General features: G+C 33.3%; 2 long non-coding RNA genes across 10 annotated transcripts; one reads left to right on the forward strand and one right to left on the reverse strand.

Annotated features, from left to right (window-relative positions):
* Window positions 1-56276: 56276 nt before the first annotated feature.
* On the reverse strand, window positions 56277-108038 carry LOC127725170 (uncharacterized). Of its 6 annotated transcripts, none has more exons than XR_007992818.1 (8): window positions 108018-108038; window positions 89520-89614; window positions 88976-89097; window positions 83616-83768; window positions 71130-71195; window positions 69347-69394; window positions 61082-61221; window positions 56277-59987 (listed from the first exon to the last, which is right to left on the reverse strand). It is a non-coding gene; the product is annotated as an uncharacterized LOC127725170 (long non-coding RNA). The 6 variants fall into 6 exon arrangements; XR_007992802.1 differs by lacking the exon at window positions 108018-108038 and adding an exon at window positions 99721-99873; XR_007992803.1 differs by lacking the exons at window positions 61082-61221; window positions 108018-108038 and adding exons at window positions 66014-66153; window positions 99721-99873.
* Window positions 101198-113735, forward strand: LOC127725163 (uncharacterized). Of its 4 annotated transcripts, XR_007992800.1 has the most exons (10): window positions 101198-102828; window positions 103109-103196; window positions 103298-103525; window positions 103790-103887; window positions 103981-104138; window positions 112002-112089; window positions 112190-112417; window positions 112689-112786; window positions 112880-113037; window positions 113303-113735. It is a non-coding gene; the product is annotated as an uncharacterized LOC127725163 (long non-coding RNA). The 4 variants fall into 4 exon arrangements; XR_007992797.1 differs by having other exon boundaries at window positions 101198-103196; XR_007992801.1 differs by having other exon boundaries at window positions 101198-103196; window positions 112692-112786.
* Window positions 113736-121896: the final 8161 nt, after the last annotated feature.

Genomic DNA, 121896 nt, shown 5'->3' on the forward strand with positions numbered 1-121896 from the left:
CCAGTATGAGCTTTTTTGGAACCATTAAGTAGTTAAGGGGTCCTTACTTATTCATTTAGCCCTCATATTTGGCTGAAATAGAGATAGCAATAGGGGTTTCTTTACATTGACAAGACATTTTTTTTGACAAAGAATGTAATTATGATTGTATATCAGCAAGATTTAATAGTTTATTCATTTTCCCTGCAAATACTATTAATTGTTTTGATTTTCTGACAATGAAAAGCACAATAAAGGTAAACTGATTATGTAAGGGGACATAATTTAACTTAATGCATACATGAGAAATAGACAAACAGTCAACTTAGAGATATATTCTAGGACATGTACTGTCAAAAAGATTTTAGAATAATAGCTAACTGCCATCTAAAGAGTCTTGTTGTGTTGCCTTCATAATCTGGAAATGCTTAAAGTAATGTAAGGCATGCTGTAAAATGTGGAATGGACTTTAATATCATTTTTCATGATTTGGTGCTTAAACTGTTTCTTTCAGTCAGATTAACTATAAATAGAGTTGGCAATTCAATAATTCCTCCTGAATCACCATGTTTGACTTCTGTGTTGATTTGAAACATCATATATTTGGGTTTTGTTCACTCCTATAGTGAAAATGGTAAGATGAAAAAAAAGTGAAAATCTGCCAGTTGGGGTAGGGGTGTAATCTTTCACTTTTTTTTGGTAAGAAATAAGTTTAGACTAGTATTCTTTATTGTAATATGTTTCATAGTAAGAAGTCTATGCATCATAGGTATCATGACTGATTTCAAGTTTGTAATGTCTTGGTTAAGGGGGATATATATGTTTACACTAAATCAATAAAGGATTTTTTTTTACCTATGCAATTTGTATGTTTATCAATAAAAAGTTGTTTATGGGCAACTGTAATAAAAATAGCCCTTAAATTCCACCCCTGAGAGTGAAAATTGCTGATTCAGCAAATTTTGCCTGATCTGTGGGTAATAATGTAAAAATTCATCTAGAAAGTAGAACTTCATTATTTTTAAGTAACTTGCAGTCCTTTTTTAATTATAAATGCTCGCTTTAACTTTTCGCACTGTCTGACACATGTGCAACCACTGGAATTTGAGACACGACATATTTTAGTTGCCTGTACGTCCTATCATTTTCACCAAAATAGATGAATTGCATAATTTTTTATTTTTTTCCTAACAAGTACAGCTATACTAGTTTTCTTCAGGTTTAATTTGTAGTTCTGTGGTAACATGACACCAGTATGAGCTTTTTTGGAACCATTAAGTAGTTAAGGGGTACTTACTTATTCATTTAGCCCTCATATTTGGCTGAAATAGAGATAGCAATAGGGGTTTCTTTACATTGACAAGACATTTTTTTTGACAAAGAATGTAATTATGATTGTATATCAGCAAGATTTAATAGTTTATTCATTTTCCCTGCAAATGCTATTAATTGTTTTGATTTTCTGACAATGAAAAGCACAATAAAGGTAAACTGATTATGTAAGGGGACATAATTTAACTTAATGCATACATGAGAAATAGACAAACAGTCAACTTAGAGATATATTCTAGGACATGTACTGTCAAAAAGATTTTAGAATAATAGCTAACTGCCATCTAAAGAGTCTTGTTGTGTTGCCTTCATAATCTGGAAATGCTTAAAGTAATGTAAGGCATGCTGTAAAATGTGGAATGGACTTTAATATCATTTTTCATGATTTGGTGCTTAAACTGTTTCTTTCAGTCAGATTAACTATACATAGAGTTGGCAATTCAATAATTCCTCCTGAATCACCATGTTTGACTTCTGTGTTGATTTGAAACATCATATATTTGGGTTTTGTTCACTCCTATAGTAAAAATGGTAAGATGAAAAAAAAGTGAAAATCTGCCAGTTGGGGTAGGGGTGTAATCTTTCACTTTTTTTTGGTAAGAAATAAGTTTAGACTAGTATTCTTTATTGTAATATCTTTCATAGTAAGAAGTCTATGCATCATAGGTATCATGACTGATTTCAAGTTTGTAATGTCTTGGTTAAGGGGGATATATATGTTTACACTAAATCAATAAAGGATTTTTTTTTACCTATGCAATTTGTATGTTTATCAATAAAAAGTTGTTTATGGGTAACTATAATAAAAATAGCCCTTAAATTCCACCCCTGAGAGTGAAAATTGCTGATTCAGCAAATTTTGCCTGATCTGTGGGTAATAATGTAAAAATTCACCTAGAAAGTAGAACTTCATTATTTTTAAGTAACTTGCAGTCCTTTTTTAATTATAAATGCTCGCTTTAACTTTTCGCACTGTCTAACACATGTGCAACCACTGGAATTTGAGACACGACATATTTTAGTTGCCTGTACGTCCTATCATTTTCACCAAAATAGATGAATTGCATAATTTTTTATTTTTTTCCTAACAAGTACAGCTATACTAGTTTTCTTCAGGTTTAATTTGTAGTTCTGTGGTAACATGACACCAGTATGAGCTTTTTTGGAACCATTAAGTAGTTAAGGGGTCCTTACTTATTCATTTAGCCCTCATATTTGGCTGAAATAGAGATAGCAATAGGGGTTTCTTTACATTGACAAGACATTTTTTTTGACAAAGAATGTAATTATGATTGTATATCAGCAAGATTTAATAGTTTATTCATTTTCCCTGCAAATGCTATTAATTGTTTTGATTTTCTGACAATGAAAAGCACAATAAAGGTAAACTGATTATGTAAGGGGACATAATTTAACTTAATGCATACATGAGAAATAGACAAACAGTCAACTTAGAGATATATTCTAGGACATGTACTGTCAAAAAGATTTTAGAATAATAGCTAACTGCCATCTAAAGAGTCTTGTTGTGTTGCCTTCATAATCTGGAAATGCTTAAAGTAATGTAAGGCATGCTGTAAAATGTGGAATGGACTTTAATATCATTTTTCATGATTTGGTGCTTAAACTGTTTCTTTCAATCAGATTAACTATAAATAGAGTTGGCAATTCAATGATTCCTCCTGAATCACCATGTTTGACTTCTGTGTTGATTTGAAACGTCATATATTTGGGTTTTGTTCACTCCTATAGTAAAAATGGTAAGATGAAAAAAAAGTGAAAATCTGCCAGTTGGGGTAGGGGTGTAATCTTTCACTTTTTTTTGGTAAGAAATAAGTTTAGACTAGTATTCTTTATTGTAATATGTTTCATAGTAAAAAGTCTATGCATCATAGGTATCATGACTGATTTCAAGTTTGTAATGTCTTGGTTAAGGGGGATATATATGTTTACACTAAATCAATAAAGGATTTTTTTTTACCTATGCAATTTGTATGTTTATCAATAAAAAGTTGTTTATGGGCAACTGTAATAAAAATAGCCCTTAAATTCCACCCCTGAGAGTGAAAATTGCTGATTCAGCAAATTTTGCCTGATCTGTGGGTAATAATGTAAAAATTCACCTAGAAAGTAGAACTTCATTATTTTTAAGTAACTTGCAGTCCTTTTTTAATTATAAATGCTCGCTTTAACTTTTCGCACTGTCTGACACATGTGCAACCACTGGAATTTGAGACACGACATATTTTAGTTGCCTGTACGTCCTATCATTTTCACCAAAATAGATGAATTGCATAATTTTTTATTTTTTTCCTAACAAGTACAGCTATACTAGTTTTCTTCAGGTTTAATTTGTAGTTCTGTGGTAACATGACACCAGTATGAGCTTTTTTGGAACCATTAAGTAGTTAAGGGGTCCTTACTTATTCATTTAGCCCTCATATTTGGCTGAAATAGAGATAGCAATAGGGGTTTCTTTACATTGACAAGACATTTTTTTTGACAAAGAATGTAATTATGATTGTATATCAGCAAGATTTAATAGTTTATTCATTTTCCCTGCAAATGCTATTAATTGTTTTGATTTTCTGACAATGAAAAGCACAATAAAGGTAAACTGATTATGTAAGGGGACATAATTTAACTTAATGCATACATGAGAAATAGACAAACAGTCAACTTAGAGATATATTCTAGGACATGTACTGTCAAAAAGATTTTAGAATAATAGCTAACTGCCATCTAAAGAGTCTTGTTGTGTTGCCTTCATAATCTGGAAATGCTTAAAGTAATGTAAGGCATGCTGTAAAATGTGGAATGGACTTTAATATCATTTTTCATGATTTGGTGCTTAAACTGTTTCTTTCAGTCAGATTAACTATACATAGAGTTGGCAATTCAATAATTCCTCCTGAATCACCATGTTTGACTTCTGTGTTGATTTGAAACATCATATATTTGGGTTTTGTTCACTCCTATAGTAAAAATGGTAAGATGAAAAAAAAGTGAAAATCTGCCAGTTGGGGTAGGGGTGTAATCTTTCACTTTTTTTTGGTAAGAAATAAGTTTAGACTAGTATTCTTTATTGTAATATCTTTCATAGTAAGAAGTCTATGCATCATAGGTATCATGACTGATTTCAAGTTTGTAATGTCTTGGTTAAGGGGGATATATATGTTTACACTAAATCAATAAAGGATTTTTTTTTACCTATGCAATTTGTATGTTTATCAATAAAAAGTTGTTTATGGGTAACTATAATAAAAATAGCCCTTAAATTCCACCCCTGAGAGTGAAAATTGCTGATTCAGCAAATTTTGCCTGATCTGTGGGTAATAATGTAAAAATTCACCTAGAAAGTAGAACTTCATTATTTTTAAGTAACTTGCAGTCCTTTTTTAATTATAAATGCTCGCTTTAACTTTTCGCACTGTCTAACACATGTGCAACCACTGGAATTTGAGACACGACATATTTTAGTTGCCTGTACGTCCTATCATTTTCACCAAAATAGATGAATTGCATAATTTTTTATTTTTTTCCTAACAAGTACAGCTATACTAGTTTTCTTCAGGTTTAATTTGTAGTTCTGTGGTAACATGACACCAGTATGAGCTTTTTTGGAACCATTAAGTAGTTAAGGGGTCCTTACTTATTCATTTAGCCCTCATATTTGGCTGAAATAGAGATAGCAATAGGGGTTTCTTTACATTGACAAGACATTTTTTTTGACAAAGAATGTAATTATGATTGTATATCAGCAAGATTTAATAGTTTATTCATTTTCCCTGCAAATGCTATTAATTGTTTTGATTTTCTGACAATGAAAAGCACAATAAAGGTAAACTGATTATGTAAGGGGACATAATTTAACTTAATGCATACATGAGAAATAGACAAACAGTCAACTTAGAGATATATTCTAGGACATGTACTGTCAAAAAGATTTTAGAATAATAGCTAACTGCCATCTAAAGAGTCTTGTTGTGTTGCCTTCATAATCTGGAAATGCTTAAAGTAATGTAAGGCATGCTGTAAAATGTGGAATGGACTTTAATATCATTTTTCATGATTTGGTGCTTAAACTGTTTCTTTCAATCAGATTAACTATAAATAGAGTTGGCAATTCAATGATTCCTCCTGAATCACCATGTTTGACTTCTGTGTTGATTTGAAACGTCATATATTTGGGTTTTGTTCACTCCTATAGTAAAAATGGTAAGATGAAAAAAAAGTGAAAATCTGCCAGTTGGGGTAGGGGTGTAATCTTTCACTTTTTTTTGGTAAGAAATAAGTTTAGACTAGTATTCTTTATTGTAATATGTTTCATAGTAAAAAGTCTACGCATCATAGGTATCATGACTGATTTCAAGTTTGTAATGTCTTGGTTAAGGGGGATATATATGTTTACACTAAATCAATAAAGGATTTTTTTTTACCTATGCAATTTGTATGTTTATCAATAAAAAGTTGATTAAGGGCAACTATAATAAAAATAGCCCTTAAATTCCACCCCTGAGAGTGAAAATTGCTGATTCAGCAAATTTTGCCTGATCTGTGTGTAATAATGTAAAAATTCACCTAGAAAGTAGAACTTCATTATTTTTAAGTAACTTGCAGTCCTTTTTTAATTATAAATGCTCGCTTTAACTTTTCGCACTGTCTAACACATGTGCAACCACTGGAATTTGAGACACGACATATTTTAGTTGCCTGTACGTCCTATCATTTTCACCAAAATAGATGAATTGCATAATTTTTTATTTTTTTCCTAACAAGTACAGCTATACTAGTTTTCTTCAGGTTTAATTTGTAGTTCTGTGGTAACATGACACCAGTATGAGCTTTTTTGGAACCATTAAGTAGTTAAGGGGTCCTTACTTATTCATTTAGCCCTCATATTTGGCTGAAATAGAGATAGCAATAGGGGTTTCTTTACATTGACAAGACATTTTTTTTGACAAAGAATGTAATTATGATTGTATATCAGCAAGATTTAATAGTTTATTCATTTTCCCTGCAAATGCTATTAATTGTTTTGATTTTCTGACAATGAAAAGCACAATAAAGGTAAACTGATTATGTAAGGGGACATAATTTAACTTAATGCATACATGAGAAATAGACAAACAGTCAACTTAGAGATATATTCTAGGACATGTACTGTCAAAAAGATTTTAGAATAATAGCTAACTGCCATCTAAAGAGTCTTGTTGTGTTGCCTTCATAATCTGGAAATGCTTAAAGTAATGTAAGGCATGCTGTAAAATGTGGAATGGACTTTAATATCATTTTTCATGATTTGGTGCTTAAACTGTTTCTTTCAATCAGATTAACTATAAATAGAGTTGGCAATTCAATAATTCCTCCTGAATCACCATGTTTGACTTCTGTGTTGATTTGAAACGTCATATATTTGGGTTTTGTTCACTCCTATAGTAAAAATGGTAAGATGAAAAAAAAGTGAAAATCTGCCAGTTGGGGTAGGGATGTAATCTTTCACTTTTTTTTGGTAAGAAATAAGTTTAGACTAGCATTCTTTATTGTAATATGTTTCATAGTAAAAAGTCTATGCATCATAGGTATCATGACTGATTTCAAGTTTGTAATGTCTTGGTTAAGGGGGATATATATGTTTACACTAAATCAATAAAGGATTTTTTTTTACCTATGCAATTTGTATGTTTATCAATAAAAAGTTGTTTATGGGTAACTATAATAAAAATAGCCCTTAAATTCCACCCCTGAGAGTGAAAATTGCTGATTCAGCAAATTTTGCCTGATCTGTGGGTAATAATGTAAAAATTCACCTAGAAAGTAGAACTTCATTATTTTTAAGTAACTTGCAGTCCTTTTTTAATTATAAATGCTCGCTTTAACTTTTCGCACTGTCTAACACATGTGCAACCACTGGAATTTGAGACACGACATATTTTAGTTGCCTGTACGTCCTATCATTTTCACCAAAATAGATGAATTGCATAATTTTTTATTTTTTTCCTAACAAGTACAGCTATACTAGTTTTCTTCAGGTTTAATTTGTAGTTCTGTGGTAACATGACACCAGTATGAGCTTTTTTGGAACCATTAAGTAGTTAAGGGGTCCTTACTTATTCATTTAGCCCTCATATTTGGCTGAAATAGAGATAGCAATAGGGGTTTCTTTACATTGACAAGACATTTTTTTTGACAAAGAATGTAATTATGATTGTATATCAGCAAGATTTAATAGTTTATTCATTTTCCCTGCAAATGCTATTAATTGTTTTGATTTTCTGACAATGAAAAGCACAATAAAGGTAAACTGATTATGTAAGGGGACATAATTTAACTTAATGCATACATGAGAAATAGACAAACAGTCAACTTAGAGATATATTCTAGGACATGTACTGTCAAAAAGATTTTAGAATAATAGCTAACTGCCATCTAAAGAGTCTTGTTGTGTTGCCTTCATAATCTGGAAATGCTTAAAGTAATGTAAGGCATGCTGTAAAATGTGGAATGGACTTTAATATCATTTTTCATGATTTGGTGCTTAAACTGTTTCTTTCAGTCAGATTAACTATACATAGAGTTGGCAATTCAATAATTCCTCCTGAATCACCATGTTTGACTTCTGTGTTGATTTGAAACGTCATATATTTGGGTTTTGTTCACTCCTATAGTAAAAATGGTAAGATGAAAAAAAAGTGAAAATCTGCCAGTTGGGGTAGGGGTGTAATCTTTCACTTTTTTTTGGTAAGAAATAAGTTTAGACTAGTATTCTTTATTGTAATATGTTTCATAGTAAGAAGTCTATGCATCATAGGTATCATGACTGATTTCAAGTTTGTAATGTCTTGGTTAAGGGGGATATATATGTTTACACTAAATCAATAAAGGATTTTTTTTTTTCCCTATGCAATTTGTATGTTTATCAATAAAAAGTTGATTAAGGGCAACTATAATAAAAATAGCCCTTAAATTCTACCCCTGAGAGTGAAAATTGCTGATTCAGCAAATTTTGCCTGATCTGTGGGTAATAATGTAAAAATTCACCTAGAAAGTAGAACTTCATTATTTTTAAGTAACTTGCAGTCCTTTTTTAATTATAAATGCTCGCTTTAACTTTTCGCACTGTCTGACACATGTGCAACCACTGGAATTTGAGACGCGACATATTTTAGTTGCCTGTACGTCCTATCATTTTCACCAAAATAGATGAATTGCATAATTTTTTATTTTTTTCCTAACAAGTACAGCTATACTAGTTTTCTTCAGGTTTAATTTGTAGTTCTGTGGTAACATGACACCAGTATGAGCTTTTTTGGAACCATTAAGTAGTTAAGGGGTCCTTACTTATTCATTTAGCCCTCATATTTGGCTGAAATAGAGATAGCAATAGGGGTTTCTTTACATTGACAAGACATTTTTTTTGACAAAGAATGTAATTATGATTGTATATCAGCAAGATTTAATAGTTTATTCATTTTCCCTGCAAATGCTATTAATTGTTTTGATTTTCTGACAATGAAAAGCACAATAAAGGTAAACTGATTATGTAAGGGGACATAATTTAACTTAATGCATACATGAGAAATAGACAAACAGTCAACTTAGAGATATATTCTAGGACATGTACTGTCAAAAAGATTTTAGAATAATAGCTAACTGCCATCTAAAGAGTCTTGTTGTGTTGCCTTCATAATCTGGAAATGCTTAAAGTAATGTAAGGCATGCTGTAAAATGTGGAATGGACTTTAATATCATTTTTCATGATTTGGTGCTTAAACTGTTTCTTTCAGTCAGATTAACTATACATAGAGTTGGCAATTCAATAATTCCTCCTGAATCACCATGTTTGACTTCTGTGTTGATTTGAAACATCATATATTTGGGTTTTGTTCACTCCTATAGTAAAAATGGTAAGATGAAAAAAAAGTGAAAATCTGCCAGTTGGGGTAGGGGTGTAATCTTTCACTTTTTTTTGGTAAGAAATAAGTTTAGACTAGTATTCTTTATTGTAATATGTTTCATAGTAAGAAGTCTATGCATCATAGGTATCATGACTGATTTCAAGTTTGTAATGTCTTGGTTAAGGGGGATATATATGTTTACACTAAATCAATAAAGGATTTTTTTTTACCTATGCAATTTGTATGATTATCAATAAAAAGTTGATTAAGGGCAACTATAATAAAAATAGCCCTTAAATTCCACCCCTGAGAGTGAAAATTGCTGATTCAGCAAATTTTGCCTGATCTGTGGGTAATAATGTAAAAATTCACCTAGAAAGTAGAACTTCATTATTTTTAAGTAACTTGCAGTCCTTTTTTAATTATAAATGCTCGCTTTAACTTTTCGCACTGTCTGACACATGTGCAACCACTGGAATTTGAGACGCGACATATTTTAGTTGCCTGTACGTCCTATCATTTTCACCAAAATAGATGAATTGCATAATTTTTTATTTTTTTCCTAACATGTACAGCTATACTAGTTTTCTTCAGGTTTAATTTGTAGTTCTGTGGTAAACATGACACCAGTATGAGCTTTTTTGGAACCATTAAGTAGTTAAGGGGTCCTTACTTATTCATTTAGCCCTCATATTTGGCTGAAATAGAGATAGCAATAGGGGTTTCTTTACATTGACAAGAGATTTTATTTGACAAAGAATGTAATTATGATTGTATATCAGCAAGATTTAATAGTTTATTCATTTTCCCTGCAAATGCTATTAATTGTTTTGATTTTCTGACAATGAAAAGCACAATAAAGGTAAACTGATTATGTAAGGGGACATAATTTAACTTAATGCATACATGAGAAATAGACAAACAGTCAACTTAGAGATATATTCTAGGACATGTACTGTCAAAAAGATTTTAGAATAATAGCTAACTGCCATCTAAAGAGTCTTGTTGTGTTGCCTTCATAATCTGGAAATGCTTAAAGTAATGTAAGGCATGCTGTAAAATGTGGAATGGACTTTAATATCATTTTTCATGATTTGGTGCTTAAACTGTTTCTTTCAGTCAGATTAACTATAAATAGAGTTGGCAATTCAATAATTCCTCCTGAATCACCATGTTTGACTTCTGTGTTGATTTGAAACATCATATATTTGGGTTTTGTTCACTCCTATAGTGAAAATGGTAAGATGAAAAAAAAGTGAAAATCTGCCAGTTGGGGTAGGGGTGTAATCTTTCACTTTTTTTTGGTAAGAAATAAGTTTAGACTAGTATTCTTTATTGTAATATGTTTCATAGTAAGAAGTCTATGCATCATAGGTATCATGACTGATTTCAAGTTTGTTATGTCTTGGTTAAGGGGGATATATATGTTTACACTAAATCAATAAAGGATTTTTTTTTACCTATGCAATTTGTATGTTTATCAATAAAAAGTTGTTTATGGGCAACTGTAATAAAAATAGCCCTTAAATTCCACCCCTGAGAGTGAAAATTGCTGATTCAGCAAATTTTGCCTGATCTGTGGGTAATAATGTAAAAATTCACCTAGAAAGTAGAACTTCATTATTTTTAAGTAACTTGCAGTCCTTTTTTAATTATAAATGCTCGCTTTAACTTTTCGCACTGTCTGACACATGTGCAACCACTGGAATTTGAGACACGACATATTTTAGTTGCCTGTACGTCCTATCATTTTCACCAAAATAGATGAATTGCATAATTTTTTATTTTTTTCCTAACAAGTACAGCTATACTAGTTTTCTTCAGGTTTAATTTGTAGTTCTGTGGTAACATGACACCAGTATGAGCTTTTTTGGAACCATTAAGTAGTTAAGGGGTCCTTACTTATTCATTTAGCCCTCATATTTGGCTGAAATAGAGATAGCAATAGGGGTTTCTTTACATTGACAAGACATTTTTTTTGACAAAGAATGTAATTATGATTGTATATCAGCAAGATTTAATAGTTTATTCATTTTCCCTGCAAATGCTATTAATTGTTTTGATTTTCTGACAATGAAAAGCACAATAAAGGTAAACTGATTATGTAAGGGGACATAATTTAACTTAATGCATACATGAGAAATAGACAAACAGTCAACTTAGAGATATATTCTAGGACATGTACTGTCAAAAAGATTTTAGAATAATAGCTAACTGCCATCTAAAGAGTCTTGTTGTGTTGCCTTCATAATCTGGAAATGCTTAAAGTAATGTAAGGCATGCTGTAAAATGTGGAATGGACTTTAATATCATTTTTCATGATTTGGTGCTTAAACTGTTTCTTTCAGTCAGATTAACTATACATAGAGTTGGCAATTCAATAATTCCTCCTGAATCACCATGTTTGACTTCTGTGTTGATTTGAAACATCATATATTTGGGTTTTGTTCACTCCTATAGTAAAAATGGTAAGATGAAAAAAAAGTGAAAATCTGCCAGTTGGGGTAGGGGTGTAATCTTTCACTTTTTTTTGGTAAGAAATAAGTTTAGACTAGTATTCTTTATTATAATATCTTTCATAGTAAGAAGTCTATGCATCATAGGTATCATGAATGATTTCAAGTTTGTAATGTCTTGGTTAAGGGGGATATATATGTTTACACTAAATCAATAAAGGATTTTTTTTTACCTATGCAATTTGTATGTTTATCAATAAAAAGTTGTTTATGGGTAACTATAATAAAAATAGCCCTTTAATTCCACCCCTGAGAGTGAAAATTGCTGATTCAGCAAATTTTGCCTGATCTGTGGGTAATAATGTAAAAATTCACCTAGAAAGTAGAACTTCATTATTTTTAAGTAACTTGCAGTCCTTTTTTAATTATAAATGCTCGCTTTAACTTTTCGCACTGTCTAACACATGTGCAACCACTGGAATTTGAGACACGACATATTTTAGTTGCCTGTACGTCCTATCATTTTCACCAAAATAGATGAATTGCATAATTTTTTATTTTTTTCCTAACAAGTACAGCTATACTAGTTTTCTTCAGGTTTAATTTGTAGTTCTGTGGTAACATGACACCAGTATGAGCTTTTTTGGAACCATTAAGTAGTTAAGGGGTCCTTACTTATTCATTTAGCCCTCATATTTGGCTGAAATAGAGATAGCAATAGGGGTTTCTTTACATTGACAAGACATTTTTTTTGACAAAGAATGTAATTATGATTGTATATCAGCAAGATTTAATAGTTTATTCATTTTCCCTGCAAATGCTATTAATTGTTTTGATTTTCTGACAATGAAAAGCACAATAAAGGTAAACTGATTATGTAAGGGGACATAATTTAACTTAATGCATACATGAGAAATAGACAAACAGTCAACTTAGAGATATATTCTAGGACATGTACTGTCAAAAAGATTTTAGAATAATAGCTAACTGCCATCTAAAGAGTCTTGTTGTGTTGCCTTCATAATCTGGAAATGCTTAAAGTAATGTAAGGCATGCTGTAAAATGTGGAATGGACTTTAATATCATTTTTCATGATTTGGTGCTTAAACTGTTTCTTTCAATCAGATTAACTATAAATAGAGTTGGCAATTCAATGATTCCTGCTGAATCACCATGTTTGACTTCTGTGTTGATTTGAAACGTCATATATTTGGGTTTTGTTCACTCCTATAGTAAAAATGGTAAGATGAAAAAAAAGTGAAAATCTGCCAGTTGGGGTAGGGGTGTAATCTTTCACTTTTTTTTGGTAAGAAATAAGTTTAGACTAGTATTCTTTATTGTAATATGTTTCATAGTAAAAAGTCTATGCATCATAGGTATCATGACTGATTTCAAGTTTGTAATGTCTTGGTTAAGGGGGATATATATGTTTACACTAAATCAATAAAGGATTTTTTTTTACCTATGCAATTTGTATGTTTATCAATAAAAAGTTGATTAAGGGCAACTATAATAAAAATAGCCCTTAAATTCCACCCCTGAGAGTGAAAATTGCTGATTCAGCAAATTTTGCCTGATCTGTGTGTAATAATGTAAAAATTCACCTAGAAAGTAGAACTTCATTATTTTTAAGTAACTTGCAGTCCTTTTTTAATTATAAATGCTCGCTTTAACTTTTCGCACTGTCTGACACATGTGCAACCACTGGAATTTGAGACACGACATATTTTAGTTGCCTGTACGTCCTATCATTTTCACCAAAATAGATGAATTGCATAATTTTTTATTTTTTTCCTAACAAGTACAGCTATACTAGTTTTCTTCAGGTTTAATTTGTAGTTCTGTGGTAACATGACACCAGTATGAGCTTTTTTGGAACCATTAAGTAGTTAAGGGGTCCTTACTTATTCATTTAGCCCTCATATTTGGCTGAAATAGAGATAGCAATAGGGGTTTCTTTACATTGACAAGACATTTTTTTTGACAAAGAATGTAATTATGATTGTATATCAGCAAGATTTAATAGTTTATTCATTTTCCCTGCAAATGCTATTAATTGTTTTGATTTTCTGACAATGAAAAGCACAATAAAGGTAAACTGATTATGTAAGGGGACATAATTTAACTTAATGCATACATGAGAAATAGACAAACAGTCAACTTAGAGATATATTCTAGGACATGTACTGTCAAAAAGATTTTAGAATAATAGCTAACTGCCATCTAAAGAGTCTTGTTGTGTTGCCTTCATAATCTGGAAATGCTTAAAGTAATGTAAGGCATGCTGTAAAATGTGGAATGGACTTTAATATCATTTTTCATGATTTGGTGCTTAAACTGTTTCTTTCAGTCAGATTAACTATACATAGAGTTGGCAATTCAATAATTCCTCCTGAATAACCATGTTTGACTTTTGTGTTGATTTGAAACATCATATATTTGGGTTTTGTTCACTCCTATAGTAAAAATGGTAAGATGAAAAAAAGTGAAAATCTGCCAGTTGGGGTAGGGGTGTAATCTTTCACTTTTTTTTGGTAAGAAATAAGTTTAGACTTGTATTCTTTATTGTAATATGTTTCATAGTAAGAAGTCTATGCATCATAGGTATCATGACTGATTTCAAGTTTGTAATGTCTTGGTTAAGGGGGATATATATGTTTACACTAAATCAATAAAGGATTTTTTTTTACCTATGCAATTTGTATGATTATCAATAAAAAGTTGATTAAGGGCAACTATAATAAAAATAGCCCTTAAATTCCACCCCTGAGAGTGAAAATTGCTGATTCAGCAAATTTTGCCTGATCTGTGGGTAATAATGTAAAAATTCACCTAGAAAGTAGAACTTCATTATTTTTTAGTAATTTGCAGTCCTTTTTTAATTATAAATGCTCGCTTTAACTTTTCGCACTGTCTGACACATGTGCAACCACTGGAATTTGAGACGCGACATATTTTAGTTGCCTGTACGTCCTATCATTTTCACCAAAATAGATGAATTGCATAATTTTTTATTTTTTTCCTAACAAGTACAGCTATACTAGTTTTCTTCAGGTTTAATTTGTAGTTCTGTGGTAACATGACACCAGTATGAGCTTTTTTGGAACCATTAAGTAGTTAAGGGGTCCTTACTTATTCATTTAGCCCTCATATTTGGCTGAAATAGAGATAGCAATAGGGGTTTCTTTACATTGACAAGACATTTTTTTTGACAAAGAATGTAATTATGATTGTATATCAGCAAGATTTAATAGTTTATTCATTTTCCCTGCAAATGCTATTAGTTGTTTTGATTTTCTGACAATGAAAAGCACAATAAAGGTAAACTGATTATGTAAGGGGACATAATTTAACTTAATGCATACATGAGAAATAGACAAACAGTCAACTTAGAGATATATTCTAGGACATGTACTGTCAAAAAGATTTTAGAATAATAGCTAACTGCCATCTAAAGAGTCTTGTTGTGTTGCCTTCATAATCTGGAAATGCTTAAAGTAATGTAAGGCATGCTGTAAAATGTGGAATGGACTTTAATATCATTTTTCATGATTTGGTGCTTAAACTGTTTCTTTCAGTCAGATTAACTATAAATAGAGTTGGCAATTCAATAATTCCGCCTGAATCACCATGTTTGACTTCTGTGTTGATTTGAAACAACATATATTTGGGTTTTGTTCACTCCTATAGTAAAAATTGTAAGATGAAAAAAAAGTGAAAATCTGCCAGTTGGGGTAGGGGTGTAATCTTTCACTTTTTTTTGGTAAGAAATAAGTTTAGACTAGTATTCTTTATTGTAATATGTTTCATAGTAAGAAGTCTATGCAACATAGGTATCATGACTGATTTCAAGTTTGTAATGTCTTGGTTAAGGGGGATATATATGTTTACATTAAATCAATAAAGGATTTTTTTTTACCTATGCAATTTGTATGTTTATCAATAAAAAGTTGATTAAGGGCAACTATAATAAAAATAGCCCTTAAATTCCACCCCTGAGAGTGAAAATTGCTGATTCAGCAAATTTTGCCTGATCTGTGGGTAATAATGTAAAAATTCACCTAGAAAGTAGAACTTAATTATTTTTAAGTAACTTGCAGTCCTTTTTTAATTATAAATGCTCGCTTTAACTTTTCGCACTGTCTGACACATGTGCAACCACTGGAATTTGAGACGCGACATATTTTAGTTGCCTGTACGTCCTATCATTTTCACCAAAATAGATGAATTGCATAATTTTTTATTTTTTTCCTAACAAGTACAGCTATACTAGTTTTCTTCAGGTTTAATTTGTAGTTCTGTGGTAACATGACACCAGTATGAGCTTTTTTGGAACCATTAAGTAGTTAAGGGGTCCTTACTTATTCATTTAGCCCTCATATTTGGCTGAAATAGAGATAGCAATAGGGGTTTCTTTACATTGACAAGACATTTTTTTTGACAAAGAATGTAATTATGATTGTATATCAGCAAGATTTAATAGTTTATTCATTTTCCCTGCAAATGCTATTAATTGTTTTGATTTTCTGACAATGAAAAGCACAATAAAGGTAAACTGATTATGTAAGGGGACATAATTTAACTTAATGCATACATGAGAAATAGACAAACAGTCAACTTAGAGATATATTCTAGGACATGTACTGTCAAAAAGATTTTAGAATAATAGCTAGCTGTAAAATGTGGAATGGACTTTAATATCATTTTTCATGATTTGGTGCTTAAACTGTTTCTTTCAGTCAGATTAACTATAAATAGAGTTGGCAATTCAATAATTCCTCCTGAATCACCATGTTTGACTTCTGTGTTGATTTGAAACATCATATATTTGGGTTTTGTTCACTCCTATAGTAAAAATGGTAAGATGAAAAAAAAGTGAAAATCTGCCAGTTGGGGTAGGGTTGCAATCTTTCACTTTTTTTTGGTAAGAAATAAGTTTAGACTAGTATTCTTTATTGTAATATGTTTCATAGTAAGAAGTCTATGCATCATAGGTATCATGACTGATTTCAAGTTTGTAATGTCTTGGTTAAGGTGGCACGGTAGTATTTGCATTCCAGAATTTAGGTTGCTCTTTTGTGTACCCTACCTAAGTCAATGTATCTGAACAGTGTGATAGGACAAAAAATACAGTATCAACTGAACACACTTTCCCAAACTGAGGGATGAATCAGGTGTAGAAAAGTATGAAATAATTTTACAAACAGATGAAAATGAATTTTTGAGAATTTTTTTAAATTGTGTATTCACTGCATGATAAAAGACCTAAAAGCACTAGTGGCCTTAGGTTTTTTAAAATAGCAACACAAGTAAACGGTCATGATACACATTCAAATTCATTTCTGAATAGTAAAATGAAAGTACTTCAGTTAACTGTGAATGTAGAATTTTTTGCAGTGTTAGAAAGTGGTGAAAATTCTAAAAAGGCTATCATTATCCCTTATGGGCCAGGAAATACTACCGTGCCACCTTAAGGGGGATATATATGTTTACACTAAATCAATAAAGGATTTTTTTTTACCTATGCAATTTGTATGTTTATCAATAAAAAGTTGATTAAGGGCAACTATAATAAAAATAGCCCTTAAATTCCACCCCTGAGAGTGAAAATTGCTGATTCAGCAAATTTTGCCTGATCTGTGGGTAATAATGTAAAAATTCACCTAGAAAGTAGAACTTAATTATTTTTAAGTAACTTGCAGTCCTTTTTTAATTATAAATGCTCGCTTTAACTTTTCGCACTGTCTGACACATGTGCAACCACTGGAATTTGAGACACGACATATTTTAGTTGCCTGTACGTCCTATCATTTTCACCAAAATAGATGAATTGCATAATTTTTTATTTTTTTCCTAACAAGTACAGCTATACTAGTTTTCTTCAGGTTTAATTTGTAGTTCTGTGGTAACATGACACCAGTATGAGCTTTTTTGGAACCATTAAGTAGTTAAGGGGTCCTTACTTATTCATTTAGCCCTCATATTTGGCTGAAATAGAGATAGCAATAGGGGTTTCTTTACATTGACAAGACATTTTTTTTGACAAAGAATGTAATTATGATTGTATATCAGCAAGATTTAATAGTTTATTCATTTTCCCTGCAAATGCTATTAGTTGTTTTGATTTTCTGACAATGAAAAGCACAATAAAGGTAAACTGATTATGTAAGGGGACATAATTTAACTTAATGCATACATGAGAAATAGACAAACAGTCAACTTAGAGATATATTATATATTACCTAGTCATGAATAATGTAAATAGAAAAGAGAAAAGTAATGGTTATGACTTGGTTTTATTAATAGCATTATCATTTGTCCATAATTTGGAATGAATCTTGTCATTTTCATGTCACAATTTGATCTAAATGCATCATCCTTTATAAAATAATATTATTTTCAGTCTACTGAAACAGGTATTTTTTTTTATTAAAAAGAACAATGAAACAATCGTTGAACAAATGTACCTAGCCTGTTAAGCTGATAGCTTGTTGATTTATAAAATTGATTAACTCATGGGTTAACAGGTTGTAAAATTTTATACTACAATCCTGGTACATTTGTACCTGATACAGCCTTCAAAATCTGAAGGTTAGTTTCAACCCAGTGCTGATAAACTTATCAATGAAAACTAATCAACAGATCAAATAAAAATTCACTTGGTAAAATGATAATATTTTAAATAATAATACAATATTCATTCATACCATTTGTTGCATAAAATAGTTGTGTTACTTATCATACATATATGATTTACTCCTAATACTCTAACTGTATTGTATGGTAACCACCATTGGTAAGTATGGACAAATACTGTATATAGACTGTATATAGGAGTACTATATTGAATGGTAACCAACGACAGTAGGTATGGACAAATACTGTATATATAGACTGTGTATAGGAGTCTTGTATATTATGTTAACCACCGACGATAGGAATGGACAAATACTGTATATAGACTGTGTATAGGAGTACTGTATTGTATGTTAACCACCGCCGGTAGGTATTTACAAATACTGTATGTAGACTGTGTATAGGAGTCTTGTATTTTATGGTAACCAGCGACGGTAGGTATGGACAAATACTGTATATAGACTGTGTATAGGAGTCTTGTATTTTATGTTAACCACCGACGGTAGGTATGGACAAATACTGTATACAGACTGTGTAAAGGAGTACTGTATTGTATGGTAACCACATACGGTAGATGTAGACAAATACTGTATATAGAATGTGTATAGGAGTCTTGTATTTTATGGTATTTACCGACGGTAGGTATAGACAAATACTGTATATAGACTGTGTATCAGAGAACTGTATTGTATGGTAACCACCGACGGTAGGTATTGACAAATACTGTATATAGACTGTGCATAGGAGTACTGTATTGTATGGTAACCACCGACGGTAGGTATAGACAAATACTGTATACAGACTGTGTATCGGAGAACTGTATTGTATGGTAACCACCAACGGTAGGTATTTACAAATACTGTATATAGACTGTGTTTAGGAGTCTTGTATTTTATGGTAACTAGCGACGGTAGGTATGGACAAATACTGTATAAAGACTGTGTATAGGAGTCTTGTATTTTATGTTAACCACCGACGGTAGGTAAGGTCAAATACTGTATATAGACTGTGTATAGGAGTACTGTATTGTATGGTAACCAACGACGGTAGGTTTGGACAAATACTGTATACAGACTGTGTATAGGAGTCGTGTATTTTATGTTAACCACCGACGGTAGGTATTGTCAAATACTGTATATAGAATGTGTATAGGAGTACTGTATTGTATGGTAACTACCGACGGTAGGTATAGACAAATACTGTATATAGGCTGTGTATCAGAGACCTGTATTGTATGGTAATCACCGACGGTAGGTATAGACAAATACTGTATATAGACTGTGTATAGGAGTACTGTATTGTATGGTAACAACCGACGGTAGGTATAGACAAATACTGTATATAGACTGTGTATAGGAGTACTGTATTGTATGGTAACCATTGACGGTAGGTATAGACAAATACTGTATATAGACTGTGTATCGGAGAACTGTATTGTATGGTAACCACCGACGGTGGGTATTTAGAAATACTGTATATAGACTGTGTATCGGAGTACTGTATTGTATGGTAACCACCGACGGTAGGTATAGACAAATACTGTATATAGACTGCAGGGATGGGGTAATCGTAATCTGTAATCGTAATCGATTTTAATTGATTACATTTTTTCCAGTAATCGACAGTAATCTGTAATCGAAGACATCTTCGATTACATGTAATCGTAATTTAATCGATTACAGCAAAGATTATGATGTAATCATCGATTACTTTTCGATTACATTTCGATTACTTTAGTAAAACAGTTTGATGAAATATAACCTATATTAAATGAAAATATGTATGTTTTCATCACTTTATAGTACAGATAAAAGTAGAATGTATTAAAATGACTGAAGAGTTTATCAACTGCCTTATTTCTATCTTTTGTCTCAAGCTGCAATATGATCAACCAGATCCCCTACCAAATTTTACTTTATATCTAGCTTTTGAAACAAATGAATTTATGTGCTTGTCAATAATTCAAGACCTTTTATATTAAAATAAGAAAATAGATTTAAAATAAGAAATGAGTCTTAAGTTAAGTTCTGTACTACATTAAAGTAGTTTATTTGTATTTAAATTCCTTAAAGCATAATTTTCAATAAGACTTGAAATTTTAGCTTAAAATAGATACACAGTTGATTCCTTATAATGTTATGATACAAAAATTAAGAAAGTACACAAAATCCTTACAACAATGAACCAATGGCTATGCATTGAAATTCTTTTTCCGAAATAGATACATGTATCCCATTTTGACACTATAAATATATATTGTTTATATATTGAATAGAGAATAAAAAAATCTAAACAAACTTCCTGTCTTTACTAATCAGATGATCAAAGACTTCTAATCAATAAGATGCAGACTTTGTTTTCTTTTCAATTATTTCTAATTAAGAAGGAGATTTACATTTTGCCCCAGGTTATAAAGTGTACTCCATTGGCAGTTTTATAACCTGTAATTAGGGTGGTTATCCAAACAAAAGGATTAATTCATGCATGTCATTATAATTATAAATTTTGATCTTTAAAATTAATTATTCTACCTTTTTTACATTTTTTTTCAGAGGAAAATTCCAACATTGTAATTAACTATATTAAAATATACCTGTTTTTAATTAGTAAAAAACAAAAAGCTAACTTAAGACAGTATGAAAGCAAAATTTATGAAAAAATCTACAATATAGATAAGTGTTTGATGCAATGCGATGTCATCTCTCATTCATGTTGAAAGCCAAAATTTCAAGAATTTTTGAATATTTCTGATCCTCAGTAAGAGAATCCATCTAGAAAACAACTGTCAACTTAAAATTTGGAAACAATGCTTTAAATGCTGTTTTTGGTAAAGTTCTAAATTTCCACTATACAAACGTTGAGCAACAATATTGTGTTTAACTTACTTTGTTATTTTTATGTAATTTTGTAGCATGTAATTGACAGTAATCGAAAAGTAATGTAATTACTTTTGATAAAGTAATCGATTGCAATCGATTACATACAAAAATCAGAGTAATCGATTATTATTCGATTACACAACAATCCTTCATGTAATCGATTATTAATCGATTACATTTGTCAGTAATCGTGCCCATCCCTGATAGACTGTGTATCGGAGAACTGTATTGTATGGTAACCACCGACGGTAGGTATAGACAAATACTGTATATAGACTGTGTATCGGAGAACTGTATTGTATGGTAACCACCGACGGTAGGTATTTACAAATACTGTATATAGCCTGTGTTTATGAGTCTTGTATTTTATGGTAACTAGCAACGGTAGGTATAGACAAATACTGTATATAGACTGTGTATAGGAGTCTTGTATTTTATGTTAACCACCGACGGTAGGTATGGTCAAATACTGTATATAGACTGTGTATAGGAGTACTGTCTTGTATGTTAACCACCAAAGGTAGGTATGGACAAATACTGTATATAGACTGTGTATAGGAGTCTTGTATTTTATGGTAACTAGCGACGGTAGGTATAGACAAATACTGTATGTAGACTGTGTATAGGAGTCTTGTATTTTATGTTAACCACCGACGGTAGGTATGGTCAAATACTGTATATAGAATGTGTATAGGAGTACTGTATTGTATGGTAACTACCGACGGTAGGTATAGACAAATACTGTATATAGACTGTGTATCAGAGAACTGTATTGTATGGTAACCACCGACGGTAGGTTTGGACAAATACTGTATATATACTGTGTATAGGAGTACTGTATTGTATGGTAACCACCGACGGTAGGTATGGACAAATACTGTATATAGACTGTGTATAGGAGTACTGTATTGTATGGTAACCACCGACGGTAGGTATAGACAAATACTGTATATAGACTGTGTATCGGAGAACTGTATTGTATGGTAACCACCGACGGTAGGTATTTACAAATACTGTATACAGACTGTGTTTAGGAGTCTTGTATTTTATGGTAACCAGCGACGGTAGGTATGGACAAATACTGTATATAGACTTTGTAAAGGAGTCTTGTATTTTATGGTAACCACCGACGGTAGGTATAGACAAATACTGTATATAGACTTTGTATAGGAGTACTGTATTGTATGGTAACCACCGACGGTAGGTATAGACAAATACTGTGTGTAGAATTTATTTTTTTAAATGAAAAGTGTTGCACATAAATTGTATTTCTGCATTGAAATTTTATGTAATCTGTACATTTCTTTTTTTTTTCCTTCAAATGGTGGAATGGTCCTATTTGTCCTTAAATGGCAAATAAAACTTACTGTTCTTGGCTTTTATGTTTGATATATTTTTTAATATTCTTCAAGTGGAGATCTGATCTTCTATAAATTTTGTCATTTTTCTTATTACATGTATGTTAATTGCAGCAACTGAATTGGACTTATGTATTAAAAGTGATAATATTTCTGTTGTAGGTAATCAAGATTTAGTGTTTCCATACAAGTGTCAAAGATTGAACGACAAAAACATCTAAAACTTTACAGGACAGAGTAGACTTTTTTCACTGTGCTTAGTTTTGTCTTTATGTCTAAATAATGATACTTTTAAAAAACCAATAAAATATGGAATAAAAAAGATTGTTATCTTATAAAATGGAGTGAAGAAATAAGGGGTCATTGAAAACATAAGAATATATTGCTATCATATATGCAGATCAGCAGTACATGCATGTGCTATAGATGCACATAAATAAGGGGCTAATAAATTCAAGTTGCCTGTTAAAAAAGACTTTATTAATGTTATGCAAGATACCATCAAAGATCACTAGGTGTTAATCAAATAATATTGTAAATACGAGGGTTGTCCAAAAATATTTCCAACAGTTGTTTGATAAACACTACCTTAATCAAATTACACTGTTAAAAAGCAGTTTTGGTCAGTCTTAAGAAGCAAATATAATTTAGAAAAGTGCAAGCTGTTGATAAAAACTACAAATATCAGCCTTCTTGCAAAGGGAACTGCCAGTCATAAAAGAGGGGCGAAAGAGACAAATACTGTATATAGACTGTGTATAGGAGTACTGTATTGTATGGTAACCACCGACGGTAGGTATAGACAAATACTGTATATAGACTGTGTATCGGAGAACTGTATTGTATGGTAACCACCGACGGTAGGTATTTACAAATACTGTATACAGACTGTGTTTAGGAGTCTTGTATTTTATGGTAACCAGCGACGGTAGGTATGGACAAATACTGTATATAGACTTTGTAAAGGAGTCTTGTATTTTATGGTAACCACCGACGGTAGGTATAGACAAATACTGTATATAGACTTTGTATAGGAGTACTGTATTGTATGGTAACCACCGACGGTAGGTATAGACAAATACTGTGTGTAGAATTTATTTTTTTAAATGAAAAGTGTTGCACATAAATTGTATTTCTGCATTGAAATTTTATGTAATCTGTACATTTCTTTTTTTTTTCCTTCAAATGGTGGAATGGTCCTATTTGTCCTTAAATGGCAAATAAAACTTACTGTTCTTGGCTTTTATGTTTGATATATTTTTTAATATTCTTCAAGTGGAGATCTGATCTTCTATAAATTTTGTCATTTTTCTTATTACATGTATGTTAATTGCAGCAACTGAATTGGACTTATGTATTAAAAGTGATAATATTTCTGTTGTAGGTAATCAAGATTTAGTGTTTCCATACAAGTGTCAAAGATTGAACGACAAAAACATCTAAAACTTTACAGGACAGAGTAGACTTTTTTCACTGTGCTTAGTTTTGTCTTTATGTCTAAATAATGATACTTTTAAAAAACCAATAAAATATGGAATAAAAAAGATTGTTATCTTATAAAATGGAGTGAAGAAATAAGGGGTCATTGAAAACATAAGAATATATTGCTATCATATATGCAGATCAGCAGTACATGCATGTGCTATAGATGCACATAAATAAGGGGCTAATAAATTCAAGTTGCCTGTTAAAAAAGACTGTATTAATGTTATGCAAGATACCATCAAAGATCACTAGGTGTTAATCAAATAATATTGTAAATAAGAGGGTTGTCCAAAAATATTTCCAACAGTTGTTTGATAAACACTACCTTAATCAAATTACACTGTTAAAAAGCAGTTTTGGTCAGTCTTAAGAAGCAAATATAATTTAGAAAAGTGCAAGCTGTTGATAAAAACTACAAATATCAGCCTTCTTGCAAAGGGAACTGCCAGTCATAAAAGAGGGGCGAAAGATACCAGAGGGACAGTCAAACTCATAGATCGAAAAAAAACTGACAACGCCATGGCTATCAGAGAAAAAGACAAACAGACAAATAATAGTACACAAGACACAACATAGAAAACTAAAGACTAAGCAACACGAAAATGTGGGTTGAGATTACCATTTAGCACAAATGAGTTTCGGTATTTTCGGCACAAACCGATTATACCCTTTCAAAAACTATGTGTAGTCCCTTTTATAAAAGTGGCAGATGTTTTTTTTTTTTGCCTATTTATACATCAGTATCTATGACAACTAACTGCTGCTCCTATTAAAGTTAGTCTTTGGTTTTTATTGAAAGATTGGAGCTATTGTTACAATTCTTTTCTAAGGCACCGGCCTCATAAACAGGAAGTAGCCAGATTAGTAGCAGTACTAATACAATACTGTAAAAATAAGGAGATGTGATATGATTGCCAATGAGACACCTATCCACTCAAGTTCAAATGAAGTGGATGTAAGCAGTTATATGCAACCATAAGCCTTCAACAATGAGCAAAAACATACCATATAGAACCTTGTAAAGACTAGTATGATTTACATCTGCAATAATCACTGAACAATGAGAGACAAGTTTGGGCCTAAATCAGTATATCCTAACTCCCAATCAAATTGATCGAAGAGAGAGGCGAAAGATAACAAAGGCTCATTCAAACTCATAAGTCAATAATAAACTGACAAAACCACGGCAAAAAAGAGAAAGATTAAGTCAATCAACAGTATGCAAAACACAACAAAGAACACTAGAGACTGAGCAAAACGAACTTCACCAAAAACTGGTGTGACCAATTGACTAATTAATCTCAGCCTTACATTATTTAGCAGACCCTTTATTATACCAAACCAAACAAAGTTCCTAAGGGTACAATGTTTTTGACCCATCAGTCTGTCTGTCCTGTTCTCGTTATCTCAACTCCTCTGAAACCACATAACAGAATTTTATAAATCTTTGTAGATAATATCGACAGGAAATTATGAAATTATCGATTCATTGATTTTCTATTAGTTATGAGAATTTTGGCCGAAATATACTCCTACAACAGTTTGTCATCACAACTTTCTGAAAGTACACAACAGAGTTTCATGAATTTTTTTTAGATAGTTAGGACATACTATGTCGATGTGCATATCGACAGAAAATTATGATTAAAGTTTTATGCCCCACCCACGGTAGTAGATGGGCATTACGTTTTCCGGTCTATGCGTCTTCCGCTCGTTCGTCCGTCTGTCCCGCTTCAGGTTAAATTATTTGGTCAAGGTAGTTTTTGATGAAGTTGAAGTCCAATCAACTTGAAACTTAGTACATATGTTTCCTATGATATGTTCTTTCTAATTTTAATGCAAAATTAGAGTTTTATCCCAATGTCACGGTCAACTGAACATAAAAAATGATAGTGCGAGTGGGAAAACGTGTACTGTGGACACATTCTTGTTTTTGTCGACCCTGCGACTTTCGTCGCAGAAAGCTCGACATAATGATAGTGATCCGGCTACGGCGGCGGCGGCGTTAGTTCACTTCTTAAAAGCTTTACTTCTTAGAAGGTGGAAGGCCTGAATGCTTCAAACTTTGTATATAGATGCCTTAGGTTAGGAAGTTTCCGTCTGTCACATGTCCATTATTCTTGACCTCATTTTCATGGTTCAGTGACTACTTGAAAAAAAGTTAAGATTTTTTGTAATGTTAATTTCTCTCTTTTTATACGCCCGTTAACGGGACGTATTATGGTATACCTTTGTCCGTCTGTCCGTCCGTCCGTCCGTCGTCAACATGTCGGACATTAACTCAAAAACGCTTTAATCAATTTGCATAAAACTTTGGTGAATTGTTTATATCTATTGACGTGAGCTCCCTTTCGTTTTTTATAAATTTTAGATTTTACGTTTTCAAGTTATGGGGTTTTATTCATTAAAAAAAGGGGGATTTTTCCAGTTTTCGGACAATAACTCAAGAATGCTTTCACCAACTTGCAAAAAATGTTGGTTAATTGTTTATATCTATTGACATGAGCTTCCTTTTGATTTTTATAAATTTTAGATTTTACGTTTCCAAGTTACGGGGTTTTATTCATAAAAAAGGGGGATTTTCCCGTTTTCGGACAATAACTCAAAAATTCTTTCATCAGTTCTCATGAAACTTGATGAATTGTTGATATCTATTGATGTAAGCTCCCTTTAGAATTTTATAAATTTTAGATTTTACATTTCCGAGTTATGGGGTTTTATTCATTAGGGGGGGGGGGGGTGATTTTCCAGTTTTCAGACAATAACTCAAAAATGCTTTCAGCAATTCTTATGAAACTTTGGTGAATCGATTATATCTATTGATGTAAGCTCCCTTTAGAATTTTATAAATTTTATGTGTTTATAGTCTGACAACAGATTAACTAAGTATTGCGCAACAGCATAGTGTATTGCACAACAGCAAGAAATCTTTAATTGAATGTAAATTCAATTCATATAACCAATTTCAAGTTCTTTGACTACATTTATTCAGAAACCTATAATATGTCAAATATTTAATCACAATCCAAATTAATACCTGTATCAAGCTTGAATATTGTGTCCATTTTTGCCCCAACTGTTCAGGGTTGGACCTCTGCGGGCGTATCCAGCTGCGCTCAGCGAAGCAGTTTATTATGATTAATTGGGTAACTTTATTTAGTATGTGCGTACCTTGCACGGTCCTCATGCCCATCAAACAGTTTTCACTTGACCTCGATATCATTTCATGGATCAGTGAAAAAGGTTAAGTTTTGGTTGTCAAGTCTATATTTCAGATACTATAAGCAGTAGGTCTAGTATTTTTGGTGTATGGAAGGATTGTCAGGTGTACATGTCCAACTGGCAGGTTTCATCTGAGCTTGACCTCGTTTTCATGATTCAGTGGTTATAGTTAAGTTTTTGTGTTTTGGTCTGTTTTTGTTATACTGTATGCAATATGTCTACATATTTGGTGTATGGAATGATTGTTAGATGTACATTTCCAACTGACAGGTATCATCTGACCTTGACCCCATTTCCTTGGTTCAGTGATCAAAGTTAAGTTTTAGAGTTTTGTTCTTTTTTTCTAATATTATATGCAATAGGTCAACTATATTTGGTGTATGGAAATATCTTATGATGTACATGTCAGTCTCGCAAGTTTTATTTGACCTTGACCTCATTTTCATGGTTCATTGCTCAGTGTTAAGTTTTTGTGTTTTGGTCTGTTTTGGTTACTTAAACTATAAGCAATAGGTCAACTATATTTGTTGTATGGAAGAATTGCAAGCTGTACATGTCTGCCTGGCATGGTTCATCTGACCATGACCTCATTTTGATGGTTCATTTGTCAATGTTTAGTTTTCTTAGTTTATTCTGTTTCTTAGAAAAAACATGCAATAGGTCAACTATATTTAGTGTATTGAATGATTGTAAGGTGTATATGTATTTCTCGTTTTGGTCATATGACCTTGACCTCATTTTCTTGGACATGATCCAATAAAATGAGGTCAAGGTCATATGATCCGCCACTGTCATGTTAAGTTTATAGTTGTAGTAAAGCTTTATATTTAGAACTATCAACATAATATCAATAGTTAGTAAAGAAGGCGAGACTTTTCAGCGTGCATGTGCACTCTTGTTAGGAGTTAGGAATTATGCCTTTGAACTTTGTGCATATCTACAAGAAATTTGTATCAGTTGGCTTTTGAAGGAGTTATGCGTCTTTGAACTTAAGAATCTGTTGAGATTTTGCTTGCTAAGTGACAATGTCGGGCTGTGGGGTATGTGAGCCTGCTCACAAAGGTTCTTTAATTATACACAATCAATGCATTGTCTGTGCTTCCAAGATACAGTCTGTATGCATTATCTTTTGTTGTAAGTTAAATTAAGTTTATGTATTGTTCGTGATTCTTAGTCTATATACATTGTTTATATGCTTTGACTATGATTCTAAGATACAGTTTCTGTTGTCGGTATATCTTAGATTTAGTCGGTATTCACTGTCTATGGATCAGATATAAAGTATGTATGCATTGTAAGTTGTTCTAAGTTGAAGATACAGTCTGTATGTTTTGCCTGTTACTGCAAGATAAAGTGTGTGCATTGCCTGTGGTTCTTAAATACAGTCTGTATGCATTTTTTGTATGTTTTGTCTATGGGTCTAATTTTTACATACAGTCTGTATACAAACTGTATCTCTGACACATATACAGTGTCAAAATAACCTCTGGTTCTAAGATGCATTTTGTATGATTGCCTGAATGCTTAGTATATATTGGTTTCGATATATGGTCTGTATGTATTGTATGGTTCTTATATATATATTATCTATACGTATAAATTTTCTGTATACGTATTTTCCATGTTTAGATGATGCAATGAAAATAAGAAGATATGTGGTATGATTGCCAGTGAGAAAACTATCCACCGAAGACAAACGAACGTGAATCAACAATGAGTAACACATACGTATACATGTACTAATATAGACTGTAGTACTCCTATGCAATGTTGTAGAATGTTATTAAAACCCATTCCTGACTAGATGTGACGAAAAACGAAAACTAACAGCCCGAGTAATGCTGAAACAATAAACGTAAAACCAATATCAAAGACAGCAACCAACAAAAACCACTGAATTAAAGACTACTTACTGACTTGGGAAAGGTACACACATAATGTGGCGGGTACAAAGTTTCCATGATAACGAAAAGCATATCAACAGTCGATAATGTGTGTGTGGCTAAAAAAGGAAACAAAAGATGAAAGTATATTAATGTAACCCACCCTCAGAGGTTAATGTGCAATGCAGAACTTGTATAAACAGTCGATATAGAGTATACTTGTATGTCCATACCTACCGTCAGTGGTTACCATATATTACAGAACTTATATCTACAGTATATATACAGTATATAGAGTATAACGTTATGCCCATACCAACCCTCAGTAGTTACCAAATATATTACAGTACTTGTATCTACAGTCTATATAGAGTATACCGTTATGTCCATACCAACCCTCAGTGGTTACCATATATATATTACAGTACTTGTATCTACAGTCTATATAGAGTATACCGTTATGTCCATACCTACCCTCGGTGGTTACAATATATCAAAGTACTTGTATCTACAGTTTATATAGAGTATACCGTTATGTCCATACCAACCCTCAGTAGTTACCAAATATATTACAGTACTTGTATCTACAGTCTATATAGAGTATACCGTTATGTCCATACCTGCAGTCGGTGGTTACTGTATATAACAGTTCTTGTATCTACAGTCTATTTAAAGTAAACCGTTCCAACCATACCTACTCTCAGTGGTTACCATATATAACAGTACTTGTATCTTCAGTCTCTATAGAGTATACCGTCATATCCAAACACCCTCTGTGGTAACCATAAAATATAGTACTCCTATATACCGTCTATCAACAGTATATGTCTATACCTATAGCTACCGTCGGTGGTTAACATACACTATAGTACTCCTATATACCGTATATCAACAGTATTTGTCTATACCTACCGTCGGTGGTTAACATACAATACCGTGCTCCATTACACAGTCTATCAACAGTATTTTTCTATACCTACCGTTGGTGGTTAACATACCATATAGTACTCCTATATACCGTCTATCAACAGTATATGTCTATACCTACCGTAGGTGGTTAACATACAATATAGTACTCCTATATACCGTATATCAACAGTATTTGTCTATACCTACCGTCGGTGGTTAACATACAATACCGTGCTCCATTACACAGTCTATCAACAGTATTTTTCTATACCTACCGTCGGTGGTTAACATACCATATAGTACTCCTATATACCGTCTATCAATAGTATATGCATATACCTACCGTCGGTGGTTAAAATACAATTTAGTATTATATACCGTATATCAACAGTATTTGTCTATACCTACCGTCGGTGGTTAACATACAATACCGTGCTCCATTACACAGTCTATCAACAGTATTTTTCTATACCTACCGTCGGTGGTTAACATACCATATAGTACTCCTATATACCGTCTATCAACAGTATATGTATATACCTACCGTCGGTGGTTAACATACAATTTAGTACTCCTATATACCGTATATCAACAGTATTTGTCTATACCTACCGTCGGTGGTTAACATACAATACCGTGCTCCATTACACAGTCTATCAACAGTATTTTTCTATACCTACCGTCGGTGGTTAACATACCATATAGTACTCCTATATACCGTCTATCAACAGTATTTGTCTATACCTACCGTCGGTGGTTAACATACAATACCGTGCTCCATTACACAGTCTATCAACAGTATTTTTCTATACCTACCGTCGGTGGTTAACATACCATATAGTACTCATATATACCGTCTATCAACAGTATATGTATATACCTACCGTCGGTGGTTAACATACAATTTAGTACTCCTATATACCGTATATCAACAGTATTTGTCTATACCTACCGTCGGTGGTTAACATACAATACCGTGCTCCATTACACAGTTTATCAACAGTATTTTTCTATACCTACCGTCGGTGGTTAACATACCATATAGTACTCCTATATACCGTCTATCAACAGTATATGTATATACCTACCGTCGGTGGTTAACATACAATTTAGTACTCCTATATACCGTATATCAACAGTATTTGTCTATACCTACCGTCGGTGGTTAACATACAATACCGTGCTCCATTACACAGTCTATCAACAGTATTTTTCTATACCTACCGTCGGTGGTTAACATACCATATAGTACTCCTATATACCGTCTATCAACAGTATATGTCTATACCTACCGTCGGTGGTTAACATACAATATAGTACTCCTATATACCGTATATCAACAGTATTTGTCTATACCTACCGTCGGTGGTTAACATACAACATACAATACCGTGCTCCATTACACAGTCTATCAACTGTCTTTAGGAAGCTAAGTCCCTATGTTTTCTGGAATCTAAGGAGCGCATTAATCCCTAATTTTAGATACAAACTCATAGACAAGTAACTTTAGCTCAAAATAGTCTATATATATATTTATTTATCTGTCGCCAAAAGTTCATTTCTGGAATTTATTTGGTTAGTTAAAGTAAACAATGACACCAAAAGCACTATTTTTTGTCAGAGTAGGGCTACTTTTACATACGTTCTAAATTTTAGGGAGTGAAATGGTTGTATCAGTTTATGCTTACCGTCGGATATGATACAATATAATACAGTACTCCAATATGCAGTCTATAAACAGTATCTAGCAATATATACCCCTTGCTTATATATATTCGAAATTTAGTTCATGTAGAAGCACCTACTTAAATAATACCGATAATTTAATTTTAAACTCAACAATTCTAATTCCTTTTGCATCAAAAAGTATTAACATTACAAATATAATTTTACGATATTCATAAATAGTTTCATTTGTTTTAGTTTCTTGATTCTATTCACATCCATGAGATGTCTTATTTTAGGTTACTGTTACCTAACGCTGAAATGCAGGTTTCCATCTGTAAACGGTTAAGTCCAAATTAAAGTTAGAATACTCGGGGTTTTTAAATTTGCTGGTAAAAATATTTCAAAAGGGGATATCCTTTTGGCTGTACGGGATGTATACATACGTGTCCAAATTAAAGTAAAATAATCGGCATTTTCAAATTTGCTGGTAAAATTATTTCCAAAAGGGGGGGGGGGGCGTCCTTTTTGCTGTACAGGATGTATACATACGTATCCACGTTAAATAAAGGATACGTCTAATCGTTACCTTCAAGTAGAGAGAGTGCAAAGAACTCCGCAATTAGAGAACCCTATCAATAAATCGTTGAGGTATCCGGAGGTCGCCTCTGGCAAGACTAAAGATCTTGTCAATCCAAAAAAGGGGTACGATTCCAAAGAGATATCCAAACAAACTATTAGCAAGTGGCAGTCCAAATTTCCGTATTTATCTCACTTCACTCCGATTGACCGATTACAGGAACATTATATTCCTATTGTATTTATTGTTTAGTTCTCTCCCCGAACTTGGCTGAAATATTTGCCGCTGGACTGATGGCAAACAACAATCAATCAATTTCCTGAGGTGCTTTTAAATCTAAATATCATATTATTTTTAATCTAACCAATTAAGGATGATCGGTAAATTATGTGCGTATATCATTTGCGCCAATTTAGAAAATATCGAAATATCATATTTATTTTTCATTTGCGCCTATTATCAATTTTTTATTTGCGCCAAATTAATTCGAACAGGTTAGATCTGATACATTTTAGATAATGACATTTACTTAGGTTAACTAAACGCAGCAGTTCAATGAGTACATGTCTATTTTATAGATACATGTATATAGATACATGTTGAGCTCATTGATTTAATTATAAAACACTTCTGTTACCCGAACATTTACTTTAATTTATGGATGTCATAAAGAAAATCCAGGCATTAAATTTAATACATGTATATATAAACATGATAATCAGATCTCTCAACGTGGCAGCAACCGTACCATAATATGAAAAGGGAAAAGAATGACTTTTTTTAAATAAAAAGTATATGATATATAGTAGAGAAGATATCACAAGGTCGCAGTTCAACATAAGTGGTGCATGACAATACTCAGTTAGGAAAGACTTGTAAATATGCAAATTTGCTTTTGATGTCAAACTGTTACTATCTTATCTTATAAATTGCTATTTTAAGTGTGATGTATACAGTTTTAGAACTTTTGCAATAAATTTATCCTGCTCAAAAATCCACTTCCTCCTCCCCGTCACGGGTTAGCAAGGGGCAGATGGCAGAAGCTAGGGCAGTAGGGATATTTTTGTTATTTTATCAATGAATTCTATACATCTTCTATGTCTCATGACTTGTGTTAATTGGTGCAAATGAAGAAAACAAAATGGCGCAAAGAAAAAAAATAGGCGCAAATGAAGTGCAGATTTGACGCGGTTATCAAATATCAAACAAATTTAGATCATTTTTGAAAAATGTAATTAAAATATTTTTTCTTAAAACATAAATATATTTATTGTTTTAAAATTCCGCTGATATGTCAACAATTGCATAAGCATTTATTATTTTTTTCGATTTTCGTTGCAAACGACTCATGCAATTGAAAGTTGATTACTGATAAACAGTATTGTAGTATTCATGGTATTAGCTTTCGTACATTATAAAATCGTTAACTGTATGATCCTGTATGAATCCACTTCATTTCTTTATATTAATCGTGTATAAATGTTTCACATATAGGTCTTATTTGAACATAAAACAGTATGGAAACAATGAGTACATAGTATTTTAACTAACATGCATGCAAAAAGCATTTATCATGCAAAATATGCTAAGTGTCTACTGTTACTGTATTGTACATTATAGCTCAATTCAATTCAATTCAATTTCAATTTCATTTTTGTTTTTTTCAATTTTCCTCAAAAACATGATTTCTAACAATTAAAATGAACTAAATTAAATGTGCTCTGACGATGACACACATAAATTGCAACTACTTCCGGCAATTACACTCATGTTTTTATTTACATCGATGTCAATTTTGAGATCTCAACCCTCCCCCTATACCTCTAGCCAATGTAGAAAAAACAAACGTACAACAGTACACACAGTAAAACTCAGTTAAAGAGAAGTCCGAGTCCGATGTCAGAAAAGGAAACAAAAGAAAATAAACAAAATGACAATTTTATACATAAATAACAACAGACTACTAGCAGTTACTGACATGTAGCTCCAGACCTCAATTAAACTGATTGAAAGATTATGTCTTCATCATATGAATATCAGGCACAATCCCTCCTGTTAGGGGTTTAGTATTATACCATCATAAAATATATGAGAAGAACATAACCCGTGTCATGCCAACAACTGGTTTTAGAATAAATATGTTTAATTCCGATGCAAAGACCCTATAAGTGAATCAATATTAAAACCAAAATATGCAATCTTTAATGACCTGACAACAGTATCGTAACTATATCCCTTCCTAATAAGTCTGTTTAAAGGTTTTGTTAGCTTTTGAGGTGAATACTGACATTTTTGTGCCTTGTAAAGAATATTACCATAAAAGATTGGATGTGAAATACCCGAACGTATAAGATGTCTGCATGTTGAGTTATATTTACGAATGATGTCCTTATACCGATGATAAAATTTAGTAAATATTTTGACTAGTTTATGATATCGAAAACCCTGGTGTAATAATTTTTCAGTAATACATAAATTTCTCTCGCCAAAATCTAATACGTTGTTACATACACGAGCGAATCGTACAAGTTGAGATATATAAACGCCATAAGATGGTGACAAGGGAACGTCACCATCTAAAAATGGATAATTAACGACAGGAAATGAAAAATCATCTCTTTTATCATAAATTTTTGTATTAAGCTTCCCGTTAATGATATAGATATCAAGATCGAGGAAAGGACAGTGGTCATTGTTAGTATTAGCTTTATTCAAAGTAAGTTCAACAGGATAAATTTCTTTAGTATACATACTGAAGTCGTCATTATTGAGAGCCAATATATCTTCCAAATATCTAAAAGTATTGTTAAATTTTTGTATCAGATGTTGTTTCGATGGGTCTTTGCTGATTTTAGTCATAAATTGTAACTCATAACAATACAAAAACAGGTCCGCAATAAGTGGTGCACAGTTAGTCCCCATTGGAATTCCGATAACTTGACGATATACGGAATCTCCAGAGCGAACAAAAATGTTATCAAGTAAAAATTCAAGGGCAGATATAGTATCATAGCACGTCCAATTGACATAGCTCTTTTGTTTGTTGCTACTAAAAAATGACCTAAAAGAGTTTGAACATATGTATTCGCATTCCGACTTTTTAAATGCCCATTTAATTAGGTGTGTGAATTTTTTCTTAATAAGAATATGAGTCAAAGTGGTATATAGGGTAGAAAAATCAAAACTTTGAACAGATTCAAAATCACCAATATATGCATGCAATTTATCAAGTACTTCCAACGAGTTTTTGACACTCCAAAAGTAGTTAATTCCACTATTTTCATAGGCCTTATTTGAACAATTTATTATCAGGTTTTTGATTGTACCAAGTGTACTAGTAAGTAGAATAGACAATTTAGTATTGGAACAATGACTTGAAGACGAAATAAATCTATATTTGTAAGGTGATTTGTGTAGCTTCGGAAGCCAGTACATAGTTGGGACTTTCATTGTATTTGGTTCTGCTTGTAAAGAAGTAGCTTTAAAGTTTATGTTTGTTACAGATATCGTTTTCTGAAAATGAAGTCAGTTGGAATGTTGGTGAATTCATGATTTCCTTTTGCAGAACCTCAATGTAAAATTTACGTCAAACTATAATGATATTATTAGCAGCTTTATCAGCCGGGACAAAAATAAATTCCTTGGCTAGTTCTTTTAGTTTATGTTTGATACGAGAAATAGGATTTTTATGGTTGTTGTTAAGAGTAAAATGTTCTTTAAAATGTTGTATACGTATATCAACTATCTTCATTACTGAATTAAAAAAAGAGTCCAAAGATTTTTTGTCAGCTTTTTCCCGTTTTATCCATTTCAAACAGTAAGCACGAAGTGAGTCGTGGATGATATTACGACACTCATTCCATTTAATAATTGACGGCGGACGATACTTAGGGCCTTTACTGAGGAATGATTTTAACTCTCGGTCGAGAACGATGTTAAGGTCTCCTGTTATAACATGGGAAATAGGCCATAAGTGTATTCGGAATTACTACAATTACATTTTTTTGTACATGACGGAGGTGTATTTTCACTGATATTTACATCTTTACAGACTTGGCTATAATTAAACACAAATTTTCGGGTAGATTTCTTGTACATATAACAAATAAGAGGGAGTTCAGTATTATCAAAATATCCAGGAATTTGTTCTTTAACAGAATGGTCGTTAAAAATACCGGCAATATTTACAAAATCAAAACCTTTATTGACATACTTTATTTTAATAAAATGTTTTTTATGATCTTCAGGGCGATCAATTTTGGGAAGCAGTTTAGAATAACAATATGCCATTATAATTTGAACGATTTCATACTTAGGACTGCAATATGAAATTGTGTTGCAATCCTCTAAAATTTTATTTAATTTATTTATAGGTAAAGAACAGAGCTTGGTTAATAGATAATGTCTGCCGTTGTTTTTTGAAATAGAAATTAGGTCCGAAATATTTGTATGGTTGGTCCGAAATTTTCTTTGATTGCGATTTGTCTACGCCTATGAGAATGGTTTTTACGAACAGTTTTAGAAATTATATCCTAAATGTTAACAGAATCAGTTCTTGATATATTACCAATTCCCATGATATTATCATTAAGACCGAGAGGGGTAGACTGTCTGTAATTTTTTAATCCAATTTAATTCAATTATTTTCCGTGATCGTACAAACTTTGAATGAGATTCACCAGGCTGCTTATTTACCACTTCTAAAGGTTGAACTGTTAAATATTTGATAGGATGATTGTGCTTTTTAAGATGTTGATAAATGATACTTTTGAATTTATTGGGTCTTTTAAAACGATACAGGTGTTCTTGCGTGCGTTTAGATAAAAAAAAAATTAATGTGCGACCATTAAACGTAGACCTTACCGTATTGTTGGTGGAAAGACGGGGACATGTAAGTCATTTTTTGGCATGACACTTATCGATAGAAGGGTAACCACGATTTTTATTGTTAAAAATGTTAGCGATGGTAGTATTTTTAAAATAAGTATATTTGTGGCTAATTTCCATTTATTATCTTTGAACTTCTCCTTATCTCCAGATTTTTAGATAAATACTTTCCCAAACATTTATGTACATCTAAATTTTCTTGTGTAAATAGCCATGAAAACTTCGAAAGATTGTCTAAAAATTGAAAATTATTGCAGGTTAAAGAAAGTTCAGTAAAAATCTCATTTCTATAATCAACATATAGTGGGCATTCAGTCACAAAGTGTATCTCATCCTCAACTTTATTTAACATGTTTATTGTTCAGTATAAACATTTTCTAAGTGTTCTATTCGCATAATTTTTTGCATATCTATCACTATCGGTCTCAATCCTTAATGAATGAGCGCAGCAATACGATTGGCTGACTCCATGAGGTTATTTCCTCATGGCGGACAAGCGGAAGGACTCGTATGAGGTGAAAAGGCACTGTGTCAAAATGGCGGATTATGAAATACGTCTTAGACGTCTTGGGCATCTTGACATCATTCTTAAATCTAAACAGATTGAAGTGCTCGAATAAATCTTGAAAGGAACTCTTGAAACATAAGCGATTTTGCCCACTGGCTATGGGAAGAGCCTTTTATACCAAGTGGCTCCGCTAATCTTGGATGGCACTGTGATTGTTTTTTCACCACTCAGTGTCATCCAGGAAGAGCAAGTGAAAGAATTGAAGGTTTCGGCACTGAAATGTTGTATCTTAAATACCGGGTACTTGGGTAAAAATCTAGTTTTAATCTTAGATTCATTGGGTGCTCTATTCTAAGGAACAAAAATGTGGAAGCTTCCGCTATTTGGAAAAGGCCCGTGAATTAGGCCGGGGGTGGGGGTTAAGAATTTTGTCTTGACTGATTTAATACCTTAAAGTCCAGCAGAACTATATGAATTGTAAGGCAGTTAATTTTTTGAAAAATAAACGGACTTGCACAGGGCAATTTAAACAGAGACTACACAGATCGAAAAAAAACTTAGGCCATGGAACAATGAATGTCAGTTTCCATAACATGTCATGCATGTAAAAATTATTAAGGCCTGGCAGGCAGGAAAAACTTTTTATTTTATTTTTTTCGTGAAAAATAAGTTTTTCTGTACAGAGAAAGTTGTTGTTAAACCGACACTAAATTCTTGTTTTTGTGGTATAAGCTATAAATGTATGTAAAGTAAAAATGTTCCAGAGTAATGGAATGATGATTGAGCAATGTTGACAAACTTTTAAGAGATTATCAGACAATTTTTAAAAGGATCATTACTGCCTAGGCATGGTTACGGGAACCAACAATCATGTTTGCAAGGCTTTATATTTAGTAGTCTCAGTTTAAACTAACGAGCACCATGATGGGTCCATCGAATATATTTTTAAACATATTTCAATATGCATGTATAAGACCAAAATTTGCTGGATCAAGTACTAGTAACAAAATTGATAAGATTGCATTGATTGGTGGTTTTAACATCACTCACAGCATACCTAGTATAAATATTGCAACAACATTTTATTGGTAAGGAATTAGGATTGCAAAGAGATGACCATTGACTAATCCCTTTATTGATTCTGATTAGAGGGATTTCCTGATTTGGTCGTGTGAAATTGCTGTGGACTATAGAGTCTCAAAAGGGATTAATTTACACAATTGACCTTTGACAGACTGGCATTCTTTATGGAACGCCATGACTGCCTTATGTTGATGATCATCATTATATGCAGTTGTCAGTGGTCACAACATTATATGCAGTCGTGAAAGCATTATATGCAGTGGTCAAACCATTATATGCAGTGGTCACAACATTATATGCAGTCGTGAAAGCATTATATGCAGTGGTCAAACCATTATATGCAGAGGTCACAACATTATATGCAGTCGTGACAACATTATATACAGTTGTCGGAACATTATATGTAGTGTTTACAACATTATACGTTGCACTATAAAGTGGCACCTAGCAATAGTTCTTCAGTAGGAAATGAACTCGAGGTATATAGTATACAAACTGTCCTTTGATATTTCATTTTTATTAATCATTAATTTACTTACATTATGCCATGCGTATTTCTTAAGACGAACAGAACTAGTTTATTCATTCAACTCTTAGTTTCATCATTTCCTCGGAATGAACTACCCCTAAATTTATAAAATTATGTCTGTCCAATTTGCAGACAATCGCAGGCGTTATTTTTTCTCTGATAAAGTTTTCAATCGAATTGCATAAATTACATGACTTCAATAACTGCTTCATTTTGTTTGCGGGGCATTATCAATTATGACTGGATTCGGCAATTTCCCCTTTAAAATTACCAAATTAACCGAATCTGAACCACCACCATCACCATCATCAATCATCATCATCACTATCACTGATCATCACCTTCATCAACAAAACACGTATAAAGTTGTGACCACTGCATATAATGTTCCGACAACTGCATATAATGTTGTCACGACTGCATATAATGTTGTGACCACTGCAAATAATGGTTTGACCACTTCATATAATGCTTTCACGACTGCATATAATGCTGTGACCACTGCATATAATGATGATCATCAACATAAGGCAGTCATGGCGTTCCTAACATGCCTAAGAAAAGATAACTGCTATTTAAAGATATACGTATCTGTCTGGCAGGGTTCAACTAAAATTACACCTCATGTTCATGGTTCACCAGTTAATTTGAAGTTTTTTTATGCTATGTCTGTTACTCAGATTCTGTAATTTATATGTCAAGTTGTCAACTATATATATTTTTTTGTTATACATGCAATGTTTGCAAGGTGTATTGTCTGTCTGTTCGTATTCATTTAACCTTGACCTCGCTTTTAGAAGTCTTCCAAGCAAGTTCAAAAGTAATTGGTATCATCAATAATGTCCATAGAAGCTTTCCGTTTCATTGAATGATACATAAATTTGATAAAACATATTAATATGATTTGAACCAATTATGACTGGAATGAGACTTGATTGTTTGCTATATTCTTCTGTTTCAGTATCTTATAATTCTTGGCTGGTAGTTTGCATAGTTATACTGTGATCTTTTAATCCACAGGGAAGACTGTTGACTGCAGGGAATGAGGAAGATATCAAAGATCTTAAGTGTGATATAGATACTTCAGATATCCCTAATTGTAGTTTGGTATTTGTCCTTCCAGAAGCCTTTTTCTGTACATCAGAAGGAAATGATCTTTTGGATTCCTCTAGGTATAAGACTTTTTTTAGAAAAATAAATCCAATCATGTCTGCTATTATTGATATATCACTTTTTTTCAGTTTAATGGGTCTTTAAAGCAATTTGGCCATTGTAGAAAATGAAATTTTTGATTTCCTCTAATACAGGCTGGAAAAAAACAAACAGTCCGCATACAGTTTAGTTCTTTAGATAATTTTTTTCTTAAAACCACAGAGAAAAAACTTGTTTCACACTATATCTTACTCTATATTGTGATATAAGCTATTTAAAATTTTAAGACTGATAAATGAAACATTTTTATAGAAATTATCGGACGATTAAAGCATCATTGACAATCATTTTAAAAGATAGTCTTCCTATTTTTTTTTCATCGGTTAAAAAATGAATTGCCCAACGAGGTAAAAACAAGACCGGGTAAGATTAGGGTAAACCAACAAACCTTTTTGCATGGCCATTGATTTCAGTGTTCAACTTGTTTACTTTAAGTAATAGCCTGTTTAATTTTGCAGGCATGATAAATGTGCTAATGACCTAATCATCTATAAACATAGATTATTTCAAAAATTTGGGGGTGGTTGTTTTGGTTCAATAAATGAAAAACAAACATTTGATATATTTCCATGTGACAAAACACGAGAACATGGGCTTGTCTTGATGAAACACAATAAAGTCATGACAGTAGTAATTTTAGCTTTGTCCTTCAGTTGTCATTTCAAAATTTTAAAATACAAGTATTGAATCTGGTGCAATTATTGATATATCATCTCAAGGTATCCTGCTTATACTCAGAGTGATTATTATTTGAAACTAAAGTCTGGCTTTTCACCTTTCTTACCAAATTTGTAATTTCATCTCAAGATTATGCATTTGGATTTTTCCTATTTCAAACACCTTTTTGTCTAATGTAATCTTTGTATCTCATTGATATTTTGTTGTTGTTTGATCTTGGCATGATGTATATTGGAGTTAATATGATTTTCATCAGATTTTACTGATACTGTTTGAAATGTGTTGAAAAAGATAATGTAAGTATGAAACAGAAATAAAGGGAAGTACCAAGAATGAAGTGTTATTTAAATTTTCTAGCACTGAGTTGATACCACTACTGGTGGACTAATTGTATCCATAGCTAAGTACTTCTTGTTTTAACTGACAATGTTTGACTTTTGGTTATTATGATGATTCCTTCATTAATGCTTAAAAAGACAATATCCCTCGTATCACATTTCCATTATATATTTATATTTTTGATTACTAGTATTCACACAAGACTTAACCTATATCAATTTGTCTATTCATTATCTACAGCAATACTCCTTACAGGTGGAAATTATGTTTACCAATACATGTCTAGCAAGACATTTCTTGAACAAAACTTAATCATGCTAAATGTGTAATAAATTCCAGGTTACCATGTTATGTCTTAGATTTATCCCAAATATCCATATTCTTTTAATTAAAGCTAATTTCAGTGCATGTCTGCATTTTTGCTTATGGTTTTACTTTCTGTTTTCATCCACTATTAACTTCTATACTGCAGCTAGCATAGGCATAATGTTTACATTTTTAAATTAATGCTTTTGTGTTGCTTTAATCTGAAAGTTTTATTGCCATTTTATTTTCCCCTTACTAACAAAGTACATTATATAGAAGTCTGTATCTATAGGGCAATACAATTTGCTGTAGGTTGGTTCAATTCCAAATGCAGACAACCAATGTATATTAGTCCAGCTATTAACTTTAAACTGTGAAAGTATTTTTTCCTGATTTTGTTTTACAAGTACTGTTTTTAAAATATAATTACTATTATGCATTTTTTGGAAAATCAAATTCAATGATTGTCTTTTAAATTGATATCATTTTGATAACTATAAATATTACAAATAGAGGAAACTAATTACAAGTTTATATTTTATGAAATCAGAGTTTTAATGGGAAATAAATGATTTCACATTGCTTATCTCCCCTTTATTTGGTGGTGGTGTATTTAACTTTATTTTGGGAATGGTTATTATCAAATTGTATTACCATGATTACTTATTTTTATTTACTGAACAGGTGCTGGGAACAGTATAAATATGTATGTTCCTGACAGGTGGAAATCATTTCGCAAAGCATTTTGCCTTTAACAGCCACACATTTCCGGTCATAAAAGTGACATGATCATTAAGTACTATCAAAACAACCCCTACTTTAATACCTTCTCATTTTAATCAAGGCTAATTAGGCTAATTAGTTGTCGATTAGTTGTCATAGGAGTTCCGAATGGACGTTGTATAGCAGCACGAAGTTTTTGCACAGATCACAGATACAAATACGGAGAGTTTCTTAGTCTTTATTTGCACTTGCATCCTCACAATTTAATATTATAGGTCACTATACCTTGTTTTAACTAATAATTTCAGGCAGTTTTGTAAATTGCACGGTGTTTTCAGCTAACTTACGTCATAATAGCCATAAACAACAAATATTTAAGCTCTGAGGTACCAGAACTGGACACAGATTGTGAGATAATTTGGGCACGGATACAGCAGAAAGGCACAAAAGATCTATACATATGCGCCTACTATAACCCAAAAACATCGGATGTTGAAAGTCTTCAAGCATTTGAAACATCAGTCAGAAGAACCAACGCAATAAATGCATGCCAATTGATCGGAGGGGACTTCAATTTGCCAGGATGGAACTGGGCAAACACATGTCTATACCAGGGAACACAGCACACAGAACAACATTACCATTTTGCAGAAATCCTTGACGACAACGGACTAACACAGCTAGTGCAAGAGCCTACAAGAAACAAGAACACTCTGGACCTCTTGATCACTAACCGTCCTAGCAAAATAATGAGAATAGATATCATACCAGGAATATCAGACCATGACATTGTATATGCTGAAATGAACATCAACCCAGTAACAAACAAACAGAAACAACGAAAAATCCCTCTCTACAAGAGGGCGAAATGGGACAGCATGAAGGAAGATATGAAACATCTACACAACGCTATTCAACAAGAAAGCAATACGGATAGACCAGACATAAATATGCTATGGAAAATGTTTAAAGACGGTCTTGAAACAAGTACAAACAAACATATACCAGCAAAAACCTGTAAGACCAAAGATAAGAACCCATGGATTACACGGGAAATAAAATCACTCATAAGGCGAAAAGACCGAGCATATAAAAAGAAAAAGAAATCAAACCATCCTGACGATTGTGCAAGATTTGAAGAACTGAAAAAGACAGCACAGAAAAGCCTAAGACAAGCATATTGGAAGTATATTGAAAGTATCATCACCCCAGAGAATCCTGAAGAAACACATGCCCCTTCTAAAAGATTTTGGACATACATCAAGCACAGAAAAAGTGATAAAAGTGGAGTGGCACCTCTAAGAAAAAATGGTAGCTTAGAAACAGATCCAATCAACAAAGCAAACATATTAAATGAACAATTTCAATCTGTATTTTCCACAGCAAACAACATCAGCAACAGTGAATTCTACAATCAAAATCATATGTCCGACTCACCAGAAAATTACCCTGACTGTAGAGACATCCTTATCACAATCAACGGAGTAGAAAAACAATTGAGAAACCTTAACCCACACAAAGCCGCTGGACCAGATAACATCAGACCAATGATACTCAAAGAACTTGCCAGCGAAATCGCTCCCATACTTACCATCATATTTTATGTTTCAATGGAGACAGGCAAAGTTCAAGATGACTGGCGGACAGCTACAGTCACACCAGCATACAAAAAGGGTCAAAAGTACATCCCAGCAAATTACAGACCAATATCTCTTACATGTATTTGCTGCAAGATCATCGAACATATTGTTACCAGCCACATTATGAAACACGCAGAGGCAAACAACATCCTTTATCCACTACAACATGGATTTCGAAGTAAACGATCCTGCGAGACGCAACTCTTAGAATGCATTGATGACTTAACGAAGTACCTTGAATTGGGAAAACAGTCTGACCTACTGATACTAGACTTCTCAAAAGCATTCGATAAGGTATCCCATAGCCTTCTCCTACATAAACTCAATCACTATGGAATCAGGGGAGAGACCAACAGCTTGATAGAAGCGTTCCTGACAAATAGAACCCAAGTAGTAGTAGTTGAGGGTGAACAGTCAGACAGAGCAAAGGTAGAATCTGGAGTTCCACAAGGGTCAGTCCTAGGCCCTAGTCTATTTTTGTTTTACATAAATGACCTAAAATCAACAGTTCGTTTCTTTGCTGATGACACAGTAGTCTACTTAACCATCGCCTCAGATACTGATTGCCGACACCTACAGTCAGACCTTGATAAACTGGCACTATGGGAGGAAAAGTGGAAGATGGAGTTTCACCCAGAAAAGTGTAGCGTACTGACTGTCTCCAGAAAGAAAAAGCCAATCAAATGGGACTATGTATTACATGATCATGTACTAAAACATGAAACATCAATTAAGTACCTGGGCTGCACCATCACAAGCGAACTAGACTGGGGAGAACACATCAACAACATTACCAGCAAAGCCAGCAGAAGCCTTGGTTTCCTCCACAGAAATCTACACATCGGCTCTAAAAGCATCAAAGAGCAAGCTTACAAGACCCCAACTAGAATATGCCACAACAGTATGGGACCCATATCATCAGAAACATATTGACCAAATTGAAAAAGTTCAAAGGAGGGCTGCGCGATACGTCACCAAGCGCCACAGAAACAGATCAAGTGTCACGGACATGATTAATGAATTGGGTTGGAAAAGTCTCCAAGAACGACGCAGAGAGGCCAGGCTCGCAATGATGTACAAGATCGTCAACGACAAAGTAGCCATCAACAAAGACATGTACCTCCAGAGACCAACCAGAGTATCCAGACATACACAACAGCATGGATACATGGTACAAACAGCAACCAAAGACTGCAGGAAATGGTCCTTCTTTGTGAACACCACCAAAGACTGGAACAAGCTTCCCCCGGAGATCGCCACAGAACAGTCATTTGAGACATTCAAATCTCAAATGACCAACCTTACAAAATAAGATGAACATTTGTTTTTATCCTGTTTTTAACCATGCAGAACCAATTTGCCAGTATATTCAGAAAGTTGAATGTGGGCAGTATATGGAAAAAGAAGAAGAAGAACTTTTCTTGCAGGCTTTGCCGGACGGCCATTAAATTTCCAGCGCCATATTTGAATTTTGACAATTAAATTTTATTTTTTCAGACAGTAAGTCTAAGTCTTTTTGTGACTTATAAATAATTAAAATAAATAATTCAGACATCTCTATAATCATTTCGAACAGTTAAATACATTTTTTCTATTTTAGTTAAGTTTAAATTTTTGACCACATAGTCATAGTCTGTAGTCTAGACCCCCCTTCTCTTATTTCATTTTCTCATTAAATTTCTTATCGCATATACATATAATTAAACCTTTAAACACACTGTACTTGTGTTTCAACCAATATCCTGTGTTTGAAAGATAAAAGATAACTTAGTACTCTGTTCCCACAAAGATTGATATATGTCTGAGACTAAAGTTGTAAAGTCAAGCAGATACTTCAGAGTAAATAAGAGAGATATTCAGGATAAAACAGCCCAAAGCCAACCCACAATTATATCTGATAGCAAAGGCAACTACATGTACATAAAGAGAGCTATTACAACTGAAGACTTCCTAAATATAAAATTTATCACAAAAAAAGGACAAAAAGTACAGCAAACTATTGATTGGGCCGAAAAAGAATTACCATCTATCTGTCATCAACACAAAAACATCACATTTGGCTAGGAACCTGTAATTTAACCGAACTTAACAAAACTACCAGATACATCTCTCTTGTGAACGAAAACGATTCAAACGTCCGATATCTAAGAAGAACATTTATTGAACTTAAGGCTGTCATCACCAAAATAAAACCAAAATCAGAAATCATCTTCTTAGAAGTACCGCCTCACTCCATTCAGTGCTAGAACAGATCACAAGGCCACAAAAACCCGGACATTTTCAGTGAAGACGATCAAACACTTCAAAACCAGTTATATCAATTAAACACCTTCATCCAAGAAATAAACCAATCTGCAGAAAAATCACCAAAATTTGATCTAGACATTCGAAAAACATCTTAAAGAAAAGGCGGTACTGACGAATACTACAACTTTAATCTATATAAAACTGACGGTGTACATCCAAACTCATTATTAACAAAGCTCTGGATGAGAAGAATAGCGACCAAAATTCTCCACCAATGTTATAGATAGATATAATCAATACAGTAGAATAGAATACTATATACATATATATATAAACTTTATAACAACCATATTTATTTACATCCATATATAGAAATATAACAGCTTTTATATAACCCTAGTATATATATTGTAAAACTAACAAATATAGAGATATATATCTACATACTCATTAAACCCTGACATCGGAAGATATAATAGTTAACTGGAAAATTCTTATTTGAGCAAGCTTTTAGTGGGGACGTCCCGCTGAATGCACATTAATATACATAGAACTTCCTCGTTAAAAAAATAAATAAATATCTAAAGTGAAAAATTAGTATCCAGACTAGAACATCAGCAAGAACCAAGAGCAAACCTCAGCCCTATACACCAGCTAAATATGAAAACTTTAGTATCAATAAAACCAGGGCCTTGGACAAAAAGCTAGAAGCATGCAATAGAACAATGGACATAAAAATTGAGCAGAAACTACATCCTAGAGCTATTAGCAGCTGCTTATGAAATTATTAAGGGGGAAATAGACATATACTTTGAACAACACTCTACATACAAGCTCTTGCTAAAACACCAGCATGATAATCAAGGGCTATGCATCAGAACATCACATTCGGTCAGAAATAGAAGTAGTAACAGATAACTCTATCGTATCAATCTATTCCATACTACATCAAAGGTAGAGGTTAATGGCCAAGGTATGGAACTCTTCCTGACACACATTGAAGATATAAAAGAAAGAATGAAATCAAGAGGGAACTATAAGATATTAACAAACAGATAGAGGAACAGATAAACATAATCAAGAGAAATGAAGCCGATATAGAAATAAGAGCAAAACAGAATGAGTCACTTGTAAAAACAACAGCTCATCAGCCTAAAACCAACCACAGTAATAGAATACTAGTATCCAAAGGGGCAGAATGTATACAAAATACAGACGAAGAACTTTTAAGTAACTGGAATAGAGCCATTGAATGGTCAGAAGATGAACCAACACCCAGTCAGGATACAAGTGCAGTCAACATGTCTACTATACACAACTACTGTGCCATATGCAATCAGACAGCACAACCAGAAATATCCATAGACTGTATTGCATGCGGCCAACTGTTTCATTATACATGTGAAAACATTGATCCTGTAAGGATAAGCCAAACTGAAGAAGAACAGTATTCATGTAGGAGCTGCTCTATTATGGACATGGACGTGGTTAATATATCACTGAGAAGCAATAACTCAATTATAGATACAGAAGAAACAATACCAAAAGTAAGTAGAAAAACAAGGCTCGACAGAGGAATATAGTGAAATGGCTCATATAGTTAAAAATGTGCCAGACAATACATCTAAAGACATTCAAACTAGAAATGACATTACGAAGGAAGAAGTAGGAAATGCAAACACAGAAGAATTAGAAATGAACAAAATGGCTACATACAAACAGCCTAACCAAATGTTACAGAATGGCAGAAATGAACAAATAGAAACACTACAAACCAGTAAAAGTCTGAAATGGCCTATATTTGTACTCGACTGTACTGATTTTTACTCGACCAGTCTGAATTGGTCTGAAATTTACTTGATAATACTCGACTGTAGTCTGAACCATACTTAACAGTCTGAACTTGTACTCGACCAATACTTAACCATTTTATTTTCGTCTGAACCATGATCGACCTAGTCTGAACCGTGATTGACCTAGTCTGAACCATACTCGACCTAGTCTGAACCATACTCGACCTAGTCTGAACCATACTCGACTAAGTCTTAACCAACCTAGACCTATTTTTTGTATCTATCTATTGTATTTCATCAATTTAGGAACTGTTTTTAACAGCTATTTCCCCTGGCTAGAAATTTGAACAACAATTTGAAATTTAAAATGTATTCAATATGGCATTGAAACCAAAATTTCACAATAAACATAATATAAATTCAACACCATATTTATCAACACTTACATATATATATATCACCTTTAAAATAAAAATAAAACAAGCTGATCAAATAATCTCAAAAATGAATTGTGACTAATATTTTCAATGTTATTCAAATTTTTTTGAATGTTTCAGATATATTTTATGGTTACTTGACAATTTTCACCATTTACTTAAGCCTAGTATAGTTTTATGGTGTCAGTTGAGTTTAGTTAATAATGCAGTGAACATTTTTTTTATTAAATTATATTTAAAATAGTATATAAAGCAACTTAATAAATTCTAAAAATCACACCTTTGTATTGTAAAAACCAAGAATTTAATATAATCATGATAATAGAACTTCCATAGCAATCCTTGATAACCATTTAAAAAAGGAAATGTGTTCCAAAGTTGCAGAAAAAATTTATTTCAATTAAATTTAAATAACTTTTGTCAAGATTAAAGACATGGCATACAAGGAGCACTTTAATAAGGTTATTTACCTCAGTACATGTGTGTTTTACAGGTAAAAAGAAAGCCCTTTTTTTCTTAAAAAAAGGGCTTTACTTATCTAGTGAATTCAAAAGGCCTTGCGATTTAAGTTTTACAGGATGTTGCAATTTTTAATGAATGTTAATTAGAAATTAATACTCTCTGACCAGGTGTGATCTTTTTAATGAGTTTGCCCTAAACAGGAGGTATTACTTTATACTTTACCACTAATCAGAAGCAAAATGTTATCTATTTCTTTAATTTTTTTTATCCATTTTTGATATATATTATATATAATATATCCCAAATTATAATAAGAATAGATATATTTCTAATATAAGGTTAAACAATTTCAGTGATTTTTTGGCTGTAATGTTACCTCATTAAAAAGATAATTATATAACTATTGTATGTAACCATGAAACCTATATAGTTTTTCTTTAGGAATTTAGGAAAATTAAGTTTAAAAAAAAAAAAAACACATGCCAAACAAGAAGCATCTTGATAAGGTTTTATTACCCTCAGTAAAGGTGTGGTTTTTAGTTAAAAGAAAATCTTTTTTTTTAACAAAACTCTAAAACTTATTAATTAATATAATTAAATTATTATATAAGATAATTTAATTTAACTATCTCTATTTGATAAATCTGAGAATCATGTAAGGATGTAAAAATATGTTTTTATATATATCTTTCTTTATTGTGGCTGTTGTCATGTCAAAAAAAAAGAAATTAATTTTAACAGCTAAAATTAAAAAAAAGTATAGGTTTTTTGGTCAAGTATGGTTCAGACTGGTCGAGTATTGTTCAGACCTTTGGTCGAGTATGGTTTAGACTGAAAAAATTGGTCGAGTATGGTTTAGACTGAAAAAATTGGTCGAGTACAGGTCGAGAATGGGTTAAGACTGTTTCAGACTGGTCGAGTAATAGTTCAGACTATTTTCAATGGCAAAGATAAGGGTCAAGTACAAATCAGTACGGTCGAGTATGGTTAAGACTGGGGTCGAGTAATGTCGAGTAAAATTCAGACCAATTCAGACTGGTCGAGTAAAAATCAGTACAGTCGAGTACAGATATAGGCCATTTCAGACTTTTACTGGATTGTAATGAAATGTAGATGAGCCAAAAAGCATGAAAGCAAAACCGAAAAGGCAATATAAGTGCAAAAATATAAATGAAACTACTCAACAGCTGGAAGATCAATTAGCACAATGCAGATCAAGACTAGTCATAATGGAAGATACCAAGAAAGACTATAGAAATACAATCAATCTACTTAGAATGCAAACAGAAGAAATCACCATTGACAAAGGTAATTTAAAATCCTATCAGCCGAATTGTAACTGTAGCAACAACTCGCAGGAGCAGACTATAAACAAAGTAGATATGATGCTGAACAACTTCAGGCTAGAAATGGAAAATAGAGACCTAAGAATTAAACATCAAATGGAAATGAATGAATTAAGAAATAAACTGCAAATAATGGAACTACAGAAAGGTCTAAGAATGTGCCAAAGACCAGGAAGTCATGAATATTATCCTTATAACCAGAATATGGATAATACTAGGAACACAAACCAACACCAAATGAGTGATCAGCATACTGGCGTACAGCTAACAAATCAGCAATCCAGGATTCCTAATCAAGCCAATACACTATTCATGAATCATATGGCACCTTCACACTATAGCCAGATACCAACAGAGCAAAGCAGAATAAATCATGGCCATATACAAGCGCCAATGTACCACAATAGCAGAATACAGGCTATACCTGCAAATAGCCAAAGCAGCCACCATTACACTGGCTATAGAAGTATTCCAAATGGCAGTATCAACACTAACATGATACAAAATGCACATTTATACAGACAGCAATATAGGATAGCTCAACAACCTTGAAAAACAAAATCAACTACAACAACAAACAAATCAGGCTGATAATATCAACCAAATAGGCAAAGAACCAACAGAAGAAGCTAGAATGAACATCAATCTAACAAATTCAGCTGCTTTGACTACCGAGAAAAATGCTGAAGATAAAACGCATACAGAAGTAAACCATCAAGTAGAAATTATGTCCAGAACTGGTCTTATAACAACGGCTTCGAGTGGGGACGCCCCGCTGGAAGCGGACTGCCATCAGAAGTTTCCCTCTCAAAGGGGGGGGGGGGGGGGGGGGGCTAATGTTGGTGGTCCTAAGCATCTAAAGGGACTAGTTCAGGCTGACAATTTAGAAACAAAAGAAGATGGGAATAGAAAGAAACCAAATCATTTTTTAGGCAGCGGCCGATCAAACAAGATAAAAGGGAGGATATCATTATAGGTACACTCAATGTACAAAATGTGAAGTCAAACGCTCTCTATATCAAAAACTTGTAAAGGGATGTACAGGTGTTATGCATTCAAGAACACTGGCTCTTCAATGCGGAAAAGAAAATCATAGCTGAAATTACTGAAAATAGCGGATACATAGCTAAAAGCGTTGATGATAATGACGACCCAGATTTCAAGGTATCAATGAAAAGGGGATATGGTGGAGTAGCCATAATCTGGAAAAAAGAAATTAATGAAAATATAAAGGAACTGATAGACGGTGGAAATAGAACACAAGCGATACATATTCAACAAGGAGACAAACCAATATGTCTTATACATGTATATATGCCATCAGATAACAAAAATGCAGATATCGAATACAAAGACACTTTGGCTCAAATTGATGAAATGATAGAGAAATATAAAGATACACACGAAATTATAGTATGTGGAGACATGAACGGGTCACTCCATAGAAGCTCTACACCTCATGATAAAATTCTACAGACTTTCTGCAAGGAAAAATGTATAGGAAATACTGAGAAATGGCCATTAAAAGAAACATTTTATCACCAGAATGGTAAATCGAAAGGACAAATTGATTACTTCCTCTTCAAAAGTAACTCGGAAAAAATAAATAAAATCAGACAAATCGATGTCCTTGATACTGACCCAGAGAATATCTCGGACCATGTACCTGTTATTCTGACACTGAATAGCCAACTGAAAAAAGTAAGGGAAAAAGCAACAACTATCATAGCAAAACCTAAATGGACTGACTGTGACCATCAAATTTATAAGGAAATCATCAATAAAGATCTACCAAACCTCATGCAAAAATCAAAAGGAATCATTGAGCAAGATATAAGAAATCTAGAAAAATTGCTACATAAAGCTGGAGAAGCAGCAATCCCAAAGTATAGAAGAAAAATCAAAATCAAATCAAAGGAAAGGCGATATGGAATGAACAAATAGAAAAGGCATCAAAGCAATCAAAAAATGCATATAAAGTATGGAGGCAACAGGGAGCACCTCAAGAAAGAAGTAACGAGCTCAAAATCAAAATGACAGCTGCAAAAAGAATACTTCGAAAAGCACAAAGACAAGCTTATGCCTCTCTGAGAGAATCAACAGCGGGAAAAATTATGAAAGCTTCAAATGCAGACACAAGTCTTTTCTACAAGCTTATCAACATGCAAAGAAAAACACCACTTACTAACACCAAGATACTGAAACTGAATGAAAAGACTGCAGAAGATGGACCAAGCATAATGAACATTTGGCAAGAACATTTCCAACAACTAGCTACGCCAACATTAGAGGAAAATTTTGACACTGAAAAGCTAGAGCTTGTAGAAATACAAAACAATATAATAGAATCCATAGAAAGGGAAAAAGGTCAAGGCATTGATCATGTCAATGTAAAGGAGGTTAATAAAGCTATAGAAAAACTTAAAGCTGGAAAAGCACCGGATGAGGATGGAATTTCGGCAGAACACTACAAATATGGGATGAATGAGTTAACTCCCTTTATAGTACATTGGCTAAATTTAATTTTAACATATCTGGATGTACCAATCTTCCTAAAGACAGGGATTCTTACACCAATCCTAAAGAAAGAAAAAGACAAAACATTACCATCTAGCTATAGAGGAATAACTGTGACTAAAACCTTTGCAAAAATATTACAAAGTATACTGAAGGATAGAGTTGACTCTGTATTTAATAACATAAAAAACTCCTTGCAAAGAGGTTTTACAGAAGGAGTGTCATCACTATGCGCAGCTTTCCTCACACCAGAAGCAATCGAAGAAAGTAAGAAATTAAAGATACTGATGATTTTAATAACTCTTGATGCAGAAAAAGCATTTGACAAACTAAACCATGAAATACTATTCAACAAGCTGTACCATTATGGAATAAAAGGAAAACTCTGGATACTACTGAGAAACTTGTATAAAGGCATGAGCATTAAGGTTAAATGGGAAGGTCAATGTACAGAAGATGTAATGGTGTTACAAGGAATTCAACAAGGTGAAAAACTATCTACAACGCCATATAAATGATACAACAACGTCATACTGGATAGCATTTTAAAAAGTGGACTTGGAGCATGTATTGGTGATATACAAGTCCCTGCACCCACATGTGCCGATGACATTGCTGTCCTGGCAAATAGTACTGCAGACGCACAAGGAATATTAGACATAGTACAGCACCATACAGGTGGAGATCTAGTTAAAATCAATCCAACTAAATCTGAAGCTGTTTTATATAATGAAAAAGGCTCAAACATATCAACACTGCAATTCGAAGACGATGACATCAATATTACCAATGAAACCAAACATCTAGGTATCAAAAGAAACGAGCAAAACCGGGCAAAAGAAAGAATAAGAACCGGCAGGGCAACAATATACAGCCTTCTCGGAGCTGGTTTACATGTCAGAAGGGAATTCTCACTCATGGTCGCATACAAGCTATGGAGAACATATGCAGTACCAAGAAGCATCTACGGACTTGAGGTGATGAACTTACTTGCAAAAGAAAAGGATATGCTAGAACTGGCAGAGAGAAAAATCCTCCAACAAATTCAAGGGCTTCCAAATAATTCAGCAAATATGGCTGTCTATACCCTGGTAGGAGCAGAACCTATTGCCATTACATTAGACAAAAATCTACTTACCTTCTTCATGAATATTGTTCGAAATTCAGGAACCATAGAATGTGAAATTCTGCGCCGACAAATAGCATTTTCTGACCAAAGAGGAAAAGACTTTATCAACAGAGTGGAAAAAACTCTATCAAAATACAATTTGAAATCTAGTAGTTAATAGATACATAAATCACTTAAGGAAATCGAATGGAAAAGACTAGTAGGAATAAAGATCAAGGAATACTGGAAAAATGAATGTCATTATGAAAAAATGGAAAAAACATCACTTAAATACATAGAGACACAGAACAATCCATTAAATGAAGCTCACAATATATGGAAAAGCATAAAAAACAATAGTAAAGATGTAAAGGCAGGAGAAATAAAAGCAAGAATAAGTACTCAAACGTACATATTCCAAGCCTAAAGAGCTAAGGTCGATCCGAAAGTTAACCCGATATATACAATCTGTGAACAGGAAAATGAAGATCTAAAACATTTTATTCTACGCTGCAAAGAATTGGAGCAAATAAGATCTAAATATTGCTCAAAAATCGAACAGACAATGGATGAAATTGATACTTCAACATACAAGAAGATCATACAACAAGGGAATTTACTGCAGCTCATAATGGACTGTACTAGCAAGGACATAAACTGTTACTCAACTGTGTATGAAAACATTGAAACTCTGGCTATAAATATGTGCTATGAGATGCACATGCTGCGCACAAAAAAGGATAAAAAACTTGAACACAAGTACAGTATAAGTAAACTTTTTTCTAAAATAAAATAGTTTCCTACTTTACAATCTTATTATTTTATGACTTATTAGGACTTAAATTAATTTTTTGCAAAGTTTTAAGATATCAAGTACCTTTAAAGAATAATGACAAGATCCCAAATAAGGTAATTTTAAACTGTGAAGGAAAACTTGTGTATATATGTTGAATTGTTCAAAACCCAAACCCCTTTACATAAGTCTTATAAAATAACCTTTTCATTATAAATTCTGATGTACGTATAGCACCTTTAACTAACAATTATGGGAAAGTTTAATTTAAGACCACTTAAATTCTAAATTCTTATTTGTAAATATATCCAGTTCTTACTTAAATTGTTCCTACACCTCAGCACATTATGAATATTATTTTTTAAATTTTATGATGACAATCCTATGAATTAATTATAATATTAATTATTTAGTAATTATTATTGCCTAAATTCAGTCATCTGTACATAATTAAATGTTTCCTTATGTTTTAAGGTGTGTATAGTTGCTACAATTATACCCTATGGGTAGTGCTCCACAATTAATGGAGGAATATACAAGAAACTGAACTGAACTGAACTGTCGAACAGCTGAAATTTACCTGCTCAGGTGACAGCTAAACTAGTTATTTTCTTACATTTCAGCGGTTTGCATCTAACTAATTTAGTCAAAAAGATTTAAATTATCAGAAATACGTTAACAAATATGATTTGATGAGAAAATTCAAAAGGTGAAAATGAAAAATCGTCATAACCACGTTGTTTGAACCAGAGACATATCTCTGTTTGAACTAGTACATGTGTGCGCATGTGCGCAGGTGTGAAATTTAATTATGCATCATAATTTCTTCAAAAAATGCTTAAATTGTCATTGATACCTTTATCTCACGTTTATTTCGAATATTTTCTTGAAAAAATAACGTAGAAAGAGCTACCTACACTCATTCATGCTTTGCAAACGTACACGGAATTGACGTATTCGTCTCTGATCCATGTTTTACCATTGTCAAGATAACTTCCGGTATTAGACTTAAAAATGAAAGTAAAGTTTTTGACAACGTTATTTTGCACAAATAAAGAGTCTAAGGCAGATATAAGTACGCTGATGTTGCAAACTTCGAATGATGCACTGCCAATTTAACAGTTTACATCAGAACTTCGAATTTGAATCAAAGAAAGTTTAATATCATTTTTTTTTAATGTCAATCATTGGGATGGCCAACTCTGCAACTGATTACCATAATAGCCTTTTGTTTATTTAAGGGAATAAAATCGGGATAATATATAAAATGTTCGGCTGGCTAAAAATAATTTTGGAAGCCCTGATTTCACCTAATGTATTACAAGACATGGTAGTGCCTACAAACAAAGAGACAACCAGACTTGATAATAACTATAACTATTCTAGTATGGTGTTTTTTTTTTTAGTTATTCAATATACAATACAAGTCAATATCACAGTTATTATCACAGTTATTTCAATATCATATTTACATACAATTATTATAACATGAACACTTATAATAAAAAAAAAAATTCACAGTCAATGCACATTTCTCTTTCACTGAAAGAATTATTAAATGACCTATCAAAAATGGCTAGTTGCAGACTATAACAAATTCTAATCTAAACACAGTTAGAATAATAATTATAAAATTTTTGGTTCAAGTTGTCCACATTTATCAAAAATATATTTCATTCCAATTTTTGTTTTTATGCGCTCGTCATTAGAAACATGCGATGAAAACTGCGCACTGTTAAAGGGCCGATTAATTACACATATCTGAAATGCATTGTTGAAAACTAATGAGAAAATGTGATACAATCATTTTCTGGTGAGGTAAATAAAGACTAAAATATTTTATTTTTTACATGTAAAGTCAAATGCTTGTTGTTATTACAATCAAAGAATCATGTACAACAATTACAAACTGACATTATGTTTCACATGATAATTGCAGTGACAAAATAAACTGAAGGTAGATGTACAAGGAAATAAGAATATGATATATTTTTAATATTTTATGGAAATATATTACAATGTATATACATTCAAAGTTTGATTGTATATCATTTGTTAGCATACCATTTGTTGAGGAATATAAGGTGCCAAGATCTATTATTTTATATAGATTATTGAGATGGGAATCATTTTCTTTTGGAATCTTGAACCCTACTCATGTTTCTTTAATCAAATATTTACAAATAATGTACAGTTTACATTTTGTGAAATATCTCTTTGAAAAAAAGGTGCGTCTTTTATCAAAAAAAAAACTCAATGAAGGGACATGGAGAGACTCGTACAAAACAATTAGGTAATGTCTTTTAGAAAAAATTGCTCAATGATGGCACAGGGATAGACTCATACAAAATAATAAAATAAGGTTTTTTAGAAAAAAAATTACTTGAGGAAGGGACATGGAGAGACTCTACAAACAATAAGCGAAGGTCGTATAGATAAAAATTACTCAACGAAAGGACATGGAGACTCATTAACAACAATTCAGTTAGGTCTATTAGACAAAGAATAATTAAGGAAAGGACACAGAGATTAGTCATACAAGGGAAATAGATTTAATGCAAGCAATAAATTGATAAAGACTTGAATTTTGGGTGTAATAAATTATTAACATTGCTCACTATAATTTCATCAAATAACAAAGAAGGTAAAAGTCCTTGTTTCCTGATATTTAAAGGAAGAAGTGCCAAACTTAACTTTTACTACAATTGGCCCGAGAACACAGTTATTTTCCCCTTTTTGTCTATTAAAACATAATGGCTATTAAAAAAAATTCTACCTGCTCTATTCTAATAAGATTTGTGCATAAAGTTTGACTTTTTTCCCAAAACATATCAAAAATTCAGAAAAGTCTACCAGCTCATTCTCTCCTGGTAACCCCAACATAAGGACACCGGTAAGGATGAAGCCAGAGAGCTTCCGAGAAGAGGAAATTACACCTTTATTTACCTGACCAAATCACTCAGTTCTACAGAAAATTTCAAAAAGATTTTTTTCAGACAGTATATTTGAAGTCTTATCTTTCACCTTAATACAAACAAATAATGAAAAATTCCAAAAAAAGACAAAGAAAAAAAATAAGAAAAAAAATACTGAAATTAAAGGGAACTACTTGTACATTTGTGGACAACGAAAATTGAAGGTAGATAACCGAGGACCTAATAGGACCCTTCCAGTAGTCCAAATGAAATAAAATTTTACATATATTAACTTTAATATATATCAAGACTACATAACAAATTTCAGACCAATCAGACAATGCATAGATCAGCAAATGCATTTCTTGCACCCCTACCTTCACACCCAAATTTTATCATTTTTCTGGTATGGAACTTTCGATTTCCTCAAAATACCTTCTTTATTCAAATGCTCGTAACTTTTTTATTAGTGCAAGTTTTATGAAGTGCATTAAAAAATTCTATAGTCATACTCTAATACACAAAACCTAACTTTATGGGGGTCTTGAATAAATTTTTGGATTATTTACCTGTATATTCAACACCCCCTTTACATCATCTGCCCAAGGCAAAATCAAGATGTCATACAAACTTTAAAATGCTGTAAAATCCTTTTTTTTTGCAATTTTGAGATGAAATAGAGTGTTTTGGAAAGGTTAAGATGCCAAAAAATTCATTTCAATTAAAAAAAGTAACAAATTCAACAGGATTTTAGAATTAAATTTTTTTTTTCAAAACAAAACAAAAATAGAACCAAATAAATGGAGAATGTGTCCCCATGGATACAGATGATGCCCCCGCTTGCATACAACATTATAAAGGGACATAACTCAAGAACAATAAAAAAACGCTACCCAAATTTGTACTTGATCTTAGTTTTGTGGTAATAAGTATTGTGTATAGGTTTCATATTTGGTTGGGGCAAACTTAAGTTACAGAACGGAAACTAAAAATTTTGCAATTTTCGATTTATAAAGGGGCATAACTCAATAATGGTTTAAAGTGACACAACCCAAATTCAACTTGATCTGTGTTTTATCAGTGGAAGGCAAAATTAAACAATGCATTGTATAAAGCATTGATTGTAGTTGATTCAACTATAATCATGGACAAAGGAAAATAACTCCAATTTTAAAAATTACTTGAACAATGACATCATTGATATTTTTAGAAAAAAAATGAAAAATTTGTTTAGCAATTTTTCCATTTGTAAAGGGTATAACTCTAGAACAGTAAAAGTGACGCCACCAAAATTCAAACTTGATCTGTGTATTGTGGTAATAAGCATTGTGTATAAGTTTAATAACATTTGGTTAGGCAAACTTAAGTTAGAGAACGGAAATGAAAAATTTAGCAATTTTTCCATTTATAACGGGGCATAACTCTAGAACGTTTAAAGTGATGCCACCAAAATTCAAACTTGATGTGTGTTTTGTGGTAATAAGCATTGTGTATAAGTTTGATAATATTTGGTTGAGGCAAACTTAAGTTACAGAACAGAAACCAATCACTTTTCAATGGCAAAACAACTTTCTAAAATTTAGAAAATTAACGTTTGTAAAATCTGAATAGGAAAAGAATTTTCATTTCACAAATAAAAGGCCAAAATAAGGAATTTTGTTTGAACTGGACCAAACCCTTTGAAGCCAGAGTTGGTCATTTCTTTAATCTGCAGCTAAAAATAGATCAAAAGAATCTACAGAATTGATTGACAGCATCACTTAGACAATTAAAAATCTGAATCAAAAGTTACATAATGACAAAAAATATAAAAATTAACACTTCTAAGGTCTGTCATCCAAGTTTCTATTGATGCTTTACACTGCACCACCAAAATATTTGTCTCAACATGTATCCAAAAGGTTACTGGCCATTCAACAAAGGCTTAGCTGGACGGCTGCAGAGAAGGAGAGTTGCACCTGTTGGTAGATTCCAGAATGGCAGAATTCCATGGAATGTTCCTATTCCTGTCCCTGTACTAGAGTTGTCCACTACACCAGACCAAGATATCAATAATGCTCCTGTTGTTGAAATGAATGTTGAACAGAAGGACATTAAAGATGAACCTACAATCACTTCTACTTCAGCTGTACACAATGATGGCATAAAGACTCGTTCCCAGCTACTGGTATCATCCTATGAGCTAAAAACAGAAGAAGATTGGAGTTCACTTTCTGGTATGAGGTTCGTCGACCATGAAGAGATGATGAAGATGCTGAACATTGTTATAAAGGCTTACACAAAAGAATTCAAATGCTGCAAAAATCCAGAAATACTGGCACACAGACAAGTTAAATGGGGAGTTTGCTGGAAATATACCCTTAGATGTTAGAACTGCACCTACATGAGCCCAGTTATAAAGTTATACAAAGAAGTTGTCACCAATAAACCTGGTACCAACCCTGGAGCACCCAATGTTGCAGTAGCTGCAGTCCTACATGACTGTCCCATGGGTAGTACAAAGTTCCAGGAGCTGTTTGCTAGAATGAACTGTTCTCCTCCATCCAGATCAAGCATGCAGAGAATGTTGGAAAGGAGCTAGTAAAACTTAACAGGACAGACATGTCAGAAAAACTGGAGATTGTTAAGTCAGTAAATCGTGAGAGGGGGCTACCAGAAAATGTGATTAATGTTACAGTCGACCGAAGGTACAACAGCCAGACCATTCAAGCAACAAGAAACTGGGACTGAATGCCACCCAAGCTTTCACACTTATCACTGAACAATGACAGAGAGGAAATATATTGTTGCATCATTTGCCCAAAATCAGATGTGCTGGAAAGGAGCCTGGATGTGGGGGAAAGGTTTTGATGTAAATTGTCCCAATGGCCACGAAGACTGCACTGCAAACTTATACAGAGCAGCTCCAGTGTCAGAGTACCAGATGGGTAAAGAAATTGTTTCACAGCTGGCACTTCAAGACATCCTTGTAAAGAATGCCATAACAGATGGAGACGGAGAGGCTGCCAAAGGGATAGATGACGCAACCAGAGCCTTACATCCCATGTGGAAGGTCGAAAGGCTAGCTGACTATGTCCACCTTGGCCAGTCACAGTTCCAAGCATTACTGAGAGCTCATTTCAGCGAAGGCATGTTCTATGGGCGTACAAAAGAGATGAAGAAAGAAATGAAGAAAGCTTTTTATAGTCAGGATGTCAAATGTAGGAGCTTCGATGATAGTTGGACAGCTAATGGAACAGTACAAAAGAAATACAGATGACGTATGTAAAGACTTACCCAAGGCTCTGCAGGTGAAAATCAGGTGTTATGATGGTGACTGCTCCATGTGTAAACAGCACTCAGTGGTATGTGCAGGTGATGAGAGCTATAACTGGTGGACCCGCTCCAAGTATCTTGGTTGCTATAACATTACTATCCTGCAAATGGACGAAAAAGACAAGTTGTTACTGCAAGAGATCTTGAAAATGAAGCTTAGTGAAGATGCGATTAGTAGTATAAAGCTTTACAACACAACAAACAAGAACGAAGCTGTGCACAGATCCTTGAGTGTGAATTTACCCAAGAATGTAATCTTCTCAAGAGGCACGGAGGCCAGATTAGCATCCGGAATTCACAGAAACAACAACATGCAAGGAACCTCAGCAAAGCAAAAGTGTGAACATCTGGGGGTTAATTTATCTGATTCCAGTTTAAAGTTCCTTGACAGTATGGACAAACAATTTACCTACAAGCAAGAGTATGAAAAAAAACCTGAAGTTAAAGGTAGACGTCTCACACAGAGTGGTGAAAAAATAGTAGAACATAGAGAGGCCAAGGTAAAAAGTAAAGAGCGAGATGTCTACAGAAAAGGGCAGTTGGACCCAGTGCCTGCCTTACTTAGCCATAGTACTTACTGCAAGAGAAAACTACCACCAGCATCATAGATGAGACAGCAACCCAGTAACTCAACCAAAGGGTATTTTAAGGACCACCCAAATCTTTCAAAAAGATATCTGAAATTGTTGTTTACATCAATAAAATAAAATAAATATTTAATTTATAAATCCTAAAACATGAATGATACCAAGATTATTGTTTGCCATCTTTAAGTCCAACTTGCAAGGTGGCAATGGAGCTGGGTGACCCAAGCAATGGCCACATGAATTCAAGTTTTTCTACTGTTGTTGAAGCCGTGTGGCTCCAACACCAGATGATCAACATTAATGCATTTTGTGTTGTGGCACAGATGCGAGACATTAAAATTGGGTAAATGAAAATTTAGATGCCTTATCATGTAATCAAGTCTGTGCACATGCATTTGTCTACACCCGCGGGCATTTGGATGCTTGAAATTTATCACCCCATATTTGCCATTAGGCGTACAAGCCCCTGTCCAAATCAGACTGTGCCCATTTTGGCCAGGGGCAGATTTTTCTTGTAATTTTGCTAAATATTTTTGAATAAATCCCTCCATTTAAACTTTAAAGAACTATTTCTTATCAGAATGAGTAGGAATTTGCTCAAAATAGAAAAAATATGAGCCCCTGTTTTGAGATTTGCCCGAAAAGTTTCAACATATAAATAACAATCCAAAAATATGGTAAAATAGGTTTTTTTTTGGTATTTAAAAATATTTTCCAATTATTTACTATAAATTAACATTGAAATATCTTTACATTTCAATTTTGAGGCAAATTGTGCAAATCAGGGGACCAAAATGTCCATTTTGGGGTACAGTGGGTTCAGCCTCTTAGGCCCGAGAACACAGTTATTTTCCCCTTTTTGTCTATTAAACCATAATGGCAATTAAAAAAAAATCCACCTGCTCTATTCTAATAAGATTTGTGCATAAAGTTTGACTTTTATCCCAAAACATATCATTTGAGTCTACCAGCTCATTCTCTCCTGGTAACCCCAACATAAGGACACCGGTAAGGATGAAGCCAGAGAGCTCCCGAGAAGAGGAAATTACACCTTTATTTACCTGACCAAATCACTCAGTTCTACAGAAAATTTCAAAAAGATTTATTTCAGACAGTATATTTGAAGTCTTATCTTTCACCTTAATACAAACAAATAATGAAAAATTCCAAAAAAAGACAAAGAAAAAAAATAAGAAAAAAAATACTGAAATTAAAGGGAACTACTTGTACATTTGTGGACAACGAAAATTGAAGGTAGATAACCGAGGACCTAATAGGACCCTTCCAGTAGTCCAAATGAAATAAAATTTTACATACATTAACTTTAATATATATCAAGACTACATAACAAATTTCAGACCAATCAGACAATGCATAGATCAGCAAATGCATTTCTTGCACCCCTACCTTCACACCCAAATTTTATCATTTTTCTGGTATGGAACTTTCGATTTCCTCAAAATACCTTCTTTATTCAAATGCTCATAACTTTTTTATTAGTGCAAGTTTTATGAAGTGCATTAAAAAATTCTATAGTCATACTCTAATACACAAAACCTAACTTTATGGGGGTCTTGAATAAATTTTTGGATTATTTACCTGTATATTCAACACCCCCTTTACATCATCTGCCCAAGGCAAAATCAAGATGTCATACAAACTTTAAAATGCTGTAAAATCCTTTTTTTTTGCAATTTTGAGATGAAATAGAGTGTTTTGGAAAGGTTAAGATGCCAAACAATTCATTTCAATTAAAAAAAGTAACAAATTCAACAGGATTTTAGAATTAAATTTTTTTTTTCAAAACAAAACAAAAATAGAACCAAATAAATGGAGAATGTGTCCCCATGGATACAGATGATGCCCCCGCTTGCATACAACATTATAAAGGGACATAACTCAAGAACAATAAAAAAACGCTACCCAAATTTGTACTTGATCTTAGTTTTGTGGTAATAAGTATTGTGTATAGGTTTCATATTTGGTTGGGGCAAACTTAAGTTACAGAACGGAAACTAAAAATTTTGCAATTTTCGATTTATAAAGGGGCATAACTCAATAATGGTTTAAAGTGACACAACCCAAATTCAACTTGATCTGTGTTTTATCAGTGGAAGGCAAAATTAAACAATGCATTGTATAAAGCATTGATTGTAGTTGATTCAACTATAATCATGGACAAAGGAAAATAACTCCAATTTTAAAAATTACTTGAACAATGACATCATTGATATTTTTAGAAAAAAAATGAAAAATTTGTTTAGCAATTTTTCCATTTGTAAAGGGTATAACTCTAGAACAGTAAAAGTGACGCCACCAAAATTCAAACTTGATCTGTGTATTGTGGTAATAAGCATTGTGTATAAGTTTAATAACATTTGGTTAGGCAAACTTAAGTTAGAGAACGGAAATGAAAAATTTAGCAATTTTTCCATTTATAACGGGGCATAACTCTAGAACGTTTAAAGTGATGCCACCAAAATTCAAACTTGATGTGTGTTTTGTGGTAATAAGCATTGTGTATAAGTTTGATAATATTTGGTTGAGGCAAACTTAAGTTACAGAACAGAAACCAATCACTTTTCAATGGCAAAACAACTTTCTAAAATTTAGAAAATTAACGTTTGTAAAATCTGAATAGGAAAAGAATTTTCATTTCACAAATAAAAGGCCAAAATAAGGAATTTTGTTTGAACTGGACCAAACCCTTTGAAGCCAGAGTTGGTCATTTCTTTAATCTGCAGCTAAAAATAGATCAAAAGAATCTACAGAATTGATTGACAGCATTACTTAGACAATTAAAAATCTGAATCAAAAGTTACATAATGACAAAAAATATAAAAATTAACACTTCTAAGGTCTGTCATCCAAGTTTCTATTGATGCTTTACACTGCACCACCAAAATATTTGTCTCAACATGTATCCAAAAGGTTACTGGCCATTCAACAAAGGCTTAGCTGGACGGCTGCAGAGAAGGAGAGTTGCACCTGTTGGTAGATTCCAGAATGGCAGAATTCCATGGAATGTTCCTATTCCTGTCCCTGTACTAGAGTTGTCCACTACACCAGACCAAGATATCAATAATGCTCCTGTTGTTGAAATGAATGTTGAACAGAAGGACATTAAAGATGAACCTACAATCACTTCTACTTCAGCTGTACACAATGATGGCATAAAGACTCGTTCCCAGCTACTGGTATCATCCTATGAGCTAAAAACAGAAGAAGATTGGAGTTCACTTTCTGGTATGAGGTTCGTCGACCATGAAGAGATGATGAAGATGCTGAACATTGTTATAAAGGCTTACACAAAAGAATTCAAATGCTGCAAAAATCCAGAAATACTGGCACACAGACAAGTTAAATGGGGAGTTTGCTGGAAATATACCCTTAGATGTTAGAACTGCACCTACATGAGCCCAGTTATAAAGTTATACAAAGAAGTTGTCACCAATAAACCTGGTACCAACCCTGGAGCACCCAATGTTGCAGTAGCTGCAGTCCTACATGACTGTCCCATGGGTAGTACAAAGTTCCAGGAGCTGTTTGCTAGAATGAACTGTTCTCCTCCATCCAGAACAAGCATGCAGAGAATGTTGGAAAGGAGCTAGTAAAACTTAACAGGACAGACATGTCAGAAAAACTGGAGATTGTTAAGTCAGTAAATCGTGAGAGGGGGCTACCAGAAAATGTGATTAATGTTACAGTCGACCGAAGGTACAACAGCCAGACCATTCAAGCAACAAGAAACTGGGACTGAATGCCACCCAAGCTTTCACACTTATCACTGAACAATGACAGAGAGGAAATATATTGTTGCATCATTTGCCCAAAATCAGATGTGCTGGAAAGGAGCCTGGATGTGGGGGAAAGGTTTTGATGTAAATTGTCCCAATGGCCACGAAGACTGCACTGCAAACTTATACAGAGCAGCTCCAGTGTCAGAGTACCAGATGGGTAAAGAAATTGTTTCACAGCTGGCACTTCAAGACATCCTTGTAAAGAATGCCATAACAGATGGAGACGGAGAGGCTGCCAAAGGGATAGATGACGCAACCAGAGCCCTACATCCCATGTGGAAGGTTGAAAGGCTAGCTGACTATGTCCACCTTGGCCAGTCACAGTTCCAAGCATTACTGAGAGCTCATTTCAGCGAAGGCATGTTCTATGGGCGTACAAAAGAGATGAAGAAAGAAATGAAGAAAGCTTTTTATAGTCAGGATGTCAAATGTAGGAGCTTCGATGATAGTTGGACAGCTAATGGAACAGTACAAAAGAAATACAGATGACGTATGTAAAGACTTACCCAAGGCTCTGCAGGTGAAAATCAGGTGTTATGATGGTGACTGCTCCATGTGTAAACAGCACTCAGTGGTATGTGCAGGTGATGAGAGCTATAACTGGTGGACCCGCTCCAAGTATCTTGGTTGCTATAACATTACTATCCTGCAAATGGACGAAAAAGACAAGTTGTTACTGCAAGAGATCTTGAAAATGAAGCTTAGTGAAGATGCGATTAGTAGTATAAAGCTTTACAACACAACAAACAAGAACGAAGCTGTGCACAGATCCTTGAGTGTGAATTTACCCAAGAATGTAATCTTCTCAAGAGGCATGGAGGCCAGATTAGCATCCGGAATTCACAGAAACAACAACATGCAAGGAACCTCAGCAAAGCAAAAGTGTGAACATCTGGGGGTTAATTTATCTGATTCCAGTTTAAAGTTCCTCGACAGTATGGACAAACAATTTACCTACAAGCAAGAGTATGAAAAAAAACCTGAAGTTAAAGGTAGACGTCTCACACAGAGTGGTGAAAAAATAGTAGAACATAGAGAGGCCAAGGTAAAAAGTAAAGAGCGAGATGTCTACAGAAAAGGGCAGTTGGACCCAGTGCCTGCCTTACTTAGCCATAGTACTTACTGCAAGAGAAAACTACCACCAGCATCATAGATGAGACAGCAACCCAGTAACTCAACCAAAGGGTATTTTAAGGACCACCCAAATCTTTCAAAAAGATATCTGAAATTGTTGTTTACATCAATAAAATAAAATAAATATTTAATTTATAAATCCTAAAACATGAATGATACCAAGATTATTGTTTGCCATCTTTAAGTCCAACTTGCAAGGTGGCAATGGAGCTGGGTGACCCAAGCAATGGCCACATGAATTCAAGTTTTTCTACTGTTGTTGAAGCCGTGTGGCTCCAACACCAGATGATCAACATTAATGCATTTTGTGTTGTGGCACAGATGCGAGACATTAAAATTGGGTAAATGAAAATTTAGATGCCTTATCATGTAATCAAGTCTGTGCACATGCATTTGTCTCCACCCGCGGGCATTTGGATGCTTGAAATTTATCACCCCACATTTGCCATTAGGCGTACAAGCCCCTGTCCAAATCAGACTGTGCCCATTTTGGCCAGGGGCAGATTTTTCTTGTAATTTTGCTAAATATTTTTGAATAAATCCCTCCATTTAAACTTTAAAGAACTATTTCTTATCAGAATGAGTAGGAATTTGCTCAAAATAGAAAAAATATGAGCCCCTGTTTTGAGATTTGCCCGAAAAGTTTCAACATATAAATAACAATCCAAAAATATGGTAAAATAGGTTTTTTTTTGGTATTTAAAAATATTTTCCAATTATTTACTATAAATTAACATTGAAATATCTTTACATTTCAATTTTGAGGCAAATTGTGCAAATCAGGGGACCAAAATGTCCATTTTGGGGTACAGTGGGTTCAGCCTCTTAGGCCCGAGAACACAGTTATTTTCCCCTTTTTGTCTATTAAACCATAATGGCAATTAAAAAAAAATCCACCTGCTCTATTCTAATAAGATTTGTGCATAAAGTTTGACTTTTATCCCAAAACATATCATTTGAGTCTACCAGCTCATTCTCTCCTGGTAACCCCAACATAAGGACACCGGTAAGGATGAAGCCAGAGAGCTCCCGAGAAGAGGAAATTACACCTTTATTTACCTGACCAAATCACTCAGTTCTACAGAAAATTTCAAAAAGATTTTTTTCAGACAGCATATTTGAAGTCTTATCTTTCACCTAAATACAAACAAATAATGAAAAATTCCCAAAAAAGACAAAGAAAAAAAATAAGAAAAATAAATGTGGATAGTGTCCACATGTGGACACAGATGATGCCCCCGCTTGCATATCATATAGTTATAAAGGGACATAACTGAAGAACGGTAAAAGTGATGCTACCCAAATTTGAACTTGATCTGAGTTTTGTGGTAATAAGCATTGTGTGTAAGTCTCATAACATTTGGTTGAGGCTAACTTAAGTAGAGAACAGAAACTAAAAATTCAGCAATTTTTCTATTTGTAAACAGGCATAACTCTAGAATGGTTGTGTATAAGTTTTATAACGATTAGTTGAGACAAACTTAAGTTAGAGAACAGAAACGAAAAATTCAGCAATTTTTATGTTTATAAACAAATGGTAAAAATGTTGCCACAAAATTTCGTACTAAATCTGTATTATGTAGTAATAAGCATTGTGTATAAGTTTCATAACATTTGGCTGAGGCATACTAAAGTTAGAAAACAGAAACAAAAAATGTGTACTTGATCTTTGTTTTGTGGTAATGAATATTGTGTATAGGTATCATAATGTTTGTTTGGGGCAAAATTAAGTTACAGAATGGAAACTAAAAATTTTGCAATCTTTCGATTTATAAAGGGGCATTACTCAATAATGATTAAAGTGACACTACCCATATTCAAATTGATCTGTGTTTTATCAGTGGAAGTCAAAATTAAACATTGCATTGTATAAAGCATTGATTGTAGTTGATTCAACTATAATCATGGACAAAGGAAGATAACTCCAATTTTGAAAATTACTTGATATTTAGAAGAAAATAAAAATTTTGCAATTTTTCCATTTATAAAGGGGCATAACTCTAGAATGGTTAAAGTGACGCCACCAAAATTCAAACTTGATCTGTGTTTTGTGTTAATAAGCATTTTGTATAAGTTTCATAACATTTGGTTGAGGCAAACTTAAGTTAGAGAACGGAAACTAAAAATTTTGCAATGTTTCCATTATAAAGTGGCATTACTCTAGAACGGTTTGAGTGACGCCACCAAAATTCAAACTTGATCTGTGTTATGTGGTAATAAGCATTGTGTATAAGTTTGATAACATTTGGTTGAGGCAAACTTAAGTTAGAGAATGGAAACCAATTTTGGGACGTACGTACGGACGGACAAGGGTAAAACTTAATGCCCCCACCGCTACGGCGGGGGCATAAAAACACTGAAATTAAAGGGAACTACATTTGTGGATAACGAAAATTGAAGGTAGATAACTGTGTCCTCGGACCAATTAATTCCCATTGATATAAAACATTTGGAAATAACTTATCTCCCCTTCTGAAATGCCAGATTTCTTAATTCATTTGTAAAAACATTATTCTTGCACTATTTTAAAATATAGAAATAAATGTAGCTTAAATACTTTAATTATTAAATATAGCTTAAATACTTTAACTATAAACTGCTGTTACCTTCATAACATTTGCAGTATTAATGGAGACAAGAAGCAATTGCCATAAACATTTACAGGTATTAAAAAAAGTAAAGGTTAAAATTTATATTTTACTGACATTCAGTAAGTAAGGTATTCATCCTCTGGAATAACTGTGTCATTAATACTGAAATAAAGTTATATAAAACTGTTAATATGACACTTAACCACATATGTATATACTCATATTTTCATATATTGTCTACAAATAGTACACTGTATAAAGGTGATACTATTTATTACATATTTTTTTTATTCCAATCAATGACCAATATTCCATTTTTTGCTACAATTATGCTTCTGGCCAGAGACTTTTCTGCTAGCAGGTTGCTTTGTGGAATAAATTATGGACAATCAACTAAAACATTACATTGGTGTTTGAAGGCCTTTGTTATGTCACTGGATATATATGGCTTCTTAATGTTTATTTTTTTTCTTATTGGGTAGCTGTCTCATTGATATGTAGCCCACATTTCCTGCCATACATGTACATAATATAACTAGAGGCTCAAAAGAGCCTGTGTCGCTCACCTTGGTCTATGTGCATATTAAACAAAGGACACAGATGGATTCATGACAAAATTGTATTTTGGTGATGGTGATGTGTTTGTAGATCTTACTTTACTGAACATTCTTGCTGCTTACAATTATCTCTATCTATAATGAACTTGGCCCAGTAGTTACAGTGGAAAATATTTTGTAAAAATTTACAAAAATTTACAAAATTTATGAAAATTGTAAAAAATTGACTATAAAGGGCAATTACTCCTTAAGGGGTCAATTGACAATTTTGGTCATGTTGACTTATTTGTAGATCTTACTTTGCTGTACAGTATTGCTGTTTACAGTTTATCTCTATCTATAATAATATTCAAGATAATAACCAAAAGCTGCAAAATTTTCTTAAAATTACCAATTCAGGGGCAGCAACCCAACAACAGGTTGTCAGATTCATCTGAAAATTTCAGGGCAGATAGATTTTGACCTAATGAACAATTTTACCTCAAAGTCAGATTTGCTCTAAATGCTTTGGTTTCAGAGATATGAGCCAAAAACTGCATTTTACCCTATGTACTATTTTTTAGCCATGTCCGCCATCTTGGTTCGCGGGCGGGGTCATCGGACACATTTTTTAAACTAGATACCCTAATGATGATTGTGGACAAGTTTTGTTAAATTTGTCCTAGTAGTTTCAGAGGAGAATATTTGTGTAAAAGATTACAAAAATTTACGAAAAATGGTTAAAAATTGACTATAAAGGGCAATAACTCCTTAAGGGGTCAACTGACCATTTTGGTCATGTTGACTTATTTGTAGATCTTACTTTGCTGAACACTATTGCTGTTTACAGTTTATCTCTATCTATAATAATATTGAAGATAATAACCAAAAACGACAAAATTCCCTTAAAATTACCAATTCAGGGGCAGCAACCCAACAACAGGTTGTCAGATTCATCTGAAAATTTCAGGGCAGATAGATCTTGACCTGATAAACAAATTTACCTCAAAGTCAGATTTGCTCTAAATGCTTTGGTTTCAGAGATATAAGCCAAAATCTACATTTTACCCCTATGTTCTATTTTTAGCCATGGCGGCCATCTTGGTTGGTTGGCCGGGTCACTGGACACATTTTTAAAACTAGATACCCCAATGATGATTGTGGCCAAGTTTGGTCAAATTTGGCCCAGTAGTTTCAGAGGAGAAGATTTTTGTAAAAGTTTACGGACGCTGACGCAGGACGCAGGACGACGGACGACGGACGACAGACGCCAAGTGATGAGAAAAGCTCACTTGGCCCTTTGGGCCAGGTGAGCTAAAAATGTGTTATCACTTATTCAAAACTTCCTACAAATTACTTACTCTGTTTTGTCTATACTACCAGCATCCCTTGCTGAACCAACTGTATGTGATAGACCAGGTTCTAGACTTCAAATATAAACTATATTGTATTAATGTTTGAATAAGTATAATTTTCTATGTACAGCCACCTAAACCATAACATATGTAAAATAATATATAAATAATATTAGAGAACGGAAACTAAAAATTTTGCCTTTTTTCCCCATTTATAAAGGGGCATAACGCTAGAATAGTTAAAGTGACCCCACCAAAATTCAAACTTGATCTGTGTTTTGTGGTAATAAGCATGGGGTATAAGTTTCATAACATTTGGAAGAGGCAAACTTAAGTTAGGGAACGGAAACTAAAAATTTTGTAATTTTTTTATTTATAAAGGGGAATAACCGTAGAACTGTTAGAGTGACCCTACTAAAATTCAAACTTGATTTGTATTATGTGGTAATAAGCATTGTGTATAAGTTTCATAACATTTGGTTGAGGCAAAATTTACCCCCCCCTTTTTTTTTTTGCTTTTGTGCAATACACTTTGCTGTTGCGAATTGACCCCCCCCCCCAAAAAAAACAACAACAAAAATATTTACCCCCCCCCCCCTCCTTTTTTGGCAAAAAAAAAATATTTGAAGAAACTTTCTTTTTAATTTCTGAAATCTGAAATGAGAAAAAATTGTCCCCCCTCACAATTTCTTTTTTAACCCCCCCCCCACAATCTTTTTTTACCCCCCCCCCCCCCCCCTTTTCCAAAAAAAAAATTCTTTCCCTCAAGATATGGTCATAATCTCAATTCAAATTTCCAATGGAGTTTGCAACCATAATTACCCATTTAAATACATCATAATAGTCTTAAATAGAAAATGACATACATAATCATGGCTAAAATTAATATTCCTTAATCAGCATTTTTAAATAGTAACTTTTAAAAATAAATTGACAGCTAACCACCTCAAAGACAATACAACATTTCTTTATACATAATTTAAAAGCAGTATAAGGGAGGTAATCCAAACATAACATTGTACTTTTTTTTAATTGACCATTAACCAGGAAACCCTTGTTTTTCCCTCTTTTTTGCCCCTAATTCCTAAACGGTTTGAGCCATAACCCCCCAAAGCCAATCCTAACCATCCCTTTGTGGTATGGAAACTTGTGGTTTACTTTCAGAGAGATCCATACACCGTTCCACAAGTTATTGTCTGGAAACTAGAATAAACTGCTTCGCTGAGCGCAGCTGGATACGCCCGCAGAGGTCCAACCCTGAACAGTTGGGGCAAAAATAGACACATTATTCAAGCTTGATACACGTCTGAATTTGGATTGTAATTAAATATTTGACATATTTTAGGTTTCTGAATAAGTGTAGTCAAAGAACTTGAAATTGGTTATATGAATTGAATTTATATTCAATTAAAGATTTCTTGCTGTTGTGCAATACTTAGTAAATCTGTTGTCAGACTATAAACAAATAAAGTTCAATTTCTTCTCAATGTCATATTTGAAATTTATGAAAATCAATAGGGAGATTACATCAATAGCTATAAATAATTCACCAAAGTTTCATGAGAACTGCTAAAAGCATTTTTGAGTTATTGTCCAAAATGAAAAATCCCCCCTTTTTTAATGAATAAAACCCCATAACTCAGAAATGTAAAATCTAAAATTTATAAATTTCTAAAGGGAGCTTACATTAACAGATATAAACAATTCACCAAAGTTTCATGAGAACTACTGAAAGCATTTTTTAGTTATTGTCTGAAAAGTGGAAAATCCCCCTTTTTATATGAATAAAACCCTGTGACTCAGAAACGTAAAATCTAAAATTTAAAAAAATCGAAAGGGAGTTCATGTCAATAGATATAAACAATTCACCAAAATTCCTTGCAAATTGGTGAAAGCATTCTTGAGTTATTGTCGGAAAACTGGAAAATCCCCCTTTTTTTAATGAATAAAACCCCAAAACTCGGAAACGATAAGTCTGAAATTTTTAAAAAACGAAAGGAAGCTCACGTCAATAGATATAAACAATTCACCAAAGTTTCATACATATTGGTTAAAGCATTTTTGAGTTAATGTCCGACATGTTGACGACGGACGGACGGACGGACAGACGGATGGACAGACAACGGTATACCATAATACGTCCCGTAAATGGGCGTATAAAAATGCTTATTTGGGCCCCTTTTTGGCCCCTAATTTCTGAACTGTTAGGAATATAACCCCCAAAATCAATCCCAACCTTGTGGTTATAAACCTTGTGTTTAAATTTCATATTTAAATTTACTAAAGTTATTGTCCGGAAACCAAATGTCTTCGGACAATGCTGACGAAGACGACGTGATACCAATATACAACCGCAAAATTTTTTGCGGTTGTATAAAAATATGTAAGCGTTTGGTAAACAGGAAGTTGTTGAGTGATGAATCTGAAAACGCATCACACGGTATAGCTGACTAATATAAACCCTGAAACAAAATTTCAGAAATCCTTGTAATGTAGTTCCTGAGAAAAATGTGACGAACATTTTAAACTTGGATGTCATGTGTAAAATGATGTAAGTGTTCGGTAAACAGGAAGTTGTTGAGTGATGAATCTGAAAACGCATCACATGGTATAGCTGACTTGTATAAACCCTGAAACCAAATTTCAGAAATCCTTATGATGTAGTTCCTGAGAAAGATGCAACGAAAAATATTCATGGGACTGACTGACAGATGGACTGACGGATGGACAGACGGACGGATGGAAGGACAGAAGGACAGACAGACAGAGGTAAAACAGTATACCCCCACTTTTTTAAAGCAGGGGTATAATAATCCCTCTACACACAGCTGTGTTTACATTATTTGGCAGGACATAAAGTCTATAACAGAAGTGCGACACTCAGTTTGGGTTTGATAAACATAACAGAGTTTAAGTAAATATCACTGCAAATGTTGTTATCCAGGCCAAATTTTATTCTTTAATTATACAAGCATTAGATACTGATAAAATACTTCCATAATTCTTATCAACTGCTTAAATTTGATATATTACTTTTTCACATTTATTCATTAATAGTAATTTATTATAAATTTTGATTTACAAAGGAACTATATGTAAGTGTATATCTAAAATAAAATGGCTGTTTGAACAATACTTTCTTAATTTAAGGGCAAAAAGCATGTCAAAAGTTGGCAGTGAATGATAAAAATGGTGTATAAAGATTCTGCAAGTCATAATAAAATGCTCAGCTGGGCGCAGCTTGATACGACCGCAGAGGTCGAACCCTGAACAGTTGGGGGAAGTATGGACACAACATACAAGCTTGATACAGCATTGAATTTGGATTGTGATTAAATATTTGACACAGCATAGGTTTCTGACACAGAATGAATGTGGTCTAAGAACTTAAAATTTTTTAATTTACCTATTATGGTCCAATATCCAAAATCTAAATACATGGTTAGATTCAGCATATTAAAGAATCCAAAGAATTCATTTTTTGATGAAATCAAACAAAGTTTAATTTTGGACCCTTTTGACCTCAATATGGACCTATTTGATATTTGCTTTTATACATAAATCAGAAATAACCAACTTAAAATGGAAAATTTTAAAGAAAAAAAAAACGAAAAAAAGGAAAAAATATCCTCCCTCCAATTTTTTTGAACCCCCTTATGATTCATCACCCCAAACTCAATCCCAGCCTTCCCTTTGTGGTATGGTACCAGTTGCAGTACAATTTCAGAGAGATCTATACACTTGAACACAAGTTATTGTCTGGAAACTAGAAAAATGCTTATTTTTGGCCCTTTTTTGGCCCCTTATTCCTACAATTATGAGGCAATTACCCCCAAAATCAATCCCAGCATTTCCTTTGTGATATGGAACCTTGTGGTACAATGTCAGAGAGATCCATACACTAACACACAAGTTATTGTCTGGAAGTTACAAAAATGCTTATTTTTGGCTCCTTTTTGGCCCATAATTCCTTAACTGTTGGTACCATAACCCCCAACCCAATCAATCCCAACCTTCCTTTTGTGGTATTGAACCTTATGGTAAAATTTCGTAGAGATCAATTCACTCAAACTAATGTTTTTGTGCAAAAACCAATGTGTCTTCGGACGACGACGACGACGACGCCAACGCCAACGTCATACCAATATACGGCCGCAAAAATTTTTGCAGTCGTATAAAAACACATAATTAGTTTCATGATATGTCTTCAACTTAGAATTCTGCACCATCTCAAAATCCGGAGTGATCACATAGATCCAGCATGGCTGAATCAAAAATGTTAATCTTTGCTGCATTCAAAAAGGTCAAGGGAAAAACTTGTGTCACAACTTTGAAGAAAATTATTTAAAATGGATACTATAGTATATGTGATACCAATGTATCCTATTGAAAGTGCAGGTAGGATTTTTTTAATTTTCATTTATTGTCTAAAAGAAATGCACTACGAAATAACTGTGTACTTGGACCTAAGATAAAGAATTCTGGTAAACTAAATTAAACACTAGGAAGTTGTACATACATTATGACACACCCTCTGGTGTTGGTTAATATACATGTCAAGTATAAACTTTGAAATCATAAAAGTTCTCAAGATATAGAGCGAACATGATCTTTACCATAGGACATGGGGTTGTCAACTAAAACCAAAGTTTTTGACCTTGACCTTTGACCTAGGAAGTTGTACATACATTATGACACACCCTCTGGTGTTGGTTAATATACATGTCAAGTATAAACTTTGAAATCATAACGGTTCTCAAGATATAGAGCGGACACGATCTTTACCATAGGACATGGGGTTCTCAACTAAAACCAAAGTTTTTTACCTTGACCTTTGACCTAGGAAGTTGTACATACATTATGACACACCCTCTGGTGTTGGTTAATATACATGTCAAGTATAAACTTTGAAATCATAACGGTTCTCTAGATATAGAGCGGACACAATTTGTTAAGGACATATGGACGGACAGACGGACAGACTGATCACTATAGGGTGTCCGCCATTCGGGGGGGCCGTAATAAATTTGGAAGGTGTATAAAAAAAATTGGCAAGTAACACACTGTCCCCACTAGGGACTATATTTGTGGACAACGAAAATCAAAGGACGATAACTGTGTACTCGGACCTAATAGGATAGAAAAAGTTGACCAATCTTAATAAAACTTGGTATGACCAAAGCTTAATAAATTATGAGACTGCTTACAAAGTTTCAATGCAATAAGATATATATTATAGACAATATGATAAATTCTATATTCAACTTTGCGTGTTAAATTTTGACGTTAAAATTGAAAAATTTCAACTATCAACATTTGGGGCTTTTAAAATTAAAATATTGCAAAAAAATACTTTTAAAATACCTTAATATATAATATATCATGTATTAAAAGCAATAGAGTACTCATTTGATATATCAGACTTAGCATAATTATTCAAAAGTCAAATTTATATGAGCCTGTGCCTAAAAATGGAGGTTTTCCAATGAAGGGGGCCTTACATGAAGATGTAATATTTTCCAGCAATTTTAAATTTGTGAAGCTTTTTGGTTATAAATAATCCTTACATATGTATTTAATGTACTTTAAATGGAAAGAAAACTTACAAATAACATATCAAATTAGTTTAAAAGGGTCTTAGGCCAAGTAAGACTGAAAATGATTTAGTGTCAATTTAGGCCGTAACACATATTTTACATTTAAAAAGCATATTGAAGCTATAGGAAATAAAAATGTGTATCTTTTCTATCATTTCTATACTCAGGTGACATGATACAATAAATCTGAGCACAAAAAGACTCTTGCATTCAACTCTTTTTGCAGACAGTATGATCTGATACAAAGATTTTTCACTTTTTAGTGAAAAACTTTCAGGCAATTTCAGTCTCAACAGGCTTATATTTGAACCACTTGCTATCCTACAGAAGAAAAAAAAAGATATTATGTGAAATGAAACAGGTACAAAAGACATTGTTAAGTGCTTTTTATTCAAATTCAGTGAGGTCTTTATTATGGACTTCAACTTTTATGTACCAAGCTCCTCACATTTAACTTGATCCAAACAGGGCGTTAGACTAGGGTCATTTATACAACACATTTTGCACATATTGTCTGAGATAATCTTCTTTTCTGTAGATTCAGAGTTCACAAATGAGTAATACAACTGGATTGAGGCATAGAAACACAAATATTGACACATGAAAACCTGTCAGATAGAAAGTCAGAATGCCGCTTATGCATCAAAATTGAAAAAGCTATGAAATGCTTATTTTGACCATATAATGCCAAAATTGGTCATTTTTGCAGAAATTCTATCAAATAAAAGTTTAAATCCTTTATAGTTTCATGCTATTTGACAAATTGACACCATCAAATCATTCAGGAAAGTTGCCAAAGTACAGATTCTATATTTCTTGATTTCACCTCTTAGGTTCGAGTACACAGTTATTTCGTAGTGCATTTTTTACAATATATGAAAATTAAAAAAATCCCACGTGCGCTTTCTTAATATTATTTTACAGTGTGTTGTACTAATTTTGGGACAAATTATATCAAAATTATAGAAAACTTCATCGGCTCTAACTCAAAATATGGACAATTTTATGTTAAGGGAGTCTTGAAATCTTTTGACAGCTTCTGAATTGCTTATTTTTAACCTTTTTCAGCTGGACCAAATCACTACTTTACTTTAAAATTCATGACCCAAATTTTTTTACAGTGTGATTTCATCCCCCTACTTGCTATTTGAGGCATAAAACATGGAGAAATAAATTTGGAAGGGGTATAAAAAAAAATGGCAAGTAACACACTGTCCACACTAAGGACTATATTTGTGGACAAAGAAAATCAAAGGACAATAACTGTGTACTCCGACCACTTGTATTTCGATGTATACGTAATAAAATTAAAATAGCAATCACCTGGAGATTATTTCTCGGGGGAATTATTTCTTTTTAAAATAAAATGCCGATTATCATTTCTTTCATAAAAGGATCTGCATTCAGTAGAAATTTAGGCTAATTAATAAGCTGTTGAACAAGTTAACTCGAGATCAATTAAAGGAGACTAATTTTTCTCATCAAATAAACTTTTATTCACACAATTTTATGAATAGAGCATGTTTGTTTTTATATAGGTGTTGTACGTGGTCCCTCAATATATCTAAATGTCTGCATGGTATACTTAGCAATGCTTTTTTGTGGTTTGGTGGGTGTAAATTCAACATGGTTAATCAAACAATGATATACTTTTGTATGCAGATCAAAGACTTTTAGGGAATCTGTAGTATTAATGTCTCGTGGTTGTATCTCTGTCAACGATAGTTAATACCTGCATGCTGTACTAAGCCAGACGTTACTATTCCTCTTAGGTGTGTAAGTTGTAAAACGAAATATGAATAATGATATTTATATGCAAACTGAAGGATCTGAAATTTATATGATTTATGTGAAAAAAATACCGAGTACGGGGCGGGTGGTATGACATGGCCAAGTCAGGCAAAACCTACCCGAATTATAAATCATAGCCTCTTTACTTTAATTTAATCCGAAATTAAGCTTGTCAGATAAAAAAAAAACAGCGGTCTTGCTCAGGACTAGAGTTGAAAAATAGCATTTACTAATAATCCAATATAGTAAAAAGTATATTCCCGAGCATATAATCTGAGACTACTATACTGTGTTATAGTAGTCTCAGGTATAATGCACAAAAATAGGGTAGTTGTGTACTCTTAAACTTAGTTACAAATGTAGGTGGTATTTTTCTTTCAACTACATGTTAAAACAGATATGATCCGTGCACTACAGTAGAATTACGGCTTTAGTTGTTATAGTACGCACAAAAATTAATTGGGCTAATTTGGTCTCTGTCATTGGCAATAATGTCTCACATCTTTTTATTCAATATAAATTGTAAATCTTGAATATTTTGTAATCAATTTATGAAGCTTGATCGAAACGTAGATCCACTTGGATACCAATTGTTCTCTTTACTTCTATTTCACAAATGAACTGATGAAGTAGAGACATATATTGGTAGTCACACGTAGTTGGAATTTCACATGCTATTTCATTATTATACACTATAACTAACAATTGTGATGACGAATTTTTTAATCTGTTCTAGAACAATCGAATTGAAATATAAATCTGTGATTTTACTATGCTTATGTTCATAACTTCGAGGAAGTAAAGCAAGTTAAAGATTGATCTGAATTTAGATCAGATTTGTTCTGGAGGTTTCTTTTTTTTGTACATTTTAAAGTACGACTATCTATAGTTCCGTAACTTTCTATCTGTATTAACTAATGATCGACATTTGTGTGCATTTTTGTGAAATACAAGAAATAACTATATGTTTCCAAATGTCTATAATTGTTGACAACGAGTACATACTTACATTTTCCATATTTTACTTACCATTCCAAAATATCTAAATAGAGTTTTACTTCATCTAATCTGTAGTTGGAATTATTTAGATTTTCATCAATATCATTCATTACACCAGAATTTGTTATTCATAAACAAGTGGAAGTAAAATTGCCTACACGTATGAGTTTAGAAATGTCTCCTGTATCACTGTCGGACTCAGGACAAACAAAATGTACACATGATGTATATTACACCTGAAAGTTCCAAACTACCGGCCGTGTACACTGATCTTTACACAGTGGTATATAAGGTCAGCAGTGAAACGATGCATGATCCTGCATTATGTTATTGTGTAATAAGTGTGCAGAGTTTCCCTTTAATACCCAAGAAAGGAATACCCAAGAAAGGAAAAACTGTGCAAAGCCATTAACAAGCCAAGCAATGTCATATTAGAAATTTATGAAAATAATAAATGTGGATAGTGTCTACATGTGTACACAGATGATGCCCCCACTTGGATATCATATAGTTATAAAGGGACATAACTGAAGAACAGTATAAGTGACGCTACCCAAATTTACACTTGATCTGAATTTTGTGGTAATAAGCATTGTGTGTAAGTCTCATAACATTTGGTTAAGGCTAACTTAAGTGGAGAACAGAAACTAAAAATTCAGCAATTTTTCTATTTGTAAACACGCATAACTCTAGTACGGTTGTGTATAGAGAACAGAAAAGAAAAATTCAGCAATTTTTATGTTTATAAAGGGACATAACTCAAGAATAGTAAAAGTGTCGCCACCAAATTTCGTACTTAATCTGTATTATGTAGTAATAAGCATTGTGTATAAGTTTCATAACATTTGGTTGAGGCAAACTAAAGTTAGAAAACGGAAACAAAAAATTTGTACTTGATCTTAGTTTTGTGGTAATGAATATTGTGTATAGGTTTCATAATGTTTGGTTGGGGCAAACTTAAGTTACAGAATTGAAACTAAAAATTTTGCAATCTTTCAATTTATTAAGGGGCATAGTGTCCACATGTGGACACAGATGATGCCCCCGTTTGCATAGTATATAGTCATAAAGGGACATAACTGAAGAACGGTAAAAGTGACGCTACCCAAATTTCTACTTGATCTGAGTTTTGTGGTAATAAGCATTGTGTGTAAGTCTCATAACATTTGGTTGAGGCTAACTTAAGAAGAGAACAGAAACTAAAAATTCAGCAATTTTTCTATTTGTAAACACGGTTGTGTATAAGTTTTATAACATTTGGTTGAGACAACCTAAAGTTAGAGAACGGAAACGAAAAATTCAGCAATTTTTATGTTTATAAAGGGACATAACTCAAGATGGTAAAAGTGTTCTCACCAAATTTTGTACTTAATCTGTATTATGTAGTAATAAGCATTGTGTATAAGTTTCATAACATTTGGTTGAGGCAAACTAAAGTTAGAAAACGGAAACAAAAAATTTGTGCTTGATCTTAGTTTTGTGGTAATGAATATTGTGTATAGGTTTCATAATGTTTGGTTGGGCAAACTTAAGTTACAGAATTGAAACTAAAAATTTTGCAATCTTTCAATTTATTAAGGGGCATAACTCAATAATGGTTAAAGTGACATTACCCAAATTCAACTTGATCTGTGTTTTATCAGTGGAAGTCAAAATTAAACATTGCATTGTATAAAGCATTGATTGTAGTTGATTCAACTATAATCATGGACAAAGGGAGATAACTCCAATTTTAAAAATTACTTGATAATTAGAAAAAAATAAAAATTTTGCAATTTTTCCATTTATAAAGGGACATAACTCTAGAACGGTTAAAGTGACGCCACCAAATTTCAAACTTGATCAGTGTTTTGTGGTTATAAGCATTGTGTATAAGTTTCATAACATTTGGTTGAGGCAAACTTAAGTTAGAGAAAGGAAACTAAAAATTTTGTAATTTTTCCATTTATAAAGGGGCATAACTCTAGAACGGTTTTAGTGACGCCACCAAAATTCAAACTTGATCTGTGTTTTATGGTAATAAGCATTGTGTATAAGTTTGATAACATTTGGTTGAGGCAAACTCAAGTTAGAGAACGGAAACCAATTTTGGGACTTATGTACGTTCTTACGTACGGACAGACAAGGGTAAAACTTAATGCCTCCACCGCTACAGCGGGGGCATAAAAATGTGTACTTGATCTTAGTTTTGTGGTAATGAATATTGTGTATAGGTTTCATAATGTTTGGTTGGGGCAAACTTAAGTTACAGAATTGAAACTAAAAATTTTGCAATCTTTCAATTTATTAAGGGGCATAACTCAATAATGGTTAAAGTGACACTACCCAAATTCAACTTGATCTGTGTTTTATCAGTGGAAGTCAAAATTAAACATTGCATTGTATAAAGCATTGACTGTAGTTGATTCAACTATAATCATGGACAAAGGAAGATAACTCCAATTTTAAAAATTACTTGATAATTAGAAAAAAATAAAAATTTTGCAATTTTTCCATTTATAAAGGGGCATAACTCTAGAACGGTTAAAGTGACGCCACCAAATTTCAAACTTGATCAGTGTTTTGTGGTCATAAGCATTGTGTATAAGTTTCATAACATTTGGTTGAGGCAAACTTAAGTTAGAGAAAGGAAACTAAAAATTTTGTAATTTTTCCATTTATAAAGGGGCATAACTCTAGAACGGTTTGAGTGACGCCACCAAAATTCAAACTTGATCTGTGTTTTATGGTATTAAGCATTGTGTATGAGTTTGATAACATTTGGTTGAGGCAAACTCAAGTTAGAGAACAGAAACCAATTTTGGGACTTATGTACGTACTTACGTACGGACGGACAAGGGTAAAACTTAATGCCTCCACCGCTACAGCGGAGGCATAAAAATTTGTACTTGATCTTAGTTTTGTGGTAATGAATATTGTGTATAGGTTTCATAATGTTTGGTTGGGGCAAACTTAAGTTACAGAATGGAAACTAAAAAATTTGCAATCTTACGATTTATAAAGGGACATAACTCAATAATGGTTAAAGTGACACTACCCAAATTCAACTTGATCTGTGTTTTATCAGTGGAAGTCAAAATTAAACATTGTATAAAGCATTGATTGTAGTTGATTCAACTAGGAGTGAAAACTCATCAAAGATACTAATCCTATAGTTCAATACACTTAGACGTAAAATACTTCAGGATAAATTGACCCGCCCTCTATCTTTTACACATTAAAGAACCTTTGTGCGCATGCTCACATACCCAAAGCCCCCACATTGTCACTGGGTAAACAAAATCTCACCAGATTCCTAAGTTCAAATAATCATAACTCCTTAAAAGGTCATCTGATTAAAATTTCTTGTGGATATACACATCTACATATTATGTCCTCACTAACTACAAAGTTTCATGAAATTCTTTTGTGCAGTTTCAGAGGAGTTGCGATGACAAACTGTTACAGCAGTATAGGCCAAAATTCTAAGTTCAAGGGGGAATAACTCCTAGAAAAAAAATTGAATCATAATTTCCTATCGATATGCACATCTACATAGTGTGTCCTCATTAACTACAAAGTTTCATGAAAATCTGTTGTGCAGTTTCAGAGGAGTTGCGATGACAAACTGCTGCAGCAGTATAGGCCAAAGTTCTAAGTTCAAGGGGGCATAACTCCTAGAAAAAAAAATTTAATCATAATTTCCAATCGATATACACATCGACATAGTGTGTCCTCATTATCTACAAAGTTTTATGAAATTCTGTTGTGCAGTTTCAGAAGAGTTGCGATGACAAACTTTTGCAGCAGTATAGGCCAAAATTCTAAGTTCAAAGGGTCATAACTCCTAAAAAAAAAATTGAATCATAATTTCCTGTCAATATGCACATCAACATAGTATGTCCTTACTACATGTATCTACAAAGTTTCATGAAATTCTGTTATGTTGTTTCAGAGGAGTTGCGATGACAAGAACAGGACTGATGGAATGATGGAAGGATAGGCTGACGACAGATAGGTCAAAAACATTATACCCTACGCAACAAAGTGGGGTATAAATATACAAACATCCATATTTTCTAATAATTTGTTGTTTCTCATTATTTTAACTACTAAATTCATTCACCTGGACATGTGATGGGTAAGATAAAACTGTTTCTATGGCATTGGCTATGTCCTGAGGATCCAGACTTTGTCTTGTATTGTAACATTCGTCAGCTGCAGCTTCTCCAACTGCAGTATAGGCAAAATTAGTCTTCACTTAGCCTGGACTGATACTCTGTAACAACAAATGAAATATGTTATAAGGGACTTCTGGGTTGCCAACAAAACGTGTTGATACATAAACAAAGGAGCAGAAAATAACAGCATGGGGGAGTGTATATGTTACTAAAAAATATAAACAAGTCTAAATTGAAAAAACGTTCAAACCTATGATTGCGTTGGATAAAAACCGCAATTTTTATACATGTGCATGCAAAACAAATTTCTTGGTAGAGGGGTCTAAAATTAGGAATAGGACTGTTTTTAGTGAGATTCACTTGTTGTTGAGTATAGAGTTGTGCATTACGAAAGTCGAGTTGTGAGTTACAAAGGTCGAGTTGCGAGTTACGAAGGTTGAGTTGCGAGTTACAAACATCGAGTTGCCAGTTACGAAGGTCGAGTTGCGAGTAACGATGGTCAAGTTGCGAGTTACGAAGGTCGAGTTGCGAGTTACAAACATCGAGTTGCGAGTTACAAAGGTCGAGTTGCTAGTTACGAAAGTCGAGTTGCGTGAAAATGGGAAAAACTATTTTAATTTTTTGGTGTACCTCTTTAACATTTTTGAATGATAATTGCTGATAGAATTGTATACAATATTGTTGATTCTTTTTTTTTTGTTTAGACTTCATCTGAGTCTCGTGTAAAAAAAAATTAATGGATTGCTTATATAATCACTACGCAAAGTATTTTCTAAAGAAACAGATAGCCTTTTTAAAAACCAACAATACTGTATACAATTCTATAAGCAATTATCATTCAAATAATTAAACTACATACCATAAAGCGGATGGCATGTAGTTTAATTATTATTAAATTTCATTACTAGCACCGTCATATTTAACGTAAAAGGAGATAGCAACTAAACTATAGTACATATATATAAAAGACCCCTTCTGCAGATTTCGTTAAGAGTGGGCTCTATAGAGCAGTTGCAGAGGCAATATTTGTCAAGGACCCCAAAATCTATTCTTTGGTAGTGAAACTCAAAATTGTGGACGTTTAAGTTATTTATGTCTACATTGGCTAGAGGTCAATGGGGAAGGCTGAGCGCTCATAAAACTTGTTTAACCCAGCCGCATTTTTGCGTCTGTCCTAAGTCTTGTGTATTTTTTTAATTTTGGTTCATCTATATGTTTCAGATCATAGAATGGGGTCCATTTTCTTGATCTAGTGTACATTGTGTTTCGGGGCCTGCTCAGGGCTGCCTCTAGTTGTGGGATTTCTCGCAGTGTTGAAGACCCATTGGTGGCCTTAGGTTGACTTGTATATTTTGGTTGGGTTGTTGTCTCTTTGACACATTCCCCGTTTCCATTCTTTATTCTATGCATGTAGCTGTCAAAGATACTTTTGTAAAAGGGGCAAAAGATGCAGTTTTGGAATATGTAACTTCTTTCTAAAAAATGGGTTAATCATACCCAAATCAATAAAATTACTTTAGGAATAACATGCTGATAAAATTTACTTTTTTTTGACACGAAACTCATTGTGCAGTAGATGGGAAATTGATTACATAAAGTTTGAATTGTTTGTATAAAACGTCAAAACATTTTTACATCAATATGAAAAATGTGCAGTTTTAAAGAGTTGTTAGTTATTTGAAAAGTATTCAAAAAATAACAATCCAGAGAAATTCAACATTGACCAATGAACCATAAAAATATGGTCAAGGTCAGATTAAACATGCCAAACATATATTTCCACCTTACAATCATTCCATAAACCAAATATAGTTCACCTATTTCTTATAGTATCTGAAAAACAGACCAAACAAGAAAAAAGTAGCATTGACCAATGAACCATGAAAATGAGGTCAAGGCTAGATGATTACTGTCAGACAGACATGTACACCTTACAACCATTCCATACATCAAAATACAATTGACTGAATACTTATAGTATCTGTGAAATAGACCAAAACACAAAAAGTTAACTTTGACCACTGAACCATGAAAATGAGGTCAAGGTCAGATGACACCTGCCAGTTGGATGTGTACACCTTACAATCATTCCATATACCAAATATAGAAGACCTATTGCTTATGGTATCTGTGATATGGACTTGACCACGGAAACTTAAATTTGTTTACTGTTCCATGAAATGAGGTCAAGGTCAATTGAAATCTGTCTGACAGGCATGAGGACCTTGCAAGGTACGCACATACCAAATAAAGTTATCCTATTACTTATAATAAGAGTGAAATTAACATAACAAAATTTTTTTTCTAGTAGTCACTGAACCATGAAAATGAGGTCAAGGCCATTGGTCATATGAGAGACGGAAAGTTCCTAAGATAAGGCATCTATATACAAAGTATGAAGCATCCAGGTCTTCTACCTTCTGAAATACTAAGCTTTTAAGTCAAGAGCTAACGTTGTCACCGCCGGATCACTAACCCTAAGTCTCGCTTTCTGCGACAGAAGTAGCAGGCGAGACAACTAGATTTATTAACATTTTACAAACCAAAATCCGAGGAAGAATCAAGGTGCCCCCCGAAAGGCAAAACATAAACTACTGCACACGGGACACCTGCCGTATGGCTTATGAAAGAATGTATTCCGTGATGAGTTATCCGATGGTTTCACATTCGGCGGAAACGAAGACGCTGTGGTTTATAGCAATTTGGTATTTGGAGAGTTTTTCAAACGTGTTATCTTAAATTATGCCACTAGAAACCCTTAGTTTAGTAGCTTTCATGTAGACAGCAACCCTAAATCATGAGTTATGCATTCTACTATAAAAGAAAGGCGGAACATACCGAAAGGAGGATTTAAAACTCTTTGGTCAAAGACAAAGTGACAAATCCATGTCCAAATTAAACCACTAAATAAAAATTCAGTAATTTTTCTATTTGTAAACACGCATAACTCTAGAACGGTTGTGTTTAAGTTTTATAACATTTGGTTGAGACAAACTAAAGTTAGAGAACGGAAACGAAAAATTCAGCATTTTTTATCTTAATAAAGGGACATAACTCAAGAATGGTAAAAGTGTTGCCACCAAATTTCCTACTTAATCTGTATTTTGTAGTAAAAAGCATTGTGTATAAGTTTCATAACATTTGGTTGAGGCAAACTAAAGTTAGAAAACGGAAACAAAAAATTTGTACTTGATCTTAGTTTTGTGGTAATGAATATTGTGTATAGGTTTCATAATGTTTGGTTGGGGCAAACTTAAGTTACAGAATGGAAACTAAAAATTTTGCAATCTTTCAATTTATAAAGGGGCATAACTCAATAATGGTTAAAGTGACACTACCCAAATTCAACTTGATCTGTGTTTTATCAGTGGAAGTCAAAATTAAACATTGCATTGTATAAAGCATTGATTGTAGTTGATTCAACTATAATCATGGACAAAGGAAGATAACTCCAATTTTAAAAATTACTTGATATTTAGAAGAAAATAAAAATTTTGCAATTTTTCCATTTTGTAAAGGGGCATAACTCTAGAACGGTTAAAGTGATGCCACCAAAATTCAAACTTGATCTGTGTTTTGTGGTAATAAGCATTGTGTATATAAGTTTCATAACATTTGGTTGAGGCAAACTAAAATTAGAGAACGGAAAAGAAAAATTCAGCAATTTTTCCATTTGTAAAGGGGCATAACTCTAGAACGGTAAAAGTGACGCCACCAAAATTCAAACTTAATCTGTGTTTTGTGGTAATAAGCATTGTGTATAAGTTTCATAACATTTGGTTGAGGCAAACTAAAGTTAGAGAATGGAAACCAATTTTGGGACGTACGTACGTACAGACGGACAAGGGTAAAACTTAAAATCATATTATGATCTCTTATGCCAGGAAGTTACCATAATGCCATAGAAAGACATCTATAGAATGCTTAGTTTTGTGTTGTAGTATTCAGATATATATACATTGAACAACTTGATTATTAACTATTTTGCTGTATATATATGCACTCTCTGCTTGGGGTTGAATCACAAAGTTAACAAAGTTCAAAATTATTTAAGTTATCACATAAAGCACATAGTGTATCACATTTCTGACTAATTCATGAGATATTTTCCTAAGTTAAATGTGCAATTGTGCCTATATCACCCTAAACCTTTGCAAAAGACGAATAGTTAGCACTTGGTATGATAATAAATATCCTTTATTCAAGCGTCACTGATGAGTCTTGTATAGACGAAACGCGCGTCTGGCGTAGAAAATATTATAAGCCTGGTACCTTTGATAAGTATTTTCTTTAGGCCTAATACAGTGCCATATTTTGTGGTATGTCGATAACTTGCAAATATATTTCATTTGTCTATACATGATTTATTTTCTTATGCTTGATTTGTTCAGTACGGTATACATTTTGTCTTTTATCCACATTATATCCTGTTTTATTTTAGAAAATGAACAATGTCGCTCTCATGAAAGAAATTTAAGCGTGTGTGACTTTGCAACATATAGACTCTTATAAATAAGTATCACATAACTCTTTCAAATCCTGCAATCAAAATACCAGGAGTGTATAACTAAGTTCGGGTACATGTATGCTTTGTTTATTAAATGCAAAGCAAACCTGAAAATTCTGTTTTAAATATCAAACGACACAACCGTTTATATATACGACCGTTTATATATATAATTCTTAAGAAATTAGAAAAACATAATATTTTGTAACTCGCAACTCGACCTTCGTAACTCGCAACTTGACCGTCGTAACTCGCAACTCGACCGTCGTAACTCGACCTTCGTAACTCGCAACTCGACCGTCGTAACTCGCAACTCGACCGTCGTAACTGGCAACTCGAACATCGTAACTCGCAATTCGACCGTTGTAACTCGCAACTCGACCGTCGTAACTGGCAACTCGACCTTCGTAACTCGCAACTCGACCTTCGTAACTCGCAACTCGACCTTCGTAACTCGCAACTCGACCTTTGTAACTCGCAACTCGACCGTCATAACTCGCAACTTGACCTTTGTAACTTGCAACTCAACTTTTTTAACTCGCAACTTGCAACTCGATGATAAGAAACCCTTGTTTTTAGTACTGTGAATTTCTCATCTAACATACTTGATATGAACTCATGTATGAGTATATTGTGTTTATTTTTAAATGATGAATAAGTGTGAAATAATCACTATAATAATTAAATTATAATGAATTCCCGAGGATATGTGGGGTGTATGTTAATGAGAGAGCTATATAAAAATATAGTAATACCATATTTATAAGACCAAAGTTGTGTAAATATTGCTTTGCTTACTGTTATTTTGATATGACTGTTTATTTCTCTTAGTTCCCATCTAATGCCTTCAGTTAATGCAGTCACTGCAATGTTTAGTAGCTGAATAAAAGTGTGCTTTACCACAACAATGTCCTGATAAGCTTTAAATACATGAATGATAAAGTTCACACAATTTTGTGAATGACATTCAACAGCATCTACTTAAAGCACCAACACATCGTGAAAGTTCCACTTAAACAATTTAGGTTTCATATTTTCATTGGCTTATTTTTCAAAGAATTCTTTTTAAGCATCTTCAGCTTGTATAACTTGTATTCTCCTGCTTTTATGTACCGATGTGAGATAAACACATGATATTTGCCACTGAACATTAAAAACTCAATAAAAATCTTCTGGTTTTCAATAATAAATGCCCAGAGAATAAATGTTCATCATATCATCTAGTTATCCCGTATTATTACTGTTTATATGATAAAGATCCGATAAATTATCTTTTCGTTTATAAAATTATACCTATATTAATCTATTTGATTTAAAGCTACACCTGCCATAAAGCTTTCACCTGTTGATATTAAGGATATGACCATCATCAACTCTGTTGGCCCTCATCATTTTCACAGACTCTCTTGTACACAGACATACAGCCATCACATTAACCTAGAAAGACATAACTATAAATAACAATCTTTACTATACTACCAGCAATAAATTAAAAGGAAAACAAACAAAAGCTTAACAAACAATAACAAGAAAACAAAGACAAGTATAATTCAAAAATATCTGTTGTTTAGATCTAATTACATGAAAAGGAAAGTAGTGCCTTGAACCGTTAGACTGCTAAAATAATTCTTTTTTTTTGCCGTGGTGATAAGGGAGCTACCATTTGATTTTTATGGAGGGGCTAGGATGAAAAACTTTGTCCTGCCTATTTATTTTCCCCTCTATTTGGTCCTGCCTTTTTATTTTTCACTCTATTCGGTCCTGCCTTTTTTTTTAGTTTATCCTGACTTTTTTTTACATAAATTGTCATCCTGCCTTTTTTTTGTGTAAATAATCTCATCCTGTCTTTTTTTTTACTCAAAAATCCTGTCCTGCCTATTTTTTTCAAATTTCGTCCTAGCCCCCCATAAAAATCAAATGGTAGCTCCCTAAGCATTGGATGAAGATTAATTGCTTGCCTACACCATACGATTTCAATAAATAAAAGGTCATAGAGTGATGATAAATGTAAAATTGTTAAAAACAAGAGTAGAATCACGAAAGCCACGATTTGGTCCATGACTTTCCAATAAGTTACTGGGATGACAAGGGTTACAAGTAGCATTAACGAATCAATTTATAGTATTAACTGGGTTCATAAGTTAGCAGGTGTTACGAAATTCATGTGAGTCGAATTTAGTCGTCACTGTTAAAGAGGGATCTATGAGATTGATTGGACATAACAATGTTGAGATGGAGCCATTACGTTACACAAGAAATTCTAAAACAAATAGTGTACTTCACATTTGAAAGAGTTTAGAATTCCAAGCATCATGACTCATGTACATATAGAGTTACTCTGGTTTTCTAAGATCATTTTGAAGATATTCAGAGTTATCTAGCAATGTAGCATTAAGCGCCATCATAAATCATTTTGTGACGGTTTAGGGAGCTGCCATTTGATTTTTATGGGGGGGGGGGGGGGTGGGATGAAAAATGTTGTCCTGCATTTTTTTTTAGTTGTAATCTCTGTCCTGCCTTTTTATTTTTCACTCTATTCGGTCCTGCCTTTTTTTTTTTTTATCCTGACTTTTTTTTACATAAATTGTCATCCTGCCTTTTTTTTTGCAAAGTGTCTCATCCTACCTTTTTTTTTTACTCAAAACTCCTGTCCTGCCTATTTTTTTCAAATTCCATCCTAGCCCCCTCCCCCATAAAAATCAAATGGTAGCTCCCTTATAGAAGCTATCAAAAACCGATGTTTATCGTGAAGGTAGAGAAGTTGTTATTTCTAGTAAAGATAATGTCATATGTCCTGTTATCCTGACATGATATTTGTCAAAAGCAGATATCGAATCAAATAGTACAGATTTTATCTTTCCTCATTTATGTTTGTTGTAAATCAGCAGGTTAAGATAAATATTTTGGTATTTGCAGCCTCAGATCAGACGGTGCTACTGCTGCAGCAGGTGCACATGCAAAGGATCGGTTATTCACAGTCGATGGAAACAGACCTTGCTAAAGACAGTAACATAAAAGAAAATACTTAGGTTTATAAAAACAAGAGTGCACACGCTGAAATGTCTCGCCATCTTTACTAACCATTGATATTATGTTGATAGTCTTAAATATAAAGCTTTACTACAACTACCACATAAACTTAACATGATCCAAGAAAATGAGGTCAAGGTCATACAAACCAAATGAGAAATACATGTACACCTTACAATCATTCAATACATTAAATATAGTTGACCTATTGCTTATAGTTTCTAAGAAACAGACTTAACCAAGAAAACTAAACATTAACCAAGAAAACTAAACATTAACAAAGAAAACTAAACATTGACCAATGAACCATGAAAATGAGGTCAAGGTCAGATGAACCATGCCAGGCAGACATGTACATCTTACAATCCTTCCATAAAACAAATATAGTTGACCTATTGCTTATAGTTTAAGAAAAACAGACCAAAACACAAAACTTAATACTGAGCAATGAACTGTGAAAATGAGGTCAGGGTCAAATAAAACCTGCGAGACCAACATGTACATCATAAAATATTTCCATACACGAAATATAGTTGACCTATTGCATATAGTATTAGAAAAAAAGACCAAAACTCAAAAACTTAACTTTGACCACTGAACCATGAAAATGAGGTCAAGGTCAGATGACACCGGCCAGTTGGACATGTACACCTAACAATCATTCCATACACCAAATATAAATGTCAAGTATAAACTTTGAAATCATAACGGTTCTAAAGATATAGAACGAACACGATCTTTACCATAGGACATGGGGTTGTCAAATGAAACCAAAATTTTTGACCTTGACCTTTGACCTAGGAAGTTTTACATAGATTATGACACACCCTTTGGTGTTGGTTTATATACATGTCAAGTATAAACTTTGAAATCATAACGGTTCTCAAGATATAGAGCGGACACGATCTTTACCATAGGACATGGGGTTGTCAAGTGAAACCAAAGTTTTTGACCTTGAACTTTGACCTAGGAAGTTGTACATAAATTATGACACACCCTCTGGTGTTGGTTTATATACATGTCAAGTATAAACTTTGAAATCATAACGGTTCTCAAGATATAGAGCGGACAGGATCATTACCATAGGACATGGGGTTGTCGACTGAAACCAAAGTTTTTGACCTTGACCTTTGACCTAGGAAGTTGTACATACATTATGACACACCCTCTGGTGTTGGTTAATATACATGTCAAGTATAAACTTTGAAATCATAACGGTTCTCAAGATATAGAGCGGGACACGATCTTTACCATAGGACATGGGGTTCTCAACTGAAACCAAAGTTTTTGACCTTGACCCAGTGATCTGGAAGGATTTTTTCTCTATGGGCCCAGGGCCCCCCAAAAATAAATTCAATGGGCCATTTTTAGAATTAATGGGCCATGTTGTCAAATGAGTGGGCCATTCGTTAACAATAAAAACAAAAAATAAAAAAAGTGTATATTTCACTGTACTTACAAGTATGATTCTAACTTATATCATGGATATTGTTCCTGTGATTTTGTAATTTCAATTTCAATGAATATACAATAACTTCTTCCAAACCGGGCAATATTTAAGATAACCTTTATTTACAATGTTAAAACTGGTACTGTTCCCTTGTTCATGTTGTTCATGTTCATGTTTTTTTTTACATTAAATTTGGGTCTTCGTCGATACCTTACTTATTCAAGACGTTCCGTATTAGAGGAAGTTTCTGGCATTTCATTTGCACTTGTATTATTATTACTTCATCGCGATGACAAGAATAACAGTAGAGAGAAACGTTAATTGATAAGACACAACAACAATTCGCTGAAGGCATGTTTACAAAATCAAAACGAGCCAAAGACCAAAAAAAATGACAAGGACAGTTAAGCCCCTTTTATGGAGACAAATACTATGCTATTCATAAAAAGGCTTTTGGGTTTTTCAATCGAAATAATAGCAAGCTTACTGAAAAGATTATAATTAGAGAAGAATTCTCGCCTGTATTAGCCAATTTTCACAAATTTAAAGTCGTTTATCAAAAAATATATCATGAATGATGGTTAATTACGTTTTTTGGGTAATCAGTCATACCGCATGTTGCTATTATTACCATAGGAAAACACCCGAGACGTCCCAAAAATATATAGGTGCTCCTCAACACTACACAGTTGTGTACTCACAAATGGCGGCACGAAATACGATCGGAAATCCATTTGACGATATCTCAACGTTTCAAAACGAAGTGAAAAATATCATGCGCCACGCGGGCGCTTACATTTGTCAATCTATGCGCCATTTCTGGTCGATAAGCGCAATTGGCGCAAGGCGCACGTCCTTCCCGATCACTGCTTGACCTTTGACCAAGGAATTTGTACATACATTATGACACACCCTCTGGTGTTGGTTAATATACATGTCAAGTATAAACTTTGAAATCATAACGGTTCTCTAGATATAGAGTGGACACAACTTGTTAGGGACGAACGGACAGACTGATCACTATAGGGCGTCCGCCATTCGGCGGGGCCCTAATAAAAATAACAATTTAATCATTAATTTATATGCATTAATAAAAATGTGTTTTAATTAAAGAATGTTATAAAAATATTCGTAAAATGTTGATTTTTAATAAAAATAATATTTCTATAACAAGAGATGACTGTTAATGAAAAGTGATATATTATAATATAACAAGAAACGGTAATCCAACAAAATTCATAATTTTTTCACAACCAGTATCTTGAAAAAAACTCGGTGACTATCATTTTTATCTTATTTTTGAACATATCACAATATATACTACATTTTGGCAAAGTATGAAAAAAAATCTACCATTTTTCGTTAAAATCCCATACCACCTTATGCTTAAGAACATTTTAATAAAATGCTTCGCTGAGCGCAGCCAGATACGACCGCAGAGGTCGAACCCTGGACAATTGAGGCAAGTTTGGACACAATATTCAAGCTTGATACTGTCTGAATTTGGATTGTAATCAAATTTTTTACATATAGGTTTAGGACACAAAATAAATGTGGTCAAAGATTTTAAAAATTTTAAATAGGACATTTAATTTACCTAGAATGGTCTGATATCCAAAATCTAACAACATGCTTAGATTCAGCATATAAAAAAACACCAAAAATTTAATTTTAGTTGAAATCAAACAAAGTTTAATTTTAGACCCTTCAAACCTTAATATGGACTTATTTGAAAACAGGGCCCAAAATAAAAAATCTAAATGCACAATAAGATTCAGCATATCATACAGCCGCAATATTTCAGTTTTTGATGAAATTAAACATTTAAAGTTTAATTTTTGACCCTTTTGACCTTAATGTAGACCAATTTAAAAATGGGGCCCAAATATCCAAAAAAGTAATACAAGGTTAGAACCCCCAAAAATTAAAGACTTTAAATTAATCCCATTGAAATTGGTTAAAAGATTTGTTATTTATTTTCAATTGAAGATTTCTTGCTATTGCACAATACTGTGCAATTTAAGATTTCTTGCTATTGTGCAATACTGTGCAGTTGAAGATTTTTTGCTAGCCCAATACTGTGCATTTGAAGATTTCTTGCTATTGCACAATACTGTGCAATCATTTGAAATTTCAAATATTTTGAAGAAAAAAATATGAACCCCCAAAAAAATTGAAAAAAAAAATCCCCCAAACTTTTTGAACACCCTTCCCCCTTAGAGTAATTACCCCCAAATTAATTCCAGCCTTCCCTTTGTGGTATGGAACCTTGTAGTACAATTTTAGAGAGATCCATACACTTAAACACAAGTTACTGTCTGGAAACTAGAAAAATGCTTGTTTTTGGTCCCTTTTTTCCCCTTATTCCTGAACCGTTGGGGCAATTACCCCCAAACTCAATCCCAGCCTTCCCTTTGTGATATGGAACCTTGTGGTTACAATTTCTGAGAGATCTTTACACTAACACACAAGTTATTGGCCGGAAACTTTTTTTTTGGCCCCTAATTCCTAAACAGTTGGTACCATATCACCCCCAAAATCAATCCCAACCTTCCTTTTGTGGTATTGAACCTTCTGGTAAAATTTCTTAGAGATCAATTCACTTAAACTAAAGTTATTGTCAGGAAACCAAATGTGTCTTCGGACGACGCCGACACAGACGATCACGACACCATGGCATTAGGGAATTATTATTTTTTATCTGGAAGGGGGGGCTGGTCAAAATACAGGGGGGATCAAGTTTTTTTCTGTATGTGGAAAAGGGGGGTTCAATTTTTTTTATAAATTCAATGTGGGAGGATCAATATTTTTTGCAATAGAAATGAGTAGTTCACATACTTCAAGAGACAAAATGTCAAGAAGAACATTACAACAGTCAAATCGAAATATATTTTTAACACCATTCATATACAATTAAGTAAGACATCACAAGACTTTAGTGATGTAGGATCTGAAGCTGCCATTTTGTGTCATTTTGTCCCATATAAAATGCAAAAGTGCTTCATAATCCGAATAATTTAGTCGTTATATTTCACTCACTTCTATTACTAAATTAACAAGCATTACTGCCAAGTTTTGTTATAATCAGCTTAATAGTTTGAGAGAAATTAAGTATAAATTAAAACGAAATCTACAGCGATTTGTGCAAAATTTTGTCCAAAAATACAAATCACGCTGCATCATGGAAGAATATAGTGTAGAGCAATAAATTCTCCAATAAATGATTAAATATTCATCTAATCTGCATACAAACAGTTGAATATTGATACAACAGATGATTCTGAGATGATGAACAGCACTAATGTATCTTTTAGTTTCATTACAAGATCGCTAAGGGTCCATTTATACCTCTCACTTCCTCAAAATTTGTACTTTTTAGGCTAATAAATCTAAATTTTGAGGTTACTATCACACATTTATGAATGAAATGTGACAACAAATGAGTATTTGAATTGTTCAAGCTGTAAGCATGAACTATCCATATAAAAGTTTAGCGACTCAATGGAGGTTTCAATAAGGCCTTACGTAAAACTTAAGTTTAAGCAGCGTTCAAGAGAGTGACATATAATAGATCCCTCATAGTAAATAATGTGTTGTTACTGTTTCATAAAGTTTACTTTTTAATGTATATTTTTTACAGAGTTACTTAGGATAAAGTTTTCTTTAATAGCCCAATATAGGAAATTAGAAAAAAAAGTCAGAAAAAGCTATTCAAAGCACTGGCTTGCTCTACCTACTAATATTCATGGAAGAGGCCTCAGGGAAGAGCCCTATTGCAAGGCAATTTTCCCTCAAATGTGTTTTTGGACTCAATCCACTGAGAATATTTCATTTTCAATATTCACGTGAAATAACATGATACGTGTTTTGCATGTTAAAATGTTTTTACGGGGGGATCAAATAAAAATAGTGAAATATTATTATTAAGAAATTTTGTATGTTTCATTTCAAAATGACCAGCCCCCTCTCCCAAGTAAAAAATGATAAGTCCCTTATACGACTCAAAATTTTTTTTTGCGTTGACTAAAAAGTATGGACGAACTGGTAGTGTGACCGAAACGTCTCGAAAGCATTTCAGTTAGATTCTATTGGCCTGTAGACCTGATTTTTACAGGCCTGACATCAATTTTACAAGCCTGGGCTGGTGGGCCTGTGGTTCAGTCGAAGAAAGCTTGACATAGGGATAGTGATCCGGCGGGGGCGGCGGCGTTAGCTAACTTCTCAAAAGCTTTATACTTTAAAAGGTGGAAGACCTGGCTGCTTCATACTTTGTATATAGATGCCTTCTGTTATGAAGTTTCCGTCTGTCATATGTCCACTGTCCTTGACCTCATTTTCATGGTTCAGTGACTACTTGGAAAAAAAGTTAAGATTTTTTGTAATGTCAATCTCTCTCTTATTATGAGTAATAGGATAACTATATTTAGTAAGTGCATACTTTGCAAGGTCCTTGTGCCTGTCAGCATAGTCAGACAGTTTTCATCTGACCTCAACCTCTTTTCATGGATCATCATCAGTGAACAAGGTTAAGTTTGCATGGTCGTCCGTATCTCAGATACTATAAGCAATAGGTATACTATATTTGGTGTATGGAATGATTGTTAGGTGTACATGTCCAACTGGCAGGTGTCATCTGACCTTGACCTCATTTTCAAGGTTCAGTGGTTAAAGTTAAGTTTTTGTGTTTTGGTATTTTTTTCTAATACTATATGCAATAGATCAACTATATTTGGTGTATGGAAATATTTTACGATGTACATGTCAGTCTGGCAGGTTTGATTTGACCTTGACCTCATTTTCACGGTTCATCATGTTCATTGCTCAGTGTTAATTTTTTATGTTTTGGTCTGTTTTTCTTAACTTATAAGCAATAGGTCAACTATATTTGGTGTATGGAATGATTGTAAGGTGTACATGTATTTCCGGTTTCGTTTATCTGACCGTGACCTCAATTTCTTGGATCATGTTAAGTTAATGTAATACTTGTAGTAAAGCTTTATATTTAGGACTATCAACATAAAATCAATGGTCAGTAAAGCAGGCGAGACATTTCCGTGTGTGCACTCTTATGTTAATAGCAGGTCAGTGTTGATTTCAAAAATTCAAGCAAGAAAATTATAGTTTTTGTTTAAAAGGTAATTCGAAGTGCAGCAAGGATCGGTTTGTATAATTTATGACTAACAAACTCACCCTTTATGTACAGAATATTTTACATATTTGAGTACTGTACAGTTTCTTGAGAAAACAAATTTGATTTATTTACATGTTCTTACTTACATGATTAAAAGCACAATGACCGCTGCGGATCCAACTTTCGAACATAGACAATAATTTTGCTTTTGGAAGAATTTGGAAGAACATTTAATGGTTTTTGTTTGTATGGTGTATATGCCGAAGCACTTTCAATGATAATCAAGACCACAATTAATGACAACACATGTCATTTCTAATCTGCAGTAACAGTTGCAATTCTTTTCGGTAATCGTCGAACTCTTGCACAAAAGTTGTATTTTGTGAGAAAGTTAATAATAATAAGCAAGAAATCATTTCTACTATATCTGAATGCCGCATTCACTCCATTAGTTGTCTATTATAAAATGATTGAATGGATCTAAAGCTATGTACTATATAATATATTTGATGTCGGATTTGTCAGTAAAAAATGGACATGGAAAATTCTCGTTTGTTGTATGGTTAGTTAGCATAACCTCACAGATTACTTGTTGTAAACATGATATACGCCTATTCAATGAAGTTTATAATACGACCGACATGCACAAAGACAAACAAGCAAATTTTATCTAAATGTTTGGTTGAAATGTTTCACTCAACAAGGGAAGTGAGGGGTTCCAAATCATTTACCAACGGCTACGAATGAGTCTGAAAATCAAATGACAACGAAGTTGTGAATGACGGTCGACAAATGGAGACATAAAGGCCACACCCAGCAGGCAGGTTGCAGTTGGGCCTTGAAAAAAGTATTCAGTATACCAGTTCGGCGAAACAGACATTCCGGTCCGATATGGAATTTACATGCAACCCCCCCAAAAAAAAATTACGGCCGTTTTTTATTCACCATGTTCATTTAATGCTGAATAATTCTGTTGGATTTTTTTTTCTTATAGCAAAAAAGGGGACACGATAATTGTTTCCATTACAGATACGGCCAGAATTTTTGTTTAAGGCAAAAGTCAGGGTCAGAATTTTTTCTCTAAAATATCTCAGACTGCCCTATAGCTATCAAATCACTTTAGTCAATAGACTTTAAATATATCTAGAGCTTACTGACTGGGGATCATTATTCAGCAATGTTATTAATGGCTGGGATGTGTGGGGTTAATCATATTTTCGTAGGTAAATAATATTGCCATGGAACTTTTTTTTTCATGAGAGTGTAATAGAGTATTACTTTCTGTTGAGTGGAAATATGAAATAGAAGTCAATACGTTCTTGCTCAATCCTTTGTTGCTTTGAAGGCGTCATGCTTGTCATCCTCCGCCTAAGCAATGTGTGACTGTAATTTGAATTTCAAAATGACTGAGTGACGTTTCAAAGGTACTGATCAACTCCACCGTAGCGAAACACATGACTGACATAATCAATAATATATTACAGTAAATACGAGCGAAAAATATCTTTGTAAGTAAAGAATTGTCGCATAAAAATTAACTATACACGACCAGGATATGGCAAAGTTCACGAAGTCTAGTCTGATTCATCATTTTACAATAAAAAGAAAAAAAAAAGTTCAAGCAAAAGTGGGGTGTGGTGTGGGGGGGGGGGGGGGGGGCGTACGCCCTCTACGCCCCCCTCTGGATCCTCCACTGTTGTTTGCTTTATCAAGTATTCCTTCAACGGGCATGTTCTGTGGCCCAATTTGTATTATAGTATCGTTTGTATTTGATTATCATTTTCGTTTATGTCCGTAGTTGTTTTGTTCATTTTAAAATTAATAATGTACAAAATGAAATCATAAGTGTTTTTGTGGGGAAATTTCTTGAAATTTCGTTTCTGATGTCCAGCTATGAACTGGAGAACGAGTATAACAATATAAAATATATACATGTAATATGTAAAAGAAGTGATTCTCATATATGCCAAAGCTCTTTGAATGATAATGAAGACACAATTTAATGACAAATGTCATTTCTAATCTGCAGTAATGGTCGTAGTTCTTTTCGGTAATCGTCGTGCACTTGCACAAATGTTGTATTTTGAGAGAAAGTAATGGCAAGGAATCATTTCTCTTACATCTGAATACTTCAAAAGATTTTTAAATAAAAAAAAACCGAATTGTTACATTACGCCTCATCATGTAATTTGTCGGTAGCTATCTTTTTTTGTTTTGCTTTATTAAATAATTCCTTCAACGGGATTGATCTGTAGCCAAATTTGTATTAAGATTTTGTATTTAATTATCATTTTCGTTTATGGCCGTAGTTGCTTTATTCATTTTTAAATTCAAATAAGTATAAAATGAAATCATAGATGTTTCTGTGAGGAAATGTCTTGGAAAGTACGTTTCTGATGTCCAGTTATGAACTGGAGAACCGAGTATAACAGTATGATAGACGATTTGTAAAAGGAATGATTCTTATATTCAAACAATGTACGTTGTATATGCCAAAGCACTTTCAAAGATAATCGAGACCTCAATTTAATGACAAAAAATGTCGTAATAGTCACACTTCTTTTCGGTAATTGTCGAGCTCTTGCAGAAAAAATGTTTTTGTGAGAAAGTAATGGTTTGGAATCATTTCTTTTACATCTGAATACTCAAAGGTTTTTGAATTAAAAAATCACCGAAACTTTACATTAAAAGGACAACCTCTTTATGCCTCATCATGTTATTTGACGGTAACAGTCTTGTTTTGTTTAACTTTATTTAATAATTCTTTCAACGGGATTGATCTATGGACCAATTAGTAATAAGCGTTTGAATTTTATTATCATTTTCGTTTATGGCCGTAGTTGTTTTGTTCATTTTTAAATTTAAAAAGGTACAAAATGAAATCATAAATGTTACTGTGAGGAAATCTCATGAAAAGTGGGTTGCACTTATGACAGGACGATTGACCGGATGGTGACAGGATCATGACCGGATGAAATATAAATGATCATAACTTTTTTGTTATTTGATAGATTTTTTTCATATTTGGAGACCTTTGAGATACTAAACTATATTTAATGAAAAACTGAAAAAAAATATTTTTGAGCAAAAAAAGTTGACCGGACGGATTTCACAGTCGATTCATTAATCTCTCAGATTTTTTAATTTCATGAAAAAATATTGTAAAACAAAAGACATATTAACACTTTTTATCGATCAGTTCAATTCATTCAAAGCGTACATCGGCGAATGTGTAACCCGTCCGGTCAACTTTTTTTGTAGAAAAACATATTTTTTTAATATAAAGTTTATATTTTCATATAAAATATTTATTAATCTCGCTGATTTCTTAATTTCATGAAAAAATATTGTAAAACAGAAGAGAAAAGTACGTTTCTGATGTCCAGCTATGAATTATATCGAACCGAGTATAACAGTATGATAGACGATTTGTAAAAGGAGTGATTTTTATATGACTTTTTAATGTACATCAGAATAAATCCACGCTCAGGACGTTGGTTGTGCCAATCTTCTATGACCATCATTATATGATTTTTACTGGACATCAGAATAACTCCACGCTGAGGACATTTGATGTCCCAATCTTGGGGGGGGGGGGGGGGGATAATACTATTTTTTAATGTACCTCAGAATAAATCCACGCTCAGGACGTTGGATGTTCCAATCTTCTATGACCTTTACACAGGCACTTGTCTCAGAAAAAAATTCTATATACCTTAATTAATATAACACAAGGTACTTAACTCGCATTTTTTAAAGGCACTGGCTACGGTTACATGGAAATGTAAAAATAATAATAATATTATTGTTACATTGGAGACTAAATGCTGGAATGCATGGTTGGGTAAGGACCTGATTAATTACGAATGTAACAATAATTATTGAGGCTACGGTTACATTGCGTTATTGTTACATGAAAAACAGCAATGTACGCTAGATTTATTAAACTTACATCTTCTATAGTTTTGCATCTTCGCTAGCCAAGGGTTACGATCCACTTCCCTCCTCTCCACCCTTGGCAGATTAAGCCAACATTTGTGATAACAATGTTGCGCCATCTATCGGTAGATTAAAGTCACGCCCATTCCGAATACATTATTCTTGACCAATGGTAGCACTTGAACTCTTCAATTTGGAGGTAAAAACACGGTAGCATCTAGATTCTACACACTTGATAAAGCAGGAAACGAAAATATACGTTGACATTCATGCATTTGTACAAGAAACATACACAAGAACTTCTATTAATTGATTAAAAACATTCAAATTGTCACTAAATATAGTCGTATGTTTAGGGATGTAAAGACTTGTTGCACAATAAGCACGTGCCAATTGTTTACATATACACTTTCTACATTTACACGTGATCATGTTATAGGCGCTTTTTGATTGGATGCAGCGAGTTTCGAATGCAACCAATGAAAATCATTACCTTGTGTCTCCGAAATTCTATCTCAATCCGCCAAGGGTGGAGAGAAGGGAAGTGGATCGTAACCCTTGGCTAGCGAAGATGATAGTTTTGTTGCTTAATTCTTTCATATGTACTAAATAATACTTGTAATAATGATAAATAATAAATATTATTATTCAACAAATGGTGTTTAAATAGTTTTACGTATTAATGGTTTTGATGTTCTTAAAGATACTACTTCAGATTAGTAGTGCCAAAGGCGAAAAATATAGTTCAATGGTTTGTTGTTGAGAACTCGGGCTGAGAAAAGTGTTCACTTCTAAGTATTTAACTGCACACCTACTACTTATTACTGTCATTATACTTTGAACAATCACGGATGAAGAGATTCCTATTGCCAATTTTGTTTTGGGTGAAAAATTTAAAACATGGGATGCGTTTGAAACAAAACTGAAACAATATCAAGACACAAATTTCATACAGCTATACAAACGCAGTTCTAAAAAAAATTGATACATCAATAGCAAAGTTTGCTAACTGTGAACAAAATACTGTGAACTTCTGTATACATGTATCCATGGAGGACGTAATTTCGTTTCAAAATCAGATGGAGCTCGCCCAAACCAAAGGTAAGTTTTTTTTAACATATCTACGAATATCAATGGGTCATAATATCCATGCGAGATTTAAATTACATTCGAGTTATAAAATTAAAGTTTAAATTGACACAGACCAAGTGTCCAACGTTTTTTTTTCTTCCAACGACATATTTGCTGTTTTGCATTGCTAGTTTAATGAATGTAGTATGTCTGCCTCTGCCTCTTCGAACTCTCTTGCCTCGTTTTTGTTATGAAATTGTGAATTAATTCTTAAAACCTGATCTAAAGCATTGTGTTTTTGTATTTTTAGCACTTTCCAGATGAAACTGAAATGTAAAGACGGTGTATTCTTTGAAGTCACGAATTTCAACAATGAACATAACCATGAAATTACTAAGGTAAACGTATTATTTTGACTAATATGATTGATATAGAAAACATAAAAAAAAGGTGCCTTAAAAAAAAACTGTACTCTTCTCAAATTTACGATCTGTTGCAGGCGTCTTACAGACACCTATATCACCAGCGTAAGTTGGATTCAGACGTAAAAAAGGATGTTGAGAAATTACTGAAGATGAAGTCAAACAAGCGTTTGGTGCAGGATCATATTTCTGTGATGACTGGACAGATTGTTACATTGAAAGACTTACGCAACATATAGGAAACACTACTACATCTACTAACACAGATTTTGACGCACTTCTCTCTAGAAGGAAAGACGTTAAAGGTAAATATTCTTTTTTAGTCTGTTTCTGTAAATTGTCGTGTTATGAATTTGGTTGTTAGTTTTCTCATTTGATTTTTTACATTTTTTATTCGTCTCTCCGTCCGTCTGTTTTTGGTGACTTCTTAAAATCTATTGAAATAAGTTCCTTTTGTCTTTGTTTTTTTTATAAGTTTTTTTATATGAAGATATGGGACTTAATCTTTATTCTCATTGCTGAATGCCGTACGGATGCCTTTAATTGCTTTAATGTTTTTTTTACTTCAGCAGAGCTATCACCTCGTCAACAGCTACGAATGGAAACACATCCCAAGATGATGAATCACACCATGACTCCAATGACGACAATGGCATCACTTCGTCTGGTATGTAGTATATCGATAAATTATCCTTTGTTACGACATAAGCTATATTTAATTCTTAAATTTTATATTAAATTTGCACTATATTTGTTTCAGATGATTTCCCGTTACTGATAGACCCTTCCTATAAGCTCCCCCTAAAATGATACGCCGAGGACGACCGAAAGGTGCAGAAACGACCGTCGTTGGATTGCCCAAAAGAACGAAGAGAGTCATGCCGTTTCTTAAAAGACGACCAAAGGAAAAAGAAGAAGGTAAATAACTTTTAAGAAAAATTGGGAAAGTGAATATCCCCCCCTCAGTTTTGATGGGGTTCGTGTTGCTTAGTCTTTAGTTTTCTATGTTGTGTCTTGTGTACTGTTATTTGTCTGTTTGTCTGTTTACTTTTTAGCCATGGCGTTGCTAGTCAGTTTGAAAAATGGAAAAAAATGGAAAATAATTCAACGGCACTATTTATTAGTACTTGATGAACTTTCGACAATTGATTTGCATTTTTATGATTTATTGTTTTTTTTTTCAGCTATGCTAAGTTGGATACTGAAATGTGAGGTAAACCTAAAATCCGTAATGGACGGCAGTGCGATCATATTGAAAGACGACATGAAACTACACCACATGCTTCCAACCAAAATATTGGATGAGAATATCAACATTGCTAGAGTGAAAAAGTATTTCTCACCAGAAGCATGGTAAACATTAAAGGTTGCCTTATCTTCTAAAAGGGATATCGCAGAATGGAACTGCACGATATGCGATACGGAAGTTCACAATGCGGCATCACTGGTGTGTGATGGCTGCTTGGAGTGGTTTCATCAGAAATATGTCGGACTTAAACATGCTCCAAAAACCACTTACTGGATATGTAGAAAATGTCATTGTAAATAAAAAATTAAAGAAATTGTATGTAATAATTGTATGTATTGTAAATATAAAATAAATGTCTTCAACTTTTATTATTTAGTACATATTACTAGTCCCATCGTACATTGCTGTCTTTCATGTAACAATAACGCAATGTAACCGTATCCTCAATAATTATTGTTACATTCGTAATTAATCAGGTCCTTACCGAACCATGCATTCCGGCATTAAGTCGCCAATGTAACAATAATATTTTTATTATTGTTACATTTCCATGTAACCGTAGCCAGTGCCTTTTTGAAAAATGTCACCCGATCGCGAAATTCCGTTGTATTACGATTTCTCGGTTGTCAACCCCACTAAAACTTGTTATGCCGTAAATCTAAATTGATTTATCTACATAATGGTGTATAACACGCCTACCTTTGTTGTCGGAATCATTCGTAGCAGGCTTACCTAGGTATGTCAACCGTAATTATTTCGTCTACCAACACCCGATTGGAAATATAAGACTCAAGTTTTAGTGGGGTTGACAACCGAGAAATCGAAATTAAACAGAATTTCGCGACTGGGTGACATTTTTCAAGAATGCAAGTTAAGTACCTTGTGTTATATTAGGCATATAGGAAATCTTTTTCTGAGACAAGTGCCTGTGGACCATTATATGACTTTTAACTGGACATCAGAATAAATCCACGCTCAGGACGTTGCATGCGCCAATCTTCTATGACCATAATACTACTTTTCAATGTACATCAGAATAAATCCACGCTCAGGACGTTGCATTTGCCAATCTTCTATGACCATTATATGACGTTTAAGTGGTCATCAGAATAAATCCACGCTCAGGACGTTGGATGTGCCAATCTTCTTTGACCATTATATGACTTTTCAGTGGACATCAGAATAAATCCACACTCAGGACGTTGGATGTGCCAATCTTCTATGACCATTATATGACTTTTTAGTGGACATCAGAATAAATCCACGCCCAGGACGTTGGATGTGCCAATCTTCTATGACCATAATATTACTTTTAAATGTTCATCAGAATAAATCCACGCTCAGGGCGTTGGATAATCCTACTCTCTATGACTATTATATTTTAATGGACATCAGAATAAATCCACGCCTTGTACGTTGGACGTGTCTATCTTCTATGTCCATAAACTCACTTTTTAGTGGATAACAAAATAAATCCATGCTCAGTGCATTGGATGTGTATACCTTCTATGACCATAATAAAACAAATCAAGCTCAGGAATGTTTCAAATACTTGTAGAAAAAAGTCTTAACTTTGACTACCCTGTATCATTAATGATTCACTTTTTTGGCATAAAAAAATCGATCATCGTGCAGGTCGTTTTTTGTACATTGTATATGGTATATGATGCAAATACTATAAGATTGTTCAGATATATTTGCCCAAGGACTATGATTATGTCCTCGTGAATGAAAAAAAAATAAAGAGAAAATTGGACTAACAAAAGCTGATATATTTATGTTGAAATCGCTGTCAAGTGTAAATGCAGTATATATTTGGTTTCTTTCTTTGTAATTTTTCATATAACATAACATCTTTTTCGATTACATTTTGGTTGCTGTCTCATGGAAGCTTTCTTTAGAGATTTATTTAAAAGACGTTATAAAGTCTCACGTTACTTTAAACATGTTAAAAATTGAGGAGTGAGGCGAAAATTTTTTTGGACCTTTTTTGGGCTACAAAAAATAAAATAAGTGTAAAATGCACATTTCTAGTGACGGTTTCTAACGTGGGGTATGTATATTTTATAGTTAATGTGTAAGCTTGGGTTGGACATTTTTGATGGCGCATTCTCCCCATAAGTTGTCTATTATAAAATGATTGAATGGATCTAAAGCTATGTACTAATATATTTGATGTCGGATTTGTCAGTAAAAAATGGACATGGAAAATTCTCGTTTGTTGTATGGTTAGTTAGCATAACCTCACAGATTACTTGTTGTAAACATGATATACGCCTATTCAATGAAGTTTATAATACGACCGACACGCACAAAGACAAACAAGCAAATTTTATCTAAATGTTTGGTTGAAATGTTTCACTCAACAAGGAAAGTGAGGGGTTCCAAATCAAACAACGGCTACGAATGAGTCTGAAAATCAAATGACAACGAAGTTGTGAATGACGGTCGACAAATGGAGACATAAAGGCCACACCCAGCAGGCAGGTTGCAGTTGGGCCTTGAAAAAAGTATTCAGTATACCAGTTCGGCGAAACAGACATTCCGGTCAGATATGGAATTTACATGCAACCCCCCCCAAAAAAAATTACGGCCGTTTTTTATTCACCATGTTCATTTAATGCTGAATAATTCTGTTGGATTTTTTTTTCTTATAGCAAAAAAGGGGACACGATAATTGTTTCCATTACAGATACGGCCAGAATTTTTGTTTAAGGCAAAAATCAGGGTCAGAATTTTTTCTCTAAAATATCTCAGACTGCCCTATCAAATCAAATGGTCCGTACCTTAGACTTTAAATATATCTAGAGCTTACTGACCGGGGATCATTATTCAGCAATGTTATTAATGGCTGGGATGTGTGGGGTTAATCATATTTTCGTAGGTAAATAATATTGCCATGGAACTTTTTTTTTCATGAGAGTGTAATAGAGTATTACTTTCTGTTGAGTGGAAATATGAAATAGAAGTCAATACGTTCTTGCTCAATCCTTTGTTGCTTTGAAGGCGTCATGCTTGTCATCCTCCGCCTAAGCAATGTGTTACTATAATTTGAATTTCAAAATGACTGAGTGACGTTTCAAACGTACTGATCAACTCCACCGTAGCGAAACACATGACTGACATAATCAATAATATATTACAGTAAATACGAGCGAAAAATATCTTTGTAAGTAAAGAATTGTCGCATAAAAATTAACTATACACGACCGGGAAATGGCAAAGTTCACGAAGTCTAGTCTGATTCATCATTTTACAAAAAAAGAAAAAAAAAGTTCAAGCAAAAAGGGGGGGGGGCGTACGCCCTCTACGCCCCCCTCTGGATCCTCCACTGTTGTTTGCTTTATCAAGTATTCCTTCAACGGGCATGTTCTGTGGCCCAATTTGTATTATAGTATCGTTTGTATTTGATTATCATTTTCGTTTATGTCCGTAGTTGTTTTGTTCATTTGAAATCATAAGTGTTTTTGTGGGGAAATTTCTTGAAATTTCGTTTCTGATGTCCAGCTATGAACTGGAGAACGAGTAAAACAATACAAAATATATACATGTAATATGTAAAAGAAGTGATTCTCATATATGCCAAAGGTCTTTGAATGATAATGAAGACACAATTTAATGACAAATGTCATTTCTAATCTGCAGTAATGGTCGTAGTTCTTTTCGGTAATCGTCGTGCACTTGCACAAATGTTGTATTTTGAGAGAAAGTAATGGCAAGGAATCATTTCTATTACATCTGAATACTTCAAAAGATTTTTGAATAAAAAAAAACCGAAACGTTACATTACGCCTCATCATGTAATTTGTCGGTAGCTATCTTTTTTTGTTTTGCTTTATTAAATAATTCCTTCAACGGGATTGATCTGTAGCCAAATTTGTATTAAGATTTTGTATTTAATTATCATTTTCGTTTATGGCCGTAGTTGCTTTATTCATTTTTAAATTTAAATAGGTATAAAATGAAATCATAGATGTTTCTGTGAGGAAATGTCTTGAAAAGTACGTTTCTGATGTCCAGTTATGAACTGGAGAACCGAGTATAACAGTATGATAGACGATTTGTAAAAGGAATGATTCTTATATTCAAACAATGTACGTTGTATATGCCAAAGCACTTTCAAAGATAATCGAGACCTCAATTTAAGGTAGATAGGGTGTCTTCCTCCATCTTGGATTTTGAAATACCAGAAAACAATCGGTCTAGATCTTTAATAAAATGTGCAAATTTTGAGAGTAGTCGGTAATTCATGTGTAAGAATGTTCATTTTAATATAGAAAAAGACATGTTTTATCATATTTATGGTTGTATTTTACAAAAAAACAGAATACTTTTGTTTGATTCAATTTTTTCCAACTTTGTCACATAAGGGGAGGAAACTCAAATGTAAGGGCAGCTAATTCAGATAAAGTTACTTTTACAATAGAATGTGTTAGGAATTTACCTATTTTATTATGTAGCAAGAAAACGGGTCCCGTGACCCCATTTTTTCTTTTTCTTATCTGAAAGCATAATATTAGAGCTATCTTCTCGTATTTTATCTCAAAATTCTATGGTGTAGTTTTTGTTTTATGGCAGAAAATTGGGTTTTGCATGCATAATCTATACAAAAATCTGTCAATTTTGCACAACCTGTAGCGTGAAAATAAGCCCCCTGACCCATTCTTTTTATTATTTTTTTTTATAAGCATGAAATAAACAGCATTTTGGCAAATTATTAAAAAATTCTATGGATTATAATTTAGACACCCCATCTACCTTAATGACAAAAAATGTCGTAATAGTCACACTTCTTTTCGGTAATTGTCGAGCTCTTGCAGAAAAGTTGTTTTTTGTGAGAAAGTAATGGTTTGGAATCATTTCTTTTTCATCTGAATACTCAAAGGTTTTTGAATTAAAAAATCACCGAAACTTTACATTAAAAGGACAACCTCTTTATGCCTCATCATGTTATTTGACGGTAACAGTCTTGTTTTGTTTAACTTTATTTAATAATTCTTTCAACGGGATTGATCTATGGACCAATTTGTAATAAGCGTTTGAATTTTATTATCATTTTCGTTTATGGCCGTAGTTGTTTTGTTCATTTTTAAATTTAAAAAGGTACAAAATGAAATCATAAATGTTACTGTGAGGAAATCTCATGAAAAGTGGGTTGCACTAATGACAGGACGATTGACCGGATGGTGACAGGATCATGACCGGATAATATAAATGATCATAACTTTTTTGTTATTTGATAGATTTTTTTCATATTTGGAGACCTTTGAGATACTAAACTATATTTAATGAAAAACTGAAAAAAAATATTTTTGAGCAAAAAAAGTTGACCGGACGGATTTCACAGTCGATTCATTAATCTCTCAGATTTTTTAATTTCATGAAAAATTATTGTAAAACAAAAGACATATTAACACTTTTTATCGATCAGTTCAATTCATTCAAAGCGTACATCGGCGAATGTGTAACCCGTCCGGTCAACTTTTTTTTGTAGAAAAACATATTTTTTTAATATAAAGTTTATATTTTCATATGAAATATTTATTAATCTCGCTGATTTCTTAATTTCATGAAAAAATATTGTAAAACAGAAGAGAAAAGTACGTTTCTGATGTCCAGCTATGAACCGAGTATAACAGTATGATAGACGATTTGTAAAAGGAGTGATTTTTATATGACTTTTTAATGTACATCAGAATAAATCCACGCTCAGGACGTTGGTTGTGCCAATCTTCTATGAACATCATTATATGATTTTTACTGGACATCAGAATAACTCCACGCTGAGGACGTTTGAAGTCCCAATCTTTGGGGGGGGGGGGGGATAATACTATTTTTTAATGTACCTCAGAATAAATCCACGCTCAGGACGTTGGATGTTCCAATCTTCTATGACCATTACACAGGCACTTGTCTCAGAAAAAAATTCTATATACCTTAATTAATATAACACAAGGTACTTAACTCGCATTTTTTAAAGGCACTGGCTACGGTTACATGGAAATGTAAAAATAATAATAATATTATTGTTACATTGGAGACTAAATACCGGAATGCATGGTTGGGTAAGGACCTGATTAATTACGAATGTAACAATAATTATTGAGGCTACGGTTACATTGCGTTATTGTTACATGAAAAACAGCAATGTACGCTAGATTTATTAAACTTACATCTTCTATAGTTTTGCATCTTCGCTAGCCAAGGGTTACGATCCACTTCCCTCCTCTCCACCCTTGGCAGATTAAGCCAACATATGTGATAACAATGTTGCGCCATCTATCGGTAGATTAAAGTCACGCCCATTCCGAATACATTATTCTTGACCAATGGTAGCACTTGAACTCTTCAATTTGGAGGTAAAAACACGGTAGCATCTAGACACTTGATAAAGCAGGAAACGAAAATATACGTTGACATTCATGCATTTGTACAAGAAACATACACAGGAACTTCTATTAATTGATTAAAAACATTCAAATTGTCACTAAATATAGTCGTATGTTTAGGGATGTAAAGACTTGTTGCACAATAAGCACGTGCCAATTGTTTACATACACTTTCTACATTTACACGTGATCATGTTATAGGCGCTTTTTGATTGGATGCAGCGAGTTTCGAATGCAACCAATGAAAATCATTACCTTGTGTCTCCGAAATTCTATCTCAATCCGCCAAGGGTGGAGAGAAGGGAAGTGGATCTTAACCCTTGGCTAGCGAAGATGATAGTTTTGTTGCTTAATTCTTTCATATGTACTAAATAATACTTGTAATAATGATAAATAATAAATATTATTATTCAACAAATGGTGTTTAAATAGTTTTACGTATTAATGGTTTTGATGTTCTTAAAGATACTACTTCAGATTAGTAGTGCCAAAGGCGAAAAATATAGTTCAATGGTTTGTTGTTGAGAACTCGGGCTGAGAAAAGTGTTCACTTCTAAGTATTTAACTGCACACCTACTACTTATTACTGTCATTATACTTTGAACAATCACGGATGAAGAGATTCCTATTGCCAATTTTGTTTTGGGTGAAAAATTTAAAACATGGGATGCGTTTGAAACAAAACTGAAACAATATCAAGACACAAATTTCATACAGCTATACAAACGCAGTTCTAAAAAAAATTGATACATCAATAGCAAAGTTTGCTAACTGTGAACAAAATACTGTGAACTTCTGTATACATGTATCCATGGAGGACGTAATTTCGTTTCAAAATCAGATGGAGCTCGCCCAAACCAAAGGTAAGTTTTTTTTAACATATATACGAATATCAATGGGTCATAATATCCATGCGAGATTTAAATTACATTCGTGTTATAAAATTAAAGTTTAAATTGACACAGACCAAGTGTCCAACGTTTTTTTTTCTTCCAACGACATATTTGCTGTTTTGCATTGCTAGTTTAATGAATGTAGTATGTCTGCCTCTGCCTCTTCGAACTCTCTTGCCTCGTTTTTGTTATGAAATTGTGAATTAATTCTTAAAACCTGATCTAAAGCATTGTGTTTTTGTTTTTTTAGCACTTTCCAGATGAAACTGAAATGTAAAGACGGTGTATTCCTTGAAGTCACGAATTTCAACAATGAACATAACCATGAAATTACTAAGGTAAACGTATTATTTTGACTAATATGATTGATATAGAAAACATAAAAAAAAGGTGCCTTAAAAAAAACTGTACTCTTCTCAAATTTACGATCTGTTGCAGGCGTCTTACAGACACCTATATCACCAGCGTAAGTTGGATTCAGACGTAAAAAAGGATGTTGAGAAATTACTGAAGATGAAGTCAAACAAGCGTTTGGTGCAGGATCATATTTCTGTGATGACTGGACAGATTGTTACATTGAAAGACTTACGCAACATATAGGAAACACTACTACATCTACTAACACAGATTTTGACACACTTCTCTCTAGAAGGAAAGACGTTAAAGGTAAATATTCTTTTTTAGTCTGTTTCTGTAAATTGTCGTGTTATGAATTTGGTTGTTAGTTTTCTCATTTGATTTTTTACATTTTTTATTCGTCTCTCCGTCCGTCTGTTTTTGGTGACTTCTTAAAATCTATTGAAATAAGTTCCTTTTGTCTTTGTTTTTTTTTATAAGTTTTTTTATATGAAGATATGGGACTTAATCTTTATTCTCATTGCTGAATGCCGTACGGATGCCTTTAATTGCTTTAATGTTTTTTTTACTCAATTTTCAGCAGAGCTAGCACCTCGTCAACAGCTACGAATGGAAACACATCCCAAGATGATGAATCACACCATGACTCCAATGACGACAATGGCATCACTTCGTCTGGTATGTAGTATATCGATAAATTATCCTTTGTTACGACATAAGCTATATTTAATTCTTAAATTTTATATAAAATTTGCACTATATTTGTTTCAGATGATTTCCCGTTACTGATAGACCCTTCCTATAAGCTCCCCCTAAAATGATACGCCGAGGATGACCGAAAGGTGCAGAAACGACCGTCGTTGGATTGCCCAAAAGAACGAAGAGAGTCATGCCGTTTCTTAAAAGACGACCAAAGGAAAAAGAAGAAGGTAAATAACTTTTAAGAAAAATTGGGAAAGTGAATATCCCCCCCTCAGTTTTGATGGGGTTCGTGTTGCTTAGTCTTTAGTTTTCTATGTTGTGTCTTGTGTACTGTTATTTGTCTGTTTGTCTTTTTACTTTTTAGCCATGGCGTTGCCAGTCAGTTTGAAAAATGGAAAAAAATGGAAAATAATTCAACGGCACTATTTGTTAGTACTTGATGAACTTTCGACAATTGATTTGCATTTTTATGATTTATTGTTTTTTTTTCAGCTATGCTAAGTTGGATACTGAAATGTGAGGTAAACCTAAAATCCGTAATGGACGGCAGTGCGATCATATTGAAAGACGACATGAAACTACACCACATGCTTCCAACCAAAATATTGGATGAGAATATCAACATTGCTAGAGTGAAAAAGTATTTCTCACCAGAAACATGGTAAACATTAAAGGTTGCCTTATCTTCTAAAAGGGATATCGCAGAATGGAACTGCACGATATGCGATACGGAAGTTCACAATGCAGCATCACTGGTGTGTGATGGCTGCTTGAAGTGGTTTCGTCAGAAATATGTCGGACTTAAACATGCTCCAAAAACCACTTACTGGATATGTAGAAAATGTCATTGTAAATAAAAAATTAAAGAAATTGTATGTAATAATTGTATGTATTGTAAATATAAAATAAATGTCTTCAACTTTTATTATTTAGTACATGTTACTAGTCCCATCGTACATTGCTGTCTTTCATGTAACAATAACGCAATGTAACCGTATCCTCAATAATTATTGTTACATTCGTAATTAATCAGGTCCTTACCGAACCATGCATTCCGGCATTAAGTCGCCAATGTAACAATAATATTTTTATTATTGTTACATTTCCATGTAACCGTAGCCAGTGCCTTTTTGAAAAATGTCACCCGATCGCGAAATTCCGTTGTATTTCGATTTCTCGGTTGTCAACCCCACTAAAACTTGTTATGCCGTAAATCTAAATTGATTTATCTACATAATGGTGTATAACACGCCTACCTTTGTTGTCGGAATCATTCGTAGCAGGCTTACCTAGGTATGTCAACCGTAATTATTTCGTCTACCAACACCCGATTGGAAATATAAGACTCAAGTTTTAGTGGGGTTGACAACCGAGAAATCGAAATTAAACAGAATTTCGCGACTGGGTGACATTTTTCAAGAATGCAAGTTAAGTACCTTGTGTTATATTAGGCATATATGTGCCTGTGGACCATTATATGACTTTTAACTGGACATCAGAATAAATCCACGCTCAGAACGTTGCATGCGCCAATCTTCTATGACCATAATACTACTTTTCAATGTACATCAGAATAAATCCACGCTCAGGACGTTGCATTTGCCAATCTTCTATGACCATTATATGACGTTTAAGTGGTCATCAGAATAAATCCACACTCAGGACGTTGGATGTGCCAATCTTCTATGACCATTATATGACTTTTCAGTGGACATCAGAATAAATCCACACTCAGGACGTTGGATGTGCCAATCTTCTATGACCATTATATGACTTTTTAGTGGACATCAGAATAAATCCACGCCCAGGACGTTGGATGTGCCAATCTTCTATGACCATAATATTACGTTTAAATGTTCATCAGAATAAATCCACGCTCAGGGCGTTGGATAATCCTACTCTCTATGACCATTATATTTTAATGGACATCAGAATAAATCCACGCCTTGTACGTTGGACGTGTCTATCTTCTATGTCCATAAACTCACTTTTTAGTGGATAACAAAATAAATCCATGCTCAGTGCATTGGATGTGTATACCTTCTATGACCATAATAAAACAAATCAAGCTCAGGAATGTTTCAAATACTTGTAGAAAAAAGTCTTAACTTTGACTACCCTGTATCATTAATGATTCACTTTTTTGGCATAAAAAAATCGATCATCGTGCAGGTCGTTTTTTGTACATTGTATATGGTATATGATGCAAATACTATAAGATTGTTCAGATATATTTGCCCAAGGACTATGATTATGTCCTCGTGAATGAAAAAAAAATAAAGAGAAAATTGGACTAACAAAAGCTGATATATTTATGTTGAAATCGCTGTCAAGTGTAAATGCAGTATATATTTGGTTTCTTTCTTTGTAATTTTTCATATAACATAACATCTTTTTCGATTACATTTTGGTTGCTGTCTCATGGAAGCTTTCTTTAGAGATTTATTTAAAAGACGTTATAAAGTCTCACGTTACTTTAAACATGTTAAAAGCCCTTGTTATAAGCAGTCAATCTAAAACTTATCTAAAGCGAGATAACTATGACACATCTCAAATACATAATACAGACACAGTTATCTCTCCTTAGCGTCCTCTCCGTGGACTAACGTGCTCAGCGATGACGTCCCTTATCATTATAAGAGAAAAAAGATCCAATAGAATAGTTCATACTAAGTTAACTATGCCGAATAACATACTACTTATATTATAATTATATTTGTATATCTTAGTAGATTATCAAAATAAATATACTAGGATATAGACATACTTAGTGTAACTGTGATGCCAGAATTAAATTTGCTTGATAATGTATGTAAGTTCTCGAAATAAAGTTTAACGACATATTTGAGGTATTATTATAATAGTCGACTTGTTCTTGTATAATAATCAGGGGCGGATCCTAGATTTTGGAAAGGGGGGGCGAAGTATGTAAACATCGGCGAGCGGAGCGAGGCGAAAATTTTTTTGGACCTTTTTTTTGGCTAAAAAACATAAAATAAGTGTAAAAAAATGCACTTTTTTAACGGTTCCTGACGTAAGGCATGTATTTTTTATAGTTAAAGTGTAAGTGTTGGACATTTTTGATGACGTATTCTCCCCATTAATTGTCTATTATGAAATGATTGGATGGATCCAAAGCTACTAATATATTTGATATGGGCCTTGTCAGTAAAAAATTGACATGGAAAATTCTCGTTTGTTGTATGTTTAGTTAGCATAACGTCACGGATTTCTTGTTGTAAACAAGATATACGCCGGGCTATTCAATGAAATTTACAATACGACCGACACGAGTTAAGAAAGACAATCAAGCAATTTTTATCCAAATGTTTGGTTGAAATGTTTCACCCAACAAGGGAAGTGAGGGGGTTCAAAATCGTCTGAAATGACAACGAATATATGAATGACGGTCGACAAATGGAGACATAAAGGCCACACCCAGCAGGTAGGTTGCAGTCGGGCCTTGAAAAAAATATTCATTTTATCAGTTCGACGAAACAGACATTCCGGTCAGATATGCGATTTACATGCAACCCCCCCGGCCCTAAAAATATTACGCCTGTTTTTTTTATTCATCATGTTCATTTAATGCTAAATAATTCTGTTGGAAAGTTTTGTTTCTAACAGCGAAAAAAGTGGACAAGATTATTGTTTTCAATCCAGATACGGCCAGAATTTTTGTTTAAGGCAAAAATCAGGTTCAGAATTTTTTCTCTCAAACATCTCAGACTGCCCCCTCAAATCAAATGGTCCGTACCTTAGACTTTAAATCTATCTAGAGCTTATTGACTGGGGATCATTATTCAGCTATGTTATTAATAGGCTGGGGCGTGATGGGTTAAACATGTTTTCGTAGGTAAATAATATTGCTGTGGAACTTTTTTTTCATGAAAGTGTAATAGAGTATTACTTTCTGTTCGATGGAATTGTGAAATAGAAGTCAATAAATACGTTCTTGCTCAATCCTTTGTCGCTTTGAAGGTGTCATGCTTGTGATCCTCCGCCTAAGCAATGTGTTACTGTAATTTGAATTTCAAAATGACTGAGTGACGTTTTTTTCGACGCACTGGTCAACTCCACCGTAGCGAATCACATGATTTTGACATAATCAATAATATATTAAAGTAAATACGAGCGAAACATATCTTTATAAGTTAAGAATTGTCGCATAAAAATTAAATACGCGGAAATGGCAAAGTTCACGAAGTCTAATCTGATTAATCATTTTACAAAAAAAAAAAAAAAAAAAGTGCAAGCAAAAAGGGGGGGGGCGTACGTCCTCTACGCCCCCTCTGGATCCGCCACTGATAATGATTGTTCATGCTCTGCACGTATTGTTATAAATCACAGGTTATTACCAAACTAAGTCATGATTCATTAATGTTTTTTTTATAGAAAAGTATGATAAATGCAAAAGTTTTAACAACCCAAAAGTGAAAACCAATTGCCTGATTCACATTACAACATCGAACGAAAACAAACATTGCAGACAATGACCGGACTATTTAAACATATGCACAGATTACATACTGTATGGGATCAAACTAAATATTTCATTACATTTTACACACAACATTTATTTTAAATTTCGTTATCTAATGCTTTAACTGCTTTTCTGAAACGGAAATTCACAATTAGTTTTCAAATTTCTTTTCCTGACTGAAAAAAATCTCGATTTAATGCTTTTCTCGATCAGTCTCCGTGCAGAGCATTAATTGTTTGAAATCAAGCTGTCTGGTAGCTACATCATGTACATTTACAACTGTCATCGTTATGACGAGTAGATATATGACCCGCTGATACAGTATAATAACTTAACATCCAGTTAGATAGTCAAACCACGTTTTTGTTATTGGAATCACTTCAGATCATTTACAGCATATGTTCCGTCTTTTCTAACTGAGCAAAGAACTGTCCCTCAGTGTAATACAGTTCATTATTTGCCGTCTAATCACTGAATATTCAACCGTAATTATTACCCGCTTATTCTGCGCCAGAAGCTGTCAAGTTGAAATTCAATGTGGATCATGAGGGCAGAAAAAAGTAAAGGTCTAATGGAGAGGGATTACACGCCAGATTGGACCAAGAAGGGTTCAAGGTCAAAGTACATCAGATAACATACCCCGTGACTGTCAAATGGAAGGAATATTTTGATGCGCTCTAATGTTATCGTAAAATGCTCCTTCAAGAATGATACCCTAAAAGAAAAAAACCACCTTCTCCTACACTTAATTGACGAATGCTTATTCTAAAATACGACAATACACTTAAACAAGAGCATAATGAAATTAAAAGATTTTCTCTACAACTTCCTCGAGGACGATAGAAATATTTCTTGATTCATAGTATTTGTAAACATAATGATTTGGAATACAAACTGTTTTTATTCGCGTGTCATTTTGGGTCTAATTGTAGAAACGTGCATCTGGCGTACTAAACTATGGTTTCTTTTGAAGAGTATTGTCAAGAATTGTCACGACTCTTTGCTAATCTTGGTAGTCATCATCGACGTATCAAAATTTTGCTTTTGTCTGGAAGAAATCGCCAAAAACCTGTCGGATCTTCCTTCCACGCTACTACTAACGAGACGCCATCGTCGTGAAATTTCTATGCATGTATTTACTTTCTACGTCGTTGTTTCCAATTTTGTTTTCATATTTTTGTCATACTTATCGTAAGTCAAAAAGTATCCGTGTTTACATCCATCAATAAACATGATTTTAATTAAAACTAAACATATTCATTGAAGTCAATGGATGACCTTCTACACATTGTCCTTTGTTTATATCTCACCTTCAAATATTTAACCAGTGGCATTCATAGTAAATGTTGACAAACTTCTTCCACTTTATATAAAAATCACGTGACCACATTTTAAATAAAATGAAACGTTAAATTTCAGATATGGAGGACTACTTATTTTTCAAGTTCTTAATACATATTCATATAAAAGAAGATGTGGGGACTATATGTCTATGGAACAACACAATGAAGCGAGTCATGAATGTGCCTTATATGAATCAAACTGACATGGCCTTACTTTATGTTTATAGTTTAGATTAAACAAATTTGTATTTACGAAACAAATAATTTTCCAAGTTATTCATGATAATTAAGAACATTATATATTGTTTCTTCTACAGGAAGTTAGTGTTAGGAGATTAGAGAAGACAGCTGCGAACAACAACAGTAAACTTTCATTCATGAAAGGTTTTCTTCCGTCTGTTTTAAAACGTACTGTGTAGGATTCCTTATATATTTGTAAAAAATGTTTACAGATACAATTTGAATATTTTCTATCCATATAATACACACACAACCGATGGTATAAAAAGAGATGGAATTTTACAAGGGCACATTCACAACTCATAAGTCGAAAAAAAAAATCACAAAACACTACACTAAGCAACACGAACCCTTCAAAAATCCATTGGCAAACTCATGTGCTCCGGAAGGGTAAGCAGTTCCTGTTGCACAAATAGCACCCGTCGTGTTGGTGAAAGTACAAATCTAGTGATGAGTCTCATTTTGTGATGTCACATCAAGGAAAAGAGGACGGGATTGTGGTTACGACTGTTGGAAAGTATCAGTGGTCATCTGTGACACAGATTTTCTATAAAAATCAACCAACTCGTGATGGTGTCCGTGAAATTTTGAAGTGATAACCCCAACTTTACAACTTAGAACCCTTTGTTCAATCTATAGCGTCCTTGTAATCAGCAACCCTCTATCAAGGAAATCACGATAGGGAACGGAAGCTCTGGAATATCTTATCAACTGATAATGTTCTGTCAGTCGATAAGCTATATGCCAGGATGAAATTTGAAAAAAATAGGCAGGACAGGAGTTTTGAGTAAAAAAAAAAGGCAGGATGAGACACTTGCAAAAAAAAAGTCAGGATGACAATTTAGGTAAAAAAAGCCAGGATAAACTTTAAAAAAAGGCAGGACCGAATAGAGCGAAAAATAAAAAGGCAGGACAGAGATTACAACTAAAAAAAAATACAGGACAAAAATTTCATCCTAGCCCCCCATAAAAATCAAATGGTAGCTCCCTAATGTGAACATACATGCGAGTAACGTGTCAACAGAAATGTAAATACAATAAGAAAGGGAGAAGGGCATGGTTAGTCTCTACAAAGAAATGGAGAGATGTCAATGAGAAAAGTAAGTTGTCACATTTGTCAATGCCTTAGTTTTAAGACGTTAATCTATGTTAGTTTCAAGATAAAGATAAAAAAAACCCAAAAGAGACTTTCTTGTTCGAGTCCAGAATGTAAGTAGTGATTTCTCTGTTTTATCAGCCGGGTATTCTCCTATTTAGCTTACTACCGTTCTTATATGTCTGTGTCTGTTGTTCCCTGAAGAACTATTGTCGTTCAGACTGATCTATATCTCTAGTCCTCTGACATGTTTCTTGTTCTTTTTTAAATTTATCTGTGCGTTGATAACAAAACCAATATGTTTAATTACTTAATCGTTGCAATATTGTATCCGCAGAACTATTCTTAATACCTTAAATACAAAAAGCTTCCATATCAGTGTTGATGAATGTGCATATTTGGCTAGCTGGAAAGTGGGCATATTGAGAAAAATCAGTATAATTACTCTCAATTCTTTTCTATTGATAGATATGTCTAACTTCTTTTACAAATACATATAAATAGTAATTACTACAAAATAAATGTTTAAATAAAACACTATAATGTTAGTGGTTTGTGTTTTTGTTAACTATCACCTTAGGTAATCGCCTAGATTGTTGAGTTTTAGAAAACTTGTGTATTGTGCTATAAGTTCAAAATGGCTTGCCAATACAACTAAATATTCATCCATATATTTGCTTTCCTTTTTCATATACATGTATAATCAAACTAATCACGCTATAACATAGAATTCTGCTTTTGACGTCTTAACACTAAATTCGTTTGATGTGTTCTGACTGATATTTAAGTCTGGGAGAACATGATTTATCTTATATATAATAATAAGAAGATGTGGTATGATTGCCAATGAGACAACTCTCCACAAGAGACCGAATGACAGAGACATACTATAGGTCACCGTACGGCCTTCAACAATGAGTAAAACCCATACTGAATAGTAAGCCATAAAAGGCCCCAAAATGACAAATGTAAAACAATTCAAACGAGAAAAACAAATATGATATACAGCAACAAACGACAACCACTGAATTACAGGCTCCTGACTTGGGACAGGCACACATAGAATGTGGCGGGGTTGAACTAGTTTGAAGGCGCCAACCCTTCCCTAACCTGGGACAGTGGTGTAACAGTACAACATAAGAACAAACTATAAAATCAGTTAAAAAAGGCTTGACTCATCAGATGGATACAAAGCAGAAATACATCTAACAAAACACAGAGTGGACGTGGCAGGGTACTTATACATCCCCACAACAAAAAGACACTAAGTACAGATCTGAGAGTACTCGCAGTTACTGACAACTAGTTCAAAGCCAATAACAACTAATAAAAAAAATGACTAAAATATCAATTAGTTCACATCCAACGTTCAATGGATTTAGTGTAAAGACGTCATTAACAGTCAGAGAAAAACATGACTTTGTACAATGCCAAGATACAGGCATCGACAGATTGCAGAGCCATAAATGTGCATATTAGTATGTATTTAAAAATGATCTTTAGTTTGATTTTAATTTACTGATTACAAAATCAATATTAATACCAATAAAAACAATATTCAAAGATCTAATTATAGTGTTGAATTGGTGACCTTTTAGAATAACTTTATTTAAAAGATCGATAAGTTTACCTGAATCGTATCTAAATTTCCGGGCTCGGTAAACAACATCTCCGTAAAAATTAGGATGTTCTATCATTTTAGTTTGAATTGGCTTTAAATTAAAGGCAAGATTAGTTTACCTCAATTCCTAATGCGCATCTGGTGCAGTAGAACTGGTACCGTTAATGTTATTACAGTTGTTCAAATTTGACAAATTCACTAAAAAGATACAAATCGAGGTAAAACAACCAACAATAACTGGAAATGGAAAATGAAAACAACACCTTATAAATATGTTGCGCTTTTCTGGGTTTTCCTTTATGA

The sequence above is a fragment of the Mytilus californianus genome, unplaced genomic scaffold, assembly GCF_021869535.1.
Source record: "Mytilus californianus isolate M0D057914Y unplaced genomic scaffold, xbMytCali1.0.p SCAF_1, whole genome shotgun sequence".
Classification (NCBI taxonomy): Eukaryota; Metazoa; Mollusca; class Bivalvia; order Mytilida; family Mytilidae; genus Mytilus; species Mytilus californianus.